Source organism: Rhinoraja longicauda, chromosome 13 (genome assembly GCF_053455715.1).
Source record: "Rhinoraja longicauda isolate Sanriku21f chromosome 13, sRhiLon1.1, whole genome shotgun sequence".
NCBI lineage: Eukaryota > Metazoa > Chordata > Chondrichthyes > Rajiformes > Arhynchobatidae > Rhinoraja > Rhinoraja longicauda.
Window position 1 is genome coordinate 40,888,440 of NC_135965.1, and position 121,896 is coordinate 41,010,335.

The 121,896-nt window shown below is 40.7% G+C and overlaps 2 protein-coding genes and 1 long non-coding RNA gene across 4 annotated transcripts; 2 read left to right on the forward strand and 1 right to left on the reverse strand.

The window, feature by feature from the left end:
* Window positions 1-5,010: 5,010 nt before the first annotated feature.
* Window positions 5,011-25,885, forward strand: mogat3a (monoacylglycerol O-acyltransferase 3a). Its single transcript, XM_078410045.1, has 7 exons — window positions 5,011-5,141; window positions 5,363-5,509; window positions 13,678-13,856; window positions 20,274-20,478; window positions 21,832-22,006; window positions 23,434-23,633; window positions 25,626-25,885. The coding sequence occupies exons 2-7, from the start codon at window positions 5,416-5,418 to the stop codon at window positions 25,778-25,780; spliced, it is 1,008 nt and encodes a 335-aa protein (XP_078266171.1). The 5' UTR covers window positions 5,011-5,141; window positions 5,363-5,415; the 3' UTR covers window positions 25,781-25,885.
* Window positions 12,339-33,369, reverse strand: LOC144599270 (uncharacterized). Its single transcript, XR_013547985.1, has 3 exons — window positions 33,262-33,369; window positions 23,412-23,618; window positions 12,339-12,498 (listed from the first exon to the last, which is right to left on the reverse strand). It is a non-coding gene; the product is annotated as an uncharacterized LOC144599270 (long non-coding RNA).
* A 225-nt stretch (window positions 33,370-33,594) lies between these two features.
* acsl3a (acyl-CoA synthetase long chain family member 3a) lies at window positions 33,595-97,177 on the forward strand. 2 transcript variants are annotated; one of them, XM_078410833.1, is made up of 16 exons: window positions 33,595-33,681; window positions 48,812-49,237; window positions 55,295-55,348; window positions 64,118-64,295; window positions 72,166-72,275; window positions 74,892-75,030; window positions 76,952-77,102; window positions 77,771-77,894; window positions 78,301-78,372; window positions 79,856-79,995; window positions 81,642-81,814; window positions 84,886-84,960; window positions 86,022-86,213; window positions 88,213-88,327; window positions 90,089-90,246; window positions 94,500-97,177. In XM_078410833.1, exons 2-16 carry the CDS (start codon window positions 48,899-48,901, stop codon window positions 94,655-94,657), a joined length of 2,178 nt encoding a protein of 725 aa, XP_078266959.1. In that variant the 5' UTR covers window positions 33,595-33,681; window positions 48,812-48,898; the 3' UTR covers window positions 94,658-97,177. The 2 variants fall into 2 exon arrangements, with proteins under 2 accessions (XP_078266959.1, XP_078266960.1); XM_078410834.1 differs by lacking the exon at window positions 55,295-55,348.
* Window positions 97,178-121,896: the final 24,719 nt, after the last annotated feature.

The following is a 121,896-nucleotide window of genomic DNA, read 5'->3' on the forward strand; positions in this document are numbered from 1 at the left end:
CTTCAGTGGCTTCTTCAAGGGATAAGGGATGTTCTCTGATGATTGTACACTGACCAATTCCATTTGCAATTTTGCAGGAACGACAAAAAAAAGACATGAGTTTTTAATTTTTTTAAATTATTTGTTTTATTGGAAGCATTTGTGTAAAAAAAAACATGACAATTTTGTAGCTTTATGAACAGCTTCAATTTTAACACTTTTCAAAAAGGGCATTTAATTAAAAAGAGAAAGAAGGAAAAAAATGAAAAAGAAAAAAGAAGAAAGGGAGATATACCCGACAACCCACCCATGTGCCCGCTCACCCAGCCCTACGAGTGATTTTGAATTGTGTTCAAATCTTGTATTGTTCGAGAAAATCAATAAAAGGTGACCATATTTTTAAAAATTGCTTCAGTTTGTCATTTGAGATAAACCTAATTCTCTCTAAATGTAATGTGTCCGTCATTTCTATAATCCACATCTTCACTGCAGGAACTTCAACACTTTTCCAGAATTTAAGTATGAGTTTTTTTGCTAATATTAATCCATAGCCGACAAAGCGTCGCTGAAAAACTATATGCTTCTGATATTCCCAGTATTGTCAGTTTTTAGTCTGGCTCTAATTGGATTTTCAGTATATTGGAGAAAACGTTGAATATTTCCGTCCAAAAACTTTCTATTTCTGTACATAGTACGAAACTATCGATTAAAGTGGCTTCTTGAAATTGACACTTATCGCAAAGAGGAGAAGCACTGTGGAAAATTTTGTTCAGTTTGGTTTTTGAATAGTATAACCTGTACAGTTCATAATCAGGCAATGTCTGGCATTTAAGGAGCAAGTATGGATATGTTGTAAGCTTTCGTCCCAGGTGTCATTGCCAATGACTAGGCTGAGTCTACGAGCCCGAGTCTTGGCTAGGATCTTCTGATCGGTATTTAAAAAGGCAATTGCTCTGTATGATCCCGGCTCTTCTAGATTCTTATCTTTTTTTGGAATTAATGTAATAATTGATTCTGCTAGAGTGTGCGGTAACGTCTGCTCCTTGAACGCTTGGATATACAGGCATTGTAGACGTGGGGAAATTATGTCGTTAATTTTTTTGTAAAATTCATTATTGATCCCGTCTGGGCCAGGAGTTTTTCCATTTTTCAATGATTTAATAGTCTCTGAGATGTCCTTTACTGTTATCTCTGAACCCAACTCGTTACGTTCGGTCTCACTGAAGGTTGGAAGATTGCACTTATCCAGAAAAGTCTGCATCATCACTGTGTCATCTGTTGTTTGAGACGAGTAAAGGGTTTGGTAAAATTGTTGAAATCTTTCGTTGATATCTTTGGGCAATGAAAGTAGTTCTCCTCTTTCCGATCTAATTTTATGTATCGTACGGTCATTTTCTAATTTGCGAAGTTGTCTTGCTAAAGGTTTATGGGGTTTATCGCCAAATTCAAAGTATTTTTGATGGGTAAATTGAAATGCCCTACTGATTCTTGCTGAGAGTATCTGGTTTAATTTGTATTTAAGTGCAGCTATTTTGTTATGTTTTCCTATGGATGGGTCAGCAGCATTTTCTGAGTCCAACTGATTTATTTGTTTTTCTAGTTCCTATTGCTCTGCCTTTCTTCTCTTGTTCTGCTTGGTAAGAAATAATGCAGCCTCTAAGGAAGGCTTTAAAGGTTTCCCAAAGCAATGTTGGAGAAATGCCAGGAGTGTCATTTGTCTCAAAGAAGATTTCCATCTGTAACTTCAGGTATTCACAAAATTTAGCCTCTGCGAGTATTTGTGGATTAAATCTCCAAAACGGCTGTCTTTTCGCCATTCCTTCCAGTTTCACGGAGATTGCAAGAGGACAATGATCTGAAATAATAATATTGTGATATTTTGGGTTGTGGGTATATGGCAGGAGTTTAGAATCCACCAGAAAATAATCTATTTGTGTATATACTTTATGGGCACCTGAGTAGAAAGAATACTCTCTTCCTGAGGGGTTGGCAATCCTCCATACATCTTTTATATTTGTGTTGTTTATATATGTATTCTAAAGTTCACTGGACTTGGATGTAATTATTCTACAGAATGAAGATCTGTCTAAGTATTGGTCTAATATACAATTTAGATCACCCCCGATTATCAAATTGGACTGGAACATATCTGGGATTAAATTAAATACTTTATTGAAAAATTGGGGGTTATCAAAATTTGGACCGTATATGTTCACCAAAGTCAGTGAGGTTGAATACACTTCTCCGGTCACTATGATATACCTGCCCTCCTTATCAACTATTGTAGATTTATGTTTGAACGGGGTACCTTTGTGGATTAAGATTGTGGAACCCCTGGCTTTGGAGGGAAAGGTCAAGTCAAGTCAAGTCAATTTTATTTGTATAGCACATTTAAAAAACAACCCACGTTGACCAAAATGCTGCACATCTGATTGGAGTGGTACAGCTGTCCAATCCACCTGCACCTCAGCCTGTTGTGTGAGTCATTCTTGAGGTGAGTCTCCTGGAGGAATATTATGTCAGTGTTAAGGGATTTTAAGTGAGCTAGTATTTTACCCCTTTTTATTGGTTCATTCACGCCCTTGACATTCCAACCACAAAAGGCAAGTCCTTTCCCCACAGTTTTGCATGCTACATCATCTTGCATAGTTAGTCTATGTATCTTCTGCTGAAATAAATGCTCTAACACAGTAATTAAAGTATTTTTTGGAATATAGGCGGAGTAAGAAACCCCTCACCCCACTCCCCCACCCCCCATGAATATCACCAAGAGAAATGCGCATTAGCACAAGATACTAAGATATATATTGCAAAAATAAGGGAAAGAAATAGATAATTAGAAAACAAGAAAAAATGAACAAAATATTGAGACGCCGCTAACAAACACCTTGTAACGGCAATAAAGTTAAGGTAACCTTCCTTACAATTAACTTCTAATACTAGTATTGTACTTATTTGATAACCTAGCACCTATAACGTGTTAAAGAACTAAACAGAACCATCTTTTAAAGGCTCAACATTCCACTCTAACATTCTGTGGGATGGCATATTGTGTGGAAGAAGTCAAAGCTCGTCCTATTTGCGTTTCAGCAGATAATTAAGAAATACACTTTGGATGTTGGAGTCTTTAAAGTAACTCCGCCAGTAGCAAAATTTGAATCGTCCAGGTAAGTGAATACATAGTTAACCGACATGGGTCTTGTAATAGTTATCTTTCAGTCAGTAGTATTTCTACCATATTACAAAGCGGCGAGCCATTAACAGCCAGTAATTTATAGCCTCTATAGGCTAGTACTTATATTGTTGCCTTATAGCGCCAGTGACCCGGGTTCAATCCTTACTGATGGTACTGTCTGTATAGAGTTTGTACATTCTCCCTGTGACTGTGTGGGTTTTCTCTGGGTGCTCCAGTTTCCTTCCATATTCCAAAGACATGCAGGTTAATTGGCTTCTGTAAATTGCCCCTATTGTTTCGGGTAGAATACGGGTGATTGCTGGTTGACGTGGACTCAATAGACAATAGACAATAGGCAATAGGTGCAGGAGTAGGCCATTCGGCCCTTCGAGCCAGCACCACCATTCAATGTGATCATGGCTGATCATTCACAACCAGTACTCTGTTCCTGCCCTCTCCCCATACCCCCTGACTCTGCTATCATTAAGAGCTCCATCTACCTCTCTCTTGAAAGCATCCAGAGAATTGGCCTCCATTACCTTCTGAGGCTGAGAATTCCACAGATTTACAACTCTCTGAGTGAAAAAGTTTTTCCTCATCTCTGTTCTAAATGGCCTACCCCTTATTCTTACTGGTGGGCCATTTGACTAGGTGGGCCAAAGGGCCTGTCTCCATGCTGTGTGTGTAAACTAAACTAAACTAAACATGCTTTGTAAACGCACGACTACAGTATTATTGGGAAAGTCTTTAGTTTGGATTATATCAAAGTAAATACTCATAAAATCTAATTATAAAGAGAAAAGTAAATATTAATTAATATTAAGCAGCAACACAAAATTATGGTGAAACACAAACTTGTCTTATAATCATCTTTCCCCTTGACTTATAATCATCTTTCCCCAGTCGATTATTATGGAAAGAAATCGTGATTTTACTTATAACTTTATTTTGGTTGTTTAGTCTCCATCGAGCTCTATCAAGGTTATGAGTGGAATGCCCTAACTCGGCTACAAACTGTTACCATCCCCGATCACAACATCTTTGCCACGCTGATATTTTAAACCAGTTTAAAGGAAGAGAAAGAGCAACAATGATTGTGGGGTAAAAATATCTGTGAGCAGGGTTCATCAACAGGTGCGGCACCCACATCCAATTATCCCCAAGATAGACACAAAAAGCTGGAGTAACTCGGCGGGTCAGGCAGCCTCTGTGGAGAAAAGTAAATGGATGACACTTCGGGTCGATAATCCTTCTTCGGGCTCTCTGGGTTAAAACGTGGGCGTGGAGAGCAGGAGGAATCACAGAGCGAGAGAGGATGTTGCAGAACTCCGGCCGGACAGGAGAGGGGAGGAGAACGTCTGTAAAGTAGGCATACCTTGAGGAGATTTCGCCATTATCCCTCATCCCCTCTGAATCCAACACACACACACTCGTTGATTTATCGCTGCAAAAATCGGAATGAATATTTGTGTAGATCGCAGCTGTATTGTTCAAGATTGTGAATGTGATGGGGAGTAGAAATGCTGTCAAAGAGATATCAATATATGTGGGGTGAAGGAACAAGGTAATGTAACCCTTCATTCAATGAGAACTCTGAACACCATAACTTTTCAATTTTCTGCCACAGACCTGTCTTCCTCAACTTGGTCCCAGCTTTCTCATTGCATTTGATTTCAGACCTCGCAACATTTTGACGGGCTTTCTTAAAAAAGTCTGTTTTATAAATGTGATGTTTAGCTCCCCCTGTTGTTCCTTGTGAATCCCCCCCCCCCCCCCCCCCCACCACCACCTTCTCTCCAAGTTGAAGCACGCCACGTTTTTTCAAGCCAAGCCAAAGCCAGTGTTCCCCTGAGCAAGAAAGATTTAACAACAACAAAAAACTCCAGCAAAACAACCTCGTCCGCTAACTGTGAAGGATTTCACAATCTCCTCCAATTAAAAAAAAAATGTTCCCTTTATAAAATCTGGAAGACAAGTCACGACCGAGGTAAGATTCGGTTGGAAAGCGTGCAGCACTTAAAGAGGAAAGTTTTTTTCTTAAACTTGCGAGGTTTGGTTGAACGAATACGCGTAATTGCATGCGAAGGAAGCGCGGTAACTCGTTGCAATGAAAGGAAGTCGAATGTTGGTTGGGCGTACCGCGCTCAACCTACTACGCCTTGAGTAGAGCAACATTTAATGTAATGTGTGGCGCTCGCTGTGTTTCAGATCCGTGAAAGTGCCGAGGTAACTGCGAGGAGTTGCGGGCAACAGTTACGAATATGAAGGTCGAATTTGCGCCCATAAACATCCCTTTTAAGAGAAGGATTCAGACGTTTGCGGTGCTCAAGTGGATCTTCACCTTTTTGTTCTTGGGTAACTTCTGCTCATTGTCATGTTGGAATGATCTCTGACACAAAAAAAATGTGCTTTTTTGTTTTAGTCAGGAAAAACAAAGACCTTGTTTATGTATACTGTCTCGTTACCTTCAGGGCATTTCCTCCACGCGCCTCCTATTCGCACAGCTTTACCATTCATTAGACAATAGACAATAGACAATAGGTGCAGGAGTAGGCCATTCAGCCCTTCGAGCCAGCACCGCCATTCAATGCGATCATGGCTGATCACTCTCAATCAGTACCCCGTTCCTGCCTTCTCCCCATACCCCCTCACTCCGCTATCCTTAAGAGCTCTATCCAGCTCTCTCTTGAAAGCATCCAACGAACTGGCCTCCACTGCCTTCTGAGGCAGAGAATTCCACACCTTCACCACTCTGACTGAAAAAGTTCTTCCTCATCTCCGTTCTCTCCTGAGATGCTGCCTGACCTGCTGAGTTACTCCAGCATTTTGTGAATAAATACCTACTTATACAAGATCTCCAGAAGATCAAGTGAAGTGAACACATGCCATCTTGATGTGATGGTTTTAAAGCACAATGTTTCACAACCTAATCCGTGCTGACTTTTTTACTTCAACCAATATTGCCCCCAAAAAATGATCTCACCATTATAAAGTTAACAAAACCTGGAAGGCAGGTGTCTAGTTCCAAGTGTGTTTTTTTCTGATCATCTCAATGAGTAAGATTTTAGATACAGGTCTTGATGATAGAAAAATATTCGAAGTCCAGCATGTGGACAACAGTTGAACGTCGTTTTTTTTTTTAACACTCAGACACTTATTTCAAAAGGAGTCCTCAATATTTTCATGAGATGGTCACTATCTTTAAGAAGAACTTTTAATAGAAAAATATCCCAGCTGTGCAATTGATACAGTGTTCTAGAGAATATATTTAAAGGAGTAACTAAAGCAAAACGTCAGGAGTCAAGGAAGATCTTATAAGGAATAAAAGGCAGAAGTTAATGAAGGAAATTCCACAGTGTAGGCTCAACATGTGAGGTGAATGAAATGAGGAATGTAATAATAATAATAATAATAATGTATTTTATTTATATAGCGCTTTTCATATACTCAAAGACGCTTTACAGAGATTTAGAGAACATAGGGAAATGAATAAATAGATAAATAAGTAAATAAATAAACGAACAGAGAAAGGAGACAGAAGGTGAGGTGACCTTCAGTGGTTGAAGGCAGTACTGAACAGGTGAGACTTCAGCGATGTTTTGAATGTGGTGAGTGTGGAGGAGTCTCTAACGTTTTGGGGTAGTGAGTTCCATAGGGTGGGAGCAGCGATGGAGAAAGCCCTGTCCCCCCAGGATCTGAGTTTGGTCCGGATGTGGGGGGATAGGAGATTGGCAGCAGCAGAGCGGAGGGTGCAGGTGGGAGTGTGCCTGTGGAGGAGGTCGGTCAGGTAGGATGGGGCCAGGTTATGGAGGGCTTTGTAGGTTATGAGGAGGATTTTGTACTGGATTCTCTGGGGGATGGGGAGCCAGTGGAGTTTATAAAGGACGGGGGTGATATGGTCACGGATCGGGGTGTGGGTGAGTAGACGGGCAGCGGAGTTTTGAATGTATTGAAGTTTACTGATGATTTTTGAGGGTTTTGAATGTAGAGGAGTTTTTGAGGATTCAATGGTTGGGGGAGAGCAGAAGAATGAATTTGAACAAAAGGGTTAAATATTTGATTCAAGTGGCACAGTGGTGCTACTGGTAGAGCTGCTGCCTGGCAGCACCAGAGACCTGGTTCAATCCTGACCTCGGGTGCTGTCTGTATGCAGTTTGTACATTCTCCCTACGGCCGCGTGGATACTCTGATTTCCTCGCATATCCCAAAGATGTGTAGGTTTGTAGGTTAATTGGCCTCTGTTAAAAATAAATTGCCTCTAGTGTGTAGGAAGTGGATGCAAAAGTGTGATAATATAAAACTAGTGAGAATGGGTGAGCATGGTGTCAGTGGGCTGAAGGGCCTGTATTCGTCTTGCATCTTTCAATCAAGTGGTGGGGTTGGTTGATTGCGATTTCCAATATTGGAGGTGCATTTTTGTATGAACTTAGGTTTTTAAGTTAGACTTACTTTTGCACAGCACTTTACATCTAATTAAGTAAGCACTTTGTGAGATGCAGTTACCATTGTATGGTAATCCACACTCAGCAAACTTTCACAAACAGCAACGTTATAATGATGAGATCATTTTTTGGGGCAATATTGGTTGAAGTAAAAATACAGTTTAGGAGGCCTAGGAAACACACACTTTAGTTATGTGACATCGGAATTTTTATGTTCACTCAAAAGAACAGGTAGGGCCTTGATTTAATGAGTAATTTGGAGGAAGGCAACTTCAACCATGCAATACTCCCTAAAAGCTGTGCTACAGGCAGCTGATATTTTTGTGCCAAGTGTTTGGAATGAAACTTGAAACCATAGCCTTGTGACTCACAATCTTATGACTTAGGGGCAGAAATACAACCAGTCATGCCAAGGCTGCCTGCCACTTGCAGGATAGCCTGGAATCTTTGGACTTGTTTGTACTGGTGATAACAAAAACATGTGGATTTTAGACATGAGCTAAAGACAAAATGGAGGCAGTTGATATGCTGGAGTTTGAGGTAGATGGTGAAGATGCGATGTTGAAAGCTCAGCTTCTAGATTTTAGACTTTAACGATACAGCATGCAAATAGACAATGGACAATAGGTGCAGGAGTAGGCCATTCGGCCCTTCGAGCCAGCACCACCATTCAATGTGATCATGGCTGATCATTCTCAATCAGTACCCCGTTCCTGCCTTCTCCCCATACCTCCTGACTCCGCTATCCTCAAGAGCTCCATCTTGCTCTCTCTTGAATGCATTCAGAGAATTGACCTCCACTGCCTTCTGAGGCAGAGAATTCCACAGATTCACAACTCTCTGACTGAAAATGTTTTTCCTCATCTCCATTCTAAATGGCCTACCCCTTATTCTTAAACTGTGGCCCCTGGTTCTGGACTCCCCCAACTTTGGGAACGTTTCCTGCCTCTAACGCGTCCAACCCCTTAATAATCTTATATGTTTCGATAAGATCCCCTCTCATCCTTCCAAATTCCAGTGTATACAAGCCTAGTCGTTACAGTCTTTCAAAATATGAAAGTCCCGCCATTCCGGGAATTAACCTAGTAAACCTATGCTGCACACCCTCAATAGCAAGAATATCCTTCCTCAAATTTGGAGACCAAAACTGCACACAATACTCCAGGTGCTGTCTCACTAGGGCCCTGTACAACTGCAGAAGGACCTCTTTGCTCCTATACTCAACTCCTCTTGTTATGAAGGCCAACATTCCATTGACTTTCTTCACTGCCTGCTGTACCTGCATGCTTCCTTTCAGTGACTGATGCATTAGGACACCCAGATCTCGTTGTACGTCCCCTTTTCCTAACTTGGCACCATTCAGATAATAATCTGCCTTCCTATTCTTACCACCAAAGTGGATAACCTCACACTTATCCACATTAAACTGTATCTGCCATGCATCCGCCCACTCACACAACCTGTCCAAGTCACCCTGCAACCTCATAGCATCTCCCTCACAGTTCACACTGCCACCCAGCTTTGTATCATCTGCAAATTTGCTAATGGTACTTTTAATCCCTTCATCCAAGTCATTAATGTATAATGTAAACAGGCCCTTCGGCCCACCGAGCCCATGCTGATTAGCAATCACTCCAGACATTGGCATTATCCTACACACTAGGGACAATTTACAATTTATAGAAGCCAATTAACCTACAAACCTACACGCGTTTGGAGTGGTGGGAGGAAACTGGAGTTCCCGGAGAAAACCCACGCAGTCACAGGGAGAACTCCGTACAGACAGGATCGAACCCGGGTCTCTGTCGCTGTAAGGCAGAAACTCTACCACTACCAGAAACTATCAGAACCTCTGCCAGAAACTCTACCACTACACCACTGTGCCGCCCCTAAGAGAACTCGTCGATAAGCAACTTATGAAGAGGTTGCTTCTATCTGAGAAAGGGGAATTGAATTATTAATTATGGGCAGAAGTCCAGGTTGGTGCTTTTAGATATCCCAATGTTTAGCTGGTGGAAATTACTGCTCACTCAGACTCTATAATGGGAAAATAGACCGAGAGCATGAGCAGTGGCGAGTTAGATGAAGAGAACAGAATATGGATTCAAACAGGTGCTTCATTTCTCTCACTACGGGGTAAGCATGTTGAATAACGGAAAGAAAGCAAGCAGGTTAACAGCATGGAGGACCTGTGAAGGAAATATTCTTATCTCCATTTGGATAAGTAAAAGGGGACCACATAAGGATAGCACCACTGGACAAAGGAAAGGTTTTGGAGAAAAAGAAGCAGTGGATCATATTAAAGCTGTTGATTTTAATGAGCATATCTGGAGGTGCAGAAATTTGAAAATGCACACCTCCAGATTCAGGGACAATTTCTTCCCAGATGTTGTCAGGCAACTGAACCGTTCTCGCACCAGCTACAGTCTGGCCTAACCTCCCGTCTATCTCATTGGAGACCTTTAAACTATCTTTCATCGGACTTTATCTTGCACTAAATGTGGTACCCTTCATCCTTTATCTGTACACTGTGGAGGCTTGATTGAAACCATGTATGATCTACTTTGACTGGATAGCATGCAACAAATGGCTTCTCACTGTACTTCGGTATACCTGACAATAATAAACTAAGCTGAATTATACTAAACTAAAAAGGGAAGCCATTTGCAACACCAGGTAGCATAAGGATCAGGAGACAATGATGATTGGCCAGCTTTTGAGTAGATTGTAGCCAAATAGAAGAAAGAGTATACTCTGCAAACATTGTGACCTTTAAATGATGTGGCAATGATGGCACAGTTAGAATAAGCCAGGAAATTGAGGGTAAGAATGAGGAAATATGAATTCTTTGAGCAATAAGAAAGGATGTGGCAGTTATGGCTCAATTTTATTAACAGGCTGGGCCCAAACCTCTCCTGCATTGGTACAGCACCCACTCCCCCCCTCCCCCCCCTCCCTCTCCCCTTTCCCTCTCCCCTTTCCCTCTCCCCTTCCCCTCTCCCCTTCCCCTCTCCCCTCTCCCCTTCCCCTCTCCCCTTCCCCTCTCCCCTTCCCCTCTCCCCTTCCCCTCTCCCCTTCCCCTCTCCCCTTCCCCTCTCCCCTTCCCCTCTCCCCTTCCCCTCTCCCCTTCCCCTCTCCCCTTCCCCTCTCCCCTTCCCCTCTCCCCTTCCCCTCTCCCCTTCCCCTCTCCCCTTCCCCTCTCCCCTTCCCCTCTCCCCTTCCCCTCTCCCCTTCCCCTCTCCCCTTCCCCTCTCCCCTTTCCCTCTCCCCTTCCCCTCTCCCCTCTCCCCTCCCCTGCTCCACCCTCCCCTCTCCCTCCTCCTCTTCCCCATCCTCCCTCCTCCTCCCTCCTCCTCCCTCCCCCCCCTTTCCAGCCCCCTCTCTCCCCCTCCCCCGGAGATAGATTTAAACTTTAAAATGTGAATAGCTTTAAAAATGTAACACCGATTTCAATGAAACTTCTTCCATTAGCACCAAAGAAATGATGGTGAGTAAGGTGGGCTTAAAATTATCACGCTATCATGTACCGTTTTGGCTGTGGTTGAGGAACAAACAAACAAACAAACAAACGAGAGTTTTAGTATATAGATAAAGCTCCTGGTACAGTATTGGTTTAAAGACCATCCAATGAATTTAACATTATCCATTTTATTTTTAAAATCCCAGCATGCTAAAGATTTTTTAACATTTGTATTAATTATACCTTCTTCTTAAAGATTGTCATTTTTAAACTACTGGTGTAATCAATTTGAAGTTCATATGATCTCCTTAATTTCACACTCAAGACAAAGAAACTTGCAGTTCCACTCATTAAATTTCAACTAACAAGTATTTACTCATCCATTAATGAGTCTAGTCTAGTTTAGTTTAGAGATACAGCACAGAAAAGGTGTCTTAGGGTCATTGAGTCTGCACCGACTAGTGATCCCCGCACACTAACACTATCCTACACACACTTGGAACAATTAAAAATTTTACCAAGCCAATTAGCCTATAAACATGTACGTCCTTGGAGTGTGAAAGAAACTAGAGATCCCCGAGAAAACCCACCCAGGTCACGGGGAGAACATACAAACTCCGTACAGACAGCACCCGTGGTCAGGATTAAACTTGGGTCTCTGGCACTGTAAGGCAGCAACTCTACCGCTGTGCCAACATTCTGTCCTTGAACTTATTTGGCATCTTCAGGGTCCACATGAAATCTATGCAGTAATTTACTATCTTTTTTAATGAAATAATCGTACAAGGAATTCAAGTATAATAGTAACAACTAGAACACAGTTGGAATTACATTTTAAATGAAAATATGAGAAATCAAAGGCAGATAATACAAAGACAAATCAAGGTGGGGTGCAGATATTGCCAGGTGGTACCAAAAGAAGGCAGACGAAGTGTCATGGCTGGCAGAGGTGCTGCTGCCCAGCTCCAGTGACCTTTCAGTCCTGATTTCCAGTACACTCTATGTAGTCAATATTTACACGCATCAATAGAAAAAAGCTTGGCTAAATTATGAAGAAGACTTTTGAGCTATTGTACAAATCTATTTCTACCAGCAATTTTATTTCAAAATATACTTTAATCGAGAAATATACATACATTCAATACATACATTCAATACATCCTTCCCTTATTTTGAGGGGCATCTCCACCACACCAAATGCCTCGGATAAATGTATAGAAAGGATGCCTATTAAATGAGAACTGACCTATGTATGTAGCTACTTATTGTACTTTAAGTCCACTTTGTTTGAAGATGATGCTTGGTCATAATTCCCAGTGTGCAATGGCAATATATCAAAAAGTATATTTCACTTGTCCTCCTCTCTTATTTTCCGTGATATTTTCTGTGCCAATAATTTCTGTGGTAAAATAGAGTGGCGGATATTTTTCTGGATATTTACTCTGAAACAAAGGATTCATTAGGCAAATTAAATATAGTACGGTAAAAGACTATTAAATGGATGAAAACACACTCGTACAATTAACAAGAAGGAAATTGCTGCACTTCACACAATACATTACAACAGTATTCATTTCATAATACTGTCCTTTTGCTCCTAGAAAATAACTTGAACTATCCTATTTAAGACCCAATAAAATATATTAAGATGTTATTGTGGATGCAAACCAGTGCTCAAAATTTGAATAGATTACAGTTGAAGTCTAAAGTTGATTACAGCTGTCTAATTTTCAAGGTTTTCTGGATAAACAACAATTAAACTTAAATAATCTGAGGCTCAGACTATGTAATGTCAAATTATATGTTGTTAAAAGATCTCTGGTTTATTTTAACAGTGTAAAAATTAATGTAAAAATTGTCCCTAGGGTGTAGGATAGTGTTAATGTGCAGGGATCGCTGGGCGGCGCGGACCCGGTGGGCCGAAGGGCCTGTTTCCGCCCTGTATCTCTAAATCTAAAATCTAAATCTAAAATACAGCAATTCATGGTACTACAACAAATCTATCCTCCTAATTCAGATTTCAGGGAGGAGGCTACAAGAATTGCCCATCTCCAGCACGGATGTTCAAAGCTTTCATTTCAAATTTTGCTGTCATATGAAAACAAAACTAGAAACAAAGAACTGCAGATGCTGCTTTGTACCAAAGATAAACACAAAGTACTGGAGTAACTCCGCAGGTCAGGCAGCATCTCTGGAGAAAAAGGATGGGTGATGTTTCGGGTAGTGACCCTTCTTTGGGATATCCTTACGGATGTTTCTGTCCCTTGCGTGCAACAATACGCCATGATCACATTGTCCATCTTGCGAGGAAGTATTTTGAAACAAAGCAGGGATATTCACCCCAGTGTTGCGGCTGCTAAATAACCTTCAGGCAACCTGCATTTCCTATACTACCACAGTGATCACACGTCAGAAGTACTTTACTGGCTGGAAAAGACTTTAGAACATCTTGAATTCATGAAAGGTTTTATATAATACCAAGTCTTCTCCTTATAACAAAGCCTTTTATTTCACTTTTGAATTCCATCTAAACTAAAAGTCAAACTTGAATTGTATTGGTCATGTTGTGACTGAGATACATAGAAATTAATTACATTTTATATAATTTCTTCTCTTTAAAGGTCAGTGCTGCCTTGCAGTGTTCGTGTTTTTCATCATTGCTGGTTACTGGTACATAGCTGCAATTTACACTGTTTGGTTGTATCTTGACTGGGAAACACCGAATCATGGAGGTAGAAGGTCAGAATGGGTCAGAAACTGGGCTCTCTGGAACTACTTCTGTGACTATTTTCCAATTCACGTGAGTTGTGTTCTTTTGATTTAACTTGTCAATGAATACTAGAGTAAGATATTTGAAAGGTGCAGGGGGGCATTGGAAGCCCACCTCCTACCGACCACCAATTCTCATTGCAGCTCGGTAAATGCGATCCCTGCCAAAAGCAGATAGGAACCTCCAAAATGTCTGAATATCACATTGCATCAAAGACGTCTCTCGTGTTTTCGCCAAACTATAGTTTCCTAAAGGCAGGTTGGCAACTGTCAAGAGAATAAAATAACTACCCCCAGCTCTCTACCCACTAAAGAAAGGGGAAGTCTTTCTTCGGTGATAGAAGGAGGAGCAGGTAACTAGAAAAGTTGAGATTGCATCTGCTTTGGACCAAACCTGGGTTGAAAAAAAAAACCTTAATTTTTTTCTCTCTATTTTATCTGCTGATAAGATTTGGCCATTCATAATTTCTGTCGCACTAAACAGCCTCCCTCTCATTTTGAATTTGGCACCTAATTGCTGCTCGGCTGTTGAGCATAGAAGTAAAAATTCCCAGGATTCATATTGTGGTTTGGTCTCTTTCCATCTGACTTGTCACAAATTTGCTGGGAATTAAAATGTATTCAATGTTTTTGTTCCATGCTTAAATAAAGTACTAATCCTGTAAATTGCTTTCAATAAATGGCGGCCTTGAAGAAAGACACTTTTTTATTAGATTTAGATTTAGAGATACAGTGCAGAAACAGGCCCTTCGGCCCACCGGGTCCGCGCCGCCCAGCGATCCCCGCACATTAACACTATCCTACACCCACTAGGGACAATTTTTTACATTTGCCCAGCCAATTAACCTACATACCTGTACGTCTTTGGAGTGGGAGGAAACCGAAGATCTCGGAGAAAACCCACGCAGGTCACGGGGAGAACGTACAAACTCCGTACAGACAGCACCCGTAGTCAGGATTGAACCTGAGTCTCCGGCGCTGCATTTGCTGTAAGGCAGCAACTCTACTGCGGCGCCACTGTGCCGCCCGACTTGGCAGTTCACGGTTTGGCCAATCGATTTTAATACTTTGTATTTCAATGCTAAGGAATCATAAAAAAGCTTAGCCTTGTTGCCACAGATTGTCCCATTCAGTTGGCTCTTGTCACATCACTTGTAGAAAAATGTCATTGGATACACCTTTGACCAGTGCATTTTTTGTATCGGTACGGGCTGCTACGGTATACTGGTACCGCTAAAAAGTTAAACATTATTTTCACATTTTTAGAATTTTAAATGATACAAAAGGATTACTAAAATTTAAAAAACAAAAATGTATTGATTAAGATAGCATGCAACAAAAGCCTTTCACTGTACCTCGGTATATGTGTCACATAAACTAAACTGAACTAAAAATAAATTAGGGAGTCAGTCCCTTTGGCAGCTTAAGCAGCTTAAAGGATGTAACAATAGACAATAGACAATAGACAATAGACAATAGGTGCAGGAGTAGGCCATTCAGCCCTTCGAGCCAGCACCGCCATTCAATGCGATCATGGCTGATCACTCAATCAGTACCCCGTTCCTGCCTTCTCCCCATACCCCCTCACTCCGCTATCCTCAAGAGCTCTATCCAGCTCTCTCTTGAAAGCATCCAACGAACTGGCCTCCACTGCCTTCTGAGGCAGAGAATTCCACACCTTCACCACCCTCTGACTGAAAAAGTTCTTCCTCATCTCCGTTCTAAATGGCCTACCCCTTATTCTCAAACTGTGGCCCCTTGTTCTGGACTCCCCTAACATTGGGAACATGTTATCTGCCTCTAATGTGTCCAATCCCCTAATTATCTTATATGTTTCAATAAGATCCCCCCTCATCCTTCTAAATTCCAGTGTATACAAGCCCAATCGCTCCAGCCTTTCAACATACGACAGTCCCGCCATTCCGGGAATTAACCTAGTGAACCTACGCTGCACGCCCTCCATAGCAAGAATATCCTTCCTCAAATTTGGAGACCAAAACTGCACACAGTACTCCAGGTGCGGTCTCACCAGGGCCCGGTACAACTGTAGAAGGACCTCTTTGCTCCTATACTCAACTCCTCTTGTTACGAAGGCCAACATTCCATTGGCTTTCTTCACTGCCTGCTGTACCTGCATGCTTCCTTTCATTGACTGATGCACTAGGACACCCAGATCTCGTTGAACTCCCCCTCCTCCTAACTTGACACCATTCAGATAATAATCTGCCTTTCTATTCTTACTTCCAAAGTGAATAACCTCACACTTATCTACATTAAACTGCATCTGCCATGTATCCGCCCACTCACACAACCTGTCCAAGTCACCCTGCAGCCTTATTGCATCTTCCTCACAATTCACACTACCCCCCAACTTAGTATCATCTGCAAATTTGCTAATGGTACTTTTAATCCCTTCGTCTAAGTCATTAATGTAACCTGCCATAGACACCAATAGCAAGTAACAATACATGTATCAGAACCTTTTGGTCTATAAAGAAAGCACTACCTTTGACCACAAGTCAATTAGGCAGGGGTCTACATGGGATTTATGAGAAGTCTCGTAGGATGGTTTGCTGCACAGACTATCAGAGTTATTTGGCAGAATATCACACCATGAGAACTGTCAAACAAGCACCAAAATGTCACTTGGCTGTTGGTGAGAAAAGCCCGCTCCATCTTTCCATTATACACAGCCAAAGTATCAATCCTATCGCACGTTGTCCACAAAAAGGCTATGGCGCAGATGAGAAAGTTTCCACTTTCTTGTGGACTGTGTGTTTGACATGAAGAAGGGATGCAGTGATCATACAGCACAGAAACAGGCCCTTTAGCCCAACCTGCCCTTGCCGACATAGATGTCCCATCTACACTGGTCCCACCTGCCTGCATTTGGCCATATCTCTCTAAACCTTTCTTATCCATGTACCTGTCCAAATATGTTTCAAATATTATTATAGTACCTGCCTCAACTACCTCAATTGACAGCTTGTTCCATAGGCCTACCACTGCCTGTGTGAAAAATTACATCTCGGGTTCCATTTAAGTCTTTCCCCTCTCACCTTAAACCTATGTCTTCTGGTTCTTGATTTCCCTACTCTGGGTAAAATATTATGTACATTCACCCTATGTATTCCCCCTATGATCTTATATACCTATTTAAGATCGCCCCTCAGTCTCCTGTGCTCCAAGGAACAATGTCTAGATTCTTTGGTCTAAGGTCTTTGTCTAGATTCATTCCTAGCAGTTGTTTACTACAGAATGAATGTAGTCAAGTCAAGTCAAGTCAAGTCAATTTTATTTGTATAGCACATTTAAAAACAACCCACGTTGACCAAAGTGCTGTACATTTGATTAGGTTCCAATAGAAAAAAAAATGAAAACATACAGTAGTACGCAAACAGTTCACAGCGCCTCCTCAATGAGCCTCAAACGCTAGGGAGTAGAAATATGTTTTGAGCCTGGACTTAAAGGAGTCGATGGAGGGGGCAGTTCTGATCGGGAGAGGGATGCTGTTCCACAGTCTAGGAGCTGCAACCGCAAAAGCGCGGTCACCCCTGAGTTTAAGCCTAGACCGCGGGATAGTGAATAGCCCCAAGTCGGCCGATCTGAGGGACCTGGAGTTAGAGAGGGGGGTTAGAAGATTTTTGATGTAGGGGGGGGAGTGTCCATTTAGGGCTTTATACGTGAATAGGAGGAGCTTGAAGTTGATTCTGTACCGTACAGGGAGCCAGTGGAGAGAGGCCAGAATCGGGGTGATGTGGTCCCTTTTACGGGTACCCGTCAGGAGTCTCGCTGCGGCGTTTTGGACCAGTTGCAGGCGGGACAGGGAAGATTGGCTGATCCCAGTGTATAGGGAGTTGCAGTAGTCTAGGCGGGAGGAAATGAAAGCGTGAATGATTTTTTCTGTGTCGTCGAATTTGAGGAAAGGTTTGATTTTAGCTATGGTTCGAAGTTGGAAGAAGCTGGCTTTTACCACAGCGTTGACTTGCTTATCAAATTTTAATGCAGAGTCAAATATCATGCCGAGGTTTTTGACATGCGGTTTGACTAGGCAGGATAGGCTTCCAAGACTGCCTGTTATCAATTTGATGGAGTCGGGGGGGCCGAATAGGATGACCTCAGACTTGCTCTCATTTAATTGGAGGAAGTTCTGTGCCATCCAACATTTTATGTCCTCAAGGCAGTGTGAGAGGCTGTTTAAATTTGACTGGTTGTTGGGTTTCAGGGGGAGGTAAAGCTGAGTGCCATCGGCATAGCAGTGGAAAGAAATGCCGTGCCTTTGAATGATTTGGCCAAGGGGGAGCATGTATAGAGAGAAGAGAATGGGGCCTAGGATGGAGCCTTGTGGAACTCCGCAGGAGAGGCTAGCTGGAGCAGAGGAATAACTGCCTATGTTGATGGCGAAACTCCTATCTTTGAGGTACGAAGCGAACCAGCTCAGGGCAGTGCCATCAATGCCAACCGCGTACCGGAGACGGTCAATAAGGATGGTGTGGTCCACTGTATCGAATGCTGCGCTGAGGTCGAGAAGGAGCAGGATTGCACAGTCGCCGGTGTCGATGGCGAGAAGCAGGTCGTTGTGTACCTTCAACAAGGCAGACTCTGTGCTGTGGTGGGCTCTGAAACCTGACTGGAAACTTTCCAGGATGGTGTTTTGGTGCAGGTAGGGCACTAATTGGTTAAGGATTGCCTTTTCAAGGACTTTTGACAGGAATGGCAGTTTGGAAATGGGTCTGTAGTTGCTAGGCAAGGTGGGGTCTAGGTTAGGTTTTTTCAGTAGGGGCTGGACCACCGCGTGTAGGAAATAGTATATTGCAATTGTACTTACTGTATACATTAAGAATGCTAAATGTTTGGAAAAATTGCAAATAATATACATTGACTACTTTGGAAACAATTAGATTGTTTTTAACCCCCAAAAATTATTTATCTCTAATTATTCATATTGTACCTCATAAAAGAACTATTCCAGGGCTTTGGTGTAAAAGATCTGTTTCACATCATGATTATGTTAGATGTCAACAGTTGGCTGATAGCACTTAGACGGGTACAGCAACAATTATTTACTAATAATCTGGCACAAAAATATCTTAAAAATTTGAAAATTTAGAATCGCAATTGCAATCACGTTTCTTAACTTGGGATAATATTCATAACTGGAAGAAATTAGTTACATATATCATAAAGAATTCATAAGAAAATTAGTTCTTAGCACAATCCAGACATTGAATTTATTCTGCCGTATTTTCCATTTATTTTACACGTGACCTGAATAAAGAAACTTTGTTTCCAAGTCAGGTTGTTACTGATATTGAAATATTTAATTAACACTTGAGGGAGATTCTCTTCTTGCAGAAAATTAACTAATTCAAAACTTTAATTTATTACGCAGCTCACGTGTCACTAGGTTGTGAGTGATATGTAATTTATACCAGCCATCAAAAATATAATATTTTCGAAATTAAATAGTGGTTATTCACTTTTTGTGAAACTTTGTGGTTAATACTGATTAAACTTCTGGTGAAAGTACTTCAACTATTAGCGAGAGTTTGGTCCCACCAAACTACCTCGCTCTTATTTTGAGAGCTTGTAGATGAGGTATAGAAATAAAAAAATATTTTATCTGACTAAATGGGTGTACTTCTCTAATTCCGGTTGCTGTGTGATAACTTTAAACATTGATCTCATCAAAAGGCACGGTGGCGCAGCGGTAGAGTTGCTGCCTTACAGCGCTTGCAGCGCCAGAGACCCGAGTTTGATCCCGACTATGGTTGTTGTCTGTATGTAGTTTGTACTTTCTACCCTTGATCGCATTGGTTTTCTCCGAGATCTTCTGTTTCCTCCCACACTCCAAAGACATACAGTAGGTTAATTGGCTTGACATATGTGTAAATTGTCCCTAGTGAATGTAGGATCGTGTTAATGTACGGGGATTGCTGGTCGGAGCGGACTCAGTGGGCCAAAGGGCCTGTTTTTGCGCTGTACCTCTAAACTAAACTAAACTAACACTAAACACTATGCCATAACAGTCAGTTTGGTCAGGACCACTTGCCACTAAAGAGATTATTTTGTGCCGATTAAAAGTAAGATATAAACAAAATGAGGCATGCAGATTAAAACCTCACCAGAAGAATAAATCAACAGGGATGTACCATTTCTCTAGAGTCCATAGACTATCAATGTTTGGAGAACAGGCTTGAGTTATAACCATTAGATCATTTGGCCCATTGAGTCTACTCCACCATTTGATCATGGATGATCATTTGCTAATTTTATGTTTCTTTCAAACAATCCCTTATATATTTACCTGAGTTTGAAAGCTTTGTGTCTTGTGAATTATTTAATGGTGGTTTTTCATGTTCTGAAACATTAATGACTATGTTGTTGAAGTAGTCTCACATTATGGTGTTAATTAATAGGATTTATTCTGATTTCACTTCATTATCAGCTTAAGAAAACAACAGCGTTAGATCCAAAGTTCAACTATCTGTTTGGATTTCATCCTCATGGGGTGCTTGTAGCTGGAGCCTTTGGAAACTTTTGCACTGAATCTACGAACTTTCGAAAATTGTTTCCAGGTTTGACACCATACCTGTGTGTGCTGCCATTCTGGTTCAAGGTCCCTTTTTATAGGGATTACATCATGTGTGGAGGTAATGTTTTGAGGCTTCGAGTCTTTTTCAAATAAAGAAATTTTAATAATTAAAACAAAATCTAAGCCTGATTTGTTTTTTTTATGCCTGTGATCTATAAAAAATGAGTGAATAATTGCTTTATTCATAAATTATGGGGACGCAATCTGAAGGAGCATCGGACACATAATTCAGGCACTGCACACTGGATATTTAGTTAGAGATCAGCATTAAATATTTGATTATATGATTTATTTGCTTGAGGTTTATAATTAGCAACATTTGAAACAAGACATGCAGTTATATAGCATGGAAAAAGCCCCTTTGGCTCAATTTGTCCATGGTGACTAAGTTGGCATTTTGTGCTAGTCCCAATTGCATGCATTTAGCACATACCACTGCAAGTGTTTCCTATCCCTCTATCTGTTCAAATGTCTTTTGAAAGCCATAATTATACCCACTTCTACAACGTTCTCTGGCAGCTCATACCAAATACAGACTCTGAGCGCAAAAGTTATCCAAGGTCCCTCTTAAATGTCTCCCATCTCACCGAAAGCTTATGCAGTCTAGTTTTAGAATCCACTACCCTGGTAAAAATAAGTCACACCTCAGCCTTCTACACTCCAAAGAAAAAAAAGTCCCAGTCTATCTTAAATTTGAAACGGCATGATTGATGTTCTCGACAGGAAGAATTGTTTGGAATAATTTTAAAGCAACATGACTGGCGATTGTTGTGGTGAGTTTTGCAGAGTGAAAAGGGGAGTGAGCTTTAAAGGTCTATAAAAGCAAAGCCTGGCCCAACCTAGGTTCCAAGGACAACATTTAATAAAACGTCTTGGATGTCCATTTCTAACTAACTGTTTAGAGCCGAGTACCTAAATTAAATAATTTTCAAAAGCTTAGTTATGTATTTTTGTTTTTAGACCTGCAAGTTCTGTTTCTCAGGTCTTGGAAAACCCAGTGGCTGGAGGGAGGTGAGAAAGATTAATGCCACTGCTTATCGGCCTGAAGAAGAAAAATAGTTTTTCCTGCTTCGGTAGCGCAGCGGTAGAGTTGCTGCTTTACAGCGAATGCAGCGCCGGAGACGCAGGTTCGATCCTGACTACGGGTGCTGCACTGTAAGGAGTTTGTACGTTCTCCCCGTGACCTGCGTGGGTTTTCTCCGAGATCTTCGGTTTCCTCCCACACTCCAAAGACGTACAGGTATGTAGGTTAATTGGCTGGGTAAATGTAAAAAAAATTGTCCCTAGTGGGTGTAGGATAGTGTTAATGTACGGGGATCACTGGGCGGCACGGACTTGGAGGGCCGAAAAGGCCTGTTTCCGGCTGTAGATATATGATGATAAATAAAGCTTATTTTCTGCCTGATTTTAGGTTTGGTCTCCTCTGTGAAGAGTAGTGCTTCACACATTCTAAGCAGGAAGGAAGGTGGCAATGCGGCTGTCATTGTAATTGGCGGTGCTGAGGAATCGCTGGAAGCAAGACCTGGAGCGCTAACTTTGAGAACCTTGAACAGGAAAGGATTTATTAAATTGGCTATAAAATGTGGGTATGTATGTAGACTACTGCAGATGCAGGAGTATCATTATTCATTAAGATGATCGTTAACATTTTGTGAATCTAATTTTTTTCCCCATCTGTGGAAAGGTGTTGAATATTGTTCATTTTTTGTTTTGATATCTTGGTTGTCCTTCTGTTTGTGCCCAATCAGCAATTTTTTAAGTAGTGGCCAACAAAGGCAGACACAAAAAGCTGGAGTAACTCAGCAGGTCAGGCAACATCTCTGGAGAAAAGGAATAAGTGACGTTTCGGGTCAAGACCCTTCTTCTCAATCTGACACGTCACCTATTCCTTTTCTCCAGAGATGCTGCCTGACCTGCTGAGTTATTCCAGCTTTTTATGTCTATCTTTGGTTTAAACCAGCTTCTGCAGTTCCTTCCGACACCCAAAGCCAACAAAGAGTCTGTGTGAGAAATTATAGTAAAACACTCCGACTGTACGGAACTCTCTGTCTAATCAGCCACCATGCTCTGCTGTCTATCGGAAGTCCGAATAATGAAATTCTTACTTGCTGCAGCACAACAGAATAGGTAAACATAGTACACTGTAAACAATATGATAAACGAGAGAGAAAAAAAAGATCAGTGTGTATATATACACATACCCACCAGTACACACACACACATATAAACAGGATTGTGGGTCCTCATCTTTCCTCTTCCAAAGTCCACAATCAGTTCATTGGTTTTACTGATATTGAGATCCAGGTTGTTGTGCTGGCACCATTTGGCCAATCGGTCGATCTCACTTCTATACTCTGACTCATCACCATCTGTAATTCGTCCAACAACGGTGGTGTCGTCGCCGAATTTGAAGATGGAGTTCGCACTGTGCCCGGCTACACAGTCATGAATATAGAGTGAGTAGACCAGGATGCTGAGCACACAGCCTTGAGGTGCTCTCTTACTGATTGTTAATGAGGAAGAAGTGTTTCTGCCAATTCAAACAGACTGTAGTCTGTAGATGAGGAAGTCGAGGACCCCGTTGCAGAGGAATGCGCAGAGACCCAGTTCCATGAGCTTGGTAACCAGCTTGGAGGGGATGATGGTATTGAACGCCGATTTTGATGCTCTACGGAGAACAAACCAGATTCTCTCTCATAAACTGAAATCCTTCATCCCTGGAACCATTCAGTCTCAGAAAGCGGGCTTATTTCTGCATTTAAATTGCACAGGCCAGTGTGAGTCTGAACAACATCACTAAACCCAAGAGATAATCTAATCTATGTATTTTTTATTATTATTTTATTGTATAATGCCATCGAGAGAACCAAGTTTTACCCCTGAACCTTATCTTGTGCTTTCTGTTGGGTGAGGTGTATTATGCATTCTGCCTGTATATTAATTTGCATGAGGTGAAGTTTCAATGACTGAATCAGAAATATCTGCATGTACCTTAATTGTCACCTCTCTTTAGGGCACATCTGGTTCCAGTCTTTTCCTTCGGGGAAAATGAACTTTTTAATCAGGTGAACAATCCCAAAGGGTCAACTCTTCGAACAATCCAAGAGCGATTACAGAAGATCATGGGATTTGCACTGCCACTGTTTCATGCCAGGGGTGTCTTCCAGTACAACTTCGGGCTGCTACCATTTCGGAAACCTATTTACACAATAGGTATGAGCAAATGTCAGAAGATATTGCCAATAGTTGACTTATGTATTTTTTTAAACTTTAAATCGAGCAGAATTTGGTGCGAAAAGTTTTATGTGCACCCAAGTTGTAATTTTTGGTGCCAGTTAATCAATGCACATATTTTCACATTGCTCTCTTTCCCCAGGAGAGCTTGACAAACTTGGAAAAACCTTTAATAGTTATAATTGATTCTCTTTGTCCATCAAGATAAGCATCTAAGGAATGGAGATGATTATATTCCAGCTGCCAGGAAATTATTGGGCATTTTTGTGAAAATGTGGTCAGGTGTATTTGACTTCTATTCAATGCTGGAATTCATTGTTGGACATAGCTGTTTTAATTCATGCAAACATTGTAATGTTACCCCATAGAAGATAATAGATGGGAAAGAATTTAAAATCAATAAGCTGCAGATTTTGGAAACCCAAAATAAAATCGTAAAAAGGCTGAAAATGATTGATAGATGAGGCAGAATATGATCAAGGGATTTAACTTGAAACATTAAACTCGTTTCTTTCCCTTCAGATGCTACCTGACCTGCTGGCTGCTTCCAGCTTTTTCTGATTTTATTTTGTAAAAAATGTATTTGCTTTTGTTTCTGTTGTTCAAGTTTTCATTCGAAATTTGGTAACACAATAACAAGTTTATAAGTGACAAGTTTAATGTCGATTGCCATTATTGATGAGCAATTGATCCAATAACAGTAAGGAAAGACTTCTCCGTTGCAAATTGCCACAGATTTCGTGATTTGCAACTTAACATCTTAGCCCAAGAAAGTACCAATTGAAATTTATATTATAAATTTTATTTATTGCCCTTTGTCCATCGAATTTGACATTAATTTATTCTGTTTTCTCCATTGTTCCTTTCTCTTTAATCTAAATTTAATTTACTACCTTTAATCGGACTTTACTGGACTTTATTTTGCACTAAATGTTATTCCCTTTGTCATGTAGCTGTACACTGTGGACGGCGCGATTGTAAACATGCATAGTCATACTGCTGACTGATTAGCACGCAACAAATAGCTTTCCACTGTACCTTGGTACATGTGATAATAAACTAAACTAAACTTTTTTGAATCCTTAAACCTTGTTGGTTAAGGAGATAGAATGCTGGTTCCCTTATCTACTCATAATCACGCTTTTGTCTGCCTGGAATTCCTGAAAGTTGCAAGGCAGCATTTTCTTTCAGATGAAAGGTCAGTGAGATTAAAAGTGGACATGCCAGAGGAAGTTCAGTAAAATGTGAACCACCATCACCTTAATCGAGACGCCCAAAGGTGCTCTCTAAATGGTGCAAAGGACTTGATTTCTTCACTCCCATATTTTTAATATAGCTTACCTGTGTCACATGAAAACAGGAAGACTATCTTTCTACAACCCGATATTAATTGGGCATTCTATATCAGTTGAGCACCTCGCATCCTCCTGAACCCAAAACGTCTGCCTCCTGTTTGATTCAGGATTACACATGAGGCAGAGGTTTCGGTTCAGGAGGATGCTGGATGCTAAATGGAGTTCAACACAAAGTCCATTCTCAATTGTTGAAAGGCAGCAAAACAAATCATGGATGTTTTGTTAACATTCAACAATCATTCTGATCATTTATGGGATCGATCATATTGCTGATGTTTTGGGCTGCTTTCTAAAATGAGGGACATGTTTATCGAGCTAATGGAATGGCAAAATGAAATCAGGATTCTTTGTACTACCAAATTAAATAAATATAAAAAAGGAACTGAAATCAATCCGTTTCAATTTAAATGTAAACATTTTCAGAAATGGCAGAATTTACTTTTTTGATATAGCTTTAGAAAGGAACCATTGATTAAAAATATATATTTAATGCTGTTCTCTTTTAAAATAATGGAGATGGATTTTTTTTTCTGAGAAAAAGTTGTCTCACAGAAGAATCTGGAAAGTGACAGGACCTGAATTATTACTTGTGATTAATGCTCCTTTTGTTTTACAGTGGGAAAGCCAATTGTTGTGGAACAGAACCACACCCCTTCAAACCAAGAGATTGAAGCACTGCATGACAAATACATTGAGGCATTAAATGAATTATTTGAAGAAAATAAAGGTCATTATGGAATTCCAGAAGCAGAACATCTATGTTTCAGTTGAATTTCACGTTTGAGCACCTGAATTAACAAGCAAATCCAGTCATGCTGGATGGTTTGAGCTATTGAGTACTTAGTTACAGATGAATCCCAATTCATTGAATCATATTGAAGACCATTTTACACTCTCATTAGCAGTAATGCTCAACATGATTTAACAATTCTACACCAATCAGCCAAAACATTATGACCACCTGCCTAATATGCTGTTGGTCCTCCGTGTGCCGTTAAACCAGCGCCGACCCACAGAGGCATAGATTCTACAAGACCCTGGAAGGTGTACTGTGGTATCTGGCACCAAAACATTAGCAGCAGATCCTTCAAGTCCTGTAAGTTGCGAGCTGGAGCCGCTGTGGATCGGACTTGTCGATCCAGCACATTCCACAGATGCTCAATCGGATTGAAATCTGGAGAATTTGGAGGCCAGGGCAACACCGTGAACACTTCTTCATGTTCCTCAAACCATTCCCGAACAAAGTATGTTGTGTGGCAGGGCGCATTATCCTGCTGAAAGAGGCCACTGCCATCAGGGAATACCATTGCTATGAAGGGGTGTACCTGGTCTGCAACAATATTTAGGTGTGTGACACCTAAATGTGTCAAATTGATGTCCACATGAATGTCCGGACCCAGGGTTTCCCAGTAGAACATTGCCCAGAGCATCACACTCCCTCCACCGGCTTGTCGTCTTCCCACAGTCGGTTCGGACCAGACGGGATAGCCTTCGTTGCCCTCGCGCATCGATGAGCCTTGGGCGCCCAACACCCTTTCACCGGTTTGTGGTTTGTCCCTCCTCGGACCACTGTCGGTAGGTACTCACTACTGCTGACTGGGAGCACCCCACAAGCCTTGCGGTTTCAGAGATGCTCTGACCCAGTCATCTGGCCATAACAATTTGGCCCTTGTCAAAGTCGCTCAGGTCTTTACTCCTGCCCATTTCTCCTGCATCCAACACATCAACTTGAAGAACTGACTGTTCACTTGCTGCCTAACATATCCCACCCCTTGACTGGTGCCATTGTAACAAGATAATCAATGTTATTCACTTTGCCTGTCAGTTGTCATAATGTTTTGGCTGATCGATGTATGTTCACCACAAAATACTAATGTAGAAAGACTGGTATAAGATCTGTGTATGTGAGTATTTGATGAACAGCACTTTACAAGTATTAACTAGAGAGATATTCCTTTCCAAGGTCACACTTCAGAAGCTCGCATGTGTAAAATGTATTTAATGTTTGCACCATGTTATTAGCTGAAATTGAGATTAAATGTTTACTGCAGAATAATTTTAAAATCACATTGCCCATTGCAAAGAACTTCTGATTAATTATTATTAAGTTACGGATAGAAAATATGTATCAAAATATTGTTCAGGTGACAGTAGATGCAAGAAGTTTAACTATTGCAAGAAATCCCCACTTTTTAATCAAGCGAATCTTAGGGCAGCACGGTGGCGCGGCAGTAGAGTTGCTGCCTTACAGCGAATGCAGCGCCGGAGACCCGGTTCAATCCTGACTACGGGCACTGTTTATACGTTCTCCCCATGACCAGTGTGGGTTTTCTCCGAGATTTTCAGTTTCCTCCCACACTCCAAAGATGTAAAGGTTTTGAGGTTAATTGGCTTGGTAGATGTAAATTGTCCCTAGTGGGTATAGGATAGTGTTAATGTGCAGGAATCGCTGGTCGGCACAGACCCGGTGTGCCAAAAGGGCTTGTTTACGCGCTGTATCTCTAAACTAAACTAAACACAATACAACCATTCATGTGCCATAAAAGAATATCTCTGTCCACATCATAGTGTCTGACTGTTACCTTATCACCTCATGAAATTAAAATCCAAAGACTTGGTGTATTTTTTAAATGTATCATATCAGTATGAAGAACTCACATTTAATCATTTGTCAAATTGAAGTCGAAGTAGCTGTTTCAAAATAAACGGTGAAAGAAAGAGAATGACATCGTTGTAAGTATTTTCATAAAAAACTAGAAAATTTAATGTTTAAAATAAATCATGTAAAGTTACTGTTAAGTTTATATGGCAGATCTTGTTTCATTTCATTCTAAGGATATTGTTACTGTAAAATATATATTTTTAAATTCTGTAAAATATTCAAGTCTGTTTAAACCTGTAAGTTAATCTGTAACTAAAGTTCATTCCGCAAAACATTCCCAATATTCATTTTATTAAATAAACTCAAAATCATTTCAATTATTCCTATTTGGATTGGATTGTTTCTGCAGCAATTTCCCTATTTTGCAATTAAAAATACCTGACAAGTATTTAATCGAACTAATATGGAGGTTTACAAGATCCTTAGGGGCATAGAAAGGATAGAAAGACAGTCTTTTTCCCAGCATAAGGGATTTTGGAACTCGAGGGCACAGTTTTAAGGTGAGTGCAAAACAATGTAATGGCATTCTGAGGGATTTGTTTTACAACCCAGAAGGTGGTGGTTAAATGAGGAAAGCAGTTAGAAAAAGTGACAGAAGCAAAACAATTACAATGCTCAAAACACTTTTGGACTTGGAAAGGAAAGCTGTAAAGGGATATGGACCTAATGCAGGCAAATCGGATTCAGGTAGATAGCATCATAGTCAGCATGGATGAGTTGGACTGAAGGGCCTTTTTCTGTGCTGTACAGCTCTATGACTGTATGATTTGCTTATCATAAAACCACATTGTTGCATGCTTTGTGATTCTCCAAGTGTCCCGTTATCAAGTCCTTAAAATTGGATTTTTGTATTTTCTCCAATTATATGCTAACCAACATATGCATATCCCTTTTTTCTTTCTCATTTTTCTCATTAACGGGGTTTAAATTTCCTGTGAGCTGGGTTTGATCCTGACTACGGGTGCTGTCTACCGAGAATGTATGATCTCCCTGTGACCACATGAGTTTTCTCCGGTTTCCTCCCACATGCCAAAGTCGTGCAGATTTGTAGGTTAATTCGCTTCAGTAAATAGTCCCTAGTGTGCAGGTTAGTGTATGGGTGATTGTTGGCCAGTGTGGACTCGTTGTGCCAAAGCACCTGTTTCCATGCCGTATTGGTAAATTAAATTAAACTAAATTTGTTTATGTTGTCAATAAGAGAACACAGTGACTCATAGTCAGCTCGAAGGAACTTGCTCCTGATAAAATATGGTCTAGTAGCCTTGTTTGCTTGCAGATGATCTCAAGGATGGGTGCGAAGAGCATAGGAAGAAATTTAAGCTTAGACTGACAGCAGTCTCCATTCGCGCTGTGATAGTGACGGCTATAAACCTATTGTGTGGGAAGGAACTGCAGATGCTGATTTAAACTGAAGATAGACAAAAAAAATTGGAGTAACTCAGTGGGACAGGCAGCATCTCTGGAAAGAAGGAATGGATGACGTTTCGGATCGAGACCCTTCTTCGGTCTCGACCACCCATTCCTTCTCTCCAGAGATGCTGCCTGTCCCGCTGAGTTACTCCAGCTTTTTTGTGTCTATCTTCGCTGTAAACCTATTCTTGTGTGAAGTTAATATGAAGACCAATATACAGTGCCCTCCATAATGTTTGGGACAAAGACCCGTCATTTATTTATTTGCCTCTGTACTCCACAATTTGAGATTTGTAATAGTATGGAGGGCGCTGTACATTTTCGATGACGGCCATTTCAAATTCATCAACGAGCCACGTGTGTGGGATTGAGCCACCCAATGCTAAATTGTCACTAATAATAATGCTGAACATACAATCCAATTTTATGACTGGAGTGCAATTTGCAATCCAATTGCAACATAGAATCCAATTTTATAATGACCATGTAGAAAAAATTGAGAATTTTCATTAGTTACAAAAGTTTTCTTTAGTCTTCTAATGTGAAGAAAGCAAATAATGTTCCAAAAATGTTTTTCTATATCAATGTGATAGTCAAGATACGTTAGCTAGTTTGTTGGGTGAGGCATAGATTGCTAGGCACTATGAGGTCAATGTTGGCAGCAGCTCATGGCTGAGCAGCTCGGAACTGCATGTTTGGGCGCGTTTTAAATCTCAATGAAAGGATTTCATCATATCACAGGCTCATTTGGAAATCACAGTGAGATTCCTATAGGGAATTCTCACATAAGCTTTCAGTTACTTACCTGGTGCAGCTGCAGATGGTGCTCTTACAGGGAAGTCCAGTTCGTAAGTTCTAGGAGCAGAATAAGGGCATTTGGCCGTTCAAGTGTCCTCCGCCATTATTTCCCTCTCAACCCCATTCTCCTGCCTTCACCCCATAACCCCTGACACCTTTACTAATCAAAAACCTGTAATTCTCCGCCTTAAAAATATCCAATGACTTGACCTCCATAGCTGTCTGCGGGAATGAATTCCACCGATTCACCACACTCTTAACTAAATAAATTCCTTCTCATCTCCTTTCTAAAGGTACGTCCTTTTATTCTGAGGTTATGGCATTAACAGCAACCAGTGGCCCAGTGCAGGTACCTCTCAAAACTGCACAATGTCATTGCATTCTGGACATCTGCACCTGCAGTACTGATAGAGCTGGACGTCAGGTGCAGGCACATCAGATCACCCACTCTTCCTCTAGATTCACAATTGAACCTTGGGTTATTTCACAACCGACTGAGTTGGAGGGATGGATACATGTTGTTTGGTTTTGGCTCCTTGGTTTGTTGAGGCAGGTAATTTGGCTTTGTTCATTTGAATGTGGATCCCAACTTTCATTAAAAGGTAATTTGTTTGTTTTTGTTTAACTTGTCCTTTATAATTAACAGTATCAGACTAGGCTCAGTCTGAAGAAGAGTCTCGAACCGAAATGTCACCTATCGGTTTTCTAGATATGCTGCCTGACTCACTGATTAGCTTCCAGAACTTTGTGTGTTTTTTAATGAACAAGCATCTGTAGTTCCTTGTTTATATTAGTAGCCTATGCCTTTTAATATTTAACTAAATGTCTATTACTTAAATCAATGTCAACAATTTTAAAGTATCTGATCGTGAGAGTTATTTTGAAACTTGTGCCGTGAAAGACCATCAGTGCAGTACTGAGCATGATGTCTTAGGAAATGGCGCCTGGAGTCTTGATCACGAGTCTGCGATTGGCTGAGACATCAAGGTTGCTGGAAACTGATGGCTAACATGAGAGCAAGATTGCCCAGTGTTGAAATACAAGCTATCACCTCTCTGTAATATTGTCTTTCTGCTGACAGGTTAGCACACAACAAAGCTTTTCACTGTAACTCGATACATGTGACCACAAACTAAACTGAACTCATATATATATATATATATATATGTATATATAATCAGACAAATAAACAATCAATAATAGTGCAAAGACAAAAATAATGCCCCCAAGTCTATGTAACGTCCAGGTTTAGGAGCAGCTTCTTTGCTACAGCCATCACTGCAACCTCCGAATAAGCTCTGAACTACATAGACTTGGGGGCATTGGTTTTGTCTTTTTGCACTATTAGTGTTTGTTTATATTTAAAAAAAAATATATAAAATATATATGTGTATATATATAATCATAGTATATATATATATATATCACATAATATATGTCCATTATATATATTATATATGCATTATATTATATACATATATATATTCACATATATTTATTATATATAATTATATACAATTAAATTCTTACAGCAACACAACAGAATATGTGAACATAGTAAACTAAACTAAATGAAAAACGAGGGGAAAAATCAGTATGTATATATATAATAATAATAATAATGTATTACATTTATATAGCGCTTTTCATACACTCAAAGACGCTTTACAGGGATTTAAAGAACATAGGGAAGTGAATAAATAGATAAATAAGTAAACGAACAGAGAAAGGAGACAGAAGGTGAGGTGACCTTCAGTGGTTGAAGGCAGTACTGAACAGGTGAGACTTCAGTGATGTTTTGAATGTGGTGAGTGAGGAGGAGTCTCAGACGGTTTGGGGTAGTGAGTTCCATAGGGTGGGAGCAGCGATGGAGAAAGCCCTGTCCCCCCAGGATCTGAGTTTGGTCCGGATTGGGGGGGGGATAGGAGATTGGCAGCAGCAGAGCGGAGGGTGCAGGTGGGAGTGTGCCTGTGGAGGAGGTCAGTCAGGTAGGATGAGACCAGGTTATGGAGGGCTTTGTAGGTCATGAGGAGGATTTTGTACTGGATTCTCTGGGGGATGGGGAGCCAGTGGAGTTTGTAAAGGACGGGGGTGATATGGTCACGGATCGGGGTGTGGGTGAGTAGACGGGCAGCGGAGTTTTGAATGTATTGAAGTTTACTGATGATTTTTGAGGGTGCGCCATAGAGGAGGCTGTTGCAGTAGTCCAGACGGGAGGTGATGAAGGCGTGGATGAGGGTTTCTGCAGCTGTGGAGGAGAGGGATGGACGGAGACGGGCAATGTTTTTGAGGTGGAAGAAGGCTGTCTTTGTGATGTGTTTGATGTGTTTGTCGAAGGAGAGGGTTTGATCAAAGATGATTCCAAGATTCCGGATGTGAGGGGAGGTGGATACTGGGAGACCATCAATATTGAGGATGAAGTTTTGGGTGGATTTGGTGAGCGTTTTTGGACCAATGATGATGATTTCAGATTTGTTGCAGTTGAGTTTGAGGAAATTTGATTGAAGCCAAGATTTTATTTCAGTGATGCAGTTTGTCAGTGTAGAGTGTGTGGTGGTGGAGATTGACTTGGTGGAGATGAGGAGCTGGATATCATCGGCGAAGCAGTGGAAGTTGAGACCATGACGGCGGATTAATTGACCAAGGGGGAACAGGTAGAGGATGAAGAGGAGGGGGCCAAGGACTGAGCCTTGGGGGACACCTTGGGAGAGGGGAGCGGTGGGGGATTTACAGTTGTTGATAGAGATGAACTGGTGCCTGTCAGAGAGGTAAGATTTGAACCAGGATAGGGTATAATTAAGGATAGGGTATAATTAGGGTATGATTAATATAATCATATTATATATATCATAATATATTTATATATTATATATACATGATGTGGTATATATATATTATATACATTATATTATATATATGTTCATATACATTCATTATATATAATTATATATATATTTATATATATACACATGCTGACATACATAAAAATCATAATGTATATGTTAATATAATCATATATTATATATATCATAATATATTTATATATTATATATACATGATGTGGTATATATATATTATATACATTATATTATATATATGTTCATATACGTTTATTATATATAATTATATATATGTTTATATATATACACATACTGATTTTTTTCTCGTTTTTCATTTAGTTTAGTTTACAGTGTACTATGTTCACATATTCTGTTGTGTTGCTGTAAGAATTTAATTGTTCTATCTGGGACATAAAACACTCTTGGCTAAGATCGGAAGTTATATCCCTACTGGACTCAGCCCCTCAATGAGAGATCGACCCCTTTGGCGGGATAACAAGGTGGGAGGGGGGACAAAGGAAAGCAGCGCGTGTCCGACTCACCGGGGGAGGGGCCGGGCCGGGCCGAGTCGAGCCGAGCCGTCGCCAGGCGCTGGCGTCGCCCTCCCCCCCGCGTCACGTAACCGTCCCCGCCCTCCGCACCTCTCGCCACCGTCCGATTTAAACGCATCACCGGCCTCTCCGCCAATGAGATTGTTGGTTCAGCCCCCACCAATCACGTCACTAGTCCACCCTTCAGTCAAGCTCGTCATTAGTTCAGTCTCCGCCAATCAAGTCACGGGTTCAGCCTCAACCTATCAGGTCACGGGTTCAGCCTCCCGCCAATCAGGTCACGGGTTCACCTTCCGCCAATCGGATCGCAGGATCGCCCTCCGCCAACCGTCGGTCCCACTGACGTCGCCGCCCAACGGCGCAGGCGCGCGACCTGGGCCGAGCGCGGCGACGGGGTGGCTGCAGGAACCGGTGAGTGCGGTCCGGGCTCGGGCATTGGAGTGCGTGCGTGTGTTCGGGGTGGGAGAGCGCGGCTCCAGCGGCGGCCCAGAGTCACTGCGAGGAGGTTGTGGCGAGGGTTCCGTTCAGGGTTCACAATCTGTGACCTCTCCACTCCCATCAAGCCGTTGCCGGGTAGAACCTGCGTTACTTGTCCTGTAGGGTAGGCCACCACCATATCAGCCTGCTGGCTGCCTCCCTCTGTGCTCAGGACGTCCTAGGGCCGCCTTTACAGGTATTTAACCCAGATGTTGCAGCCACACTAAAGGCCACCTCCTCCCCCTCCTCGAATATCTGCTGTAACTAGACGAGAGAGATGAATTGCAATCGTCACTCTTCACTGCACGATTAAATTAGTAATAGGCAATGAACCATGAGATTTCCTGGGCTCCTGTAATTAAGGCAGTGGTGGTAGGCGATGAGCGATGATTAAAGTCTCTTCATGTTCTTTTATAAATTTGCTGTAATCCAAGTCTTAACAGTTGTTACCCTTCTTTAAACGCTTTGAGATGGTGATGCTTGGACTAACAGGTGAAAATGAATTATCTGTAGTTAATATATGCAATCATCCTTAATGGTTTGTTACTGGTGACAAGGTGTACTGTTTCCTTTCACAAATATTAATAAACCTACTGGAATCTTATAACAATCCAAAGACCTTGGGGATTTGTTTTACTGATATTAGTTTTAACTTAATTCCCTAAATGACTTTTTGAAGTCTCTGGAATACGTGTCTATTAGACTAAAGCTTGCAGTACCTGAACTTGCCTGTTTCATTTGGGATGTGGTATCATCAGTACGTTTGAGTATAAATGTGTAAAATATGTATGCTGTGTAAATATCAGAAAATATTTACAGGAACATTGATTTGATGTGGAGATATATATATATATATATATATATATATATATATATATATATATATATAGTTGAGTTTATTGTCACCTGTACAAAGAGGAACAGGCACAATGAAATTCTTGCTTGCAGCAGTTATCATAGGCACAGGGAATCAGCCAGCACAAACAGTGGAAAGAAAGACTGCAAAAGGCAATATATTTGAGAAAAAAGAAGCAATTTGAAGCTTGCAGTAACTGACCTTTAACCTACCCTAGTCAGATAATCAGTGACTACTTCTAGCAGGAATCACTATGTAAACAATTGCAGGATTCCAGGTAACACTTTAATACGTGGTTTGTTTTTGTTTAAATTTGAATTGTATTTTTTGTATATAATTTTCCTCTGCAGTTCTACGGCAGAAGAAACTCAAGGGTCTACTTATCAAGGCAATTAGAATCTTGTGTCTCTAGTGTAAATGTTTCATTCCTTTTAATTTCTTCAGGCTCAGTCCACTTAATCTTCCATAAACAAATGTTGTTATCTTTTTCATTGTGTCAGTTTCAGTCCCTTTACCGTCAGGTTCAGTCCCATACATTACAAGTATGGAGCAGGATCACTTAGTTTTGTACATCATGCACCATCTAGCTTCTCTCTTCTCCCCCCCCCCCATCCCCTAAAAGAAACTGAAAACTAATGCTTTAAAGAAGAAACAATTAATTTTCGAAGATGATAATCTTCTTTCATTGTCCTGGACCAGGACTAAAATAAGCTGTTGAAGTTAAAAGGGAGAGGAATATCTCTGTACTATTTAAGAAGGACCCCCCCCCCCCCCAGAAAAAACATAATGTGACCTGTCGTGTATTTGCAGTGCAAGACATGATGGGTGGAGGGGTTAATGACATTGCTGGAGAGTGAGCCTTGTGTTCTTATGGGTCTGCTGTGCAATTGTGTGTGGGGATTTATTCTTGGTGTTTGATTCTGGTATGAATTTGTGCTCGGATCATAGAACTTCTGCTGAGAGAGAATTGGCCAGAATATGTTTAGTTTGATCAAGGGTATTCTGCTCTGGGCAAGTGTGGTGGAGAGCTTGTGGTTGGACAAAAGAGTCAGCTTATTATATCCTCAAATTAGTCATTTACAGACCGGCGACCGCGTCTTTTTGTTTGCCGAACAACATTATTAGCAAAACAGAGGTGCTTCAGTAATGATTATTTACTTGTTGAGGGACAAATGTGTGACTATCATTTTTGAATCACTGCCACTGAGTCCAATTCAATCGTATGTGCTGTGTGGAGTTTTTGTGTTCTCTCTGTGACTGTCTTGATTTATGCTGCATGCTGAGCTTTCCCTCCCACGTCTCAAAGATGTACTGCCTGGTTAATTGGCAACTGTAAGCTCTCCTAGGTGTGGTTAAGTTGCGAAAGGATCAAAAGGAAGTTGCATAGAACATTGGAGAAAATAAGTTGTAGGGCCACAGGGAAAAAGGAGTGGAAAATGGGACTGATGTGAGTGCTCTGTTTGGAGCCAATCTGGACCTGATGGGACTTGTGTTGTAATTATTTCGAACTTGTCGGAGCAAAGAATGTGGGGTTGGCTATCTTTTTCAAAGAACAATAGCTTGAAGTTAGTGAGGGCACAAGATGTGGATCCAAATATCACCATTCAGAGAGAAGTGAAAATGCAGTGGAGAATATTGAATTTAGTGCTTCAGGTGTTGAACTACAGTTTTCCGGCAGCCATTCCAATCCATTGGGGTGTCCAATGCTTTTGTTGCAGCTCAGGTATCGTAGCTTGCATAAAAAGTGAAAATGTTGGAGATACTCAGCACGTCACACAGCATCTTTGGTTCGAGGGAAAATGTTACTGATTAATGAACTTTCATCAGATTCAGCTAATTCAGACACAAACTACAGAAGCTGGTTATCTGAAATAGTATAATTTAGTGTACCAAGTCAACTGATCAGTTTTTGTACCTAAAGCGTGCATTGGATATTATTAGAAGGATGCCAGGGTCTGAAGATGTTGAGGTTGGAGTATGATTGAGAAGTGATGCTTGGAGTCACCTCGTGAATTGAATGGAGGTATTTTGCAAAGTGGTCGATCGGGTCTGAATTTGATTTTGCTGTTCAGCTGACACTCCATGCACGCTAGGGGCAATTTTAGAGGCTAATTACCCTCCTTTGGGGTAGGGGAGGGAATCGAAGCGCCCGATGAAATCCCCACAGAGGTTGGGCACACTCCACACATGCGGCACCCAAAGTTGAGATCCAACCCGAGTCTCTAGAGTTGTGCAGCAGTAGCTCTACCAGCTGCGGGACTATGTAGCTATTTGCATGTGCATTGCTATAATCCAGGTTCCTGCATTGCAGAAGATGCCTGCAGCCAGCAGATCCACCCTGCAGGTCACCTAACTTTGTTTGTGTATTTGAGCTATCCCATCAGTCAGACATTGTTGTGGTGTTGTGACTCACTGCTTTATCTTGGATGTATTTGGGAGGGCATGAAGTAAAAGAGTTGGGATAAGGGTAAGCATGAGAGTGCAGTGAAAAGGGAAGTACATGTTAGTGGCAGGAATGCAGTGCTGGGACATGGTTTGGAAATGGGTGGCCCACAGTTTCTAGTAATGTGGGGATTTCCACATTTATGCATGTACATGGAATAACCTAAAGATGCTGGTGTTTGTCGAAGGTGAGTTCAATGTGGGATTGCCTGTTAAAATACAACCCAAAAACAGATTTTCATAAATGTAGATTATGAAAATAATTCCAGTGATAGCTGCAAATAGGGGGAAAAAACAGCATTAATTTTAAATGTACATAATTGGAGTAAAATAAATTGAGTTAGCAAATTAATGCCCTCTACTGTAATATAAGTTAGTTCAACCAATTTTTAAATGAATGATGAGTTTGTCATGGAGGCTGCATACTGCTTCTGTTGTAGCTACTGAGATGTAAAAAGAATGGAACAATCAGAATAATTGTTGAAGAATTGGTGTGGAGAATCTAATATAGAACTCGAATATAGACAATACACTAATGTAACGGTTGTTTGACCCAACTCGTACGTGTCGACCGGGATGCCAACTCGAACTAGTTCTATTTGCCTATGTTTGGACCATATCCACTTAAATTTCCTATCTGAGAATCTGTCCAACCATTTTTCAACCGCTGTAATAGTACATGGCTCCACCACTTCCTCCAGCAGCCTTTTCAATGTACCCACTGCCCTCTAAAATAATATAACGAACCTGTCCCCTCCAGGTCTACTTTAAATCTTTCTGTTCTCACCTTAAACCCCTTGCCCTCTCGTTTTAGACTCCTCTACTCTGATGGAGTGGGGGAACATTTTAACCATCCATCTGACCTATGCCTCTCATGATTTTGTGAGGTTACCTTCAGACTCCATTGCAGTGTAAAGTCCAAACCAATCCAATCTCTCCTTATAACTCAAGCCCTCCAGATTTGTGGATCTCTGAATCTTTGATTGAATAGTTTGGGTCATTCCTGTTTTATTAAAATTACTTTTTTTTCTTCATACCTCGCTACTTAGTTTGATCATGGTTAATCTGATCTTAGCCTCGACTCCATTTCACACCTGATCCTCAAGCCTGAATTGCCCTTAGTCCGGCCATCATTTTATCTTGGCCTGCAAAAGTTTGCATCTGCTGTCTCTCGGGTAGACAGTTCCAGAGTTGAGAAGGCCCTCTCATTGCATTCCTAAATTGGGTTTCTCTTATGCAATTGTGCCTAAGTTCCAGATTCCTGAGAGTGTAAGCTTAATCATTCCATGCTTCTTCTCAGATATCTAGTGAACTTTGTGTGTAGTGCCTGCAGGACAAATGTGTGCTTAACTAAGAAGATACAAAGTATGTGTGTTCTTCCAGATGTATTCTCAGCAAAACACTGGTCTTCTCTGGTTAGAGAACACTCGCATAGCTAGTTTAGAGATACAGTGCTGAAACAGGCCCTTCGGCCCACCGAGTCTGAAACGACCAGCGATCCCCGCACATTGACACTACCCCACACACACTAGGGACAATTTACATTTATACTGAGCCAAATAAGCTACAAATCCCTATGTCTTTGGAGTGTGGGAGGAAACTGGCCTCGGAAAAAACCCACGCGGTCACGGGGAGAACATTACAAACTCCGTACAGACAGCACCCGTAGTCGGGATCAAACCTGCATCTCTGGCGCTGAAAGCGCTGTAAAGCAGCATCTCTACTACTGTGCCATCGTGGTACCTTCTTTGCTACAATAAAGAGTTGTATTTAATTTACTATTTAAAGATTTCATTCATTGCAATGAAGGGTGAGGAATGCATGTAGAGATTGTGTAATTAACAAGCAAGGGATTTAGAAGTTGTAGGTGGAACTCTTGTGCACCTGCGATCTTCTCTCTGGCCAGGGTGGCCACTGGATAATTCTCATCTCCAGCTTGTCAAACAAGAATGGTTTGATTTGAGGCATCCTCAGTTGGAAAAGGTCCATGAACCTAAATCTTTTAACCACCCAAAGCCGCTGGTGCACCTGTAAAAGTTAAAGTTAGTAGTTCCCGCTGTATGACTTTGTTGCATATTAAAGTGCCCTTGAGGAAGCTAAACTATTTGTTAACTAGTGGAGTTATGAACAGCCTAATGCACTTGTACTCTTCCACACTGTTCAAAGGATAACTGCATTACTGAGATGTGAACATTTCAGGGAAAGTACAAATTTATTGTCCATCCATAATCCATTAGGGGCAGCACAGTCGTTCAGCAGTAGAGTTGCTGCCTTACTCCCTGGTGTGATCCTGACTATGGGTGCTGTCTATACGGAGTTTGTATGTTCTCCATGTGACCATGCGGGTTTTCTCCTGGTGCTCTGGTTTCCTCCCACACTCCAAAGATGTACAGGTTTGTAGCTTAATTGACTTTCGTAAAATTGTAAATTGTCCTTAGTGTGTAGGATAGTGGTAGTGTGTGGAATGGTCGACGCGGTCTCGGTGGGCCGAAGAGCCCTATTCCACACTGTATCTCGTCCAAAGAAAAATTATAATTGCATTACCAGATTTGTCTTTAATCCAGCATCAAATAGATATTCTCATAGCACATTAGTTTTACAAATTGCATGCACGTGATTTTTGCAGAAAAATATTAAAAAACATGCAAAAATGATAGTATGGCACAGGTCAAGTGCTGGGGAATAATGAATATACCCTCCCTATTCCCTGCTGCCTTCTGGAGGAAGCAACGATAAAATGATTAGGGAAGAAAGACATCTGGATTATTTCCCTCTTATCCTCACAGGCAATCAAAACCAGTAGAGGAGATGATTCTGACCTTGCATGTTCACTCTTAATCCACTTAGTTGTTATGTAATGATGATCTTTGCCCCAATTCCTCTTGAAGCTATGTGGAAAATCAGAATGCATCACATTGGTTTGCAAGCTTTTGGAGACTCCTTACTCTGGGAAATGAACTGTCTAAAAAAACACATAACTAACTTGCAACCAAGTTGTACTGGATGTGGTCTGTGGATGTGTTTTGTCAGACTGAAATTAGTTCACTGCAGATTCAGTTTAATTTATTGTCACGTGTACAGTGAAAAGCTTTTGTGTGCTAACCAGTCCGCAGAAAGACAAAACATGATTACAATCTATCCATTTACAGTGTATAGATACATGATAAGGGAATAACGTTATTCTTGCAGGTAAAGTCAGCAAAATCTGATCAAGGATAATCCAAGGGTCACCAAAGATGTAGATAGTAGTTCGGCACTGCTCTCTGGTTGTGGTAGGATGATTCAGTTGCCTGATAACAGCCTCTTATGATAACATTCTTCTGCAGAGCTTTATCAGTTTGCCTTAACTTCTCAGTATTAGTATTGTTGCTTATACTTCTAATTGGAGTTGAATTTTTATGGTGGGGGGGAAAGATAATGGGGACCCGGCATGGGGGGACCACTGAAGAACAATGGAGGACCTGGCGTGGGGGGACCACCGTGAAGTACAATGGAGGACCTGGCGTGGGGGACGGTGGGAGAACAAAGGGGGACCCGGTATGGGGGAGGGAGGGAGGGAGGGAGCACAGTAGTTTTAGAATCATCTGCCCAGGGGATAAGTCTGCGTTTGTTCGTTTGTTCATTCCGGTTTAGGCGATGTGCACACAGCAGCCAGCCAACAGTTTTGTCCTTTTTTTTTCACTTTTAATTTCAAGTTTTTGTGTACCTTGTTTTGCGTTGTGACTGTTGGCAGAACAATTTCCCTCTGGGGATGAATAAAGTTTGTCGTATCATATCGTATCGTAATTAGTTTAAAAGTGTTCATTTAGAATTTATCTGTAGTCATTTTTTTGCTGATATACACCCCAAAAATTGTGATTTTCTAAAATTATACTAGGAATTAAATGGGTAGTGATTTGTAAGGTGTGAGAAGATTTGTATCTATTAGAAAGTCAAATTGATTTTTGTATTACAAAATATAATATGTCATCTTGTTTAAAATGGTTGTATAAGTGAGTAATTGTGTCAAAAATATTTTTGACTTTGTAATCAAGATGGATGTTTTAAAGTATAGCCATGGCCACAAATGCTACAAATACAGTGCATTCAGAAAGTATTCAGACCCCTTCACCTTTTCCACATTTTGCTATGTTACAGCCTTATTTTAAAATGGATTAAATTCTTTTTTTTATCATCAATCTACACACAATACCCCATAATAAAAAAGCGAAAACAGGTGTTTAGAAAATTTTGCAAAGTAATTAAAAAGAAATAACTGAAATATATTTACATAAGCATTCAGACCCTTTGCTATGACACTCAAATTTGAGCTTATGTTCATCCTGTTTTCATTGATTATCCTTGAGATGTTTCTACAACTTGATTGGAGTCCACCAGTGGTAAATTAAATTGATTGGACATGATTTGGAAAGGCACACCTGTCTGTATAAGGTTCCACAGTTGACAATGCATGTCAGAGCAAAACCCAAGCCATGAAGACGAAGCAATTGTCCGTAGACCTCCGAGACAGGATTGTGTCAAGACACAGATCTGGGGAAGGGTATAAAACAATTTCTGCAGCATTGCAGGTCCTGAAGAGCACAGCGGCCTCCGTCATTCTTAAATGGAAGAACTTTGGAACCACCAGGACTCTTCATAGAGCTGGCTGCCCGGCCAAACTGAGCAATCGGGGGAGAAGGGCCTTGGTCAGTGAGGTGCCCAAGAACCCGATGGTCACTCTGACAGAGCTCCAGAGTTCCTCTGTGAAGATGGGAGAACCTTCCTGAAGGACAATTATATCTGCAGCACTCCACCAATCAGGCCTTTATGGTAGTGGCCAGACGGAAGCCACTCCTCAGTAAAAGGCACATGACAGCCCACTTGGAATTTGCCAAAAGGCACCTAAAGGACTCTCAGACCATGAGAAATAAGATTCTCTGGTCTGATGAAACCAAGATGGAACTCTTTGGCCTGAATGCCAAGTGGCATCACTCATTCCCTGGCCAATACCATATCTACGGTGAAGCATGGTGGTGGCAGCATCGTGCTGTGGGAATGCTTTTTAACGGCAGGAACAGGGAGACTAGTTGGGATTGAAGGAAAGATGAACGGAGCAAAGTACAGAGAGATCCTTGATGAAAACCTGCTCCAGAGCGTTCTGGACCTCAGACTGGGGCAGAGGATCACCTTCCAACAGGACAACGACCCTAAGCACACAGCCAAGACAACGCAGAACTGGCTTCGTGACAAGTCTGTGAATGTCCTTGAGTGGCCCAGCCAGAGCCCGGACTTGAACCCGATCGAACCTCTCTGGAGGGACCTGAAAATAGCTGTGCATAGACGCTCCCCATCCAACCTGACAGAGCTTGAGAGGAACTGCAGAGAAGAATCGGAGAAATTACCCAAGTACAGGTGTGCCAAGCTTGCTGAGTCATACCCAAGAAGATTTGAGGCTGTAATCGCTGCCAAAGGTGCCTCAAAAAAGTACCGAGTAAAGGGTCTGAATACTTATGAAAAAATTTCATATTTCAGTTATTTCTTAACGTAAATATCCTTTAACTATTCTCAAGATTCTGTGTGCAAATTTCTGGATTGGGTTTTGAACATACAACCTTTGAGGCAAGAGTTGGCACGGAAAATTCTTAGTGCCTTCCATAATGTTTGGGCCAAAGACCCATCATTTATTTATTTGCCTTTGTACACAATTTGAAATTTGTAATAGAAAAAAATCACGCGGTTAAAGTGCACGTTGTTAGATTTTATTAAAGGGTATTTTTATACATTTTGGTTTCACCAAGTAGAAATTACAGCAGTGTTTATACATAGTCTGAGGCACTGTGAGTTACTTCAGCTTTATAGCAGACATATAAATATATTAAATTACTTGATCATCAGGATTTATAATACACATACTGCTTTTTGCAAAACAATTTTGTCCAAAATTCAATTATGTTTGATGAAAGCAAAACCATCCAGGATGAAAAATATCAGAATGATACAAAAACAATTCAGTGCTCTTTTAAGAGCTCTTTTAAGAGCTATCGTGTTACTACATTGCTTGTACCTTTCCTATTACTTTTTTTGTTCTTTCACGTGTGATTCGATCCCCTTTGAACACTGCTCTGAATCTGCACCCCTCCTCCCCAGCCCCTTCTTTCATGATAACAAATCGCTGCATTTAAAAAAAATCTGCACTCTACATTCACATTATCATATCATATCATATATATACAGCCGGAAACAGGCCTTTTCGGCCCACCAAGTCCGTGCCGCCCAGCGATCCCTGCACATTAACACTATCCTACACCCACTAGGGACAATTTTTACATTTACCCAGCCAATTAACCTACATACCTGTACGTCTTTGGAGTGTTGGCAAGCTGCACCTGGTGGGATGAGATGGGGATCAATCCTGGGGTCTCAAATATTTATAATTTTCTTTAGTAACTAAAGTGAAGAGTATCATAATCAATTTGGTGGTACAAAGATAAATGGGAAAACAAATGCTGAACAAGTTAAAGCCTGCAGAGGGCTTTGGATATGTGACAACAATCTGGCAGCTGGAATGTAATGAGATTGGGGAAGTGATGCATTTTGATGGGAAGAATAAAAAAACAGTACATTGCACAAGATATGCTAAGAACGATCCGTGGTGCACATGTCATTTCATTCTAGATTTTCAAGCCAGTCCACTTCAGAATTACTGTGCAGTCGACCTGCAGTTCCTGAGCTGAGGAGCCAGTTACACTGGCAACATATAGTGTTGTGTTTCATTCGATTTCAAAAAATGGTAAATGATTTGGATTTTAACTTTTATCAGAATTGTTTAAACAGGTTTTAGTTTAGTTTAGAGATACAGCATGGAAAAGGGCTGTTCAGCCCACTAATTTCATGCCGGTCAATGGCAACCTGTTCACACTTGTTCTATGTTACCCACAATCTCATCCGCTTTCTACATAGTATGGGCAATTTACAAAGGTTAATTAACCTACCAACCTGCATGTCTTTGGTCTGCGGGAGGGAATCGGAGCAGCCAGAGGAAACCCGCATGGACACTGTGACATACAAACTCCGCAGAGACAGCAAACGAGGTCAGGATCGAACATGGGTGTCTGGTGCTGTGTGGTAGCAGCTCTACCTGATGTGTCACTGTGTCACCCCTGATTCGTCTTGAACTTTTTTTTTGCACCAATCTATCTCGCAATGTCTCTGATGTGGAAATGGTTGACGGGTTTCTGGCTGCAGTAATTTTCAGAAGACAATTGGGGCAGTTTACGGGTTGGATCTCGGCTTCATCTCGAGGTCATTAGAGTTGCATGGCAGCAAAAGATTCCTGTGGATGAGGACCTAGTGCACGAGTGGCTGTGAGGTGGTGAGTGAATTTTTGTTATAAGTATAGGATTTTGGAGCAATTACACCTATAAGGCAGCATACAATTTTAGTTTCCTTACCTTTAAGAAAATTATATACAGAGAAGATTTATGGGTTGATTCTTGGGATGAAAGAGATATCTTGTGAGGAATGATTGAGAAAATTGGACTTGTGCTTATGGATGTTTAGAAGAATGTCGATGTTTAGAAGAATTTAATTACATTCTGAGCGAACTTGATAGGCTAAACATCAAAGATTTTTTCTCTTTAGGTGTGGGGATTGGAGAAATTCAAAAATCGGCACATTTTAGCATAAATATGAAATTGGGAATAAGTTCTCAATGGGCTATTAATCATTGGAATAATTTATCTCTGAGCTGTGAGTGCTGAATTATTGAATATATTCAAGACCTCAGATGATTTTTGGAGCAGAAGAAAATTGAAGATTAGCTGGATCAGGCAGTAAAGTGGAATAAAGAAAAGACATGATCTTACTGAACGATTGAGCAGCCTCTAGAAGTTAAATGGCTTTTTTTTAAACCTATATATTTCTCGGATGAAATTTATAAGATTATCCAGAGCCATAAGAGAATACACTCTATTTCTCTCCAAGTCTTAGCAATGAGTTAGGGATATTGTGCTGATTTAAAGACAAACTTGTGAGCATGCTACATAAATCTGTCATTGAATCATTTCAGTTTATAAGGGGTTGAGGAGTGATCTAATTTGGGTTGTTAAATTGTTCAAAAGATTTGAAGAGAGTTACTGTTTTCAATAATGGAGAATCAGGATGATCATAAGCAGTAATTTTCTTGCATCTTTCAATTATACAGCAATTTATACAGTTTGATGCTTATAATACAGCCTTTACAACGGGGAGACAGTGCTGTGACTGCCTTGTGTAATATCCTCAGTTCCCACAAGATTCTGAGCTTCTAATTATTTAATTCCCCAGTTCATTCTGACTCTGATCTGACTCTGCTCCACTGAAGCTCAGCACAACCTTTAGGTATATGTCCAATTTCTAACTGAGCAAATTATGCACTTTTAGTCTTTCAGCGTTTAATAAATTCAAATAATTAACATCCATCTATTTTTCATTTCCGTTTTTTCACCTTTCAGTTCTGAGTAGTCAGTCTCCTGTTATGGATCTTTAGTGAGATTCACCACCCACAAGCTGTCTTATCTAATTTTCTAAGAATTTTATTTCATTGAAATCATTGTGATTCTATCTCCAACAGATATTGGCCTATTCTATGCGATCACTCATAATCAGAAATCAACTTTAGGGAACTTTTGTTGCAGTGCCTCGAGGCAAGAATATTTTCTTTGAATATATTTAGTTATATTTATATATAACTAAAACTCTCATCTTGTCTGTTTGTTTGTTTGTTTGTCAGTTTGTTAGTTTGATTGTACATACCCAAAATACAGCCAAAACGGTACACGATAGCGCAACAATTTTAGGCCCACCCTAGTCACCATTTGCCTGCAGTCTCGATTGATCAAGTTTTCTTACATTTTAAAAGCAATTAACTTAATAAACTTTAATAAATGCGCTCACCCCCCTCCCGGGCCGGGAGGACTGGCGCCCATCCCGGCGTGCCCCGCGCCTGACCTGCCTCCCGTGGTGCAGCGCGGCGGCAGAGGGTCAAAGAAGATGGCCATCGCCGTCGAGCTGCCGCTACAGGAGAGGTTTGCACCCAACGGGTCCACAGCTCGCGATGGCTGCCCAGGGCCGGGGTGAGTGGTACCCTCTCCCCCTTCCTCTGCCCCCTGGCCTGCCCACGGTCCCGGGGGAGACTTCCCGGCCAGCAACGGGTCCACTGGTCGTCAGTTGGGGGAGGGTTGCTGGGCCCACACCCGTCTAGTGATGATTAAAACTGTTCACAGAATGATCTTGCCAAAGCACCGTGTAATTTCAGCCAATTCCCTTGCCAGCCAGCAGGTTCATCAAACAATTCAGGAAGGCATGTTAATACTCAGTGATTTGTACTTGAGAGCACCCAAATCCATTTTACTACTTAAATTTACCAGTTTTAGATTTTCTAATCCAGTCACTGAATATTGGAATATCACAAAAAAATTAATGGTTTTGTTTTGGGTCTATTTGTGCTGCCTATTTCATGTGTTATGGATGTATTTAATCCTATTGACTTCTACCGCTACAAAAGCTGATGATGTTGAGTCAATGCCAGCAGTTATTTTTATCCAGCTAGGAAATTTGCCAGTGATGGAGGTCTATGTTGGCGTTGTTATATGTGTTGGAACTGTGAAGACTATAATGAACTGTGAGCATTCATTTTGCATTACTCTCGTTACTACATAATTCTCTCCTGACACTTGTTAGCTCTCCCTCACTATAAGAAAAAAATCAAAATACAAGGTTGGCAAGGCAAAGTTAGTGAAAGTATTTATCTGTAGCAATACCCACCTTACCCACCCTGGTATATTTGCAAGATTAATTAACATCAGAATCACCATGGATTATTGACGATAAACTTCTGAAAGGTTTGAATAAAATTGACAAAGTACATAAACTTCAAAATCGTACTGTGTGAAAAACACTAGCACATTGCAGGAACATTTGGGATGTGACTTTCGACTTTTGCTCACGTGTTTTTCTTCAAAACCTAAACCTTTTGATCATTTGTGCAAAGATAAACTATGTATCTGTCAAGTCGTTTAATTTTGTTTTTTGAACTTTAGGCTGCTTCCTTAAAACGCACTCTTTCAGAAGTCATTACAATAGTTATCACATTTTGATGGTCAATTAAAGATGCGAGTAATGATGACACTGCACATGAAGCTTTTATACATTAGTGAACTTTTTTGGTAGAATGTAAATATGAGTCCATATTCTTTCTTTCACATATGAAAAGTATAACTTGCCAAAAATGCAGAATTTTACAAGATGCATTTGTTTTCCATTTTGTTATGCCCCTGCTCAGGTCTGCTCAGTATTGAATAAAATTATGATAGCTTTTAATTTGGCACTTTCCTGTACTAACCCCATAACTCTTGATTCCCTATCTTAAAAATCTGATCTGGCTAGAATTTATTTGTCAATTGAGCTTACAAGGCATTCTTAGGTGCAGAATTCCAAAGATTTCTCTTTCTCTGGGTGAAGATTTTTCCCCCACGCCTGTCCTGAATGGCCTCAAGCGTATTTTGAGGCTTTGACCGCTAATTCTAGGGAACCATCAACTAACTCTACATCTACCCCATCAAGCCCTTTTAAAATCTTTGTATTCTTCCATAGTTTGGTGAACATTGCCTTGTCTGCTTAACCTGTGCTCTTAGGACAGAGATTAATGTGGTGAACCAATATTTTTGCAGTTGATAGGAAGATAATTTTCCAAGTTTGTTCTCACATGAGCTGTAATTGGGGCAAGGCATCTCCACTCTCACATTGGTGCATTTAAGAAGGAATTAAATTTTAATTTCTGTATGTTTAATTATGCTACAGCCCATTAACAGCTTTGTTTAAACCTCCACACTCCACTGCAAGGCTCTTCTAGCTGGCATCCTCCATTTAACGTCGTTCAAATAACTTTTGTTATATTTGTCTTAACCAGTACAAAACCCCCAATCACTCATTCTTTTTATGTTTTAGTTTAGTTTATTAGAAACTCCCTTGATATGGTGTTGTGCGTTTTCACGCTTCTATACCTTTTGCCGGCTGGGAGAGGGGAGAAGAGGGAGTGACTGGGGTGCAACTCGTCCTTGATTATACTGCTGGCCTTGTCGAGTCAGTGTGAGGTATAAATGGAGTCAATAGAAGGGAGGTTGGTTTGTGTGATGGTCTGTGCTGCGTCCACAATGCGCTGCCATTTCTTGTGGTTTGATGGAGCTGTTGCCAAATCAAGCTGTGATGCATCTTGATAAATATGTTTTCTATGGTGCGTATGTAAAAGTTGGTGAGAGTTGTAGGGGACTTACCAAACTTCCTAAACCTTCTAAGGAAGTGCATTAGGTCTTGATTACAAATGCTCCCAATATTAGATACTCCATGTGTTAAGAGTTTGTTTCAGTTTTTAACATCGTTTGGATATTTATGAACGTATTCATTTGAAGATCTCTTCGGGATTGTACCTTTGGGCATTTAGACCCTTTGTTCGAGATTTTCTCCATAATCATCCTTTCCAGCTTTGCTTTGTATTTTAAGATGCTTCATAAAACTGATTTCTTTGACTAATTCTTGCTTTGCTCAAGTTTTGTGGGACTTTATTTTGTTTACCACACTCAAGTGAGATATTATAGAGGCTAATTAAATGGAAATTATTAGCATGTATGATCTCTTCAGCAATCAATATGTTCTCTTTAGGGAACATAAAAACATAGTTTCAGTAAGTGTCTTGGATTAAAACAAGTTTGTGGTATATCATATCTAATGTTGTTCATTTTCTACTTTCAGAAATAAAACTGCAGAAATTGGACCGCTGGCCTCAATCTTGGAAGTATTTTGGTTTTCTGATAACAACAATCGAGGCCTCCAAGCAAAATGAAATTGAAGAATGGTGTCAATCCCGTATTTTGTTTTATTTTGCAATTCATGATTATGGCATGCAATCTTTTATTTATTCTGCCATTACAGCTCTTCGGAGGTTCGCAACGAAAATCCAGAATAAGAGCAAAATCAATTAATAATCACCCTGCTGGCCCTTATAGATGTGTGGAAAGTTTAGATAATCTGTTAGCAAGTTTGTACGGTGGTACTGATACCCTGGATAAAATTTTTCAATTTGCTACTGAAAGCTATAAGCATAGGAATTGTTTAGGAACTCGTGAAATTCTTAGTGAGGAAGATGAAATTCAGCCAAGTGGAAAAATCTTCAAGAAGGTAATGGATGCATTTTCTTACACTTGAGCTTTTGTTTTACTATCTTGTATTGTTATCCCGAGTGTTTGTTTTTGTTTAAGGTGATTTGCACACTTGTGTCTAATTCTTATTTGATCAGTGATATTAATTACCTGACCAGTTAAGATCTTACTGCTCCAATGGATAAAATTGGTTAAGTTTTCTTTGATTTCTGGATTTCTTGACATTTTTAGTTTTGGGTTCTGCTCGCTGCATATTAGTAGCCTAAATTTTGTGAGGATAAGGCAATTTGATTTTAAGCATAACCTGCTAATGCAAAGATTATGTTGTTCTACTATTTCTTGCACACAAAAATATTTATTTTCTTTAACATACCTGCTCAATTTCTTTTGAATGCAGCCATTCAAGTCCGCTGGTTTAAAAAGTAACCTCATTTAGTATAATTAAAAAAACAAATTCTGTTAAATAATAAATCCTATAGATAACTGGTAGAGCAGTGAATAAAAACTTTGATCATCTGTCCACAGTAGACCACTTAACAAAACTTGCAATTTCATGTTCCACCATGCCAGTGAGGATATTTACATCACACATCTGGAATTAAAAATAATCTACATAACAGTAACTGAAATTTTCATATTGTTAAAAAACCTATCTGGTTCATTAATATATTTGGGGAACAATTTATCATCCTTATCCCCTGGGTTTCCTGACTTGCTAATGTGGCTGTCTGTTAACTGATTCCTAATTCCCAGGCGATTGGGGTGGAGCTGGAAATGCTGGACTCTTTAATGATGGCCACATCCTATGGAAAGTAAGAAAAAAAAGGTCATTTATGGCTTTGAATCCTGTGCACAACTAATTAACCACTCTAATGTGGTTATCGGATGAGTGAAAAGGTGCAATAATCAAGTCATTTAACTAATTTGCTAAATGCATTGTGGCTAAAACTGTTGACCTTTAGCCTGTTTGAGAACCATTAACTTTGGCATCAAGCCAGTATGTTCTGGTCTGCCTTCCTCATTGAAATTATAGGAACTCCGAGAAAGGGTCGAACATTATTTCAGCTAGGAACTAATAACGATTTGGAGTAAGACAACATCTGTCCCTTTACCTCCCCCCTCAAATCCATCCAAGGACCCAAACAGTCTTTCCAGGTGAGACAGAGGTTCACCTGCACCTCCTCCAACCTCATCTATTGCATCCGCTGCTCCAGATGTCAACTTATTTACATCGGCGAAACCAAACGCAGGCTCGGCGATCGCTTCGCTCAACACCTGCGCTCGGTCCGCGTTCGCCAATCTGATCTCCCGGTGGCCGAGCACTTCAACTCCCCCTCCCATTCCCAGTCTGACCTTTCTGTCATGGGCCTCCTCCAATGCCATAGTGAGGCTCACTGGAAATTGGAGGAACAGCACCTCATATTTCGCCTGGGCAGCTTGCCGCCCAGTGGTATGAACATCGACTTCTCCAACTTTAGATTGTCCCTCTGTCCCTCTCTTCCCCTCCCCCTTCCTAGATCTCCCTCTATCTTCCTGTCTCCACCTATATCCTTCCTTTGTCCCGCCCCCCTGACATCAGTCTGAAGAAGGGTCGCGACCCGAAACATCACCCATTCCTTCTCTCCTGAGATGCTGCCTGACCTGCTGAGTTACTCCAGCATTTTGTGAATAAATACCTTGGAGTAAGACAAAGATCATATCTTCACATGCTGAAAATATAGATCAATATTTCACTTAATCTACTTCAATTGGTGGACCTTGCTTTGTGAATTACTTAAAGCATCTTGCACCTTGGGCTAGAAGTTAGTTAATTAGATAATTGTACCACTTATTACATTAACCCATTCGGTCGGTGCACAACAATATGAAAACCCATTCTGTGTACAATAATATGAATTTGACGCAAGCATCTTGATTGTGGGGATGGTCTTGTGACCAGATATGGCTCTTCCAATCTCTTCAAATGAGATTCTATACTTGAGCAAAAAAAATCTCTGGTATTTTAGCTCTTGGTCTACTTTGAGAATTTGTTTTGTGTCTGCTTTTCTTTGTGATACAGAGCTGTCTAGATACTGAACCAATTTGTCTTCTAGCTTGATCTATTTCGATCTTTATCCCCTAACCATCATTATCCTCTGCATTCTTTCTCAAATCTTTCAAAGATAACCCCACATATTTCTTTGTCTCTTAGCACTAGCTCTGAAGAAACCATTCAGGTACTCATTGCAGCAACCATCTCTTTTGCTATGTATTCCTAATGTTGCCAACAATTCTCTCCAAACGCCTCGCTAGCTAATTCATTCAGTCCCACATTGAATTGCTGGAATCTGCTAGCAACTAATAATCACTACTGTTTTCTCCATTGCTTATTAGAATTCTCATTCACTGTCAAACTTGGTATTTGCCTTACTGTAGAAAATTGCATTGAGACCCAGTTATTCACTGAAATGGTTTGCTTTTTTTCACTAAAATCTCAAGCCAAGCCATATATTCCACCATCTTCTCTGTGTGTGGTGTTAACTTACACCGTTTATCAATTTTGCCATTTCCAGCAGAACCTTTGGCCTTCATCTTTTTATCTTTCTACACATTTTTTTGCATCATTATCAATCACTTTGACTTTTATGCTTCCTTTTTGTCTTATGCTGACAAATTCTTTTATTCTTCTACATTTTCTCATGGAAGCATTTTGTAAAGTCGATTTGTAAAGTTGAACTCTTATCTTAGATCCTCTTCACCTGCTGAAGCACTCAATCCTTTTCTCCAGGGCAAAGCCTTTCATTTTCTGAGCCCTTCATTCTCAACTTCTCACTTGCTCAAGTGCAATCTTCCTTTCTGCCACCCTTCTGCCTTTACCGACCAGCGCTCCCATTCTTTTTGTTCAGAAAGCCATGCATTTGTTTCAATTGCCCTCATCTGTGCCCAAGGCCTGAATTAACGTTTTGGGTTTCTGCAGCGCTCTTCTAGAGCTCCCTTACTCATGACCCATAAAATATGCTATTTTCTATCTTGACATGAACCTGAAAATGTCCCTATCTCTGGCATTCGCTCCATGCGTACTATTAATACAAATCATTCTGCATGCGCAGGAGCTGTCCTGCCTGCTTTTAAAACTGCTTAAGTAATGTACTCTTGTGCAATTTGCGTGTGTAACCCATCTACAATCATTCCTCTTAAATATTATCTCTTCTCGTTTGTCTGTCTGTCCTGCAAATCCATCTAAATTATTTTTCTGTTCCTCATACTGAAACTATTCCCAACCAGGTTTGCAAAGTGGTGTGTGGCATGCTGTGTAGCCTTGTTCCGTCAGGGGTATTGGGGAGTGAGCGCAGAACTATGGGACGCAGAGGAGACACAAGTGAGGAATCTGTATGACCGCAAGGGGAAAACTAAATTTACTTAAGAACACATCTGATGTCGTAGAGTGGAAAGCCTCATCTTGGGAGCAGATGAGACAAAGAGTAGGGAAAAGCTTCTTTGCAAGAGGCAGGGTGAGAGGGAGTCAAGTCCAAGTAACTGAGGGAGTCAGTGGGTTTATCGTAGATGTCAGTCAATAGTCTGTCCCTTGTGATGGAGACAGATTGAGAAAGAGAAAAGAGGTGTCCAAGGTGGTCTGTGTGAATTTGAGGGCAGGGTGGAAGTTACTGGTAAATTTGAAGTCAATGCATTCTACATGGGTGCAAGAGGCAGCCCCGATGCAGTTGTTGTTGCAGCAGAGAAAGAGTTTGAGAATGGTGCCAGTGTATATTTAAAAAAAGATCTGTTCCAAGGTCTTGAGGTATCCAATAAAAAGGCAGGCATAGCTGGGACCCATGAATTTGTCACTGCACTTCTGGGAATGTTTTGTCATTCAATAATGTCAAAATACCTGTTTTGCTATATGATGTGCATTCCTATTTATTAACTTTGGTGAAAGAAACTGGGATATTTTAACACTACAGAGAATGGCTATTTATCTCATTGCTAAAGCAACTGAAATTAGTACCTCTCTAATTGTAACCAATTAAAAAAAAATTACATTCAAAGAGTATTTGTATAAACCTGAAGAGAAGAGAGTTTTAAGTGAACTGTTCAGCTAGAAATATTTCAGTTCAGCTATTCAGTTCATATGAGCTTTTTTTTGTCCCATTCAAAAAGGTAGTTAGGTCAATTGCAACATCAAAATGGTACTCTAGCTAACTTAACAAATTGCAAAAAAATAACAACCCAGACCAATCCATATGAATATAATTTTGGGGAAAGTACTAGAGAAGGACCATTGTTTTCTATTTTGATATAATTTTTTTGAAAATCTTGAATTTTAAATATGTTACAATATTTTCCTCATCTAGGGGCATGTCACAGAATTAAAAAAATCATTGAGGAACTAGCTTGGCAGATATTTAATCGTAAATGACATTAAACTTTTATTGACGGCTCAAGATTTTGAGTTTGATGGGTCAATTCGCAGTTCATTCAGGATTTATATTTCTCTATGTTCCCACAGTACTCCTTCCTAAACTATTATTGAAATGTTCATGATCTGCAAATAAATGAAAAGCAAGATTGGTTACTTTTGCCCGGTCCCAAATCTTACATTTCGAAATTTGCATTAGATATTCCTGCTTTCCCTTTAAAATTTTGGTGGTTATAGCATTGCATGTGATATTATGAACTTAAATGCATTTCAAGTCAGTCATGTAGTGAGCACAGATAGTCCAGTGAACTGTTTTCATTGCATTCTCTCCACAATTTAGGTGTCTTTCAATACTCATGTGGTATTGAAGAACTATCAAATTGAGATGAATCCCTACCAGATGTTAGAGAATTTTTCATGTCCAATTAGATCGTAAATAAATTCAAACTTTGCTGAATAAACACATATTGTGGGGGTGATTTTTGCTAGACTATTGTGCTTCACAATACATGGGAGGACTTATGGAACAGGGTCCTTAACGAAGAGAAAAATTTTGTTGTTAAATTATGATAATTTGATTTTGCTTTATCACAAAGAGTTGATTAGATTTTTTGTTGTTGTCACTTTAGCCAAAGTGGAACAATCTAATACTATTTCATGAACACAAAATAATTGTTAATCCAAATGGTTCCACTTTAATTACATTTAATTAGTTCTGAAAATGTTTATATTTTAAAATATTTTTAAAAATGAGAGTGTCATTTTGGTAGAAGTAATTTATTTACCTATTTTCTAGCATTAGCCTCAATCTTCCTCACTGAATTAAGACCATGAAGGAAGGTCTGCCCACAGGTCTGTTCGATATAAAATTAAAAATACAATCCATCAGTACCTAACCCGAGCCCGAGTCCTTTTTTTGCTGTCATGCCAACTATAACAATCACACAAAATTGACGTTGACTTGTTTGGAGATGAAACACTAAATGTTGATCAAAAATAAAAGACATGGCAATAATATGTACTTCATCTTGATCTAAAGGTCTGAGCTAGACCAACACATTTTCGATCTGCCTTGTTTCAGAAAGTCTAGGAAAGTATTTGGTGCAACTATTTTACAAAGTGTACAGTCACGTCATAAGCATTTTCTCGCAATTTGTGACTGACTTGATGCGCTACTACGTTTAGGAGCCCAACATTTTTGGTTCTCTGTTTACTATTCATGGATCATAGTTTAAGTTAATCTCGACAAAAGACTTCCAACTAAAAAGATTGAACACAAACGTGCATTGTCTGGTACTCTACCTCAACATTGATATAATATAAATATATATGGGTCGATAAATTTGGTTTTCAACGTGTATTTTCATACAACTTTGGGTTATACCATTGCTCCTGAAGCATCTGAAAATTTTGTATTTTACAGGTTGTCTTGAAGTAGTTGAAGTTCTGATATTCTCCCATGTGATATTTCTGTGCAATACAGTAACAGCTTTGTTTTTAATGAAGTATATATATATATATATATATAGTGTAACTAGTTCAAAAGTGTGTGAGTTAGATATTTTTCAGCAAGAAAAATGCATTGGGGGAAACAAAGTGGAAAAGGGTAAAAACATAGGTTTCCTGTCCTGCTGGACGGTTACTCCTTTTACTACTGTTTTCTGACCCTTCACATTATAGAATTCTTCAGATGAGACAGCGCAGGAAGAAGACAAGGTCATAGTGACAGAGAAAGTAAGTTCTATCACAGCCTATTAGAATATTCTAGGTATTATTGAAATTCGATTAAGCATCAAATTCATTTAATCTGTAAAGCAATAGGTGTAAATGTAGTATGAGGAATTCATGAATAAGCACCTACTGCATTTAGTTAGGTGTGTTTCACTTTTTGCCTGAGGTATGCTGTTTGAACTGTTGCTCTCAATTAATTTAACTGTTGGTAAACTGCAACTTGTTAGGTCGGCCATTGGCACTCAAGATGTATAAAGGCCTGTAATTTATCAGTGCTCTGTGCCGTGCAGGTAACATCTTCACTCTTATTTGATTCAGAGCAATAAATGAAATGTTAGTGAATATTATGCATTTTTGTATTTTTTTAAAATCAATGAGTCCTAATCACCATTGTGGTAAACTATTATAGGTATGAATGTCATAAATGAGTTAAGTCCAATAGAGTTTAAGTAGCTGCAGTTTAAAATAGGAACTTAACAAGAATTATTAGTAGAGAGAAATATCCTAAATATATGATTTTTTGCTGATGGTTATGTTTTAACGATCTGTCATGTTACAGAGAAGGTTATAGAAATTGTTTCTACAACTTGCTGTGTAACATGGCAGATTCCTAATACTGCCAGTGAGGACTTGTTAAGTATATTTCTTTTCTGAAATAAAATATTAAAATCAATATTTACAAATCTCTATTCACAATTTAGTTATGGGAGCAAAAAAAGGAAGATGTTAGCTGGTATGACGCATGAGTTATATCCCATTGTACAATGCCTCAATGGGAAATTTTGTCAGAAAAGTGTTTGCAGTGAGTTATCTGTCCAATAATAATGGATGATATAAATGATAACTTGCTTTTGTTTTTTTTGTGTGTAGCATGTGCTCTTGGCACTAGCTGGAAAGTAGTCCCTCTTAGTACTAGCTGGAAAGTGGCTCTGTATTTTTGGCTTGATCTATTTGCTAATCTGTTTTCAGTAGCTTAAAGCTACTAACACTAAAGTGTATGAAATGCTTTTGATAATCTCTTTTTGGTAACATAACTTTCCCCAAACATGAACAATACTCTCACTCAAAAATTGAGAACTAATCTCAAAAATGAGACCACGCTCTGGGCTTAGTCTTTGCAGATATTTAAATCATATATACAAAACCCTTTTAAGTTCCTGGTTAATGAGAGTACTGTGCTGACTGAGCTTGGAATAAAGGATCCTTGCACTCAGAACAAAAATGACATTGTATTATTAGAAGCATAATTTTCACTGGGGTGAAATGTTCAATTTCTCTGTACTATTTCAAAAATACTCCTACTTTTAACTTCTACTTTCCAGTTAAATATGAAGTAATAACTTTATTGCTGCCTTTTGTCTATTTTTGACTAATGTGCACATTGGTGCTGAATTGTATGCATTTTGTTTTTTTGCCAGAGGTCCTGTTTCCTTCCAATGGCTCTATTAACTCTAGCTCATCGTATGATGATCTGATGGCATAACCGCCAATTCATTTTCTAGTACACTACATTGATAGTTCAGACTGCCAGAAATTATTTATAGTGTGATAAACTAGTTCTAATGCCATTTTGTTTTTTGCCTGTTGTAGACAGGATTTGGACTGAATTAATGTAGTGGTAATTAATTGCTGATTTCTGTGGAGTGAAATCCAGTCTTTAAATTGGATAAATAAGCAGGCAAAACATTTTGCAACAAACATTATAACATGCTGATATTTCAATTTGCATAAAACAAGTCAGATTTTGGAGAGACAGGAACTGCAGATGCTGGTTTACAAAAAGAACAGTGCTGGAGTAACTCAGCAGGTCAGGCAGCATCACTGGTGAACATGAATAGGTGATGTTTCAGATTAGGGCCCCTTCAGCCTGATTATAACGGGGTGGGGGGACAAAGCTGCAAGAATGGTGGGGGTGAAACAAAGTTTGGCAAGTGATGGGTGAATACAGGTTGGGGGGGGGGGGTTGTTTGGCAGATGGCTGACAAAGTTAGCAGATGATTGGAGAAAGGCCTGAAATGAAAAGACAAAGTGTGAGATGAGGATAGGTGAAATGTGAAGCTAGAGGGAATATATGTGGAAGGGGATGGAGGGGGATAATGGAGAAATGTATGTGCATCCAGGTGAGGCAAAATGAAGAGAAGGGGAAAGAGGGGGTTCAAGGTTTACCTAAAATTGGAGAAATCAGTGCTCATACTGTTGGGTTGTAAGTTTCCCAAGCAGAAAATGAAGTGCTGTTCCTCCAGTTTGTGTGTGGCCTCAGTCTGATGATGGAGGAGTCCCAGGACAAGAAAGATCAATACAGGAAGGAGGGTTAAAATGGTTGGCAACCGGGGTAATCCAGCAGGCTTTGACAGACCAAGCTTAAATGTTCGGCAAATCGACTGGAGATTTTGATCGCATTGGAGCTTTATTGAAAAATGGAAGATGCACTTCAAACAACTTAATGCATGCAACTATTTAGGATTTCATATTTTGCACTGATAAGATTGGTTGAGTTTATTCTCTGGAGCAAAGGAGGCCGAGGGAAAATGTTTATAGAGGATTATGAAAATAAGGAAGGGTACAAGATCGATAGAATATTTGTTCCCAGGGCTGGGGAGTCTGGAACTAGAGTGCATGGGCTTAATGAGAGGGGAGATCTGAGGGGTAGGACTTTCCACACAAATGGTTGTTAGATATCCGTGACCATCATTAGAGGACGTCGTGGAGGCAAATCCAATCCAAATGTTTAAAAGGCTTCTAGACCGTTAATTGGACAGGAAAGATGTAGATGGATATAAGCATAATATGAGTAAATGCTGAAGTGCAAGTGACTTTTGACATGGATGAAATGTGTCAGAAGGGCTTTTTTTTATGATGAGGGTGAAATTCTCCCCTGGTTGAGATTCTTTGAAATTTCCATTGAAAGTTAAGGTCAAGGTGAGATCAGCCATACTTATTCAATGGCAGATTAGATTGAGGGGCCAACTGCTGCTATAATTTCCTGTAATCATGGCAGGTCATGCTACCACAGCACTGAAGCAGATTGACACCATGAAGAGCAAAATCATTTGATTATTTGGCAATCCATCCATTATCCTAAACATTTGTTTGCTCCATCACTGGCACATCATGGCTGCAATCTGCCACCAACAAAATGCCAGACGTTTACTTGCACAACTAAACATACAGCAACTTTCAAACCCAATTGGTTCTGTTGGCAAGAAGAGTAGCAGCTGCATTGAAATATCACCACCTGCCTCGGAAAGAAATTGATTTCATTCTCAGTGTTGTCTACAGCTTGGAACTCCCTTCGCAATTACATTGCACTATCAAGCCTTCCCGTCGAGCTGCGCGGAAGAAGACTCCCGCTGCAGAACCAAGAACCGAACCGGAGGCTCTGCGGGATGGCCAAATGCGCACAGGGCTTTGCCCACCAGCCGAAACCGGCAGAGTCACTTGGAGGCTCCTCAGAAGTGATATCGCCCGAAAACTCGTCGGGTGGAGTCACTGGAGACATTGGGCTGGAGAGCAAAAGCCTGTAAGCAAAAGCCATGTTCACCAGAGATGCTGCCTGACCTGCTGAGTTACTCCAGCACTGTTCTTTTTGTAAACATTGCCCCCGGGACACAAAGGTGGCCGGCGAGGAGAGAGATGACTGTTTGCGCGCCGAGCAGCTCGTGGGTGACGGAGGGGATTGGCAGCCACTCAGAATGAACACGCTGGAATCCGGACCGATGTCACATAAGCTGCCCAGTTTCACTTTGTGTGAGGTGATGGTGTGAAAGCCCTCTCACAGCTTTTAGTTGTCTGTCCAGGGCTCCAGCTTAGATCTTCACTGGTTCTTAATGCTCTTTGTGGCCTTCAGGAACTCTGGACCTTTTGGATGATACTAGATCACCAGTCTTGAATGGCACAGATCTGCAGCTCTAGCCCTCAGCAGATTACAAGTCTCTTGGTTTGTCCAAGTCTGGTTGGGGAACACTGAAGTGTTTTTGTAGGTATGCACTCGTCCAGGTGTTTCTTTATGAAGTGATGACTGGCATATCCATTCGGGTCTGCTGACATATCCTTGAACGTGGCCCAGTCCACCGACTCAAAGCAGTCCCGTAACCCTTCCTTTAACCAGCACAATATTATCCTATTCGGCGGTGCTACGTTCTTCAGTCTCTGTTTATAGGCAGGAAGAAGCACAGCTGGGTGGTCAGATTTCCTAAAATGTGGATGCGGGATAGAGCAGCATGTGTTCCTGATGATTGTATAGCAGTGCTTGAGTGTGTTGGGTCCTCTGCTGTTGATGTATTGATCGTACTCGGAGCTAGCCTGGTTGAAGTCGGAGGGAATGATGGTTTTGGAATGGTGAAAAAGGAAGGTATGTCTGAACGGAATGAAGATGCTGAAAGTTATGCAAATAATTTGAATGTTGCTACTGATGGAGTGAAAGTGAGGACAATGAGTGCCTAACCTAACTCGGTGGAAGAAGTGCAGGAAGCAAAATATTTCTGTATTTCTTTCATTGTGTTTTGTCGGGTACATGCTCTTCTGTTAAAATCATTGATAACTTAATTTCATTGTTTTGTGCAACAAAGCAAAATAAAAGGCTAAGTGGAGCCAAATAACACCTTTTAATGGTGTGTCCTCTATTTTTACATGGAGATTGAATATTGCATTACATTTTCAAGTATGTGTATTTTTGAGTTGAATTCGTTTGTAGCTGAGCGCTTAAACCTTCCTGCCACTGGATGGCAGTGTTGTTGTTCCAAGCAAGTGAGCCATTGGATCAGTATATAACTAAACATTTTTATGCCAGAATCCAGTATTTTTCAGTGCTTGTTGACTTGTTCTTGGGCAGTACTTTAGAATGGATGATGAATTGATTCCATTCTGGTTTTATGGAGCTTCAGCTGAGAGAAGCCAAAGTTGAAACTAAATTTTTCCACTGAGTTGGTAGGAAATGGTCAACAGGACAGATGGGTAATTGTGAGAAGGTATCCTTTTTGCAAGGTTGCACAGTGCTTCTGTTTGTTCCCAATACATAGAATCGTAATTCTATATACCATCTTGAATGCTCTGTCTACACTTTTGAATGGTAATGGTACATGGATTCTACCTTTCCAAAGAATCTGCACTCTTGCCCAGAAAATGGGGTGAGCCTTGACATGTCCTTTGGTCTCTGGTCCCCAAGTGTATCAGACCAGGTCCACTGTTGATGTGGTCCTGGGGACATGATCATTGTATTGGGGGGACCCTGTGGAAATAGGTTTTTCATTCTGGTGGGTATCAAAGTCAAGATTTTTGCATTCAATTTGGCAGGCAAATGATTCAGTGTAACTGTTCATTCATCTTATGCCCTTTTGCATTTCTATTGTGCAAGTGCAAACTTATGTTTTTCAGTGAGAAATTCTACCCTGGTATTTTTCCCTCTGCTTCTCGGCACAACCATAATTTTTGAATCCTCCAAATTAAGCAATTCATATTTGAAGTGACAATGGTCTTTCTAATTCCAGTAACTTAGTCTAAAGCCCTTTTGAAAATCCAAAAGGGCTTTGGACTAAGTTACTGGAATTAGAAATTTTCTCGTATTTTCTTTGATCTGGATCCTTCAGTGAAATGCATCTTTGGCTCTCATTCTCAATCAGAAAATTCACATTTTGGGCCGATTATCTCAAGAATGTAGTCCTATCGGTTGTCTACATGGCTTCCTGCTGTGTAACAACGCAATTGTCACACACACTGCATTTTGCTTTGCAATGAAATATCCATTCATTGAATATGTAGTCGTCAGTTGTAGATGTTTTGTAAACATCCTGTTAATGCTTGCCAGCATCAGAGTAACACCAGTATGTTTTCTCATGTATCATCTGTGATTCTAAATCCTGTCATTGTCATTTCAAATTGACAAACTCACATTTCCCAGCAGGCAGAGGTAAATGTTAGCCAGAACAGGCTAGTAGAATGTACCAGTAAGAAAGTGCAAGTTGTATGTTTGCATTATGACTGAATCTGTAAGGAATTTACAGGATCATTTCAGTGAGAAAAGAAAGTTGTTCACCCGGTTAACAAGACCAGGCTGACAATGACTTTTCTATTGTAGTGTAGGGACACTGAACATAGTGAGCATTGTTGTTTATTTGTGTATTTTCAACATTTGTTGGAGGGAGAGTACAGGTTTGATTACATTAGGTGTGAATTTCTCTCTTTGGTACCTACAAGGTTAAACAACAAACTCCCTTTACAAAAATTATATAGTCCCACTACACAAAGAACAATAACAGAATTAATTGTGTTAGTGAGATACAAATGCTTGTGAGCTAATTACAACGTTGTCAGTCTGCTTATTGATAAAATACATCTTTTGATGCTCCTGAACACATCATCAGTGATGTAACCTGGGGTCATTGGGTGTTTCGGGTCTTTCAACATCGGACACCCTCGCCCGGGCGACCCAGCCATGGTTGATCAGACCACGACTTGTGTTCAGGTGGCATTCGCTCCTCCCTATGGACCTCCTCTCGTGATCCAGAGCCATCTCGAGGCTTTCTCCACTGCCTCTGTGGTGTTCTTGATGACTCTTCTCTCCATTCCGGTGATGCCCAGTGCACTCAAGGCTTTGTAGAGCGATTCGATTGGCATGCGCCTTGCCTTCCACCCCTGCTTACGGCAGTCTATGACCAGCTCTTCGTATTTGGTCGTCTTTCTCTCGTGGGCCTCCTCCAGGCGGTCCTCGTGCGGCACTGTCAGTTTCAACAAGACGATGTTTTTGGTCGCCTCTGAGACCAGGAGGATGTCTGGAGCCTCAGGATGGTCGTGGGGATGTGCCGTGGGAACTTCAGCTGTTTCACCAGGTCTACAGGAAGTTGCCAGTCCTACGCAGTCGCCAGGATTCCCAACGGACTCTTGGCAGCTGCACTCTAGCCGACACAATGGTGAACATCTGGGTGGTGGGGCGTGCTCGTCTGCTGCTGCCAATTCCCATGCTGATGGCTTCTGCAATGGTTTCAGGACCTGGTCGTGACGTCGGGTGTACCAGCCCTGCCCAAGAGCCTTTGGGCAGCAGCTCAGGATGTGTTCCAACATCCCCTTGCCTGAGCATTGCGGACAATCCGGAGCTTCCGCTTTGCCCCAGATGAAGAGGTTCGATGGGCTGGGCAGGACCATGCACTGATTATACTAATCATTGTAAATTCTGGTTTAGCTCTAGTATCGATAACTAAAGTCATGTTATTGCTCAATGAAAAGGAGTCTCCATCCTGCTGCTTTACCGTGCAATTGGCTGCATAACCACTGCAGTGTTCTTGAAAGATAAAAGCACAGTGATGCCGAATCATTTGAGTTGTTAGTTTGGAGGATTCTGACCACACTAAATGGCATAATACATAACTTCACAGATCAAGATTTAAACTGTTGCACATTGAATAGAGCTCACTCGCGAGGATCAGAGTACAATCTGATATGCACTCAGAAGCAGTTTTTTACAGTGTGTTAATTATCCACATTGGAAAATGTTTGAATCTTCTGTCCAGCAGGTTCTGTATATGAAATCAGACGCATGTGTCGGAGGAGCACTGAATTGTTTGGAAACGGGCCCTTCTGCCCACTGAGCATACCTGTTCACATTAGTTCTATGTTATCCCACTTTCAACTCCCTACACACCAGCGGCAATATACAGAGACCAATAGACCTACAAACCCGCATGTCTTTGGAACATATGGGGGACGGACGGACCAGAACAGCCGGCAGAAACCCCCGTCGTCACAAGGAGAATATGCAAACTCCATGTAGACTAAACCTGAGGTCAGGATCAAAGCCGTGTCTCTAGTGCTGTGAGGGAGCAGCTGTGCCACTGTACCGCACAATATTAATTTGAACAGTTTCAAAATTAAGCTTGCTGTATGGAAAAATGCAAAAAGAATGGGGTTACCAATGCATTCTGGTGGCTATCTGGATTTGCCGAAGATGGAAGTGCTTGGTTTAGAGGGTAGTTTGGAGGAAAGAGGAAATAAAGTTCATGAAGTTGTTCCCACACATCCATTAGTGCTTGAGCTGAGTTCTAGGGATATTGATAGGGTGTTCTTAAATTAAGCAACTGCAAATTGTACTTAGATTTAATTCACAAATTCTCTGTTCTTTTGCTTGTTTATGTACATCTAAATCCTTCTTAACATTGTTGCTAAAGTGATGAAGGTTGGGGATAGGAGGGAAATTGGACATTCCAACAATAGGATGGATGGTTTTGAATGGAGAATATGAAACTGTGACATCCACGTCCCAGTGGTGTTTGTTGCACCTGCTATAGTGTTACACTGTAGTATTTCAGCATCAGATAACCTGCCTAACCAAAATTCTGCAGATTAAGAGTGGCTGGATTGGAAAATAATTTGTGTAGGAAGGAACCGCAGATGCTGGTTTAAAACCGAAGATAGACTCAACGCTGGAGTAACTCAGCGGGACAGGCAGCATGTCTGGAGAGGAGGAATGGGTGGTGTTTCGGGTCGAGACCGAAGAAGGGTCTCAACCCGAAACATCACTCATTCCTACTCTCTGGAGATGCTGCCTGCCCTGCTGAGTTACTCTAGCTTTTTGTGTCCATCTTTGGAAAATAATTTGACTGTACTACATTTTACACATCGAGATCTGTAAAACGGTCGCCATATTTTGAAGTAATAATAAATATACGAATGATGCTGTTAATTTTTATACTCAGATTGATTTTGTGTGTGTGTGTAATTTTTTTAATGTTACCTTTAGTATTTGAAAATAATGATTTCTACTTTTTCTTTTGTCCAAACTAGTTAATTCTTGGGGATTACAAATGGCTGACCTATGACGAGGTCCATCGTCGTGTTGTGCATTTTGGCAGTGGGTTGGCTGTATTGGGCCAGCGACCCAAGTTCAACATAGCCATCTTCTGTGAAACCAGGGCTGAATGGATGATAGCTGCCCAATCCTGCTTCATGTACAATTTTCCCCGTGAGTAAATCTTTTCATAATGTATTCCACTAATAAATGGTGAGATGGCTGGGGATACAAAACAGCCATTAACTGCATATAATGCACAAATGGATAAATACCATAGAACAAATGAATTACGTTTTTGCAGTGCTGAGGGGAAAGATTTAGTAGGAACCGGAGGGCCAACCTTTCTCCACAGAAGGTGATATGCATGTGGACAAGTTGCCGGAGAAAGTGGTTGAGGCAGGTGCAATAACATTTTAAAAGATATTTGGATGTGGATGGATATGGCGTGGTTTAGAGGGATACAGGCCAACAAAAACAGGCAAATTGAACTAACTTAGATGGGCACTTTGGCATGGACGAGTGGGCCAAAGGGTCTGTTTCTATGCTGTATGAATCTGATAGCTTTTGCGTTGTAATGAAACCTGCTTTACGGTCTGGAATGCCGCATGTGGGTTTTTTCCCCCCCATTTAGTTGGCATGCAGTAATCCCTGATTTTAAAAAATGTCAATGTGGTGGTGTCAGATGAAAGCAAAGTCATGCCGAGTTGTGATGACCATACAGACAGATATTTCTGACAAAATACCAACTCAGATAAATGGATGATGAATGGGGTAATTTGCTGCTTTCTTCAGGGGAAGAACAAAAAATATGGAAAGTGAGCAAAGCAATAGGACCTGCTTTGTATTTGTGTGCTTTCCTGGCAGGCTTAAAGCTTGTAGACATAACATGTTCTAGATTTTTATTATTTTTGAATTGTCTGGAGGTTTCAAATTCAAGGTATGTTGTAATTTTAGTCTAGATCAAACACACTGTGCAGCATTGACAGTGTAGTGTACATTTATTCTGCCTGCAGATTATTATTGGTATGCTGCTGTATACCTTCAAAATCCACTGGACTACCCTTTCATCTCCCTAATCCTCAAAATAGCTTTAATACGTACATAATGTACTTATCGATGTCCATATACTGTGTGGTTCTTTATCCTGAACTAATATTCCAAGAACATTACTTCCTCCTATTCCTATAATTTTCTGCATTCTTGTTGGTGCACTCTAGCACTTTACATCAACATAGTGCTGGATCTTAAAGTCGTTCAGCATTGCTGAGTCTGGGCCCCTTTTCATTATTTCCAGATCTCATGATGCGTGCCACATGCTGTTCATTCAGTGTACCAAAATATTAACACTTTTTTGTCCTGGGAATCTCCACTTTACTAAATAACGCCACAGGAGTTGTGCAAGTAACAGTAATGTTCTTTGCAGCTGTCGGGAAAGGAATATGATTTTTATTGACTGTTAAAACATGGGATCGCATTACTGAGAAGTTCAATAGATGACTTAACTTGTCCTCATAAAAGAAAATCCTACAACATAAATTGTTGGTGCAAGGCGAGGGTCAGATTTTGATGAAATAACTGTCACCTTATGCTGGGATCTATTGGCCTGAATAAAGCTATCAGAAATGAACTTAAGTAAATTGCCATTGATCCAAACTTGAAAAAACAGATTTATTTTCAGTGTACCTCTGTTGCAATATGTTCATATTTCCCCTGCCGCAATCTTGTTGAATTGTGCAGTACAAATGTGAAGTGCTTAGTGCTATCAAACCCAGAAAAAAACTTAATTTTGGCTACGGCCTGCCCCAACTTCAAGTATTTCATAGAATTCAGAAATTAAAGAAATTCCCCCCAAAAAATGGCTACTTTTCAACACTCGAATGACTTGTCGGTGTTTATTTTTTAAAGAAAGTCAAATCTTTCCAAGTTTTTATATATAAATGACTTTTGATAAGTCACGAGAAAGTCTTTTAAATTGAAAAGTCACAGGGGAACTGGCATTATAACCTGAAAAAAACATTCTTTGTGCATTGGAGTTGGTTGATAATATATTCCTGATGAGTTACTTCCATGAAAAGTGGGCAATTAGTCCAAATTTCATTCATTTGTTGAACTCCATGTTGAATTCAACTTGGGAGTGGAGCCAAGAGGTCCCAGTTGAGGCAATGTTAGAAACTTCAGCATTTCCAAGTTCAAATGTGCGTATGTGGGAATGCCAACATTGCTGCCACTTTCACATAGTAGTAATGGCAAACACCACTGCCTTTGCTGCCAATACCCTTTCAAAATCTAAACTAATTGTTTTTGTTAACAAATTATACCAGTGAGTTTAAAGAGAGACACAAAACAAAGTAACAGGCTAGAATTTGCTTTTTTGTAAAAGCCCAGTCGGAAAAGGAATTACACGGTCAAATGTTTTGTTTCCTCTAAAAATAAATCATTCTGTCCAAATTTGGGTGTAAATCCTTGTTTTACTTCATCAGTGAAAGCAAAATATCAGAATTGCAAATTTAGTTGTAACATAATATGTGCGTTTTTGTACTGAATATGATGGTTATAAGGCTGAACTTGCAATGTTGAAACTGAATGATTCTTCAAGTTGCATTTAGTCAGCGAGGATATTTCTTTCAAGAAAGCTTTGAGCTGGTTCTTAAATATAACTTGAGCATGTTGTATTTAAGAACATGCTCAAACTTCACCATCAGCTGAAGCTTCCCATTACCGCTGACGGCTACCTGCGAGGGGTATGTTGGAGGTGCAGTGCAACTTTAGGGCAGGAAATGTGAAAGAAGAGTGTCTGGATAATGATACAGCCTTGTTTAATGTTGGTCTTCACTGAGATAGGTTAGGATTACAATCGTGATGGAGGTGAGATTCTGTGAGCATCTGTATTTGAAAAGTGCTCCCTCATCCCTTCTAGTTGATGGAATCAATAGATTTTGTGATGTTGAATGAAGCCACTTGTGCTTTGTGCAACGCGCAATGTTTCTCTTGTTGTTTCTCGGTGAAAGTTATGTTCTCTGCATTCTAATTTGGAGAGCAGCCCGTTGACCACGGGGAGCAGGTGTCATAGAGTCATAGGGTAAGACAGTATGGAAACAGGCCCTTCGGCCCAACTTGCCCACACCGGCCAACATGTCCCAGATACACTCGTACCATCTGCCAGCATTTGGTCCATATTCCTCCAGACCTGTCCTATCCATGTACCTGTTTAACTGCTTAAATGTTGGGCTAGTCCCTACCTCAACTACCTCCTCTGGCAGCTTGTTCCATACATCCACCACCCTTTGTGTGAAAAAGTTACCCCTCAGATTCCTATTAAATCTTTTCCCCTTCACCTTAAACCTATGTCCTCTGGTCATCAATTCACCTACTCAGGGCAAGAGACTCTGTGCATCTACCCGATCTATTCCTCTCGTGCGTTTATACACCTCTATAAGATCACCCCTCATCTTCCTGCACTCCAAGGAACAGAGTCAACCTCTGCCTATAGCTCAGACCCTCTAGTACTGGCAACAGGTGGTCAAGGAAGACCCTGGCAATGACTAGTAAAAACAAGCAACTGCAGATACTGGTTTACAGAAAAGACAAAGTGCTGGAATAACTCAGCTGGTCTGGCAACATCTCTGGAAAACATGAATACAGGACCTTTCAGAAGGGTACCTTAAGTCAGACCCAAAATGTCACCTATCCATGTTCTCCAAAGATGCTGCCTGACCCACTGAGTTATTCCAGAACTTTGTCTTTTTCTGGCAAAGACCCCCAGAGGCAGACATCAGGGTGAACCCTGTAGTTGCAATAAATGGACTTGCCTTCTTTTCTTAAAGGTGGTCAAGATTACAGCATCTGTGAGGTGTTTTTTACGATCACATCATGGATGCTGTAATTGTGACAATGTGAGGCAAAACAACTTCATGTGTAATGGGTATTGTGGTATTTTACCTGGGGTATAATAGTGATCACATAATGAAATCTGATTTGTGTTGCTGATTGTTACGATGTCTGTGTTCTCTACCATTCAAAAACTCTGGAAAATTGTTCTGAATGTATTTTATGGTAATTGAGTCTGACTGCAATTAACATTTCACATTGGTAGTAGGTACTTTGCTTATCAACCAATTTAGTTTTTTTTGAAGAATTCTTTTTTTTCATTCCTCATCCATTGTTGATAGTTTTCCTTTGCATAATGCTTAAAATGCTGCACAGCACATTGCTGCCCGTTTAAATGGCCTCAGTCAGTCTGATTGCATCAGCATATGTGCAATCTGAAGTTTATACTCCAAGGAAGCTTTCATGATCTTGCACACGTATTGATTCGGCAATGCCTGAGAGAGTGTTAGGTGTCTTGAATGAAAGTTAATGACCTCCAGGCCAGTGACTGTTAATTAATTAACTCTGTCCAGCTATCCTTCCTGCTTTGCTCCATGACGTCAATACACAATTGTGAAACCTCAATTATTTAACCCTTCATGTTGCAGTTTCACGGATGTTTCTTTGGAGCAATCATTTGTTTGATCACCTTCTGAAATATGTGCAATCGATCTGTTTGTATGGAATGTACTTCCCTGATTAAAGATAACATTTTCCTCTAATTTTGTCAAACAGAAATGGTGAGCTTTATGGAGAGTGTACAAAGGAAAGAGGGTAACATCCATGTACCCATCTTGCCAAAATAAAAGCACCTGTAGGATACTCTTGCCCTCTTTCTTGATCCTTCAATCCCCCTCCTTCCCCACACCACCTGCGAAACCAAGTCCTATCTCAGCCATGGAACACTGCAAACCACCTGCATTAAAATCTGCATTAAAATTTGATGCCAACTTGAAAGACTCCGCAACAAAACAGGTCTCACAATTCACTCCCAAGCCTACAAAGACCACATACAGCACTATAAAGATGCCCTCTCCTGTGCCCACTCCACCTACTACTCTCAAATAATTCACTCTGGCTCCGGAAACCCCAAAACACTCTTCTCTACAATAAACAAACTCCTCAGCCCCCTGGACACCATCTCCCAATCATTCACAGTTGACAAATGCACCACTTTCCTTTCATTCTTCCAAAGCAAAATAGACAACATCTACAGCACCTTAACCACCAACGCACCTGCTCCCCCTCAAACCACCTGCCCCCCCTTATCCTGTCAGCCCCTGCCTCAGTTCTCCCCAATCTCCACCACCGACCTCTCTGACCTCTTCACAGGAATAAAAACTGCCACCTGCTCTCTGGACCCCATCCCCTCCAGCTTTGTCAAGGCCTGCCTTCCTGCTCTCTCTCCACTTATCACTGCAACAATAAACTCCTCCCTGTCCACTGGCATCGTCCCGCCATCCCTCAAAATCGCTGCTGTCACCCCCATTCTGAAAAAACCTGGTCTAAACCCTGACACCCCAAACAACTTCAGACCAATCTCCAACCTACCCTTTCTGTCCAAAGTTTTGGAACGTGCTGTAGCTTCCCAACTCAAATACCACCTCTCTACCAATAACCTGTATGAAACTTTCCAATCCGGATTCCGCTCAAACCACTGTACTGAAACTGCGCTCCTCAAAATCACAAACGACATTCTCCTCTCCTCCGACGCTGGCAACCTCAACATCCTCATCCTACTTGACCTCAGCGCCGCCTTTGACACCATAAATCACTCCATTCTCCTCACCCGACTTGAAACCTCCTTTAACATCACCGGAAAAGCCCTATCCTGGTTCAAATCTTACCTCTCTGACAGACACCAGTTCATCTCCATTAACAACTGTAAATCCCCCACCGCTCCCCTCCCCCAAGGTGTCCCCCAAGGCTCAGTCCTTGGCCCCCTCCTCTTCATCCTCTACCTGTTCCCCCTTGGTCAATTAATCCGCCGTCATGGTCTCAACTTCCACTGCTTCGCCGATGATATCCAGCTCCTCATCTCCACCAAGTCAATCTCCCCCACCACACACTCTACACTGACAAACTACATCACTGAAATAAAATCTTGGCTTCAATCAAACTTCCTCAAACTCAATTGCAACAAATCTGAAATCACCATCATTGGTCCAAAAACGCTCACCAAATCCACCCAAAACTTCATCCTCAACATTGATGGTCTCCCAGTATCCACCTCACCTCACATCCGGAATCTTGGAATCATCCTTGATCAAACCCTCTCCTTCAACAAACACATCAAACACATCACAAAGACAGCCTTCTTCCACCTCAAAAACATTGCCCGTCTCCGTCCATCCCTCTCCTCCACAGCTGCAGAAACCCTCATCCACGCCTTCATCACCTCCCGTCTGGACTACTGCAACAGCCTCCTCTATGGCGCACCCTCAAAAATCATCAATAAACTTCAATACATTCAAAACTCCGCTGCCCGTCTACTCACACACACCTCGATCCGTGACCATATCACCCCCGTACTTTATAAACTCCACTGGCTCCCCATCCCCCAGAGAATCCAGTACAAAATCCTCCTCATAACCTACAAAACCCTCCATAACCTGGCCCCATCCTACCTGACCGACCTCCTCCACAGGCACACTCCCACCTGCACCCTCCGCTCTGCCGCTGCCAATCTCCTATCCCCCCACATCCGGACCAAACTCAGATCCTGGGGGGACAGGGCTTTCTCCATCGCTGCTCCCACCCTATGGAACTCACTACCCCAAACCGTTAGAGACTCCCCCACACTCACCACATTCAAAACATCGCTGAAGTCTCACCTGTTCAGTACTGCCTTCAACCACTGAAGGTCACCTCACCTTCTGTCTCCTTTCTCTGTTCATTTATTTATTTACTTATTTATCTATTTATTCATTTCCCTATGTTCTAAAAATCTCTGTAAAGCGTCTTTGAGTATATGAAAAGCGCTATATAAATAAAATGCATTATTATTATTATTATTAAGTCCACGCTGTGGTAAAAGCCAGCTTCTTCCAACTTTGAACCATAGCTAAATTCAAACCTTTCCTCCAATTCGACGACACAGAAAAAATCATTCACGCTTTCAGTTCCTCCCGCCTAGACTACTGCAACTCCCTATACACTGGGATCAGCCAATCTTCCCTGTCCCGCCTGCAACTGGTCCAAAACGCCGCAGCGAGACTCCTGACGGGTACCCGTAAAAGGGACCACATCACCCCGATTCTGGCCTCTCTCCACTGGCTCCCTGTACGGTACAGAATCAACTTCAAGCTCCTCCTATTCACGTATAAAGCCCTAAATGGACATTCCCCCCCCTACATCAAAAATCTTCTAACCCCCCTCTCTAACTCCAGGTCCCTCAGGTCGGCCGACTTGGGGCTACTCACTATCCCGCGGTCTAGGCTTAAGCTCAGGGGTGACCGCGCTTTTGCGGTTGCAGCTCCTAGACTGTGGAACAGCATCCCTCTCCCCATCAGAACTGCCCCCTCCATCGACTCCTTTAAGTCCAGGCTCAAAACCTATTTCTACTCCCTAGAGTTTGAGGCTCATTGAGGAGGCGCTGTGAACTGTTTGCGTGCTACTGTATGTTTCATTTTTTTCCTTAGTACCTAATCAGATGTACAGCACTTTGGTCAACGTGGGTTGTTTTTAAATGTGCTATACAAATAAAATTGACTTGACTTGACTTGACCTCTTCAGTTATCGCAGGTTTATTTTCTAATTGTGTCTTTTTGTACTATTGTCTTTTAATTGCACTTTTTTTTTGTCATCTTGTAAAATTTGTGTGCAATTTGTAACAGTTGTTTGTAATTTGTGTGTAGTCCATGTTTATATGCCTGTGATACTGCTGCAAGCAAGATTTTTCATTATATCTATCTCATTGTACTTGTGCATTTGACAATGAACTTGACTTGACCACTTAACGTGAATTGCCTCAATGTTTTTGATGAAGAATATGTGTAAATAGGTGTTGTTGGTGCTTTTGATCTTTCAATTCAATTTATTACCTGATCATTTTCTGGCATTTTGGTCTGTTCTGACTGTTTAGAAGACTTATTGATTTGTTCTTTTGGTAAATATTGGTACAGTGTGTTCAGTAGTATAAATAGGACTGAAATTCTTTTGCTTAAATTTTCAGTTGTTACCTTGTATGCAACTTTGGGAGGTCAAGCAATTGCGCATGGTTTAAATGAAACTGAAGTGACTCACATCATAACTAGCAAGAAACTGCTTCAAACAAAGCTGAAGGTAGGTCACAAAATGTTGTTGCTCTTTGAAGATTTGATTTTAGTTTGATTTCTCTGCAAGAGATTTTAAGCATCAATGCGGCTTGCAAAACATTGACAAGTAATTTTCTTTTGTTAGCTTACTTGCAATCGGATAATATGGCAGCCTTTCTATATATAAAAATGTCTGTGGAAATGAACAGTACTTCTAACTTTAAAAAAAAAAAAGTTATTTGACATCTGTTTAAAAATTTCATTCAAAATATTCCGCCATTTAGGATAGTTCAGGATATTAAACGTTTATGATTGTTCCCAAGAATCCAAAATTTAAGGGAACAGCTGAGGGATATGGATCACATGCAGGCAGAGGAAATCAGTTTAACATGGGCACTGTGGGCTAAAGGGACTGTTCCTGACTGTACTGTTTTATATTCTAATTTATTAGTTTACATGCCCACTTAAATTCTAGTATTGTAGCCACAATCTTTGGATGCTCATCTTTGCACTATTTTGCATTGATGTCTATGTGATATCCAATTTATTTTATGCTATTCATTTCTGATTTCTGTGTTCTACTCTAAGTTAAATAATATTCTTTTGGAACCCAAAAGAGTACTAAATATTTTACGTTCACTTTATTTCAGCATGATTTCTACTTTTTTGATCTTGATCCCTATCTTAACAGCTTGAGGTTTTTTTTTTAACTTGGCTTCATAGATTGGTACTCGTAGAGAGCAGTTTCTTAAATGCTAACAAATCCATCCTCTAGCTGGGCAACTGGAACTAAATATTGAATTGAGTTTTAATGACAATCAGTAAACCATTGGCACTTTGAAGAAATCCGCTCCAAAGGGATCAAACGATCTCTGTGGCACGGACTCGACATTTTCTAAATAGTTGTTGGTGGCTATCACTTCAGTAGAGGCCAGGATTAATGATCCAGATGTATGTTCAAATCCCCTTGTGGCAGATGGAGAGTTTATAAAATCAGTTAATAAATCTGGAATTACAATGGTGAGTAAAATCTGTGGTTTACTAATGTTTGTAGAAGGAACCCCAGTTGACATATGTGTAACTTTAGCTTACGTGAGCATTTCAGACGAATCTACTAGATTTCAGGGATTCATACTGTGAACGAATAAAATAAATAAATAATTCAGCAGCAATTAAATCATCAACTTGGCTGAGAGACTTCGCAGACAGCAAACCAGAAAAATAAAATGCGAATGGTTAAAATGATTGGCAAAGCATCACCTACTAAAATAAATTGTGCGGCACGGTGGCGCAGCGGTAGAGTTGCTGCCTTACAGTGAATGCAGCGCCGGAGACTCGGGTTCGATCCTGACTACGGGCGCCGTCTGTATGGAGTTTGTACGTTCTCGTGACCTGCGTGGGTTTTCTCCGAGATCTTCGGTTTCCTCCCACAGTCCAAAGACGTACAGGTATGTAGGTTAATTGGCTGGGCAAATGTAAAAAATTGCCCCCTAGTGTGTGTAGGATACTGTTAATGTGCGGGGATCGCTGGGCGGCGCGGACCCGGTGGGCCGAAGGGCCTGTTTCCGCGCTGTATCTCTAAATCTAAAATCTGTATCTCTAAATCTAAATTAAAGGCAAGATACTGAAATATCAACAATTAAAAGAAAATGTTGGAGATGGCTCTCAGGCCTGGTAGTATCTATGGAAAGATCTGTCATGAACCAGAAACGTATTTTGGGGGACTTAGCTGCATTAGTTTAAGAAAATAACTGCAGATGCTGGTACAAATCGAAGGTATTTATTCACAAAATGCTGGAGTAACTCAGCAGGTCAGGCAGCATCTCAGGAGAGAAGGAATGGGTGACGTTTCGGGTCGAGACCCTTCTTCAGACTGATGACAGGGGGGCGGGACAAATGGTGGAGACAGGAAGTTAGAAGGAGAACTGGGAAGGGGGAGGAGAAGAGAGGGACAGAGGAACTATCTAAAGTTGGAGAAGTCAATGTTCATACCGCTGGGCTGCAAGCTGCCCAAGCGAAATATGAGGTGCTGTTCCTCCAATTTCCGATGGGCCTCACTATGGCACTGGAGGAGGCCCATGACAGAAAGGTCAGACTGGGAGTGGGAGGGGGATTGAAGTGCTCAGCCACCGGGAGATCAGGTTGGTTAAGGCGGACTGATTTAAGTGCTATGGATTTGCAGCATTTGCTATTCACTATTCTAAATCTCATATTTTAAATGTAATTTTCTCTTTGGATTTATCAGTGTAGTTGAAGTTGACCTATTCACTGATTTCCACAGAATCCCTGTAGAAAGTGACAAAACAGAGCACTCAGTGAAGTAGCAGCAAAAATTGCACCAGCAAATATTGGGAAAAGGTGCGTTCCCCTTCAGTGCAAGAGCAACAAACAATTAATGTCTTGTTGAATTGAATCTGCAGAAACCTTTAAAATTTAGTATAGCCAATGCAGCATCTATGAATCCGAAGGAAAGTGTTCCACCATTTGTCTTGCAGCATTACACAAGTTTAGAAATAGTAGTAGGTACAAGAATGTCATAAATATAATGATAGCTGGATTCCACCAAATGAACATAACATTTATCTTCTGGTTGTGATGAATCTATGTTCATTCTGAACTTTTTTTCCCCTTTCTTTCCCAACAGGAAATCCTTCTTCATGTTCCAAAACTGCAACATATCATAATTGTAGATGACAAGCAAACTGCATGGGCTGATTATCCTCGGGGAATCATGGTTCACAACATGGCAGGAGTGGAAGCATTGGGTGCAAAACCAGAAAACTGTATGTAATTTGTTTTCTTTTCTCCCTACTTTAAAATGGTTTTTTTCCATGTTTCAAATTTTTTTTTACACAAGGTAAAGGAAAGAAAGCAAGTTCATAAGTTCTAGGACCAGAATCAGGCCATTCGGCATATCAAGTCTATTTCGCCATTTAATCAATACTGATCTATCTTTCCCTCTCAACCCCATTCTCCTGCTTTCTCCCCATAATCCATGACAGCCATACTAATCAAGAATTTTCCATCTCTGCCGAAAAAATATCCATTGACTTGGCCACGGCCTTCTGTGGCAATGAATTCCACAGATTCACTACCCTCTGACTAAAGAAATTCCTCTTCATCTCTTTCCTAAAGGAATATCCTTTTATTTGGAGGCTATGACCTCTGGTCCAAGACTCAACCACGAGTGGAAACATCCTCTCCATGTCTGCTCCATCCATGCCTTTCATTAAGTTTCAATGAGTTTCCATTTGTATTCATTTACTTAACAATGTGCATGAAATGAATGGCAGATCTATCAACATTTGAAAGACAAAACAATATAATATTTCAACTGAAGCCACTGAAAGAATTCCTACTTTAAGTACAGAAGTAATGTTTTCTCGATGATTAGCTGATGTGTATTTCCTTGTTTCAGATTTCTAGCATTGTTTTTTTTGCATCAATTGAATTTACTGTTTTCTTAATTAGATATTTTGCCTTGTTTATCATTTATTTGGTATTGCCGAAATAAATAGGGATGATGAAAAAAGAAAAGATTCTCTTCTCTTCTCTTCTCTTCGATTTCTCATTTCAATCTGTTCAGGTGCATTTGTTGAACAACTTGAACAATATGCATCAATTATAGGATCACTGCAACGTGTCTCTTAGTTGCATCATTGTGGTATTTGTATTTCCCTCAGTCAATAACAGAAGCAATGACTTTGCCATGGCTTTTTATGCTTTTGGCTCCATTAAGACCTTTCATGAATTGCCAAAATGCATCGCGAAGTTGCTTCAAATCATGCAACCAAACAGTAAATTTTTGAGGTTTGCCACAACTTGATTTAAACTAGAGTCCACATTAGAAGACAAATCCATTGTTTTGTGAGACATTTATGCAGCAGTTTTAGGCAGGATGCTATACAACTCTATTTCGAACAGGCGCTGAGTAAAATAATCCAAAATGAGATCCCATTCAAATGCCATGTTAGTTTTTATTTCCTTGTGACATGGACTGCATGGGCTGAATGGCATTTTCGTATGCTGCCTTTCAGAGCAATCATTCTCCAACTTTATATTTCCCTGTAGCTTGTTCTCTCCTGTAAGCCCATCAATTCTCGAATCTCCTCCCACACACCTACACAAGGGGTAATCTTGAGTCATCGTGCATTTAGGATGTGGAGGGCAATGGATGTGGTTACAAGGAGAATGTGCAAACCTCACACAGGCAGCACCGGAGGTTGGATTGGAATCTAGGTTGGTGGAGCTGTGAGGCAGCAGCAGGGCTTGCTGCCCCTCCCCACTGTGATTGGAAATGCCAGAAGAATTCCCCAAATGGAGAAGTTGTTCATTGAAACATGAATGCATTATTTCAAAACTGGAGATAGACATGGCAGAAGTGACATTTGTAGGAGAAATTTACCAGGGAGGTGGCTTTGTGTCTTTTAAGGCACTTTGGAAGCCAAAGAAAAATTAATCAGAAATGAAAGTTTCCCTACTTCTCTGCAGAACTCATCGTGACTTTTGCAAGATGCAAATCATTATATGTGGTAGATTAAATAATTGCCAAATGGATAGTATTTGGAACTAGGAAATGGTAATTGGTAAAGCAAATAGATCGCTTACAAATGGTGAACGACGTCAAACAATGGGGCACATTTCTATTAATGTTTGCTTGTCTTTTAAATTATTTAAATAAATTTAATCATTTCTTCTCCCTAGTGAACAGAGCTCGGATGAGACCTACAACTTTTGATATTGCAGTAATAATGTACACAAGTGGATCCACAGGACTGCCAAAGGGAGTAATGATTTCACACAGCAACCTCGTTGCCGGAATAGCAGGAATGGTTGCCCGAGTTCCTGACTTGGGGTACGTATTACTAATGATCATTCGGGAAATCCGACTCCCCCTCCCCAACCTCATCACTTTAATGTTATGTTTCGCGTATCGTGTGTTTTATGACGGTTAGCAGATCAATTTCCTTCCCGGGGTAAATAAAGTTCTATCGTATCATATCTTAAACACTTTATTCCACTGTGTTGGAATCTTCCACTGATTTACATTGCTTCATCTACAGTCAATTCTAATTAAAATCCAATCTTCATGAATTCAGAAACTTTATTTATGTGTAATATTCAAATATAAATTAGCTTGTTGTAACTTCTCTTAGAAGGAAGAAAACTTGCTTGCATCTTCACAACTTAAGGACATTTTGAAATTGCAACAATTAAAATATTGTTGAAATGTGACATTCATAATTTAGTGATGTTCAATGACGAAAATATAATTCTGAAAATTAAATGTTGCCATTGTCTCTTCTGTCCACTGTGAGGACAGATTACAAGCTTGATTTAATATCTCATTGGAAAATTCTGGCCTCTTACTGTGCAACATTGGATCAGTACTATGCTAAAATGTTGGTCAAGATTGTACAATCAAGTACCTGCTGTGAATACTGTGTCTAATACTGTTAAATGTAATTGGGCTTTTTAAGATGTTTTTTTAATGTTAAATAATATATCTTTTTTTTTTTTAAGGCCGAAGGACACCTATATTGGTTACCTGCCCTTGGCACATGTCCTGGAGCTGAGCGCAGAAACACTGTGCATGGCTTGTGGCTGTTGTATTGGTTACTCTTCCCCTCAGACCTTGGCAGATCAGGTACACGTTAAACAAATAGATGAACTTTTAAAATCATATTGATATTTGTTTTACCTCTAAGAATTTAAACTATATTTTAAACTAATATTTTGTTTTGTCCTTAAATATCCTACTAATATTTTCACATCATTATTGCAGGTTCAAAGTGCATTTTGTGTTCATTTCCGCATGCACCATCTAGTATAGCTAATTTTTCACCATTTAAAAGCTAAAAAATGCTGATATGTATTTAATTTGTGAGGATCTTGATATTTTTCTATTCTTTGATATGTATTTTGAAAGCTTATAAACATTTTTAATTGTACATCCTGTATGCTTGTCCGAATTGCAAGTACAATTACATTGTCCATTTAATAGGACAATTAAATGGTCCTATAACTTTATTTATATTCAATTTATTTTATAGTCTGCCAAAATCAAGAAAGGAAGCAAAGGTGATACAACTGTACTTAAACCAACACTATTAGCAGCTGTACCGGTGAGTACTTAACTACCATTTTCAACTAAAATCTGAATTTCAATAAATACTGGAGCTGGAGCCTGAAATATTTATTACATTTGCTCAATTCTCATTGTAAGTGTTGCTCATATACAGAATGCTCAATCCTAGTTCTCTTGTGCTGCACTAACAGAACAAGACAAGAAATATATTGTTTTTCCTGCTTGGTTACGAACGTTTCTCTTTCAAGGAGAAATTGGCATATAAGTGATATAGTCCATAGTTTGATATTTTCCCATGGATACCAAGGATAATCCCATGCTTTTGTGTTTGAATACATTTGGCACCATTTAGTTAAACCCAAACAATGTGAAATTCTATATGCCAAGTATTTTCTCGTCACATTTTTCTGGCAGAAAAGAGAACCAGATATGTTTAAAAGGAGTCACAGAGACTGTTGAGGCTGGAATCTTAAGCAGAAAACTGTTGGAGGTATTCAGAGGGTCAAGCTGCATCTGTGGAAATAAATGAGTAGACAACGCTTTGGGTTGGGACACTTCAGAGTTTAAATGGAATACAGGGAACTGATAGATGGGAATTGGGGCCCTGGTAAATGGTGGTGACTTCAGCAAACATCACCTGGATGACAAACTGTATAGATTTCTGAACAGTCAAATAGCAGATCATCAGTTTTATTGAATTGCCATTAAATTAGTCCAAACTCAAAAGTCACAATAGCTATGCTGGAGGATAGTACTTTTCCAACTTGTTTTTTGTCTAAAAAAGACTTCCATCTACCATTGAGATGTTACTGATGCAGTCTAGATATTTGGATAAATAATCTGCATGGTGAGATGTCGCTAGTAAGTAGAGCAGTTTGAAGTGTGAAATTGATTGTTTTATGCTATTATCTACAAGCCTGTCTTCATTGACGGATCAGCAGTTGAGAGAGTCAATGATTTCAAGTTCCTGCGCATGCATATCTCTGAAGATCTGTCCTGGGCCCACTACATTGCAATTGTAAAGAAACCCCATGAATGACTCTACTTCCTTAGAAGAATGAGGTCTAGAAACACATTGCTCATAGATAACAAACAAAACAATAAGTAAATTTAAAAAACGATTAGTGTAATACAAATGGCGAAGTCCCCAGTGCAGCCAAGACAGTTTGTATTTTATTTGGTGTTTGTAGTGTTCAAGAGCGTGATGGTTGTTGGGAAGAAGCAGTTCCTGAACGTGAAGGTCAGTTTTCAGGTTCCTATATCTTTTTCCCGATGGCAGGAGTGAAATGAGAGCAAGGAAAGAGTGGTGGGAGTCCTTGATGTTGGCTAGCTTTTTGAGGTAGCATCTCCTTTAGATCCCTTCGCAGTGGCCGTTAGTTTTTGTAATCTTCATTGTTTCTGCTCATTCAAGTTGCCAAACCAGGCCATGATATAGCCAGTGGATATGCTCTCTTTCGTACACCTGTAGACGTTCAAGAGCACTTAAATCTACATTACTATTTCTCATTTTGTGCCAACAGGAAATTATGGATCGAATTTATAAGAATATAGTAACGAAAGTAGAAGACATGAATAGTATACAGCGAACTCTTTTTGTCGTTGCCTACAATTACAAAAAGGATCAGATAGCTGTAGGGTATAACACACCTCTCTGTGACTGGTAAGACAATTGACATTGCTAAATTGTATTTAACAAATGTATGAATTTATGCAACTCGTATGAATATAAGCAAGCATGCCTCATTGTTATACATAATGGTGGGGTAGAGGTCTGGGTGGGAAAAAAATCAGTGTAAAGATTCTACCCTGAATGAACTTGTCAAATGCCTTCACGTCTATGTAGAGATCATTCGTTGTCCTACCCTCAACAATAACCTGTGTTGCCTCCTCAAAAACTCTTTTCAAGTTTATATAGGGATCTGGCCCGGACAAACCCCTGTTGTCTTGTCTTTAATTCCCCATTCTTTTCCAAATTTGAGTAAATCCTTCCCCTGCACACACTCTCCTCTCTAATGTCCTGTGCCCACTCAGACATACTTAACCCAGGCACCAGGAAGGCAACAGGCAGTCTTGAGTCTCACTTGCTGCAACAGAAGCACCAGCCTGCACCCCTGACTATAGATTTCACCATCAGTATTGTTTGCCTAAACTTGACCTTAACCTGCTGTTTAACAGAGACAGATATGATGCCACTGTTCTGGCTGCTGTTATTGTTTAAGAAGATAACTGCAGATGCTGGTACAAATCGAAGGTATTTATTCACAAAATGCTGGAGTAACTCAGCAGGTCAGGCAGCATCTCGGGAGAGAAGGAATGGGTGACGTTTCGGGTCGAGACCCTTCAGTCTGAAGAAGGGTCTCGACCCAAAACGTCGCCCATTCCTTCTCTCCCGAGATGCTGCTTGACCTGCTGAGTTACTCCAGCATTTTGTGAATAAATGCTGTTATTGTTTATCCCATTGAGGTCATCTTCCTAATCTCAGTATCCAAAACAGTATACGTGTTTGAGAGGGAAATAGCCACAGGAGACTCCCACCAGATTTGGAGGACAGAAGCAGCATAAACATTTTGTTGTCCATTTTGTTTTAAATTATTGGGGAAGAAATGATTAGTACTGAAGATTATATACCTGCTTTATTATTAAAAAATAATATTAAAAAAATTCCATTGATTGCAAAGTCTACAAACCATTTTACAAGGGGAAATATTTTCTATTTGCAATGACTAAAACTATGCAAATGTGAAACTGTTAATGCAGTATTCATATTAGTACTCAGAATATTGAAATACTCATGTGTGAAGATGAGAGGTTTTTAAGGATAATGGATATGCTGCCTGGAATTATTTTATCCCTAGCATCTTTGCACAAATCCTCCTTTACAGTCTCTCTATCGCAAATTACTGATCATTCTATCATCATGCTAGCCCCATCCTCTTCCACCACTTCCAATCCTACGCTGCCTTTTGCTCCATTTATTCTGACTTCCATGGACATTTTTAAAAATCCTATTCAATAGCCACTTCTACCAGCTCTCTAGTTAACAGTCATTAAAATAAGAACCCTTATTGGCAAATGTCTTGAGAATTTTCACTATGTTACAAGCTGTTGCCAGAACAGCTGGTAACAGAGGCATTGGTGAATAACTATAAACAGACAATTATTTTAATGACTTCCCTACTATTGGTCGCTTATACAGTCAACTACGTTTCATTATTGCAATATGCTTAACTTATTTAACTTATCTGCATTGAATGCATCTGATGCCAACAGGCAGATAATTAAACTTTTTATTTTTCATTCTTGTAGGTTGATTTTCCGGAAAATACGTTTATTACTTGGAGGGAAGACTCGACTCATTCTGTGTGGAGGTGCTCCATTATCACCATCCACACAAACTTTCATGAACATTTGCTTTTGCTGCCCTGTTGGACAAGGATATGGATTAACCGAGACATGTGGAGCAGGGACAATTAGTGATGGTTAGTCATCTCCTGGGAATTGTACTTTGTCACTGCTTTGTGTTTAGCATGACCAAAGATTTGTGTTAAGAAGTCAACTCGTATAGAAGAGGTGGTTCAAGGAACACCTCTTTGAGAAAACAAAAATCACATTTATTTTGCTATTTTTCCCCTGTAGATTCAATTATATAAATATTCAACTTGTCATTTTATAATAATAGTAATAATAATATATTCCTTTATTCATCCCACACCTGGGAAATTTACAGTGTTACAGCAGCAAAGTGGATAGCAAGAGAGCAAGAGATCATTCATTATAAACAAAAGATACATAAATTGTCATCAGTTTTCTGTGTGTTCTTAGCTGTTATTGTTGACTCGTCTGCTGGGAGCAGTGCTGGTTGTGCAGTCTCACAGCAGCAGGAAGGAAGGACCTATATCTCTCCTTCACGCACTTGGGGTGAAGGAGTCTGTCACTGAAGGAGCTACTCAGTGCAGTGACAGTGTCCTGCAGCGATGTTAGCTTTGCCATCATCCTCCTCTCTCCCACCACCTGCACTGAGTCGAGTAATGACTGCACTGTAATGATTGATTTCACACAATTTAAGTTAGCTTGTCAAGTGAAAAGTAAACCATTATTGAAAAGTACACATTTATAGACATGCTTTTTTATACACTCAAAATATTTAATGCATCAGATAAATCAATGTAATATTTTTGAATAAATATTTTACAGATACAATATGTAATCATGATTCCAGTTGGCACTTCTGTAAATATGAACTAATCTAGGTTAATTGTGGCAGTTAATTCATGGAACATCTTATTTCATGAATCCAGGTTATTAATAAACAAATTGGAATTTGCCCTATTCACCAACTTCTCTGAAATGATTGGAGAGATTGAGCAGAGTTGGCTTATGTTCACTGGATCTCAGTTTCTGATCTACACAAGCTTTGGTTAAGCAACACATTGTTTTTTTAGGTTCTCACCTTCATTTTTCAGGCCCTGAAACATTGCCCATCCTTTTTCTCCAGAGATGCCTGACCTGAGTTACTCCAGCTCTTTGTGTCTATCCTCCATTAGTCTCACACCTCCCCATTACCAATCCAACTGCATTCAGGGTCTGAAGCCTGCACTTCACCATTTCAAGCATATTGAGTATCTCTGATTGTAATTAATCCACCAAATTGTTGCTGGTTCTTCGTCAAGATCTAGTTATATAAAATTGAGGAATTCAGGTAGTCTAGACTGCAGGAAACTTTCCCTCGTGTCAGATAATTTTCATCTAACTCTGTAACACCAGAAAAAGTGACATGTGAATATGGACTTTCAAGCTCATGGGTTATACTTTGACATCGAAAATAGGAGTAGCAGGCCATTTGTCCCTTTGTACTCCACTATTCAATGTGGTCATAGATGATTATTCACTTCGGCATCCTTTTCCTATCTTATTCCCTTATCTCTTGATCTCCAAAGCATTAATATATTCAAAAACCTTGTCTCCATGCCTTGGGTATTAGGGAATTCCATTGAGCCCATAGTAAAATATAATGTTTTCTTAATTGTTTACTGTATGTCATGTTAGTTGCGAGCAAAGCGCCAAGGCAAATTCCTTGTATGTATATATACTTGGCTTAAAAAAATAAAATTATTCAATTCAACAACCTCGGGATAAAATTCTCCTAATCTTGGTTCTAAATTACATAGGCTAAGTATGGCTATGATCCCAAGTTCTGGATTTGCAGCAATAAAGAACATCCCCCCCCACCCCCTTAATTTAGTCGACCAGGTATTGTTGATATCTTGTAGAGTTTGAGATCCAGTGAACATAAGCCAACTCTGCTCAATCTCTCCTACCATTTCAGAGTCTGTCTTGTAAACTTTCATTGCACTCCCTCCGTGGAGACCAAAACTACACTCGCACATTTATAGAAGGCTTTTCATCAAGCCTTCATGCATAGTCAACAACACGGAAACAGGCCCTTCGACCCAACATCCATGCCAACCAAGATGCCCCATCTACACCAGCCCATATGCTCGCGTTTGGCCCATATCCTTCTAAGCCTTTGTAGTTGTGCAAATGTTCTTTAAATGATGTTACAGTACGTGCCTCAACTACTTCCTCTGGTAACTCTTTCCATGTACCCACCACCCTCTGTGTGGAAAGGCTGCCTCTCAGGTTCCTCCTATAAAACCTTTCCCTGTCACCTTAAACCTATGTCCTCTAGTGCTTGATTCCCCTACCCTGGGTAAAAGACTATGGCAGATGCTGGTTTGCACCAAAGACAGACACAAAATGCTGGAGTAACTCGGGCAGCATCTCTGGAGAAAAGGAATGGGTGACGTTCCGGGTCGTGACCCTTTGTCAGACTGAGGGTCAGGGAGGGGGAGACTAAAGCTATGGGAAGGAAGAGAACAAAGCCTTTAATTACAATTAGAACTTTTCTAGGCTTGGTGAAAGATTTTTACCCAAGTAGAAAACACATCTAACATGCAAATCAGTAGTAGAAGAGACTTCATTTAGCTCTTAGCTCAATCATTCCAATGCTTGCGGTATTAATTTTGATACGGAAAGTTAAGATGTAGTGTGGCAGGGTTTTAAGCAGAAAACCAGCTTGTGTAATATTAATAACCAACTTTTTTAACTCTTTCGCTGACCCTTGAATCAACAATTTAGAATAGAGACAAAGTTGGGAGGATATACAGTAAAAAGCAATGAACATCTTTATGTTGACTGCAATCAGGCAACTGAACTGTCCTCTCACCTGTTAGGGAGAGGTCCTGTTCTTCTACCTACCCCATTGAAGATCTTCAAACTATCTTTAATCTGACTTTATCTTACACGAAGTGTTAAATCCTTTATCCTGTATGTGTACACTGTGGACGACTTGATTGTAATCGGGCATAGTTTTTTCGCTGACTGGACAGCAAGCAACAGAAAGGTTGTCACTACCTTTGTACACGTGACGATAATAAACTGCTTCTAAATGTAAAGCTCATCTATATTCAAGTGTCCATAAACTCCTGTATTTTGGTGTCTTTTACAATTTTTGAAGGAAACTTTCATTCAAGTAACTTTTTTGTTTTAGTAAGTGACTTTACCACTGGCCGCGTGGGAGCACCACTACCCTGCTGCGAAATTACTTTAAAAAACTGGGAAGAAGGTGAGCAATATCTATTGTTTGAAATGGAAATATCTAGTAAGCAACAAAATAAATGATTTTCTATTTGTGTCATTTAAATTGATCTTGGATTTATTCTGGAACAAATTTTCAGTAAAGAATGATAATGATTCCATCCGTACTAATTTATAGTTATATTATAAGGTTTTACTGCATGATATCATCTTGTATTTACATATAAAACATGGAACAAGTCACAATGCCCGCGGCGACAACAATTAATTCTGAACTAAGCCCATTTGCCTGCAAGAGGACAATATCCTATGTGTAGGAGAAAACTGCAGATGCTAGTTTAAATCGAAGGTAGATCACCAAATGCTGGAGTAACTCTGCGGGACAGGCAGCATCCCTGCAGAGAAGGAATGGGTGACGTTTCGAGTCGAGACCCTCCTTCCGAAAAAGGGTCTCAACCCGAAACTTCACCCGTTCCTTCTCCCTGGACAATATTCTATTCTCTGTATATTCATGTGTTTGTCCAAATGCTTCTGAAAGTTTGCTGTCCTATCTGCTTTCCCCTGGCAGTGTGTATGGTTATTTTTAAACTTGCCTTTAAACTTGCCCCTCTCACTTTGAACTTATGCCCTCTGGCATTTAACATCTTGATAAATTATCCTAAACTGCTCCACAGAGGAAAGATTTGAAAGCAGAGTTTGACACCGAGCCAAATAAGGAACAAGTAACCGAAAGTTTAGTCGGAAATGCAGCAAGAGGTGGAGAGATTTGGGAAGGGCTTGGGTAAAAGCATAGTTACCAAAAATAAAACGAAGGCAATCCAACTACATGAGAACAAAGTTGGACCAACAACAAATCCCAGATCTGCCAGGTACAAAGTGGCCATTGAGGTTACCATGAAAAGAAATTAAAACAATAAAAATAATTTTGAAATAAAATTGACAACTCCAATACATATGCTGACCTGGATATGTAATACACAATAGGTCACAGGAATTTTTTTATTAAAGCTTTGCATAAAGTTGCCTATGTTTTGTTTTTGGGTGTCAGCTCTGTGATATGACCTGTATTTTTTCCATTTCATTGATCAGGTGGATATACTGTTTATGACAAACCACATCCCAGAGGAGAAATCATTATAGGTGGACCAAATGTTACCCTGGGATACTTCAAGAATAAATCCAAAACAATGGAAGATTATTTTCTGGATAAGAATGGACAGGCATGGTTCTGCACTGGTGATGTTGGCGAATTTCACGATGATGGATGCCTTAAGGTCATTGGTTAGTGTCTGCAGACCTCACACTTAACGGCAGATAAAGTTCAATCAAAATAGCCAATAGGTGCAGGAGTAGGCCATTTGGCCCTTCGCGCCAGCACTGCCATTCACTGTGATCATGGCTGATCATCCACAATCAGTACCCAGTTCCTGCCTTCTCCCCGTATCCTGTGACTCTGCTATCTTTAAGAGCTCTATCCAACTCTCTCTTGAAAGCATCCAGAGAATTGGCCTCCACTGCCTTCTGAGGCAGAGAATTCCACAGATTCCTCATCTCCGTTCTAAATGGCCTACCCTTTATTCTTAAACTGTGGCCCTTGGTTCTGAGAGAAGGAAAAACTTTTTCAGTCAGAGAGTTGTGAATCTGTGGAATTCTCTGCCTCAGAAGGCAGTGGAGGCCAATTCTCTGAATGCATTCAAGAGAGAGCTAGGTAGAGCTCTTAAGGATAGTGGAGTCGGGGGGTATGGGGAGAAGGCAGGAACGGGGTACTGATTGAGAATGATCAGCCATGATCACATTGAATGGCGGTGCTGGCTCGAAAGGCCGAATGGCCTCCTCCTGCACCTATTGTCTATTGGACTCGCCCAACATTGGGAACATGTTTCCTGCCTCTAGCGTGTCCAATCCATTAATGTTATGTTTCAATAAGATCCCCTCTCATCCTTCTAAATTCTAGTGTATTCAAGCCCAGTGGCTCCATTCTTTCAACGTATGACAGTCCCGCCATCCCGGGAATTAACCTTGTGGACCTACGCTGAACTCCCTCAATCGCAAGAATGTCTTTCCTCAAATTTGGAGATCAAAACTGCACACAATACTCCAGGTGTGGTCGCACTGGGGCCCTGTACAACTGCAGAAGGACCTCTTTGCTCCTACACTCAACCCCTCTTGTTATGAAGGCTAACGTGCCATTATGCCTGGATCTCAGATAAAACTAGAATTGCAAAAGCCCATAACATTTTAATTGTAATGGTTGGTGTAAATTGAAAGCATATTTGGGAAGATCTCCAAATTCAGTTTACGAGATCTTCCTGAAAACATCCAACTTTTCTTTTACTGGGTACTTGGCTTTTTTGGGATCCTGCCAATTACAGTTCAGTATAATCTTGGGAAAATGTACTTTTTAACAGAAAAAAACTTAATTTAATGAGATTAGTGATTGTGCCCTTAGGAGAAATTTAAATTCCATTTGAGGCATTGCCATCTGTTTCTCCAATTTGCTCCAGAATTAATCAAATTTTCTTTCCAAATTACCCTAAAAATATTTATATTTTAGCCATTGTCTGGTGAGGGCTGTTTGCTAGAACATGGACAATGTTGTATAAAGCATTGTAGGCAATTTGCATTTGCTGCAAACATCTTGTGCAAATATAATTAATTTTATTTTATTTAACATATGTCTGTAATGATACTTGACAGTAAAAGTTTATAATAAAAAATATTATGCTTTATTAAAATAATACTGCTAATTGTTGGCATATTCTGCGCATGCTCTCATTAGAAAAGCATTTCCCTCTGTTAGCTCTACAATCCTGCATTGCATAAAGCATCAATTGAAAGATTAAAGAAAGGCATACAAACTATACCTTTTAAACTAATACCCAAATGACTTCTCTTCCCATCTCAGTTATTTTAGTGTTGTGCTCAGAGAAGGGCTCACTATATACCATCCCAGGCCAATCTCCCGTTATATTGAATTTCAAAAAAACATTTTAAATCATCCAGAACATTTATAAATCATTGGCATACTGTGAATTCAGACAACTGTTCCATACAGCCCGATGTGATAATTATTCATTTACGAAAGTGTTTGAACCCATTTTAGGGTTAGAGTTTAACTTATTTTCATTTCAGATGAAAACAGACCAATTTTTATACAGTTTGACTTTGGGAAATGATTTTGTATTGATATTGGATGGGTGTTCAGACAATGATCATGCATTTTTTTTAATAGAATGCTTTAACTTCAAGAATTGTAACTGTAATTGTACATTCTCTTTAGATCGTAAGAAAGATCTTGTCAAACTGCAGGCTGGGGAATATGTTGCCTTGGGAAAAGTGGAGTCTGCTTTGAAGAACAGTCCATTAATCGATAACATCTGTGTCTATGCGAACAGGTAGGATCTTCGTAAATGTGCACTTTTCTGTGTTAGCTGTTTTTACCCATATGATTTAGAGTATAAATTCAGAAAATATTTTTTTAGTTTACATGGATATCAGATTTGGGTGAATGGATTCTTTTTGCTTGGCAACATTACAAGATAGGTAATGAGATTAACTTGCATGGTGCAAGCATTCATTGCTCTTCCTTAATACCAGAGAAAAAAGAAAAATCATTGCAGATTGTTTTTCTTTTTCCTTCATCGAACACTAGGGAACAAAGTGCATTCAATGTAGAGCTGATGGAATTCTACCCCTTGTCACGATAACCGGAAACATTGGACCATACTGAATAATTGAGGCTATTTACACTATATTTCCCTACAAATTATAATTATTAGTTATGCTCTTTAAAAAAAACTTTTTTGTTTACCCTTTGTTTTTATGTTCTCTCATGAAAGTATTTAATCCCATCTATTTCTTTGATATTAGTATATTATTGTCACGTGTACCAAGGTGCAATAGAAAAACTGTTTTACAAGCTATCTAGATAAAAATCAATTAAAATTTGATTAAAATCAAAACCTTACACGAGGGCAACACGTAATGCAAAGAAAAAATTGATGAGAGTGCAGAATGTAGTGTTCCAGCTACAGAGCAAGTGCAGATTTTTAAAAATTGTGTGAGTTGCATTGTGGTTGATTGGGGGATTGAAAAATACATCCTTATTCACTGATATTAACCTATTCTAAATTACAATTCCTTGTGCTGTCTGTTTCACATTCGCTCAAGCTAATTGAATAAAGATAAACGGTTGTTTTTCTTACTTACAGCCTCGAGGCTCTGTTTGGTTAAGATTTTGTCAGTTTGTGTCCAGCAGTTTATAACAAAAATAGCAAAATCTTACTAAGGTCAAGTATACGAATGAAAAGAATTAGGTGCTTTGAAACATTAAATCATGAGTGAGTTAAGTCAGTATATTTCACATTATAAAAATAAGTAATTGTCTTCCATCTTTTCGATGTATATTTACACACAGTTGAAAATTAGCCTACTTTGTCCAATCAATAGGGTTAATGTGCTGAAAATGCATCTCCGGATACACATCTGGAAACTGGATCTTGTAAGATAAATTCATGTAGGACCCTTGCAACAAGGCTGTAAGCGTGTGAATAATGTAAATGAGGTGTGTTTAGGACCTAACCCTACCCACAAAACAGCTGAAGACACACTTTGAGGCACTCGAGTGTTCAAAACTCAAACCAAGTCCTTTGAATGTGAAAAGATTTATTTTTAAACCAACTAAACCTATAAAAATGAAGGCACTTAAAAATAATTAGGGATATTTACATTTTTCAGTGTTCTTTTGTAGACTAAGATGCCAGTAAGAACAACTAAGAAACACGTGGCCAGAAAACGAACAACATTTAACTTTGTAGATTGTACATTGTACCAGTGCTTTCTATCACAACAAAATGCATTGAAAATGCATTAAAAATATATATTTTGTTAAATCTCTTAATTTTTTGAAGAATTCTAGACCAATTCATGCCATGGAGCATGGCATCTAATTCATGCCATGGAGCATAGTTGGGTAATCACTCGAAGAGCTGCCCAGAATAGTTGGCATTTTCTTTGCAAAATCCAGTCAATTAATTGTGTGTGTGGACAGTGAGGGAAAAGGGGGGTGCAAAATATGTGCAAATATTTTCTTGATTAAGAATGCTTATAAATGTTTAACAACCAAAAGTTGATTAACAAGTCTGTTTTATTTTCAGCGACCAGTCTTACGTCATCTGCTTTGTGGTGCCCAATCAGAAACAGCTGCTAGCTTTGGCTCACGAGAGGGGTATAGTAGGAAGCTGGATGGAGATTTGTAACAGCCCAGAAATGGAGAAAGAAGTGCTGAGAGAAATTACTGATGCTGGTGGATTAGGTGAGCTTGAAAGAAAAATATATTGCTCCATTAATGAATTCAATCCAAATTTAATGTACAAAAATAATGTTATGAATGACTTGGTTGGAGAGCCATCTATGGTTTCAACTGCATTGATCAAATACAATAGATATGGTTTCAAGATCTGTCATTTATAATGATGGGACTCAATGACCTCAGCAATTCTGTCAGCATCTTCTATTAGCAGCTTTCCTGCAGAACGAAAAGGGAGTATAGATTTATCAGATAAAAAAGCAAAACCAATGTAAACATAAATTCTCATTCAAAAAGGCACTATGTAATAATGAACTTTATTAACTCAAGATGATCTTATATATAATAAGCTATAGAGTAAAATAAACTGCAACAAATAATATGAAGCTGTCAACTAATATAACACAAGGAGTGGGAAAATCCTTGAGGAATTTGAAAATGAATAAGGGAATTCTGAAGTATCCTGGATAAGATAGGCAAGTACTTTGGTGTGACTTTGGGCTAAATTGTGAGTGAACCTGGACGATTTTATTAAATTTTATAACTAAACTTAAGTAGTTTAATAAAGTAAATGAGGTAAATAATTTGACGCTTAGATAATTAAATAATAATGGGAAGGCAGAAGATGCATTGCTGCTGTAAAATGTGGGAGCTTATGTACTTCTTTGTACGTGGGCTACACCCACAGCAACTATCAGTGGTTCAAGGGCTTTTGACTTCTTGTTGAGGAGCTGGAATGCAAGCTGCAGACATTGCACAACATCAAATGGAGAGGAACTTACCAGGAGGTTTTGCTTCAGGAGGCAGCCATAATCCTTGGATAAAATAAAAATCCAAAATACTGTAGATGACGGAAATCTAAAATAATAACAGAAAATCTTGGAATGAACCGCTGGGTCAGACTGCATCTATGGGAAGAGGAACCGAGTTACTGTATCGGGCCAAAATGATTCATGGAACAGTGCGGTAAATAAAGATGCTTGCCTTGAGCTGACGTCTCCAGTTTAAGCAGTTGTGGGCTGGATTTTCTCAGCTTTCTTCAACAATGTTGAGTTTCTTGACCACCAATGCCTTTATTGGTGCAAGGAAGTTCTGTCTTTGCTGTTTAGTTCCGATAGGGGCCTTGGTTAGCATGGATGAGTTGGGCTGAAAGGCCAGTTTCTGTGATGTATAACTCTGTGATTCTATGTGAGATAAGTTTGCTCAAAATGATGGGCTTTGCCGATTTCCACATTAAACATTAAAGCCAAGTAAACTGGATCAACTTCCACTTTCGATTCCAAATACCTTGAGTCTTTGGGACTTTTGGAATATGCTTTCTACATTGGACCATGCTAAGTCTCGGTGACCATGCAGTTTTTCTTTGCAATTGTGTTTAAAATTTCAGAAGCCAGATTTGTGGAAAATCGGTATTAGTGCAGACCTTTCCATGGTTTAGGAAGTGGCAGTTTAGATTAGCAGTTAATCTATGATTTATGAAAAATCTTCAAGAGTCTTATACCAGTTGCTCGCCTTGCCGTTGACATAAATAATGCCTGTCAAGAGAGGTGTAGAGTGCATGATAATTAAGTTCATCCAAAAATTACTATTAGTTGGGTAAAAGTTGAGATATACTGGGATCTGGCACCAAAACGGTGTTCCGTTGTGGCTTCATTGAATGTTTTGCTCTCATGCACCCATGATTGAAAGCTCACCATTTACCTAAACCTGAAGATAGTAAAGCACTTGTATAACAAATTCTAACCATAACTCCAATTTTGTTTGCTGGCAAGATTTTTGGTATGTTTTTTTCAATGTTTAAATTTTAAAATGCTACATTTTTGTTTGCAGCATCAATATTGGCTGCTGCACTATCTTTAAATATTTATCTGGTTAATAATGTTTCCTTTGAAAGCCATTTAGTGCAGACATTTTTCTAATGGGAGTTTTGTAAAGGATGTGAACTGTCAAGAGCACTAATATACAATGTCTGTCTTGAACGCAGCAAATCTGAATTTGGAAACTGTTTTCCAAAATGCATAGAATTACATAGCAATAAATTATAGAATAAATAAGGAGTGCGTCTTAGCCCTTTCAGAAAAATGGTAGCAAGTTATCTCTCTTTAGCTGGCTGATTATTTACGGTGAAAAGCATATTTGTTCACTGAAGCTGCATTTAGAAATTAAGTTATTGTAAAAAAATAAGATCACTGATTATAAGGCAGTGGTATACCCTTTCACTGAATTACTTTGAATTTATTCATTAATGTGACACAAACATTGCTGACAATGCCAGTATGTATTATCCTTCCCCAATTGCCTCTGGACTAGGGGTGGGGGCACATAGAAGCCAACCACCATGGTGAGTAGGATGTCAAACAGGACAGATTGGGACTGCAAATTATCTCCCAGGTTATGTATTATTTATATAACCGTGCATTATGACACCTGTGTGGGGTTAGATATGCTTTGTATAACACCTTGCATTGAATAAGATTAGTTAATCAGATGGGGTTCTGGGACTGTCCAGTGAGTTCATAGTTATCGTTATTGAGACTTGCATTTTGAAAAAAAAATATCCAACTTTATTTAATTATTACTTTGTTAATTCCCCAGCTCCCACAGCAGAATTTAAATTTGTGCTTTTGGATCAATGGTCCAGAACTCTTGAGTGTTTCAAAAGTAACAATCACTACACTACTAAACCTCAGAAGAAGCTAATCCCATCACGCTGGCATAGGGGGAGGAAATTTGATCCATTGGGTTCACTCTGAAGTTCTTTGTAGAACAATCCAATCAGTTCGATTCCTCCCTTTCCTTTGGCGTTGCAAATTATTTTCCCTCATTTCAATTCAATTGCCGTTTGAAAGTCCTGACCTATGCCAACTTCAAGCAGTACATGTTGACCAACTTGGCAATCAGTCACTTTTCATTGGGCTTTAAGAATCAATTTCCTGGCATCTTGCATTAATAAATACCCAGATTATATTGTGTAGGAAAGAACTGCAGATGCTGGTTTAAATCGAAGGTAGACACAAAATGCTGGAGTAACTCAGCGGGACAGGCAGCAGGTCTGGAGAGAAGGAACGGGTGACGTTTCGGGTCGAGACCCTTCAGACTGATGTCGGGGGGGTGGGCGGTACAGAATTAAAATGTTGTCGGATAGAACTGGGAAGGGGGAGGGGATGGAGAGAGGGGGAAAGCAAGGGCTACTTGAAGTTAGAGAAGTCAATGTTCATACTGCTGGGGTGCAGGTTACCCAAGTGAAATATGAGGTGCTGTTCCTCCAATTTGTGCTGGGCCTCACTGACAATGGAAGAGGCCCAGGACAGAAAGGTCAGTGTGGGAATGGGAGGGGGAGTTAAAGTGTTGAGCAACCGGTAGATCAGGTAGGTTTAGGCAAACCAAGCAGAGGTGTTCAGTGAAACAATCGCCGAGCCTGCACCTGGTCTCGCTGTTATACAGGAGTCCACACCTGGAACAGCGGATGCAGTAGTTGAGGTTGGAGGAGGTGGAAGTGACCCGCTTCCTCACCTAAAAAGACTGTCGGGGTCCTTGGACAGAGTCGAGGGGGGGAGGTGTAGGGGCAGATGTTGCATCTCCTGTGGTTGCAGGGGAAAGTACCTGGGGAGGGGGCAGTTTTGGTGGGAAAGGACTAGTTGACCAGAGATTTGAGGAGGGAACTGTCTCTGCGGAAAGCAGAAAGGGGTGGAGATGGGAAGATGTGGCTAGTAGTGGGATCCAGTTGGAGGTGGGGAAGATGTCAGCGGATTATGTGCTGTATGCGACGGCTGATGGGGTGGAAGGTGAGGACAAGGGGGACTCTATCCTTGTAACGAACGGGGGAAGGGGGAGCAAGAGCGGAGCTGCGGGATATCAAAGAGACCCTAGTGAGAGCTTCACCTGTAATGGAAGAGGGGAACCCCCGTTCCCTAAAGAATGAGGACATTTCCGAAGACCTGGTAATATTGTTTGACCCAGATTATATTGTTTGAGGCGGTAGAGCTATACCATTACATTCTACCCAAATACCAAAATTCAGAGGAGCAATTAGATTCAATGTTTAAGGATAGATTAAGTGGCCAGTTGAGAAAGGTCAAGGGAATAAAGAAACAGGAAACAAAGGGTGGAATGAGAATAGCATAGCTGCTTCAATTATCCTGTATATGCATTTGTCCTTCATGTTCTTTTCATGTTGTAATTATTTTGTTTCTTGTTCATTCAAATCGTATTTGTGCATTCTTGTATTTTAATTACTTGTGTAATGTTTGTATTTGCAGCCAGGTTGGAGAAATTTGAGATTCCATTGAAGGTTCGGTTGAGTCCTGAAGCTTGGACTCCAGAGACGGGTCTGGTCACAGACGCCTTCAAACTGAAACGGAAGGAACTCAAAATCCATTATCTGGCAGACATTGAACGAATGTATGGAGGAAAATAATACCCGCAATCCACCCAACCCGAATATATAGGAATGACCTTGAAACATAATTATAACAGATCAAAACGCAACAATGTTTTCAAATCTAAAGCCATAGGATTAATTAATCTGAAAGAGTATCACATTATAAAACAAGTTACCCTGTAGTATTCTTTGATTATAGGTATTAACATTTATTCCAGTCAGGATCACTAAACCATTTGAAGCAAAAGTAACTTGTTTCTTTTTGTGGTTATATATAAATTAAATGTTATTCGGTAAATGATTTACGAGAACAAACGTAACTACATGATCTCATGAGCCGCTAATAGTCATGTTCTCTCAAGATTGTGGAAACGTATAGTTTATTTATTATACACTTGTGCAATGTTTGAATTAGCGGGGTTTTAATCAGTGCAGGGTTTGCTCGGTCAAAGAGGTCTTAAGAAATCCAGCATAGTACCATTGGTAGGAAACTTAATGGTTCAGTAAATGGTTAGCCAGTGTCTAGCTGGGCATCAAAATATCAACTGAGTCCTGGGTTTGTTCCCTGCTTTCTAACTAGTTAAGGTAATAGTTTGTGCAATTGGGAATGAAAATTGGCCATGGTTATAAACCCCTAGTGTTAACTAATCATTCCAGTTGGAAATGTTCATTTGGTTCTCAGCTGAGCTTATGATTGAGCTTGTCTGGGATTCCATTGTTCAAATTGTTCAAATATACTGCCTACACTCACTGTCAAATTCCATGCATGGGCTGTGTCCTCTTGGATAAATCTGCAAGTAGGAAAGAATGGGGGGAGGGGGAAGAAGAATTGATCTTGAGGAAAAGCCTAGTTAGCACTGACCTCTGAGACATCTGGAAGTTTACAAATCTTTTACTTTTAAACCCATTTTTTGCCTTTTTGTGTTATGTACTTGTTCTCTTGGTAGGTTGGTGGTAAAGTGTTAATGAGGAAATAAACAAAAACTGCTGTATGTAAAATTATGCTGTTGAACTGCCTCTGAAATTCCAGTTAGTTTTGCATTTTAGTAAAGCTTGGGCAACTGAATGTAAAAACACTACAATGGAAATGCATTCTGTAATTCATATTGTTGACTGACGGTACAAAAACATCCACTTACAGATTCAGAACAGTTGTCACTCATGTGTCAGGAGAGGTTTGCACAATGATCATAATGTTTCCTCCATATTTTCGAAGATGTCCGATGCATTAATTAATGTAAGTAGGAACTAAAAGTTACTAACTCTTGGAAAAGAAATGGTGTCCCTTAAAGCATCCAGTGTATTCAACATAGACATTTTGTGTTTTGCATCACCACCTTAAAATTGGCAAGAACCAAAGTGGCGTTTAAGTTGTTTAGACAGGTTTTGAATTATTGTTCTTGAACAATAAAAGACGCTTGTTTTATGTTTCCAGAGTTGAGATATTGCAGCTTTAAAATAGACATGCTGCAATATCAACATGCATAAGACTGATTAATAAAATACCAGGCGTGGATTTTATCCTTCATTTTCCTGAATTCACTATTTTCATGCTTGTGACTTGTGTGAGCGATAAGCTTAATTACAGCTGTGAGATGACTTTTGTAATTTACACACATGGTATTGACAGCTACTTTCACAGTGAGAACAATACTTGCAGAAAAACAGCCCTGAAAATAATGCACAGATTTTAATCTTTCCGTCTCTTGCTGATGTTTGACTTTTTGGTTCTCAGATATTAGTTACTGTTAAGAAAACTGTTTTAAGTTAATTTTCTACTGGCTATCAGTTGTAGTTTCATGACCGAGTAGTATGTTTGCGCCAAATGTAGTTAAATGGGTAGAATTTGGAATGCATGTCAATTGATTTATTGAAAAAAAAAATTGTGAACGTTTTTAAACAAAAGCAATCATGTTCACAATGAGTTGGGAGAGGGGGGAGAAAGGGGGGGAAGGACAACTTTTGAAAATGAATCCAAGTCACTATTTTTCTTAAGAGCGGTGATTCAGTAGTACAGTAATGATTAACACTGTTGTAAGTTGCTCATTTTCATGGTGTCTGATTTTATGGGAATGCATTTGAACTTGTTTGTTTCATGTGAATAAGCTTTTGTTATGTTTTATGCATGGTTAATAGAAACTTTCTAAATGTAAATGTGAAGAATGGGAAAAGAGGGTTAAAATGTACATAAGATAAAGGTGCACACACTTGTATAAACTGAGTGGATGGTGAAACTTTGCTCTTCTTTGACTACTGTTCATTTTAAGGAATTCTAGTGAGGCATCTGCATTAAATCTTGTTGGTATTTAATGGTTCATTTCTATCTGTAAATACCTATAGGACTGTAAATTTGGTGAAAGTTCCTTTTTCTTCCACTTAGTCAATTGTACAGCAATCTTAGTATTTAATGTAATGAATTTCAAAACAAAAGTCTGGAAATTTTCGTTGGACTTCCTGCAAAGATCTGTGTGAACCTCGGTTACAAAATATATTCAGTTATTTATTTGTATTTGGAGATGTTTTCAGTTACAAAATAAAATTGTAATTTGTGATTTCCACTATGATTTTGGTTAGTTAAATTCTGACTTTGTTTATGATATATTTCTCACTTGCAAATGGATAACGATTAAAAACCTTGCACTTTTAAAATTGCCACCACTGTCCTTATGTGCGATAGCTCTTCAGCTTGTGTGATATTCCCATAACTATCCAACATCGACCGCTGAAATCTGTGAGAAAACACCTGCTGTGAAGGAAAGTTTGTCACAAAACCAAAATTTATAAATGTCAAGTTTAGTTCTTGCTGGAAGAACACATTGGATCGAGCACCATCTTTGGAATGAAAAGAACAGTCGACTTTCTGTTCGAGACAGCGCCAAGCCTGAGTGTAGAGAGAGAAAACGGCCATGGGAGAACGAGACAGAGTGCTAAGGCAAGAGAGAAAACGGCCATGGGAGAGAGAGATGAAATCAGGTTAACGTCAGCCTCGTGTAGAAAGGAACTGCAGATGCTGGTTTACACTGAAGATGCTGGCGTAATTCAGCAGGTCAGGCAGCATCTCTGCAGAAAAAGAAAAGGTGACGTTTTGGGTTGAGACCCTTCATCAGCCTTGTTTATTTTGAATGGTAAGTTAATGCTACCTGTAGCAACCTGACCTCCGGTGCTCCTTGTGTGTGGAGTTTGCTATTCTGATTCCCTCCCACATCTCAGAGGTGCTTGTTGTTACATTAATTGGCTAATATAGATTGACTAGTGATGATAGGAGAATCGGCGTGGTGTTTGTGGGCATATAGATTCCAGAGAATGTGGATAGCACCGAGCCCGCCTTGATTCGATGGGCCGAATGGCTTGTAATGAAATAGGGTGATATTACAACATTTTCTATCTTCTGTTCAATTTATCGTGTATAAATGTAGCTGTTTTCATTGAATGCCAGCAAGCATATAAATCAATTCCAGTCGCAGACTATTAGCCAAGTAAAAACGCACACTCCTTCCCCCCTCCCTCCCCAATACATGCATAACCTTTAATGCAAACGTGTGATATCCCCCCCCCCCCCCCCCGTGAGACACAGCGGGGACCAATTAGAAATTTAAGTTTATTTACGTGTCTGTCCCTGGACCAAGATTGAGTTTACAAGCAAGAGCCTCTGGATGAATAACAAGACCTTGATGATATACAGTGTAACAACAGCGACTGTTTCAAGACCGACGTGACATGTGAACGCACTCTTACAACATTTTCCCATGAGCTTCGACATCTGTGTTTTAGTGCGATGCTTTCCTCCCCCCACCCCCTCTCTACATCCTCTCCCCCCCCCAATGTCATTGTCACAGTTGCTGCCTGTTTCTACATCCTCTTCCCCCAATGTCATTGTCACAGTTGCCCCCACATGCACAGTGGTGAGAGAGACGAGAAGAGGGGTCCTTTATAACGACGTTTGACCTTCAAATATGGAATGATTTTCTACGCCAGAAAATTCCCATTGTTTTGGTTTTGTTAATAAATAGCTCAAAAGTACTCTATCCCCCCATGAGAAATAGCCCGAAAACATAGACGCAAGTGGTGTCGATTAACTGGCCGGGATTCCCACTTTTTTCACTGACTTAAAAATGTACATCCTTAACAAGCAAAGATAGCATGTGAACAGGCCCATGTGATACAGACCATGTATCATCCGTCCACGCCAGTTCAGTTTAGATACAGCATGGAAACAGACCCTTCGGCCCAGCGAATCAACGTGATCATACTACCCAATTCACACTAGTTATTCCACTCCACACTGGGGGCAATTTACAGAGGCCAATTAACCTACGTCCTTGGAATATGAGAGGAAATCGGAGCCCTCGAGGGAAACCCGCACAATGACAAGAATCAAAAGTTCACAAATGCGAACTCCACACAGACAGCACCCGAGGTTAGACAATAGGTGCAGGAGTAGGCCATTCAGCCCTTCGAGCCAGCATCGGCATTCAATGCGATCATGGCTGATCACTCTCAATCAGTACCCCGTTCCTGCCTTCCCCTCATACCCCCTCACTCCGCTATCCTTAAGAGCTCTATCCAGCTCTCTCTCTTAGATCGAACCTGGTTCACTGGCGAATGTGTGAGGCAGCAGCTCTACCTGCTGCACCACTGGGCTGAATTGAGAATTTGCAAGAGCCGCAATGGCATCATTTAGCGGGCGGGGCAGAAAATGAAGTTCAACACGTTTGCCCATTGACTGCTGTGCTCTCTTTCCCAGATGAACTCTGTTTAAGAGCGGAGTGCACGCGTCACTGGGGGTGAGTTTGCTGCCAATTTTCCCTGCTTAGGTCAAAAGTTCGTTTCGCCCGACATCTAACAGTAAAATGAATCCAGATCCCTCGACACGTGATGGTGCTTGGTGGAATCTATATAAAGGCTTGTCGGTTGTATGGATAGTGAACGTAAGAGGGTCGCTAGACACATGTAGCTGATATAAGCTGAGCCCCATCAGTTCATCATTGGCACAAGTGTGAAGGACGACTTTTAAAGTGAGTAAAGTTCTGCATTACAAAAAAAAATATTGGTGGGTTGGATTACATTTGCTGCAAATCCTAAACGTCACGCTGGTAAACTACAAATTAAATAGGGTTTTTTTTGCATTATGGTATAATGCAAATTAGTTCATTCAGGCGTTTTAATGGTGTAATGGTTTTCTTTAAAGAAATACGGAGCAGAGTTTTAATTGACTTTTTTTGGATCATAACAAAATGCAAAATTAATTCTTTCAGTAGCTTTAATGTCATAGTTTTCATTAAAGAAACACGACGCACAGTCTAATTGACTTTTTTTGGAATGTAGTAAAATTTAGAATTTAGAAGGATGAGGGGGGATCTTATTGAAACATATAAGATAATTAGGGGATTGGACACATTAGAGGCAGGAAACATGTTCCCAATGTTGGGGGAGTCCAGAACAAGGGGCCACAGTTTAAGAATAAGGGGTAGGCCATTTAGAACGGAGATGAGGAAGAACTTTTTCAGTCAGAGAGTGGTGAAGGTGTGGAATTCTCTGCCTCAGAAGGCAGTGGAGGCCAGTTCGTTGGATGCTTTCAAGAGAGAGCTGGATAGAGCTCTTAAGGATAGCGGAGTGAGGGGGTATGGGGAGAAGGCAGGAACGGGGTACTGATTGAGAGTGATCAGCCATGATCGCATTGAATGGCGGTGCTGGCTCGAAGGGCTGAATGGCCTACTCCTGCACCTATTGTCTATTGTCTAAAATGCAAATTGTTTTTTTCAGTCGTTTAAAAGTTGTCATAGTTTTATTTAAACAAACACGATGCGCAGTTTAATGTACTCTTTTTTTTGGATTAAAGCAAAATGTAAAATAGTTCAGTCGTTTTAATGTTGCAATTGTGTTATTCAAAGAAACACGAGGCACAGTTTAGTTAATGAGTAGTTCTGATCTCCTTGTTAATTGTCTCTGCACTAGGTTCTTTTTTTCCCCCCTGAAGTCTATCAACTGAAAGATGTACAATTCCAATGGGACCAACTTTGCCGAAATACCCACTCAGACAGCGAAGGCTGCGAGTGACTCACAAGACAGCGAGTATCTGTACATCTTAATAGTCATGTCTTTCTACGGGATTTTCCTCCTGGGAATAGTGCTGTGTTACATCAAGTCGAAGAAGCGCCAGCGGAAAGACGACACGCTGTTTCTGTACGACTACAGGGGCGAGTTGGCCGGGGTGAAGTCGGTGCATTTCCCCATCGTGTTCAGCACCTTGTCTGAGAGCGTGGTGCCCGCACTGTCCTGCGCCTTCTGCTCCATGGAGAACAGCGTGGGATCAGAGGCAGCTCTGGACGACCAACTCAACATGGAAGAAGAGGCGCTGGTTGGAAGCGAACCTCTCGCCCACGGCATCTCTCGCCCGCCGGCTGAAACCCTTTCCTAAACCGAGAGAAAGCCCATGATCTGGGCAACGATGAACATATGATTCCTATTTTACGCCCCTTGTTTGAAAAATTCAACATCTCCCAACGGACAAGAGCAAAATCTAAATATGTTTTTTTTGCAACTCAGTGACCCAACTACAAATTTGCACCTCGAGTGACAATGTTTATAAGATGTATGATATACATATTAAACGTTCAATTATAAGTCAGCCGGAGAGCTGCTGTTTAAAGGATTGCTAATATTTTATATTTAATCTGTAGATATGTTGTTTTCAAATTTAAAAAAGATAAACAAGAAAATCAAAACATCATCCCTTAGCCAACAATCTGGTGCAATCTGTTGCGGCCCTGATTTGTCCTGGTCTTTTCATGCTTCCAGTTCCTCCCCCCTACAATCAGTCTGAAGAAGGGTCTCGACCCGAAACGTCACCCATTCCTTCTCTCCCGAGATGCTGCCTGACCTGCTGAGTTACTCCAGCATTTTGTGAATAAATCGATTTGTACCAGCATCTGCAGTTATTTTCTTATAATTCTTGTCTATCATCTGTGCAAGTCTTCCTCTGACCCACCAAAGATCTGCCCTGCTCCAGGGTAAAGTTCAAGGCGCCAATCTTCACAATGCTTTCAAGCTCTTACTGATAATTTATCTGGAAACACTTGAAAACCGTAAAATCTACCAGATAAAACTGGCGTTGGATTCTACACATTCTAAAATAACCTTTAAATTAATTTGTAAATATTTGGTTAATCTGTAACATATTTGTAAATATTTATTGCCGAGTTGGAATAAAATTATTTGAATTGAAGAATATCGCTTGCCAATCAAATTATTTGATTTTAAGAATACAGCTGGTCGATATTCATGTATGAATATTGATTTCTCTACTTCAAGTAACCCTTGCATTCCCCCCTCTCTCCATCCCTCCCCCACCCAAGTCGTATCAGCTTCAAAGTCGTCTTGTTGAGTCTCATCGTCTACGCGTTGAGTCTCACTTGTTTTCACCTAGGTCACAGCTAACAATAGCCTGTTTCCTTTATCATCATTACTTTTTTGCATACCTTTTATTCATTTGTTCTACAGCACTCGACATTACCCACCACATCTCCCTTTTCCCTCCCCTGACTCTCAGTCTGAAGAAGGGTCTCGACCCGAAACGTCGCCTATTTCTTTTCTCCAGAGATGCTGACTGACCCGCTGAGTTACTCCAGCCTTTTGTGTGTATCTTCGGATTTGATGAAGTTCTCAATCACTGGGTAAGCGCACCATACCATTTAGTGCCCAGTTGGAGGTCCCTGGTTAAGTGACTTTGAGATGACTAATCCCATGACAGTTGATCTCGAAAATTGCCAGATGAGTTAAAAAGAATACGTCGATCTCTGGATCATCCGGGGGAGTGTTTTGATGTGACCGAAGATGCTGCCAAAAGTCTCGTGTTTAGTTTAGAGATACAGCATGGAAACGGGCCCTTACGGCCCACTGAGTTCACGCCGACCAAAGATCACCCTTTCACATTAGTTCTGTGTTACCCCACTTTCTCATTCGTTCGCTGCACACTAGGTCTGAAGAAGGGTCTCAACCCGAAACGTCATCCATTCCCTCCCCCCTTGATGCTGCCTGACCTGCTGAGTTACTCCAGCATTTTGTGATACCCTGCACACTAGGGGTAATTTGCAGAGACCAATTATTCTACAGACCCGCAGATCTTTGAGATATGGGAGGAAACAAAAGAAAGCCTTACCATCACAGGGAGGACATGCAAGCTCCACACAGCCATCTCTCTAGTTCAGGATCCAACCCAGTTCTCTGGCACTGTGAGGCAGCAGCTCTTATCAGTTGCTCCACTCTGCTACCCTAAGTGTAGATTTCCCATCTGACCCAGGCCTGTCTTTGGAAGGAGATGTTGAGTGGAGGCGTCTCCGGTCTCTTGTGGGGTTGAAAAACAAAAGTCCCCAGTACCTTTCCAAATCAGGCAGGAGAGTTAACCCTATGTCTTACACAATATACCCCATTCAGAGCTACTAACAGCTTTGCTGCACATTATCATATTCTTCCTCACTATCAATTCCTTTGTGCAAAAGCTAGGGACAATTTGCAATCTTTACAGAAGCCAATTAACCTACAAACCTGCACATCTTTGAAGTGTCGAGGGAAAGCAGAGCATCCGGAGAAAACCCACGCGGTCACAGGGAGAATGTACAAACTCCGTATCAACAGCACACGTCGTCAGGATGGAACCCGGGTCTCCAGCACTGTAAGGCAGTAGTTCTATCTCTGCGCCACTGTGCCGCTCCTTGAATCATAACCTTTAAGGCATTACCAGTGAAATGATAAAGTGCCATTAGAGGCCTATTAAACAAAACTTTTATTGAATTAGTAGGGTCTGTGTGCCAAGGAAAATAAATAGCATTTAGGGAGCATTCAGAAACCTTCACGAACTCTAGAAGCTCCTGGTTTCAGGCCAGCATCGGGGAGTATAGTGAGGCTGCTGTGTAGTATCAGCAGGGCCAGTTTTGGATGAAGTGAATCCGTGTCAAAACAAAAATCGCTGAAAGTATAAGTTCACATTGATAATCACACAATTGATTCTAACGAGACTGCAGTGAAATGATTGCAGTATAATCTCACTCTCAAGAGCTTTATGTTTAAATATAGATTTACATGGATAGCAAATTGAGTCTAGAAAATTCAGTGAGGAAACCAGCTTCCAGACAAAAAGGCTCAAGAAAATCAAAAGTAAAGCAGTAGCAAAAATGAAGGGAAGAGGTAGAGTGAGTTGAGGAAGTTCAATTACTTGAACCATGTCCGTGCAGTGACGGAAGAGATGATGCTGGCATTGTTCCAAGTATCATGAACTCATCTATGAACAATGTTTCTGAATGCTGAGTCTTTCCATCTGGCTCGTTCTATCAAACAGTTGACCATCATCTCATAGGAACATAGAAAATAGATGCAGGCAGGAGTAGGCCATTCGGCCCTTCGAGCCAGCACCGCCATTTAATATGATCATGGCTGATCATCCAAAATCAGTACCCCGTTCCCGCTTCCTCCCCATATCCCTTGATTCCGTTAGCCCTAAGAGCTATATCTAACTCTCTCTAGGAGATCCATCATGAGCCTGTTGCTGTGTGGGGAACCATGCTCTGAATGGACGAGGCAATGATGGTGATGAATGGACTGCCTTCAGTTGTTGGGGTAAAACATCCTTTGGGTATCGTAGTTTAGTTTAGTTCAAAGATACAGCGCGGAAACAGGCCCTTCGGCCCACCAAGTCCGCGCCGACCAGCGATCCCTGCACATTAATACTATTCTACACACATTAGGGACGGTTTTTATACGGGGAGAACATACAAACTCCGTACAGACTGCACCCGTAGTCGGGATCGAACCCGGGTCTCTGGCACTGCAAGCGCTGTAAGGCAGCAACTCTACCACTGCACCACTGTGCCGCCCCTTTCTGCCATTAAGACAAGGATACAATCCTTGAAATATTGAAGCTAGTTCTTCAAGAAGCGTGCTGTAAACATCGTAAGTCAGATTGGCAGTTGGGAATGATGAAGGAGACAGCTGGAGGCCAGCAACAGTCTGGGATTGTCTGCTACAGACATCACTCGTAATTGAGGATTGTGGATTTTGAACATGGCGCCTTCTGCGTGCATCTCAGTAGATTATTCCTGTACACTTGCTAAACGGGGATCGAGGGTATGGTGTGATACTCTACTGTTTGTAAGGAAAAGGATTTCACTCGGTTAACAATTAACATATGTGATAATATAGAGTCCTATTGACTGTTAATTATTGATAATGACACTCTTTTATGATATGAATTTGCATTAAAACTGAAAAACTGGTCAGATATTTTGCAAATAACTTCATTTCGTGCTGCTAGATTACCATTTACCAAGGAGTCAAAGATCACGGGGAGAAGGCAGGAGAATGGGGTTGAGAGGAAAAACAGATCAGCAATGATCAAATGGAAGAGCAGACTGAATGGGCTGAATGGCCCATTTCTGTTCCTATATCTTATGATCTGAATTATGAGCATGTGCAGCCTGGGTTCTTGTTGAAAAAACTTATATTTGAGTTTTCAAAAACTTCAAATACAAACCCATTCGTATTGTTTCCATTTATCCTGAAAGATCATTTGAATTTTCCTTGGTTTCCAGTGTTTTATTGTCATAACAATGGCACAACTGTGTTTTATTGATATCTATATTTTGAGGAAACGAAATCCAATAAAACTGCAAAGAAGTTTTGATTTAGTGTTACATTGTGGACGAATAAATAGATTGAATTAGTTAGTAGTTAAAGCTACACAGGGGTTTGATGTACATCTTTCCTCAACATTTTCCTCTTGGGGGGAATAGACAGGGTGAATGCAGAGAGTCTGTTTACTCAGAGCAGGAGAATCAAGAACGAGAGGACATAACTTTAAGATGAGAGGCGAAAGATTAAATAGGAACCTGAGGGGCAACTTTTTCATAGAGAGGGTGGTGGGTATATGGAATGATCTTCCAGAGGAAGTAGATACAATAACAACATTTCAAAGACATTTGGACAGGGTCATGGATAAGAATGGTTTAGAGGGATATGGGGCAAACGCGGGTAGATGGGACTAGCCTAAATGGAGCATCTTGGTCGTCATGGGCAAGTTGGGCCGAAGGTCCTGTTTCCATATTGTATGACTCGAATGCTTGCCTACCATTTTCTGCGAGAAGACTTTGACATCTATGTATCAGTTCAAATGGCAGCACTCTGATTCCAGCCCAAAGTCATGTTCAATATCAATGCTGTATCTGTTGGGACTAGACTTCGTTATAGAGCAAGGGAAATATTAGACAATAGACAATAGGTGCAGGAGGAGGCCATTCGGCCCTTCGAGCCAGCACCGTCATTCAATGTGATCATGGCTGATCATTCTCAATCAGTACCCCGTTCGTGCCTTCTCCCCATACCCCCTGACTCCGCTATCCTTAAGAGCTCTATCTAGCTCTCTCTTGAATGCATTGGCCTCCACTGCCTTCTGAGGCAGAGAATTCCACAGATTCACAACTCTCTGACTGAAAAAGTTTTTCCTCATCTCAGTTCTAAATGGCCTACCCCTTATTCTTAAATTGTGGCCCCTTGTTCTGGACTCCCCCAACATTGGGAACATGTTTCCTGCCTCTAACGTGTCCAACCCCTTTATAATCTTATATGTTTCGATAAGATCTCCTCTCATCCTTCTAAATTCCAGTGTATTCTGTGATGCAAGGGCTTAAGTGGCCCTGGAAAATTCCTGTAAGGATTTAAAAACCATAATTTACATCCAGTTCTGATGAACCAGATAAACTAACAAAAAAAATAAAATCAGTATGTTTATCTATTTATTGCCATCCCTTCATGAATACAGTATTTCCATTTTTTCCTCCAAGTTTGCAGCCTATCCTAATGGCCTCAGGTTGGTTTACTGACAAGACACAATTCTTAATATTAGGAATGGTTTTCTTCAGTTAATATCTGAGCAGTAGATATGGCAATTGAATACTCCACAAATATTCTTCACGTCTGCCTAGTTTGCTTACATTTGCCTCTGTGACATTGCCTACTCAGTCTGAAGAAGTGTCCCGACCCGAAACGCCACCTATCCTTGTTCTCCAGAGATGTTGCCTGACCCGCTGAGTTTCTCCAGCACTTTGTGTGCAATAAATTGATCTGTTTAGTAAGGCTTCTGGTTTACCATTGTGTTAATCATTCACTCTTTGGTCCTATTTAAGCTTTAGCAATTTAAATGTAGCATTTGATTCTGGTCATTTCAAAATATATAAGTATTTTGAACTCCCAACACAGCTTTTATCTTGTTAATGCATGTTTCACACTGATTACTGGGTCAGTAGTGGGCATTGACTGACCCTTTCCTGAACTAATTGATGTCAGGGCTGCAAACGTCATAGGGTCTTCCCACTAAACAACAACACTTCTGGAAATGTACGTGCTGTAGTTCTCTGCTTTCTCTGCTGAAAGAGTTGCACCCAACTCAACTTGCCTTGTGGTATGCAGTAATCTGACAGGCCGGGATTATAGTGAACTTGATGTTAGGAGTGGCACAGCAGTAGAGTTACAGCACCAGAGACTCAGGTACAATCCTGACTATGGGTGCTGTCTGTACCGAATTTGTACGCTCTCCATGTGACTGCGTTGGTTTTCTCCGGATGCTCTAGTTTAACTCCCACTCTCCAAAGACGTGCACGTTTGTAGGTTAACTGGCTTCGGTAATGATTGTAAATTTTCCCTAGTGAGTGTAGGATAATGCTAATGTAGGGGATGATCGCTGGGCAGCACAGACTCGGTGGGCCAAAGGGCCTGTTTCCGCGTTGTATCTCTAAAGTCTAACATCTAAAGGGTCTAAATAGGCAGAGTACTGTGTGCATGGATGTAAGATGGAGATGTGCATAAACATAAGTGTGCCGTCACTGATTTTTAAAATAATCTTAGTTTCCAGATACCTTTTGCTGCAGAGTTGTAGATTGGAGCATGACTCCCTCATTACTCCCGTGGGACAGAGCCTTTGGACACAGGCCCGACTTCCTGCCTTGTTTGTTTTTCAATGTTTGTCCATAACACTCAATGAGATCACCTTGGACATTGCCATGATAACACTGAGAAATGACAGTGAATCTGATGCAAGGCCCCCCCCCCCCCCCCCCGCATCCACCCCTCCCCCCCCCCCCCCCCCGCAACCTGGCACCTTTCAGTAGCCTTCTGCGTATGCATCCAACCCCCATAGTCCACTGAAGCAGATTGAAAGTTAAGTGTCAAGTGGTTGAGGTGCAAGGAATCAAATGCTTGTCAGTGAGTGACCATAGGTCATTGAGTCATAGAGTCATACAGTGTGGAAACGGGCCCATCAGCCCAACTTGCCCACACCGACCAACATGTCCCAACTACACTCGGCCCACTTGCCTGCGTTTGGCCCATATCCCTCTAAACCTGTCTTACCCACATACCTGTCTAATTGCTTCTTAATCATTGCAATAACCCTGCCTCAACTAACTCCTCTGGCAGCTCGTTCCATACACTCACCACCCTTTGTGTGAAAAAGTTACCCTGCAAATTCCTATAAAATCTTTCCCCCTTCATCTAAAACCTATGCCCTCTGGTTCTCGATTCCCCTACTCTGAGCAAGAGACTGCGTGTCTGTGCTATCTATTTATCTCAAGATTTTATACCCTTCTTTAAGATCACCCCTCATCCTCCTGCACTCCAGGGAATAGAGTCCCAGCCTGCTCAACCGTTCCCTATAGCTCAGACCCTCGAGTCCTGGTAAATCTTTTCTGCACCTTTCCAACTTGAGAAACATCTTTGCTATAGTTTAGATTAGTTTATTGTCACGTGCAGCGAGGTACAGCGAAAAGCTATGTTGCGTGCTATCCAGTGTGTGGAAAGACAATACATGATTACAATCAACCCATTTACAGTGTATAGATACATGAGAAGGGAATAAATGTTGCTGTGGGACTAGAGATTTATGAGTGTGGAGCGATTGTAATATGTGATTGTGGATCTGCTATTGTGGCTGGCACGCAAATAGTCGCCTGGGTTGGGCGCCATCTTGAAACTAATATTAACATATAACATGGTGCCCAGAGCTGAACACAATACTCTAAATGCGACCTCACGAACATCTTATAGAACTGCAACATTACCTCCCAACTTCTATACTTGTTGTAAAATATGACCCAGTTTCAGCATTCACTGCTCCCAACATTAAAGATGTTACTCCATACACGTCCTATGCAGCAAACATCTGAGGTGTATCAGTATGAAATGCCACCAGTCGGGCAAATCCTGCAAACTGTTCGGAGTGGCCACAGTTTTGTGATTTACACATATAATAAGGGTGGCACAGTGGCGTAGCAGTAGAGCTACTGCCTAACAGTGCCAGAGACCTGTTCGATCCTGACTACGGGTGCTTGTCTGTACAGAGTTTGTACGTTCTCCAGGTGACCTACGTGGGATTTCTCCGAGATCTTCAGTTTCCTCCCACACTCCAAAGACGTACAGGTTTGTAGGTTAATTCGCTGGGTGTAAATGTAAAATTGTCCCTAGTGTGTTTAGGGTAGTGTTAATGTGCGGGGATCGCTGGTCAGTGCGGGTTCGGGTGGGCCGAAGGGCCTGTTTCCGCACTGTGTCTCTAAACTAAACCATACTAAAGTAAATACTCAAAATTCAATAACTTTTGTTGAAAAAAAAGGCACAGCACTGTACAGTCCAATTGCTGAGCACATTTTTCTGTGTGGTAGCTGGAGAGAATTTCTTGTCTCCATTTTCCTCGAGTGGGTTAGACGACTAATGCAAAACTAACCAGCTCAAGGGAATTATTGTTCTCTTTTCTTCTGATTTATCGTGTGCCAGAGTTATTAACTGTTCTTACTGACTCAGGGGAACAATATGTTCTTCTTCCTCATTGCAGTGCATAAAGAAATATTTTTGGTAATTTTCACTATTTGAACAAACGTCAAACTAAGTTAAAGTTTTGTAAAGTGTGGTACACCTGGTATTCAAGTGTACATCCTAACTGGTAATAATGCAATAGACATCCTGGGAATATGGACATAATTTGTCAATGAATCCATAAAAATCCTTTGTTGATAGTCAATACAAGAGAATGTTAATTGTACCATTAATCCAGAGTAAAGCAGAATGAGAGGAATTTGGAGGATAGATGGAAAAAGATGGGTGGCATAGAACAATTTACAGGAACAATTAGACCAAATGGGGATGACTAGCCATGTAAAATTATAAAATATTCACCAGAATGAAGACGTAATTCACTGTTTGAATCAAGTAAATTTTATTCATTATTAACTTTTATTGCCACACTTGAATGGCCTGTTTCTGCACTGTACTGTGGATGGGTCCTGCCCGAAATGTCGCCTCCCATGCTCTCCAGAGATGCTGCCTGACCCACTGAGTTACTCCAGCACATTATGTCTTTTTTTAAAATAAACCAGCTTCTGCAGTTCCTTGTATCCACACTGCATAGTTCGCTATGTTGGAAGGAACTGCAGAAGTTGGGTTGCACTGTAGATAGATGTTGGAGTAACTCAGTGGGTAACACTGTACTGTAATAGACAATAGACAATAGGTGCAGGAGGAGGCCATTCGGCCCTTCGAGCCAGCACCGCCATTCAATGTGATCATGGCTGATCATTCTCAATCAGTACCCCGTTCCTGCCTTCTCCCCATACCCCTTGACTCCGCTATCCTTAAGAGCTCTATCCAGCTCTCTCTTGGAGAGAGGAAAATTATTCCAAAATACAGTGAATTGTGGATTTTTAGCAATTTATTTGTTTTCACATCTCCTCACTAAATCTCACTGTTGTTTACAATGAACTTTTGTGAGATTATTCTTTAAATGAACTGAAGAAGATTGATAGACACAAGGTGCTGGAGTAACTCAATGGGTCAGGCAGCATCTCTGGAGAAGGAGGGTGTGTGATGTTTCAGGTCAGAACCCTTCTTCAGAGTCTGAGTCTACTGCTGGTGCCACTGTGACCCTCTTGATGGAAGCACCTAGATCGTGATATGCATAGAAAAGATTGATGGATCCAAGGAGCTATCTGATTGATGCAAAAAAAACCCACAAAGTGTTGGAGTAACTGAACGGGTCAGGTGGCGATTCTGGAGAACATGGATAGGTCATAAGGGCATAGGTGATAGGAGCAGAATTAGGCCATTAGGCCCGTCAAGTCTAGTCCGCCATTCAATCATGGCTGATCTGTCTCTCCCATCTAACCTCATTCTCCTGCCTTCTCCACATAACCTCTGACACCTGTACTAATCAAGAATCTATCTATCTCTGCCTTAAAAATATCCATTGACTTGGTCTCCACAGCCTTCTGTGGCAAAGAATTCCACAGATTCACCACCCTCTGACTAAAAAAAATTCTCCTCATCTCCTTACAAGAACATCCTTTAATTCTGAAGCTATGATCTCTAATCCTCCCACTAGTGGAAACATCCTCTCTACATCCACTCTATCCAAGCCTTTCACTATTCTGTATGTTTCAATGAGGTCCCCCCCTCATTCTTCTAAACTCCAGCGAGTACAGGCCCAGTGCTGACAAACGCTCAGCATAGGCTAACCTACTCATTCCTGGGATCTTTCTTGTAAACTTCCTCTGGACCCTCTCCAGAGCCAGCATATCCCTCCTCAGATATGGTGCCCAAAATTGCTCACATTACGGTCTGGCCAGCGCCTAATGGAGCCTCAGCATTACATCCCTCTTTTTGTATACAAGCGTGTTCGCCCGCCCCGGATCGCGGGGCTTGGGTCGGCCCGATGCGGACCTTTCACCGTCCGGCGCGGCCTGGAACGTGGCAACCACAACAGCCTGACCGCGGGAGAAGACGGCAGGGGAAGGGAAAAGACATTCTGGCCTTCCATCACAGTGAGGAGGGGACTGGAGGAGACTCACTGTGATGGATGTTTCTTTTTTTTGTGTGTTGGTTGGGGTTGTGTAATTTGCTTATTTTATTGCTTTTTATTGTTGGACTGTGGGTGACTAAATTTCGTCCAAAAAACTTGTTTTTTGGATGACAAATAAAGATATCTTGAATCTTGAATCTTGAATCTTGAAATAAATGCTAGCATTGAGTCTGCTTTACTACCGATGATTTGAGTTGGGACCCTCCGTCAGATCCCAAGGGTACAATCAACCTTATCCAAGTGCTGGTGTAGATTAATTCCCGTGGCGTGGCATAGCATCTTTGTTGAAGGAATCATGCAAGTTCACAGCTCTCAAACTAAATTTTGGAACAACAGGCGAATCAGCCTTTAATAGTGAAATAAAAATCAACATTTGGTGTGCTGAGCTCTGCAGGATAATATCTTTAGTCGGTGTTGGAGCATTAACAAATGGATGGAATTTCTTTGCTTGTATAATACATGAATAATAAATATTTGCTCCGAGAACAGGTAAGTGATTGAAGACAACTAATGAAACCTGAAAGTTTATTGTTGTATTCAATCAATGACTCAGTGGTGCTCTTGTACCAGGTTTAAAAGAGATTTAGCTAGGAAATGATTCAGTGGAAAAAACACAAAAAAAAAACTGATGTCAAAACATCCCTTTACTGATCTCAGTAGTGGCAACTCTAGATAGACACAAAGTGCTGGAGTAACTCAGCAGATCGGGCAGCATCTCTGGAGAACAAGGATGGGTTATGTTTTGGGTCGGAACCCTTCTTCAGATCGGCTTTCAGACTTTCGGTCTGAAAAAGGGTTCCAACCTGAAACGCCACCCATCGTTTTTCTCCAGAGATGCTGCCTGTCCCGCCAAGTTACTCCAGCACTTTGTGTCTCGCTTCAGTATGAACTAGCATCTGCAGTTCCTTCTTACACATCAATGGCAACTCTAGTTGGAATAATGTAACGTTAAAAGAAAAAGACTGCTGGAGGAATTTAGCGGGTCAGGCAGCATCTGTGGAGTGAAATGGACAACTGGCATTTCACCCAGAGTAGGGGAATCAAGAACCAGAGGACATAGATTTCATGTAAGAGGGGAAAGATTTAAAAGGAACCTGAAGGACAACTTTTTCAGACAGAGGGTGGTGGGTAAATGCAAGAGCTGCCAGAGGAGGTGATTTAGGCAGATACTATAATTACATTTAAAAGACATCCGAGCGAGTACAAGGATAGGATAGGCTTAGAGGGAGGGGTAGGGGCCAAACGCAAGCAGGTGGGATCACCCCTCATTCCCCTGTGCTCCGAGGAATATAGTCCTAGCCTGCTCAAGCTCTGCCTATAGCTCAGGCCCTCGAGTCCTGGCAACATCCTCGTAAATCTCTGCACCCTTTCCAGTATAACACCTTTTCTATTACAGGGTGACCAAACCCGAACACTCCATTCTAAATGTGGCCTCACCAGTGCCACCACACATAATGCTACAATGTTTCTTGAAATGCAAACTGAGCATTAAGTGACATACAGTTCACTAATTTATAAATGTGCCACAGTTTTATAAATGTGCCAGATTTCTTTTGGAGAAATAATGTTGGCGCCACCACAAATTCTTGTAATACTTTCTAACAGGAGACCATTTACTAAAACAAAAATTCAAGGTGAACATGAAAGTACCCAACGGATTATATGTTTAGTGGAGTCTTTAGGAAAGCATCAAAGGCCTGATAAACGCTATTTTGTGATAGTGATTGTCTTGTCAATTGCAAGATTATGTATCAATAATCTTCATAATCGATCAAGGGCAGCACTGTTGGCAGCACAGTGGCGCAGTTGGTAGAGTTGCTGCCTTTCAGCGAATGCAGCGCCGGAGACCTGGGTTTGATCCTGACTACGGGTGCTGTCTGTATGGAGTTTGTACGTTCTCCCTGTGACCTGCGTGGGTTTTCTCCGAGATCTTCGGTTTCCTCCCTCACACCAAAGACGTACAGGTATGTAGGTTAATTGGCTTGGTAAATGTCAAAGTTGTCCCTAGTGAGTATAGGATGGTGTTAATGTGCGGGGATCGCTGGTCGGAGCGGACCCGGTGTGCCGAAAGGGCCTGTTTCCGCGCTGTATCTCTAAACTAAACAAGCCGCTGTCTCACAGTGCCAGAGACCCAGGTTTGATCCTGACCTCGGGTGCTGGCTGTGTGGAGTTTGCACGTTCTTCTTGTGACTGCGTGGGTTTTCTCCGCATGCTCCACATATCCCAAAGATGTGCTGGTTTGTAGATTAATTGGCCTTCTGTAAATTGCCCCTAGTTTGTAGGGCGTGGATGAGAAATTAGGATAACGTAGAAACAGAGTGATCGATGGTTGACGAGGACTCGATGGATTGCAGGACCTGTTTCCATGCTGTATCTCTAAAGTAACAATATTTCTGAAAAAATGGATAAGATATCTTCCATATCTAAGCAATATAAAACTGCTCTCAGTCTGGCTCTCAGGCTCTCAGTCTGAAGACGGGTCTCGGCCTAAAACGGCACCTATTCCTTTTCTCCAGAGATGCTGCCTGACCCGCTGAGTTACTCCAGCAATTTGTGTCTATCTTCAATTTAAAACTGAACCTCTGAGAAAGGAACTCATTAAGATCTATGTACTGTGCTGCATGGAAAGCCACAGTTAAACGTTCTGAAAAAATGAAATGCTTTTTTACTGTGCAACTTTTCACGTTCTCAGTGGATGTTTCTTTGTTGGATTGGAGCAAACAAAATAGCAATAAACTTTGAGCTTTAAAATAATAAATAAAATCCTGGCAACACACATGGAATATGCTTCCGGGGAAGCCAGGGATCCTGTTTGCAGTCATTGAGTGAAGAGTATCGCCTTGGCAGTTCTATCTCTTTTTTGTTGAAACCTCTGAACAAACCAAGTGAATGAGCAGGATTACAAGCCCAGAGAAAATCAACCTTCTTGTTTGCTCTGCAGAGGAAAACAATACTCCAACTAATATTATACGGAGGAACTGCAGATGCTGGCTTACAACGAAGACAGACATAGAAACATAGAAAATAGGTGCAGGAGGAAGAAGCCATTTGGCCCTTCGAGCCAGCACCGCCATTCATTGTGATCATGGCTGATCATCCACAATCAGTAACCCGTGTCTGCCTTCTCCCCATATCCCTTGATTCCTCTAGCCCCTAGAGCTCGATCTAACTCTCTTTTAAATTCATCCAGTGTATTGGCCTCCACTGCCTCTGTGACAGAGAATTCCATAAATTCACAACTCACTGGGTGAAAAAGGTTTTTCTCAGCTCAGTTTTAAATGGCCTCCCCTTTATTCTTAGACTGTGACCCTGGTCTTGGACTCCCCCAACATTGGGAACATTTTTCCCGCATCTAGCTTGTCCAGTCCTTTTATAATTTTATACGTTTCTATAAGATCCCTTCTCATCCTTCTGAATTCCAGTGAATACAAGCCCAGTCTTTCCAATCTTTCCTCGTATGATAGTCCCATTATCCCAGTGAGTAACCTCGTGAACCTACGCTGCATTGCTTCAATAGCAAGGATGTCCTTCCTCAAATTAGGAGCTCAAAACTGCACACAATACTCCTGATGTGATCTCACTGGGCCCTATACAACTGCAGAAGGACCTCTTTACTCCTACACTCAAATCAGACACAACATGCTGGAGTAACTCAGGGGCTCAGGCAGCACCTCTGGAGAAAAGGAACAGGTGATGTTTTAAGTCGAGACCCTCCTTCAGATTGAGAGTCAGAAGAAGAGAAACTAGAGGTGTGAAAAGGAACAGAACAAATTAGAACCGGTGCCGATGTGTCACTAAATTAAACAAAGCTAAAGGAAAGGTGGAGGCCACAATGATCATTGTTGCCTGTGGAAGAAGTAATAACGAAGGGATAAAAACAGTGAAACTAGCAAGACAACTAGGGTGAGGGAGGGATGGAGAGAGAGGGAATGCAAGGATAACTTGAAATTAGAGAAATGAAGATTTATACCGCTGCCCAAGCGACTATGAGGTGTTGTTCCTACAATCCCCCCCCCCCACCTCCACTTTCAGTCTGAGGAAGGTTCCGAACTGAAACATCACCCGTCCTTTTTCTCCAGAGATGCTGCCTGACCCGCTGAGTTACCCCAGCGGTTTGTGTTTATCTCAAACTGTTGGCTGGTGTGGGCAAGTTGGGCCAAAGGGCCTGTTTCCACGCTGTATCACTCTATGACTCCAATAAGTTTTGTCTGTTGTAATGAGAGCTCTCAGGCCTTGTAGGGAAGAAGCGGGACAAATACAACGCATGAAATGTTCTGCTGGGCCTTTTAATCTGCCTTAAGCTGATGTGAAGTTGGCCCATCCCATTGCAATGGCGTGATGGGTTTAAGGTATCGCAAGGTCACATTTATTCAGGTAGCTAGTTTGAAATGGCTTTAGAACTCACCTCCTAAATACTGATCCCACCTAAAATCAGAAGCATTAGTTGGCACTTTGATCTGAATCCCTTGTATTAAAGTTTGTTTTCCTATTTGTGTCATTACGTCAATATATTGGCTTCTCCATTACGGGTCATTTTTCAAAGGTTTGTGACTCACTTTTCTTCATCATCAAGTCCCTTGAGACATGCATTAAATGATGTCTAGTTAGATTTGCCTGGTGAACCGGTAAGTTGCAGAATAATTCTTTCGGCTGTACAATGTCATTAATTAACTGAGAGCGTCGCTGACAGGAAGAAATGATGTTTAACAGATTTTAGTTGGCAATATTTCTCTCTGACATTTATATTGGCGTTAATAGCATTGTGTTCATTTAAACATAGGAAGATGATCACTGCAAAGTTGTATTGTTTCAGTTTCTTGGCATAGTCTGGATATTTCTTTGTGATCAAATGACCATTTCTAATTTATTGGGGCTTGCAAACTGGTTCTGACCTACAGCCGAAATGTCTCCCAGAGAAGATGTTTTTAAATAGTGGTTCTAGGCATTCTCTATGACAGTAAACTTTCAACAGGCTTTAGTCGAAGATATCAGTTGGTTCGTACAAAGAAATTAAATTAATTATACACAGAACTTTATACAGAACTTTATTGTCATTCGGTACAGGTACCGAACAAAATTACAGCAGTCACAGAACACAACAAAAAAGAAAACACAAGACACACGACCCCAACACAAACATCCATCACAGTGACTCCAAACACCCCCTCACTGTGATGGAAGGCAACAAAACTTCCACTCTCTTCCCCCCACGCCCACGGACAGGCAGCTCGACCCCTACCGAGGCGACCGACCCGCACAGCCCCCGCAAGGGGATGGAAGGCCCCGCGGCCGAGCCGCCCAGGGCACTGAAACGTCCCGCGGCCGAGCCGCGCCGGCGATGTTAAGTCATCTTATTGTCATAGAAGCCATGTGGCACATGCATGTGTCTTGTTTCGGGGCGGCACAGTGGCGCAGCGATAGAGTTACTGCTTTACAATGCCAGAGACCCAAGTTCAATCCTGACTATGGGTGCTGTCTGTACGGAGTTTGTACGTTCTCCCTGTGACCACGTGGGTTTTCTCCGGATGCTCCAGTTTTCTCCCACACTCCAAAGAAGTACAGGTTGTAGTTTAATTCAGTTAAAAAAAATAAAAAATTGTCGGTAGTGTGTAGGATAGTGCTGGTGTGCGGGCGGGGTAATCGCTGATCGGCACGGACTGGGTTGGCTAAAGTAAAGCCAAGGATTTGTTAAGCGTACAAATAAGGGTCTCAACCCAAAACCTCACCCATTTCTCACCCGCTGAGTTACTCCAGCATTTTGTATCGACCCAGGAGAAAAAGATGTTGGTCAGAGATTTCTTTAAAAGTAACAAATAATTCTTTAATTTTTCTAGGAAACCTCTACCGCCTACTTATCAGAATTATAATCTATTCCTTCATCGTCAATATTTGCACGTGGCTTGCTTCAAGCCTCTGTCAATATGTCATTTATGGTGATTGCTAGAAGATGAAAATGCCCAATTTTAAAAGACCTGTTTCTTTAATTAACTGGTGGTAATATTTGCGGTTTATATTATACTGGCTGTGCACACCTTTCTTAACTGTATTAAGTAATCGACTGTATCACTGTCAGGTAGACATACAGAGAACTAACTCTCTCTCTCTCTCTCTCTCTCTCTCTCTCTCTCTCTCTCTCTCTCTCTCTCTCTCTCTCTCTCTCTCTCTCTCTCTCTCTCTCTCTCCCTCTCTCTCTCTCTCTCTCTCTCTCTCTCTCCCTCTCTCTCTCTCTCTCTCTCTCTCTCTCTCTCTCTCTCTCTCTCTCTCTCTCTCTCTCTCTCTCTCTCTCTCTCTCTCTCTCTCTCTCTCTCTCTCTCTCTCTCTGTCTGTCTCTCTCTGTCTCTCTCTCTCTCTCATTTTTTGCCTAGTTTTAAAGGCATTTTGGATTATAAAACAAATTTGACCAAATTGCCCCAGAAAACCCACTACGTTTATTCCGAAGTTTATTTAGTTACCTAAGTTTTTAATGGTATTTCTCAACAATTTTCAAGAACGAACCAAACAATCGTTCTGGTTCCTATAGTGTAGGATATTTAATTAAGGCATTTAAATTGGAATGAGTGGTGGTAGCTTATTTTCCCAGATGGATGGATGTACTGAGAAGGTCAGAATGGCAGGCATCCTGGGAGCTGCTTTCTTGTTACATGTAACATTTCTGAGGAAGGGGAGGAGAACAAAGAAGACTGTGTAAAAGTAAAAATCCTGCAGGTCTTGCCAAAAACACTAGATTCGCAGATTGCACCAACATGTGCCTAATAGCATGCTTAACGCTAGTAAAGTCGGTCATCTATGTGGAATGGTTGCACAGCAGGTTAAAGTGCTCTCCTTTAAACATTCAATATGATGTTAACTCAAGGCAATGGGACTGAAATATTTTGCTGCATGCTGTTAAAGCTCGATTGTCAAGTGAATCTGGAAAAGTCAAATTCAATATATAAAAGTTAGTATGGGTTCAGGGCAACATGTCCCCAGAAGGAAATGGGGCAAACATGACAAGATTAGGGAACATTTAAATGACAAATGATATTAAAGGCTTGATTAAGGAAAAAGGAAAACACACGACAACTGGGATCAACGGAGTTTCTTCACAAATATACCGTAGAATGTGTAGGAGAGAACATAAGAAAGTAATTTAGGATGAAGAAATGGGCCATGAAATATCTCTGCATGTAATATTAAGGGACTGCAAAGAAATTCTATAAATACATCAGGAACATAAAGTTAGCCAGCGAAAGATTCGACCCCTTTTGGACTATATATGATGATGATGATGAAGTGTAATCTATATGTAGAGCCAGGCAATGTGAACGGGATATTACTTTAGTTTACTTTAGTTTAGAGACACAGCATAGAACAGGCCCTTTGGCCCACCGAGTCCGCACCGATCAGCGATCACCTGTACATTAGTTCCATCCTATGCACTAGGGACAACTTACAGAAGCCAATTAACCTACAAACCTGCACATCTTTGGAATGTGGGACGAAACCGGAGCACCCAGAGAAAGCCCACATGGTCACAGGGAGAACGTACAAACTCCATGCAGACAGAACCCATAGTTAGGATTGAACCCAGGTCTCTGGCGCTGTAAGACAGAAACTCTACCACTGACCCACTGTGCCACCCACATCTTGAATGAATCCATCTCATTTTATTCAAGTTACGAATGGCTTAAATAGGGTAGATATTAAGAATTATTGTCCCATGGTATGGATATCAAAAGCAAAAAAAAAGTTTAAGGTAGGGTGGGGTTTAAAGCCGATTTGAAGAGAAATTATTTTATGCAGAGAGTGATTGATATCTGGAACTCATTGCCATAGGAGGTGATGAAGTCTGATACAACCATCATGTTTAAGAGATATTTACATAGGCACTTAAATAGACAGGTCATAGAAGGACCTGGATCTGATGCAGACAAATGAGATTTGCGTAAATGGGTAAAATGGTCAGCAGGGCCAGGTGGTCTGAAGGGCCCATTTCTGTACTGTACAACTCTATGGTCAAAAAGGGTAAATGATATGGAAAAGGTTAATGTTTTAGATGGTGGGTCTGTGACTTTGAGGCTGATCTTAAGACAGAATGGGGAAATATTTCCACTTTCTTTGAAGACTATAAAATATAGAATTAGGCCATTCAGCCCATTGAGATCCACTCAACCATTCAAACATGACTGATCTATTTTTCTCTCTCAACTCCATTCTCCCACCTTCTCCCCATAACCTTTGACACCCTTACTAATCAAGAACATATGAATCTCCGTCTCAAAAAATACCCAATGTCTTGGCCTGCATGGCCATCTATGTGGCAATTAATTCCACAGATTCACCATCTCCATTCTGAAAGTATGTCCTTTTATTCTGAGGCTGTGCCCTCTGGTTCTACACTCTCTCCTTATTGGAAACATCCTTTCCACGTCCACTCGATCTAGGAGTTAATTTGTGCTCAGAATCTAACGACCATTGGCAAGTCCACAGATATTATACCTAGTTGTCATGAGAAAGTGCAGGGGTCATTACAGAAAATATTTAAGGTCCACACATTTTGTGGGACTTGGGTCATGGATAATGAGACTTGGTAGGGTTGCTTGGTTTTCCCAGAAGTATATCTGCTGCCAATTCCACTTTTACCAATGTGATCGTGGAAAAATTCTCATCAGTGGAGTTTTGTGGTGGCTGGTGCAGAATGATTGAACCCGAAGAGCACTGGATGTTTACTGAATCGTTATTCAAATCCCGTTGAAGTAAATATTTCCAGGAATTTAGTTTAAACCCAAATTAAATTGGAAAATAAATTATAGAACATTACGTTGGAGGTTTCTCACCAATCTTGCAGTGCATGGGGGGTCATCCAGAACCACAGCTTATCAATTGTGCGAGTCTCAGAATTTCTTTAAAAAACTGGACATGATTCAAGGCCCTTGAGAAAATGATCCTTCATTTATTATGAGTGTGTGCCATGGCGATCCTCTGTGGCTATTTAGTTGCTTGTGTCTTGGCAATGTTCAGCACAGCATTTGCCAGATATGCAAAGCTTGAAGATATGTTCGCACGAGAGAGGCCATTAATACGAGGGAACTCTGCAGATCTCAGCAATAGCCATTGGAGCTCAATGATCCTGTCAATGGTGCATGTCCAATATAATATAATATAATATAATATAATGGGCAGCAAAGTGGCACAGCGGTAGAGTTGCTGCCTGACAGCTCTTGCAGCGCCTGAGACCTGGGTTCAATCCCAACTACGGGTGCTTGTCTGTACGGAGTTTGTACATTCTCCCAATAACCGCATGTGTTTTCTCAGAGATCTCCGGTTTCCTCCCACACTCCAAGGACGTATAGGTTTGTAGTTTCATTGGCTCGGTATAAGTGTAAATTGTCCCCAGTATGTGTAGGATAGTGTTAATGTGCGGGGATCGCTGGTCGGTGTGGACTAGGTGGGCTGAAGGGACTATTTCCACGCTGTATCTCTAAACTAAACAAAACTAAATTAAATAAAGAACATGTGGTGAAGCATCCGTTTTATATAGCATTTCATTTTTGTTGTGCAATCTGCATTTTCGTAATTATTTCTGTTGTGTGGTGAAGGTGAATATTTACGGGTATTTAGTGGAATCTCACCTATTCCTTACAGTCAGATTATTTGTAAATTTCTGTTTCCACTTTTACACAACTACCTTCAAGGCAACTTAATAAAGGGCGTGTCTTAATTGGAGAAAGACACAAACTGCTAGAGTAACACAGCGGGTCAGGCAGCTGGAGAATGCGAACAGACGATGTTTCAGGTCGGGACCCTTCTTTGGACTTAATTGTCTTAATTGGTCCATGCAGAATGCATCAGAATATTAATATGTTTTTTTGCAAAAGTATAGATGTGTAGTTGTGCTCTATGCATGGAGAAATTAAAGCCTCTCAATATAAATTTATTCCTCTGTAATCCCTTAAAGGAATCAGGGAACTGCACGTCACCAAGACAAAGAGACCTTAAAAGAACCTAATGGTGTTGAAATTCATCTTGTGCATGAAACAGGCTGTTTCATGATCTTTGTAATTTTACTTTGGCTTGTTTCTCAATTTTGGTAATGGGTACAATGGCATTTTGAAGAGATGACCCTCAGAGAGGAATTAATCAGAACACACTGGTAACCTTCACATTCACTTGTTTGTCTGTGAACACCTGTAAAGAAAGAACTGAAAGAGTTTGATTCAAACTTCTGTGCATTTACTCTGTCCCACAGCGTCAGAGACCCAGGTTTAATCCTGACCACGGGTGCTGACAGTATGAAGTTTGTACGTTCTCCCTGTGACCACGTGGGTTTTTTCTGGGAGCACAGGTTTTCTCCCACATTCCAAAGACGTGAGGGTTTGCAGGTTAGATAGACACAAAATGCTGGAGT

What these genes read in the sequence shown, in the direction of transcription:
- mogat3a (XM_078410045.1), top strand. Translation starts at nt 5,416, where the DNA reads ATGAAGGTCGAATTTGCGCCCATAAACATCCCTTTTAAGAGAAGGATT. An exon ending in CTTCACCTTTTTGTTCTTGG is followed by an intron (nt 5,510 to 13,677) that starts GTAACTTCTGCT and finishes TTCTCTTTAAAG; the next exon opens with GTCAGTGCTGCCTTGCAGTG. An exon ending in GTGACTATTTTCCAATTCAC is followed by an intron (nt 13,857 to 20,273) that starts GTGAGTTGTGTT and finishes CTTCATTATCAG; the next exon opens with CTTAAGAAAACAACAGCGTT.
- acsl3a (XM_078410833.1), top strand. Translation starts at nt 48,899, where the DNA reads ATGAAATTGAAGAATGGTGTCAATCCCGTATTTTGTTTTATTTTGCAA. An exon ending in TTTAAAAAACTGGGAAGAAG is followed by an intron (nt 84,961 to 86,021) that starts GTGAGCAATATC and finishes TTCATTGATCAG; the next exon opens with GTGGATATACTGTTTATGAC. An exon ending in TACTGATGCTGGTGGATTAG is followed by an intron (nt 90,247 to 94,499) that starts GTGAGCTTGAAA and finishes TTGTATTTGCAG; the next exon opens with CCAGGTTGGAGAAATTTGAG.